This window comes from Phyllobates terribilis, unplaced genomic scaffold (genome assembly GCF_046119375.1).
Source record: "Phyllobates terribilis strain yellow unplaced genomic scaffold, ASM4611937v1 Scaffold_11__3_contigs__length_659146591, whole genome shotgun sequence".
In the NCBI taxonomy this organism is placed as follows: Eukaryota; Metazoa; Chordata; class Amphibia; order Anura; family Dendrobatidae; genus Phyllobates; species Phyllobates terribilis.
The window spans coordinates 437,959,421-438,103,599 of NW_027362771.1; positions in this window are offsets into that span (position 1 = coordinate 437,959,421).

Sequence of the window (144,179 nt, forward strand, 5' to 3'; positions counted from 1 at the left end):
ACTACATTTCTAATTGGAAGTATTTGTTAATATTATTATTACTACATCTACTACATATTGGAATAGGATCTTGAAGATGTGAATACCCTTTTAAATTATTGTAATACCTTTAAATCAATTTTAGGTGAAAAAAAAGGTTCCAAATGTATTAACCTCTTAACTGCCTTTAAAGTACATTTTCGGCACAGGTCTCTAAAGGCTGTATGAAACCGACTAAGGAGTCCACTTCATATGCGGCAGATGCCGACTGTTCTGCAAGGCCAAAAACCGCCTGGACCTGCAGCGACCGGAGTTTTCTCCGAATGCTGAAGTTTATCCATTTAAATGGCGTTTTCAGTCACTCAGTGTCAATTGCAGAGAGCTGATGGGTTACCATGGCAGTCAAAAAGAAAGATAAAAAAAAAGTTTCAACAACTAAAGAATAGATATATAAAATCCTAAAGCTCGGCTTTTTCTCCTATTCAAAAACAGAAAAAAATGTTTGATATCGTCATGACTAGAAAAGTCTGATCTATCAAATTCTAAAATACCATAATTTAAACATGGAAAAGAAAAATAGGAATCAAAATGATAGAATTGCCATTAATCTGTCACAGCACTTCCCAAAAAATACAATAAAGAAGTGAAATGTTATATGTACCCCAAAATAGTATCAATAAAAACATCAGCTCACGGCATAGAAAAAAAAAACACCTTACTCAATTCAATGGACGACGAAAAATAAAACAGTTACAGGTCTCAGAATATGGCAACACAAACCATTTTTTTGTACAAGGCTCTGATTTTGTTTAACTACTAAAATATAAACAAACCTTATAAGGGTATGTGCCCACGATGCAGAAATGAAGCAGAAAATTTCTGCAGCATTTCTGCATCTCCCTGGCAGAAAAAAACGCATGCAGATTGTACATGCGTTTTTCCTGCAGAATACATGCGGATCCACATGCTGGTTCACATGCGTTTCCGCATGCAGATTGACAAGCGCTTTCCAGGCGATAGCATCACTTGGAAAGTGCTTGACAACTAGGTCACACTGTATAAATCCATGCAACCGGCATGGGTTTATACAGTGTGAACCGTAAAAATGAAAACAAATAAAGCTATACTCACCCCCGAGGCCCCGGTGTGTGCAGCAGCGCTCGTTCCTGTCTGGTTCCCGGCTGCCGGCATATCGCGAGACAGAGCGGTGAAGGGCCTGCGGTCACATGACTGTGACGTCACCGAAGGTCCTTCAGCGCTGCTGGCATTCAGAGAGAAGACGCCGAACAGGTGAATATAAACTTTATTTGATATTTTATTCTTTTTTTACAGGTACAATGGTACCCAGGTCTGGATGAGAGTCTCCTCTCCTCCAGAACTGGGTACCATCCGCACATAGAGACGCATAGAAGCCGCTTGTAAAAATGTACAGTCGCGGTTTCTATGCGTCTCAATGCAAGTCAATGGCGGGAGTTCCGCTGCGCTTCCACAAAATTAAATGACATGCTGCGGATTTTTGTACGTAGCATAAACGCTGCGGAAAAATCCGCAGCATGTGCATAGAACATGCGGAATCCCCTTGGGGACCATGGGGTGCGGATTACCTAGCGTTTCACAAACGTTTCCGCTGCGGAAATTCCGCAGCATAAACGCTTGAAAAACTCTACGTGGGCACACAGCCTAAGGCTGTGTGCACACGTGCAGTATTTGCAGCAGAATAATATGCAGGAAAAACGCTGCATAAAATGTGTGCATTTTTGATACCTCTCCCCCATTAATTTAAACGGGTGAAAAACGCTGATAGAATTGCCATGCTACAGATATTAAACAGATTCAAATACACAAGAAAATATAAGCAACATGTGCATGAGATTTCTGAAATCTTTGCTGGTACTGTAAAACATTGCATTTTTTCCCACGTAAGAAAGCAGCAAAAATGCAGCATGTGCACATAACCTAAGTTTGGTATGGGCATAATTTTACTGACCTAGTGAATTATTTATCGATTTTTTTTACTATAGAATGAGGACTATTAAAACAAAATCCAAAAAACAATGGTGGAATCACTTTTTTTTTAACCATTTCATCTCACTTGTTTGTTTTTAAACAGGCATGGAGTTGCTATCTGTTCTGCACAGCGCTGATCGTCTGCAGATCTCCTGCAGCTTCCAGTGATGTCACATAGATGCTTCTCTTTTGCTCTGCTCTGTCTGCCGATGTCATGCTGATATACAGCCAGCTCCCCGCTGCCTAACTGCAGGGAGCAGGCTGTCAATCAGCATGACGTTGGCAGCAACGCCCCATTGATAGAGCAGCCCAGAAGAGGAAGAGCTGCTCTGTGATGTGAAGCAGCAGAATCGTCAGCGACAATGGTCTGTGATCTCTCTGAGCCAGTTCTGGGCAGAACAGGCAGATACTTGGCATCTACCTTCCAGTAAGTTCTTAGCGCCATGAGAAGAAAAATAAAATAGTCTTGGATAACCTCTTTAATTTGTCATCAGGTTTTGCTCCCCAATCTTAAAGCAGCATAATGTAGGAATTTAGGAAAAAAGACCCTGATTCCAGCGATGTGTCACTTAGGTTACTGGGTGCAGCAGTTGTGACACAATCAGAATATTTAGATGTAGCAATGCAGCAGAGATCAGAAAGCTAACCTTGCCTCCACCAGGCTCTTTATGCACATTGACTATTGACAGCGAGCTGCTTATCAGAGGAGGGCATGTGGTCGGTCTAGCAGACATGTGAGTACCAGTCCTGGCATTGATAATGTCCTGGCGATAAAACCTTCATTGTAAGTAAACAACAGCACACAGCCTAATAAGTGACACATCGCTGAATTCAGTGTTTTAACCCCTACATCAAGCGGTCTTCAGATTACATAGCAAAAGCTTGCTGACAGATTCCCTTTAAAAAGTTTTTAAAATGGTGGTACGCTTTAGGCCAGGTTTTGACAGCTGAATTTCATAGTCCCTGTATAGAACACAAGAAGAAATGCGTCCCAATTGACAAAGGCTCTGGATGAGCTTAAACATTTTGCTGTTATGTGGAATAAATGATTAATTCATTACACGTGAGTGCCGGGACCCATTTCTTCTTTGTATGCTACCTTTCCACATGCACCACTGAAAAACAACGCAGGATTACGGAGCGCCGACTATACCTTATTTTTATACATGTACAGAACACAACACTCCGACCATCCACAGATCTCCTGACCTTCATATATGCCAGTCAGGTTTAGTGCAGGTCAGGGCAAATAATTGTACAGATTGTTTCCATACAAAATAGAAAAAAGGGGAACCAGTCTGTCCCTGTCGGTCTGGGCATTGTGATCCATACAAGGACCATGGAATACGGCCATCTGATCTTGGCCTTGGGCTGCTTCACACTTGCATTTTGACATTACGTTTAGCTTTTCTGTTTTTAGAAACAGACGTATGAAACTAATGTTTAAGGTGAATCCGTTACATCACTAATATGAATAGAAGTAAAGGGACCCCATTTGTGGGGGTCATCTGGTTCCGCTATGTGTCCGTATTTAGAATGGAAGAAAAAGAGCATCAGGCACAACTTTTATTTTCTGGCGTAAAACGGAACATAATAGAATCCAGATGCCCCCCCCCCCCCCATAATAATCCCTGGGGTCCCATTGCTTCCCTCTGTATCACTTATGCAGCAGATTCATTTTATACATTAATTCTGTTTGATTATATCTAAAAACAGAACAGATGTCTGGAATTTCAAAATATAAGTGAGAAAGTCGTCCATGATATTACATCTATTACATTCACAGTTTCCAAGCAACTTTTTTTTTCGACATGTTGCATTTATCTTTGCACTTGGGCTTGGTTCTGTTGCTGTGTATAATCATTGTGTTAACTGTATTGTTACATGGGATTGTAGGATAAATATACTACATTATTTGTAATCAGAGATATCACTGTGGTGTTACAAAGAACTGCAGTTAACATCTACTACATTATCTGTAGTCAGAAATATCACTGTTATCTGTGGTGTTACATTTTTTTGTTTGGCGCGGGTAGTTGGCTGCAAAACATATGCCTTGGGGCCTGGTCCCCTGGTGTTTTCTGACCCTAGCAACGCCCCTGGCGCATCTAACAGCTGACCCTGATATGTTGTTTTGGATCTGTTCATCCCCTATTGCGCCACAACTTGGAGAAGTTAACATGTGGTTGTGGCAAAAGTTCCATTTACTCTAGGGACTAATTGAGGTCTAAAGTAATTCCCCTGAGGAATCCAGGAAGGAAGAACTGCATCGGGAAGCGCAATAGGGGATGAACAGAGCCTAAACAACATAGCAGGGTCAGCTGTGGACTGCTCTTGTAAGGGCAGGAGTCTTGGTGCTTGAGGATCAGGTATATTGGAACTAACCCCCCTGTTTGGCTCCATAAACAACGACTCTTAACCCACCATTCTGTGAGGGTGTCAGCCTTGGAGGTGAGATCTTTCCATTTATATACTTCACGATGGTGGCATAATAATTGTTGATCTTGTATACGCTTGCAGAAGGATTTATATATGTATTTATCTGTATGTGCTGTAAAGATTCAGCACATGACATGTCAGTTCAACCAAGCTCATTTTGCGTTTGCAAAAATGTAGATCTTGTTTGCAAGCCACTGTACGATTTTACAGTTGTGCTCAAAAATTTACATACCAGAGCAGAATTTTTCCTTTCTTGGCCTTGGTTCAGAAAATATGAGTGATAGCAAAAAAACTTTTTCTCCACGCATGGTTATTGGTTGGGTGAAGTCATTTATTGTCAAACTACTGTGTTTTCTCTTTTTAAATCTTAATGTCAACCAAAAACATCCAATGACCCTGATCAAAAGTTCACATACCCCAGTTCTTAATACTATGTATTGCCCCCTCTAACATCAATGACAGCTTGAAGTCTTTTGTGCTAGTTGTGGATGAGGTTCTTTATTTTCTCGGATGGTAAAGCTGCCCATTCTTCTTGGCAAAAAGCCCCCAGTTCCTGTAAATTCCTGGGCTGTCTAGCATGAACTCCGTGCTTGAGATCTCCCCAGAGTGGCTCAATGATATTGATGTCAGGAGACTGAGATGGCCACTCCAGAACCTTCACTTTGTTCTGCTGTAGCCAATGACAGGTCGACTTGGCGTTGTGTTTTGGATCGTTGTCATCTTGGAACGTCCAAGTACGTCCCATGCGCAGCTTCCGGGCTGAGTGCAAATTTGCCTCCAGTATTTGCTGATAACGTGCAACATTCAATTTTCCTTCAACTTTTACCAAGTTTCCTGTGCCTTTGCAACTCACACATCCCCAACACATCAGCGATCCACCTCCATGCTTTACAGTGGAATGGTGTTCCTTTCATCATAGGCCTTGTTGACCTCTCTCCAAATGTAACGTTTATGGTTGTGGCCAAAAAGTTAAATTTTGGTCTCATCACTACAAATTACCTTGTTCCAGAAGTTTTGAGGCTTGTCTCTGTGCTGTTTGGCGTATTGTAGACGAGAGACTTTGTGGCATTTGCGCAGTAATGGCTTTCTTCTGGCGACTCGACCATGCAGCCCATTTTTCTTCAAGTGCCTCCTTATTGTGCATCTGGAAACAGCCACACCGCTAGTTTTCAGAGAGTCCTGAATTTCAGCTGATGTTATTTGTGGGTTTTTCTTTGCACGTCAAACAATTTGCCTGGCAGTTGTGGCCGAAATTTTTGTTGGTCTACCTGACCATGGTTTGGTTTTTACAGAGCCCCTGATTTTCCATTTGTTAATCACAGTTTGAATGCTGCTGATTGTCATTATCAATTCCTTGGATATTTTTTTGTATCCCTTTCCTGTGTTATACAGTTCAACTACCTTTTCCCGTAGATCCGTTGACAATTCTTTTGCTTTCCCTATGACTCACAATCCAGAAACGTCAGTGGCTGGATGAAATATGCAAGAGTCTGTCTGAATCCCAGAAACTCGCTCAGCTTTTATGCACACACACTGATTGCAGGCAAATAGGTCACAGGTGAGGATGTTACCTTTAGTAGCCATTCAAACCCATTCGTGTCAAATTCTGTGCATGTTATCAGGCCAAAATCACCAGGGTATGTGAACTTTTGATCAGGGTCATTTGGATGTTTTTGGTTGACATTAAGATTTAAAAAGAGAAAAAACAGTAGTTTGACAATAAATGGCTTCACCCAACCAATAACCATGAGTGGAGAAAAAGTCTTTTTGATATCATTCAAAGTCTCTGAAACAAGGTCAAGAAAGGAAAAATTCTGCCGGGGTATGTAAACTTTTGAGCACAACTGTATATTAGCATCTCTAAATATTATAGTTAGCTTTTTTATCAACCACTGTTGATTTATAGGTGTATATTGTGTGTCAACCTAGTTTACTCTTTGATACATGTCTAATGAGGACACTCAGTTGCATATATAAGAGAAGTGTGATTACAAGCTAAGTTATACCTAATAAATAGAGACTCTTTGTAATGTACTTCAGTATATGCTGTAAGGTGCCTAATGGTTGCATAGTCGATGAGAGATATGTGTCACGGAGATGTCTGTCCTCTGTGATGTAACCCGGAGTGTTTCTCTAGTGCACGTAAGCACTAAGAGGATCGTTTGGTGCACCTGGGACCAGGTTATGGGTAGCTAGGAGAGTTGGGCGGGTCCAGCTACCCACATACCTCACCTCTGGGTGTGGTTAACAGCCTTTAAAATGGATGCCGTTGTTTGGCACATGGTCTGTGTTTGGAGGGAGAAGGCCTCCTTGTGTGTTGTTTCGCCGGACTGAGCCAGTGAGCTGAACGCTATGCTGCCTGTGTGCCCACAGGAGTAGCTTAAGCAGAGACTTGCTTAATGGACATTTTATTTGTTTTTGCCTGAAGCAAAGGCTGTTTGTATTCCTTTATTTTTGCCGGGTTTATGATGTAATAAACCAACATGAAGATTTAAAAGAACATACCTCCTGTTTGCCTCTCACCGTACCCAAGTGAGTAACATCCCTACAATTGATGGAGAATGCGGGCAGCGTTCCCAGCAGATACGTGTGACTGTTACAGAAAGGACTGCATGTCCTAGGTAAAGTCTGCAACAAGCCAGCAAGCATCGCCAGACAAAATGGAGGACCTGCTGAAACACCTGGTCCAGTCGCAGCAGCACCAGCAGGAGACCAACAGGCTGTTGTTACGTCAGATCCAGCAGGAGCAGCGGCAGCAGATGCAGCTTCTGGCAACCGCCATCCAGGGCAGGACAAGCGCCCCAACCCCAGGTCCAGCGGATGACTCCCATGTCCTGAAGGAGGTAAGACGGGCCTTGCTGAAGATGACCCCTGGAGATGATGTGGAAGCTTTTCTAACTGTATTTGAAAGGGTTGCTGAGAGGGAGAAACTTCCACCAGAGCAGTGGGCAGAGGTGCTGGCTCCATACCTGTCGGGGGATCCCCAGAAAGCGTACTATGACCAAGCTAAAGACCGAGATTCTGGCACGCTTGGTGGTGGCGATGTCTTTCAAGGCCCAGTGGGGCCACCGCTGAACATATGACCGGGACAAACCACCTCGCTCCCAAATGTTTGACCTTTTGCACTTGGTCCAGAAGTGGCTGTAGCCAGAGTCCTCTACGCCTGCGCAGATGGTAGAGCAGGCGGTGATGGACCAATTTGTGCATTCCCTGCCGAGGCCAATACAGACTTGGGTTGCCGAGGGTGATCCCCGGAATGCTGATGAGCTAATTGGACTGGTTGAGAGATACCCGGGGGTTGAGGGTTCCTTGGGAAGGCAGCCCACTCCATGCTGGGGGTTCCAACAGGGGATGGAGGCCCAAAAGGAGGTGGGGCATCCAAGGTACAAAGGGTTGGCGGAAGTGGTGCCCAAGGTCCCTATGGGTGATGTTATTTGCTGGAGGTGCCAAGGCTATATAACCGTCCACTGTCCCCTGAACCCCGAGCAGATGGTCTGCAGCATAGGACACCGCTGTTCATATTATGCGTATCTGGCCTGCAGTGTGAACTGTCCACCCAGTGAGGCGCCACAAGCGTGTCCTGTGAAGGTGAACAAGCGGGAGGTAAGGGCACTGCTAGACTCCGGGAGTCTGGTGACCCTTGTGAGGGCCACCCTTCCTCTCCGACTGATCCCAGGGAAAAAGGTTGGCGTACGGTGCATTCATGGTGATGCTAAGGACTACCCCATGGCCAGAGTGGACATTGAAACGGCCCACGGTACTGAGTCCCACGAGGTCGGCGTCGTTCAGGACTTGTTGCACCCTATTATTATAGGCCGTCACTTTTGTTTATTTTGGGAGATGTGGGGGAAGAGTTCTGGGTTCGTTGGTTCGCTGAATAGGAAACCAGTTAACCCTGATGAAGTATCACCATACCCAGAGTCAGACAGGTTTCCTTTTTGTGTCCTTGTGGGGGATGAGGAGGTAGTGTCCCCTGAGTCTGACATTCCAGTGTTAGGGGTGACCAGCAAGAATTTTGGGCCTGTCCAACATAAGGACCTAACTCTGAAGGAAGCCTTTAATAATGTCACGTTCATAAATGGGGTTGCACAGGAGCCGGGGGTTGACACAAAGTTTCCCTATTTTATGATAAGTGGGGAATTGTTGTACCGGGTGTCGAAAGTGAGGGAGGAGCTGGTGGAGCAGTTAATAGTGCCGGGCCCCTATAGATGGAAGGTGTTGGACATGGACCATTCACATATCTTGGGGGAACGTGGGGGTGGAAAAAAATGCAGGAACAGATCATGCAGAGGTTCTATTTGCCTGGGTGTCACCGGAAAATATTAAAGCATTGCAGGTCCTTCCCTACATGTCAGTTAACCGCCCCCACCTCTCACTTTCGAAGTCCCCTCATGCCATTGCCCATTATTGAAGTGCCGTTCGAGAGAATTGCCATGGACTTGGTCGGTCCCCTGGTTAAATCTGCTCGCGGGCATCAATATACAGGTGCGTATCACTAAATTAGAATATCATCAAAAAGTTAATTTATTTCAGTTCTTCAATACAAAAAGTGAAACTCATATATTATGTAGAGTCATTACACACAGAGTGATCTATTTCAAGTGATTATTTCTGTTAATGTTGATGATTATGGCTTACAGCCTATGAAAACACATAAGTCATTATCTCAGCAAATTAAAATCATTAACAAAAAACACATGCAAAGGCTTCTTAAGCGTTTAAAAAGGTCCCTTCGTCTGTTTCAGTAGGCTCCACAATCATGGGGAAGACTGCTGACTTGACAGATGTCCAGAAAGCAGTCATTGACACACTCCACAAGGTCCCAGAGTTCCAATTTTCATTTGGAAATCAAGGTCCCAGAGTCTGGAGGAAGAGTGGAGCGGCACACAATCCAAACTGCTTGAGGTCTAGTGTGAAGTTTCCACAATCAGTGATAGTTTGGGGAGCCATGTCATCTGCTGGTGTAGGTCCACTGTGTTTTATCAAGACCAAAGTCAGCGCAGCAGTCTACCAGGAAATTTTAGAGCACTTCATGCTTCCCTCTGCCGACAAGCTTTTTGGAGATGGAAATTTCATTCTCCAGCAGGACTTGGCACCTGTCCACACTGCCAAAAGTACTAATACCTGGTTTAAAAACAATAGTATCACTGTGCTTGATTGGCCAGCAAACTCACCTGACCTTAACCCCATAGAGAATCTATGGGGTATTGTCAAGAGGAAGATGAGAGACACCAGACCCAACAATGCAGATGAGCTGAAGGCTGCTATCAAAGCAACCTGGGCTTCCATAACACCTCAGCACAGCCACAGGCTGATCGAATCCATGCCACGCTGCATTGATGCAGTAATTGATGCAAAAGAAGCCCCGACCAAGTATTGAGTGCATTTACTGAACATACATTTCAGTAGGCCAACATTTCGGATTTTAAAAACATTTTTCAAGCTGTTGTTATAAAGTATTCTAATTTACTGAGATAATGACTTTTGTGTTTTCATTGGCTGTAAGCCATAATCATCAACATTAACAGAAATAAACACTTGAAATAGATCACTCTGTTTGTAATAACTCTATGTAATATGAGTTTCACTTTTTGTATTGAAGAACTGAAATAAATTAACTTTCTGATGATATTCTAATTTTGCAAGATGCACATGTGTATTGGTTATTCTGGAATATGCCACATGCTATCCTGAAGCGATTCCCCTGAGAAACTCCCTGAGTATAGCCTGCGAATTGGTCCACAATTTTTCCCGGACAGGGTTACCAAAGGAGATCCTGACCGACCAGGGATCACCTTTTATGAGTAAGGTGATGAGGGAGTTATGCAAGGTCCAGCAAATCTCCCAACTGAGGACTTCAGTGTACCACACACAGACAGATGGCCTTGCGGAGAGGTTTAATAAAACGCTGAAGAGCATGCTGAAGAAGACCATAGAAAAGGACAGTGGAGACTGGGACTGTCTCCTACTGAATCTGCTGTTCTCTATCCGTGAGGTTCCAAAGGCCTCTACGGGATTCTCGCCATTTGAACTCCTGCATGGCCAACATCGGTGGGGGTCTCCTTGATATAGCAAAGGAAACCTGGGAAGCCAAAGTCACGCCCCACAGAAGCGTCATCGAGCATGTTGCACTCATGCAGCAGAGGATTGCGAAAGTGATGCCCATCGTAAAAGGACATCTCCTCCAGGCACAAGAAGCTCAGGCCAGGGTTTACAACCAGTCAGCCAGAGTGAGGCAATTCAATCCGGGAGACCGAGTCCTCATGCTAATTCTTACTGTGGAGAGTAAGTTCTCGGTCAAATGGCAAGGGCCATATTAGGTGGTGGAAAAAGTTGGTGAACTACAAGGTTCATCAACCAGGACGACGTAAGCCATACCAGATATACCACGTCAAACTCATCAAGCCGTGGCAAGACTGAGAGGCTGTGGAAGCTCTGTGTTTGCTGGTCTAACCGGAAGGCAAGGTTGGAGGAGTCGCAATATCGGAGACGCTAATGAAGGCCCAAAAACAGCAGTGTCGGGAGTTGCTGCAGAAGAACAGGGATCTGTTCTCAGAATTGCCAGGCTGCACAAGGGTCATAGAACACGAGGTTCTGATGCAGCCACATGTGCGGGTGAACTTGAAGCCCTATCGGATACTTGAGGCCTGACGAGAGTTGATCTCAAAGGAGGTGGCTCGTATGCTGAAACTCGGAGTCATTGAAGAATCCAAGAGCGGTTAGTCGAGCCCAATTGTCTTGGTTCCAAAGCCCGATGGTGAATGTAGATTCTGCAACGACTATTGGAAGTTGAATGAGGTCTCCAAATTCGAGGCATATCCCATGCCACGCGTCAATGAGCTGATCAAGAGACTTGGGCCAGCAAGGTACATAACCACCTTGGATTTGACGAAGGGATATTGGCAGATCCCCATGGCTCAGGGAGCCAAGGAGAAGACTGCATTTTCTACTCCGGACGGATGATTTCAGTATGTCCGGAAGCCGTTTGGACTGCAGAGGGCCTCTGCAACCTTCCAGTGAGCAATGGATCAAATCCTTGCATCCCATAAGAAATACGACGCAGCATACTGTAACGGGTCTGGGAGGCGGAACCTCTGAGCTACTATACAAGGGGGCGGTCCTTGTAAGGGAGCGGGTGGCGACCAGGGTAGACGGGCAGGCAGTCACAGCAGGTGACCGGGACAGTCTCTGAATGAACGGACAGGAGGTCACGGCAAGTGACCGGGGCAGTCTCTGGATGAACGGGCAGGAGGTCACGGCAAGTGACCGGGGCAGTCTCTGGATGAACGGGCAGGAGGTCACGGCAAGTGACCGGGGCAGTCTCTGGATGAACGGGCAGGAGGTCACGGCAAGTGACCGGGGCAGTCTCTGGGTAAAGGATTGGTACGACCTGTGGCGGCTGATGATAGACGTGAGCTCCCAGGTGAGCAGGCGAGAGTCTCTGGATAAACGGGTGGTCACAGCATGTGACGGCGGAGCCTCCAGGAAGACCAACAGACAGGTAGCAGATGAGCGCTCCCAGGTGAGCGGGCAGGAGTCTCTGGACAGGCGGGTGGTCACAGCACGTGACGGCAGAGCCTCCAGGTAGGCTAGCAGACAGGCAGCAGATGAGCGCTCCCAGGTGAGCGGGCAAGCTGGTCCATAGACAGACTGACAGGAGTTGGAAGGCAGACCGTCGGACCTCAGGCAAGCAGGCAGGTAGCTGATGTGCGCTTCCAGGTGAGCGGACAAGCTGGTCCTTAGACAGACTGACAGGAGTCGGTAGGCAGACCGTCGGACCTCAGGCTAGCAGGCAGGTAAGCAGAATATCAGGCAGGAGTCAGACAGCAAACTGGCAGGAATCTGGCAGGTAACTGGCAACGGGACCTGAGGGCTGAAGCAGAGTAGTGAACAGTGCAACAACATTGCTCGGGCACCTCCATTTTGGAGGAGGTGCCTTATATATGGTGAAGTCCTCCGGCCATTGGCCGGGGACTCCTTAGGACGGCGAGCGCGGCCCCTTTAAGAGGGAGGGAGCGCGCGCGCGCGCGCCCTAAGCACAGTGGCCGGGAAGGAGCGCGCGCTGCCAGCAGAGCGGGAGGAGGACGCCGGGCTCGGAGCAGAGAGGTGAGGGGAACAGCGTCCCTGCCTAGCAGAGGGCAGGGACGCCGGCGCTACACATACCTGGACGATATTGTTTCAGCCCAGACTGGGAGCATTGTCTGGAAAAGGTCCAGGCAGCATTTGATGCTCTAAGGAAGGCGGAGTTTTCAATAAACCTGAAGAAATGTGCCATGGGGAAAGAAGAAGCCAAATACCTGGGATATGTAGTGGGTAGAGGCGAGATCAAACCCCAAATCAGTAAAGTGGAGGCAATACAAACCTGGCCGAGACCGCTGTCAAAAAAATGGGGATCGTAGGATACTACAGGAGGTTCATCCACTTCGCCATGATGGCCGCACCCCTGACTGACCTCCTTAAGGGGACAAAATCAGCTATGGCCAAGTGAACTGCAGAGGCGGAGACAGCCTTTCAAGAAATGAAGGTGGCTCTGTGTAAGCAACCGGTTCTGGTTGCCCCAGATTGTTAGAAAGAATTTGTACTCCAAATTGATGCCTCAGATGTCGGTTTGGGAGCAGTCATTTCCCATTAGATTCACGGTGAGGAACCCCCTGTTCTCTACCTGAGTAGGAAGTTGTGAGAGGAATGATTTGGTTATAGAGAAGGAGTGCTGAGCTATAAAGTGGGCAGTGGACACGTTACGGTACTATCTGTTAGGACGTAAGTTTAGATTGGTATCTGACCATGCCCCGCTCAGATGGATGATGGAAACAAAAGGTAAAAATGCTAGGGTCACCCGCTGGTCTTTAGCCCTACAAGACTTCAACTTCCATGTAGAGCATAGAGCAGGGAAGCTACATGGTAATGCCGATGCCCTCTTGAAAATCCCCTGTCTGGTAGTAGAAAGTGCCAAGCCCCACGGCTTTAGGCCGAAGATGCAGGTATGTAAGGTGGTTAATGGTTGCATAGTCGATGGGAGGTATGTGTCACAGAGATGGCTGTCCTCTGTGATGTAACCCGGAGTGTTTCTCTAGTGCACATAAGCACTAAGAGGATTGTTTGGTGCACCTGGGACCGGGTTATGGGTAGCTAGGAGAGTTGGGCGGGTCCAGCTACTCACATACTTCACCTCTGGGTGTGGTTAAGAGCCTTTAAAATGGATGCCGTTGTTTGGCACATGGTCTGTGTGTTTGGAGGGAGAAGGCCTCCTACGTGTTATTTCGTTGGACTGAACCAGTGAGCTGAACGCTACGCTGCCTGTTTGCCCAAAGGAGTAGTTTAAGCAGAGACTTGCTTAAAGGACATTTTCTTTGTTTTTGCCTGAAGCAAAGGCTGTTTGTATTCCTTTAATTTTGCCGGGTTTATGATGTAATAAACCAACATGAAGATTTAAAGGAACATGCCTCCTTTTTGCCTCCCACCGCACCCAAGTGAGCAACATCCCTACAATGCAGAAATAGCATTGACTGGTACTGTAGACATAAACACAATTATCAGACAACATAACTGACCACTAGGATCCTGCAGAAGTTTAATAGGATGGACCCAAACGTGACGCTGTTCGACGTCAATTAATGAATATATCAAAAAAGAAAAAAAGACGTAAATCGAACAATATCCAAAAAATACAACATTTTTATTAGTAATATTTAAAATCAGACAAAAAACATAATGTTTAAGAAATGGCAGCAAATATCAATAATGAGCCAAAAAAGAGGGATGCACCATAATAGATACCCAAATGAGCATAAATTACAATAGTATAGGTCAGACAATGAGAGATTTAAAAAAAATTTTTGTAAAGCTTGTTCAAACCAAGTCAATAGACAAATCATCAGTCTAGACCAGTGATTTTCAACCTTTTTTGAGCCGCGGCACACTTTTTATACTTAGAAAATCCTGGGGCACACCACCAACCAAAATAGCACAAAATGACACTAAAACAGTCATATTATACATATAGTTAATAATATAGATTCTAAATTTATTTTACTCACTCAGTGTGAAACCTGGGCCTGTTTCGATAAACACAAAAGGGATATCCTGGCAGGAATGGTGGAAAGACACACACGAAGCTCTTCCTCAACAGTTCTCAGTTTCTCCCTGTTTTTAGTTTTTATCGCAGTCAAGCTTGAGAAGCCCAGCTCACATAGATATGTGGTTGAAAATGGGAGCAATGTCAAAATACCTTTGTTGGCCAGAATGGGGAACTCCTTGGCAACAGATAACCAAAAACTGTCCAAAGGAAGATCAGCAAACTTTAGCTTTAAACCGCAATCTTGCTTCAGTTCAACGAGTTCCTCTTGCTCCTTTAAAGTTATGTCCTTTCCAGCAACGGATAATGAGCTGTATGGGTCCCTAACCCAGTCAAGGCATTCTGTGAAGGCTGAAGAGAAATAGAACGATAACTTCTCCTCAAGAGTTTTCAAATGTCTGTCAATCGCTTCGCACATTGCAGCAGTATTGTCATCATGCAGTTTCTCGGTGAGTGGGAACATCTGAAGGTTGCCACCCTGCACATGTTGTTGCCAGAGCTGCACCTTTAAACGGAATCCGTTCATTTTATCAGTGCTTGTAAGCAGGTTTTCATTTCGACCTTGCATCCGTGTGTTTAGTTCATTCAGATATTGAAATATATCAGCCAGGTATGCCAGCTTTGCACACCACTCATCACTTGCAAGCAGCTTTGAATAATCGGACCTCTCGTTTGTAAGAAATATTTTAAGTTCCTCTTGCAACTCATACACACGGGCCAGCACTTTGCCGCGTGACAGCCACCTGACCTCCGTGTGGAGCAATAAGATTTTATGTTCCGCTCCCATTTCTGTACACAAAGACGCAAATAAGCGACATCTCAAAGGTCGCGTCTTCACAAAGTTCACTATGCGCACAACATCATCCAACACAGGAGCTAGATCTGCTGGTAAGGTCTTTGCAACGAGGGCCTCACGGTGCAAGAAACAGTGGGTAGCAAGAACATCTGGGTTTCTTTCTTTAACCCTACTTACAAAGCCTTTGATGCGCCCGACCATGGCTGCGGCTCCATCAGTGCAGACACCTGTGCAGTTTTCCCATGTAAGTCCACTTTTATCAAGATATTCCGATGTGACTTGGAATATTGCCTCTCCTGTTGATTTTTCTGTCAGTGCCTTGCAAAATAGGAAGTTTTCTCTAATGGCTTCACCATCCACAAAACGCATATTGGCCAACAACTGACAATGTCCACTGATATCCGTCGACTCATCAAGTTGCAAGGCAAATTTCTTACTGATGCGCACCTTTTCCAAAACAACTGTTTCAATGTCCGCAGACAAGTCATCAATCCGTCTGGCAATTGTGTTATCAGAGAGAGGCACTTTAGCTATTTCTTTAGCTGCTTCAGGGCCAAGCATCTCATTTACAATAGCTTTACAAGCTGGTAGTATTAATGTTTCTGCCACAGTGTGGGACTTTTTTGATTTAGCTATGAGTTCAGCAACAAGGTAGCTAGCTTTGAGGGCTCTCTCATTTACCTTTGTGCTTTTTCTCAAAAAAGTTGCCCCTTTCTCATTGTTTGTACGTATCGGTTTATTTTGAACGGAATGGTGTTTCGTTTGGAGATGGCGTTTAAGTTTGCTTGGCACCATAGCGCTATTGGAAAGCTTCTCACCACACACCAAGCACAGTGGTGTTGGTGCTGTCGCATCCCCAGTGGAAGTAAATCCAAATGAAAGATAGCTTTCACTGTATTGCCTTGAGCTCACCGTCTTGTCTTTTTTCTTTTGTCGAACTCTCATACTAGGGCCTTCATTTGGGTTAGAATTGTGTCCAGGGTCCTGTTCGGCATTTGCCTTTTCCATTCTCAAATACTTCTCCATCACTGCTGAGATAGTGTGCGCAGCCACACACTAAAATAGAAGAGTATTACATTATCTGCCACACTTAAAGGACCTCTGCTAGGCATATTTCATTCCTGAGGGCTTAAAAAGCAGCTCTCGTGGTGACAAGAAGCTGATTTAAACCCCCCAAGAGTGAACTTCGCGAGAGCTGTATGTGTGTGATAATAACTTATATTACTACGGTCTGCATTTATTGCTTGAATTGACACTAGTGACGTAGCACTCAGCTTTCTCTATAAGTAGAATAGAGCCGGCTGCCAAGTGCTACGCCACTAGAGTCAATTCAAGCAGGACATGACTGCTGAAGAACGGTACTAATATCATTTATTATTCCATACATACAACTCTCACGGAGTTCACTCTTGGGGGTTTTAAATCAGCTTCTTACCACCACAAGAGCTACTTTTTTAGCCCTCAAGAGTGAAATATGCCTGGCAGAGGTCCTTTCAATAAATTATTCATTTGAAAAAAGTGAAATAAAAAAGGATAACCCCCTCATATATTCAATCCCATGTAACCTCATAAATACAGTCCCACGTATATGAGCACATGATTATCAGCATCATATACTGTGGTGATGTGCACTGTACAGCGCCACAGTATATGGTGCTGATTATTATGTGGCTCATATACTGAAATATAAAGGGGTACAATGAGAAGTACTATGGCCATGAGGCCAGAGTACAAGTGCCAGCTCATATACTCAGCATATGAGCTGGTACTTGTAGTACTCCAGCCTCATGACTATAGAATTTCTCATTTTACATTTCTCATTGTTATATGCAGTATACTGCTGGAGTACTAAAAGTACCAGCTCATATGCTGAGTATTCTGCCAACAGTTCATATACTCAGGCAAAAGCTCATATAGTCAGCATTATTGGCGGGCATTACCTTGGCGGCGGGCAAATGCGAGAGTCTCTCCGCTCTCAGGATGACGCGCCGGCCTCGGTGACGTCATTAAGTCGCGCGAGGTTCAAAGCTTGCGCATGTGTTATTGTACACGTCTCCTACATTGTAAGAAGGCGTGACTGCGCATCGAGCGCATTGCCGGGAAACAAAACACAGGGGGCATCATAGTTTGGGGAACTTTCCCCGCGGCACACCCGACCATGTGTCGCGGCACACTAGTGTGCCGCGGAACACTGGTTGAAAATCACTGGTCTAGACCATGTGGGGTGCTACAAAATGCACAGTGCAAAAGTATATATAGTAAGTAAGGAAAAACATCCTACACCTAAACTACATGTAGATAACCTCACATTACTCACTTGTAGGTATCAATCTTGTGGTGCCGTCGCCCCTACGCGCGTTTTGCGGAAGAAGGCACAGCGCCAAAACGCGCGTAGGGGCGACGGTACCACAAGATTGATACCTACAAGTGAGTAATGTGAGGTTATCTACATGTAGTTTAGGTGTAGGATGTTTATCCTTACTTATTATATATACTTTTGCACTGTGCATTTTGTAGCACCCCACATGGTCTAGACTGATGATTTGTCTATTGACTTGGTTTGAACAAACTTTACAAAAAGATTTTTTTCCATCTCTCATTGTCTGACCTATACTATTGTAATTTATGCTCATTTGGGTATCTATTATGGTGCATCCCTCTTTTTTAGCTCGTTATTGATATTTGCTGCCATTTCTTAAACATTATGCTTTTTGTCTGATTTTAAATATTACTAATAAAAATTTTGTATTTTTTGGATATTGTTCGGTTTACGTCTTGTTTTCTTTTTTGATATATAAACACAATTATATAGCTCCTTTAGGTGCTGTCAGTGTAGAGACAGCACTAAGTACTGTTTGTCAACTAGGACAGTTGGTGTGTGTATTACGGATCCACTGTCCTTTTATTTGTCAAGATTGGTTGTATTTTTAATAGATATTAAAAGCTGTTTTTTTTAATTCTCACTTAATTGCTATACTACTACTACTACTACTAATTTTTATTTCTATAGCGCCAACATATTCCGCAGCACTTTACATTTTAGAGGGGACTTGTACAGACAATAACAGACATTATAGAATAACACTAACCACAAAAATCAACAGATACCGGGAGGAGAGAGGGCCCTGCTCACAAGCTTACAATCTATGAGGAAATAGGGGAGACGAAAGGTGGATGGTAACAATTGCTTGTGACGTGCCCCCTGGGCCATGTGTGAGTGTGGATACCCGGAACCGGACCCGTTGTGGATGCTGGGGGTTGTAGTCCTTGTGTGGTAGGGACCCGGTCCCGTGGCTCAGGGTAGTCAACTCAAATGGCAGTCTGTTTGTTGTATTTTGTGATATTTAAATGTCCGACTACTCCACCCATGGATTGCGGTCAGAGAGTACCGCCGTTGCAGGGCAGACCACTGAGGCTGGTATTGGGAATGCAGCAGAGAATAGTATAACTCCCCACGGGAGGAGTATAGCCTCAGGGCAGAAAGTAGGGATGTTGGTGGTGATGGTGCGCAGGAGCAGCAGTAACCACACGGAGTCTGTCATGTAAGTCAGGGTCTTTACTGTTGGTGGTATTAAAGGGACCCGTCCGGAATACAGGTTAACAATGGAGGCCTGGTCAGTCTGAGAGCAACTGGGAAATCCCGCTGGTCAGGGGGAGTTTGTAGGCCTACCATGCTGACTTCACTCTTTCTTGGCTATCCTGCTGTAGTGTAGTGGTAGCCCACGTTACTGAGTGTACCGTGTTGTTCTCACCCGTATGACTGGCGACTCGGGCCTTCCGTGCTTCTCACCCCTCCAGGGAAGTAGTGATCCCTCTCGTGCGGCTGAGCCTCCGGGCTTCCTTGAGCCAGAGGACTTGAAGTCCCCTGCGTGGTGGTTTTCTGCTGCTGGGCTTATAACCCTCACAGCCTCGGACTCCAGTGTCCGGCTTAGTAAGTCTCTGGTCAGGACGAACTCTGCTAGTTCCCCTCCTGGCCTCGTGTTCCTCCTCTGCCTACAGGGACTCCTCAGCCTGCTGCTGACCTGTCCCTGTCTCTGGAACTAGACTGGAACTTGTCTGGCACTTCACTGGACTCGCACTGGACTCCCTAACCCCGCCCCAGATCCAGTTTATAAAGGGCAGGTTTCTCCCCTTCCTGGACTGAGGCAGGAGGTGCTGCATGCTAATTGTCCCCAACCAGGGAACCTCCCACCTGCTCTCAGACATGACATTGCTGCCACTGTGGCAACCAGACCTCGGGGTGCCACACTTGTATTGTACGGTCAACTAATATTTTTTCAACTAGAGCAGATATTATTGAATAACTGAAGCATCTTCTGTCCCTGATTCCCTGGGACGTGTATTTAGGCTGTGCTGCATTATTACCCTGTGAGCCACGCCCCCTTGTCAGAGACCAGAAAAATTAGCACTAAAAAAAGGTCCCATATCTCTGAGACTGTATGATGGATTTACAAAAAGCAAAATATGGAATACTCAGGGGAGCAGCGAGAATACAATAAGAGCAAAATCTGACTCCTTTTGACCTGGTGACAGGTCCTCTTTAAGTGAAGTGGAATAAAAACACATCATTAGAAACTGCCCATAGTAAATGGCATTGTCATCTCTCTACTGTATATGAGCATATTTCATAGAACCATTTCCTTGGAAAACATGGCTGCTGGTTATGGCAAAGAAGTAAAACTGCATGTATTTATCTTCTAGTATATTAAGATTTTAACCTTATAATGCCCTAAAGAAAATGATTTTGTTTTTATGTAATTTATATAAGAAGTTTCTGCAATATTCTCCTCAGCATTAGAAAACAAACTTCCATTTTATAAATAACATTTCGAAAAGTTCTTGTTTGTATTTAAGGAGAAACGAGCAAAATGAAAAAACAAGGGGAAAGGGAAAGGGAAAACGTATGTCAGCTCACCATGTAATAGCCAGACTCATCCAGTCCCAACGAAGTCTTGCAGCGGAGACGCCCAGGTCATGGGCTACCAAGGTTCAAGTAATGAGAAAGCAAGCAAAGATGTCTCCAGCAGGACCAGGGTTGTATATATCTTGTTAAAACTTCACTTTTAATTTCCAACGCGTTTCGGCTAAACCTTATTCATGGAATAATGTCATTATTCCATGAATAAGGTTTAGCCGAAACGCGTTGGAATGTGCTGTACCTAAGAGCCGCTATATTGCTCATTTTGTAACTCATCCTTGGCTTTTACAATTTGAAATTAAGAGTGAAGTTTTAACAAGATATATGCAACCCTGGTTCTGCTGGAGACATCTTTGCTTGCTTTCTCATTACTTGAAACGAGCAAAATGTTATACAGTATGTTCAGAAAAAGAGTGAAGTTTCCATTATGTTCAGCCTCATACATACACCTATAGTACATACAGTGACATGTGATTGGTCAGTTACTGGTCACATGACCAATGCCATGCATGCGGCCAGGGTAATTATAATATTCATATATACAGTTGGAAGGTGAGAGTGACGGTTGGAGACTGGTGAAGGGGAGGTAGATAATGTCTACTGGACCGGGGCAGAGCGATTATATGGAGGACAAGAAGGTTATTATGGGGAGCAAGAGAGTGAAGCGACCAAGACACATCTTGGACTCATCGGATGATGAGGAGAAGACTTCAATCAAGAGTCAAAAGAAAAAGAGAAGACCAGGGCAGGGAGATTATATGGAGGACAAGGAGGTTATTGTGGGGAGCAAGACAGTGAAGAGGGCAAGAGACAACTTGGACTCATCGGATGATGAGGAGAAGACGCCGATCAAGACTCAAAGTAGGAAGAGGAGAAGAATATTATCAAGCACAATGAAGTCCACCAATTCACAGAGTCATCACGAGAAGAAGGATGTGAACGGGAAGAGGCTAGCCAAAAAAAGAAACCTGGATTCTGCGGTGGAAGAAACAAAGCCGCCAGTCAAGATCCAGAAGAAAGACCCTCATGAAGACCAGGGATGCTCAGGTGGATATACTGTGTGTGTAGATACTGTGTGTGTATATATATAATGTATATCTATGGCACATATGGAACTACAGGGTCACTCCCAAAACCTGTTCTCTAGCTTAATTTTCATTACTTATGTTGGTGAGGAAAATAATATTATATTATGCTGTATAATGTGAAATGCAAAGTAAAATATTCAAATGAGACAAAACTGATAGCAACATATCATCAAGAACATCACCTTTTATATTGATCATATGCAATAATAATATGCTAGATTAGAGGTCATCTTTCCCTTCCCTTCCCTTCTTGTTTAGCTATTGGCTAATGTTTATACATTGTTATTAAATGTGAAAGAAAATGTTAATAAATATTATACATATGTGGTTCTTAGTTTCTCTAAAAATGTTCTGTTAATATGTTTTATATAATAAATAAAGAATAAACAAATATGTTTTTATATGTGATTCATAGATAGATCATGGGCTGCTGAGATCATGAAATTAACAAATTTCTTATTTCTTTTCTTCCAATTCATATCTGGATGACATATTTCTCCTCTCTCTTCCCTCCAAGAGCCAGAACCTTTATGTTTCCGTTAGCATAGTCCTTTCATTTTTTCTTTACAACTTATAGTTTTTAATTACTCTGAACAACAGGAAAAAAAATCTAAGGGGTGAAATCATAAGCAAAAAATTGCAGTTGCACCATGTATTTTTTTTTAGTTTTTCTTTTACTCTGTGCTGTAAAAATCACCTGATTAATTTTCCAAGTCAATAAGATTTTGGGAAATCCACATTTTTAGTTTTGTTTATTATACATTTTATGTTTTTTAAAAATTAGGAACTTTTTTTAAATTGGTTTGTGTTGCCATTTTCTCAGACCCGTAACTTTTTTCTGTCGATGTAGCTGTGTGAGGGCTTGGGTTTTTTGCAGGTAGGGAATGTAGTAGGTATCAGTTTGGGAAACATACAAGTTTTGGGTCCCTTTTATTCCATTTTGGGTAAGAAGTGAACCATTTCAGAATGGTGGAAGGAGGTTGACTTGGTCTTTTAGGTTTTTTATTTTTTTCATATTTTAAAAATTATTTTAAACTATTAATTTTCTCTCTTATAGATCTAGAAACTGCCTTCACTTGATCACTTCTGCAACACACTGCAATATTTTAGTTTAGCAACATATTGTCAAAATAACAGTCTCCTATGAAGATTCAAAGAAGTGGTAACATGATGGGTAGGGGGGCCTTCAGCAGTCAAAAGCATTGCCACCTTGCAATCTTGGGATGGGGAAGCGATGGGCAATTAAATGGACACCCCCCCCCCCCATATCTATGAAGTCACTTAAAGGAAACCTGTCAGCAGGTTTTCGTAGCATAAACTGATCACATCTATTTTAGGTCATTGTAATTCAGATTAAATCTATATCTTCTGTTTGGTAATCCTTGCTTTTGTTGCATCATAATCCTTTGTCCAAGTTTTAGGTAAATGAGGTTTAAGTGAAGGGGTCTTGGCTCCGCACTTACAACTCTCAGTTCTCTTTCCATGTTTCCCTGCCCGGCGCGGTGCGAAGCTCAGTGACAGACAGGTAGACTTGTACCTGAGTGACTTACCTCCCCGTGGGAAATATCATGCAGGCGCCATCACTCCATGTACCAGTCGTCTTCCATGCACCTGCATGAGATTTCAGACATGGGAGGTGGGTTACTCAGGGTCATACAGTGTACATAGAGAAAGATTAGTGTAGGATGGGTATAAAGGTTGTGTATTCCATACGTATACTGTAGCTTGTGTATCAGATGTAACGTATATAATAGTAATAATAATTGTTAGGGGGACGGTTGCAGACAACTTTATTTAATGGAACGCAACCGACCCCGGGGTCCGCGATGCAGCCTAGAGGACTGCTGCCAAACACTTCCCGGGTGGAAAGGCAAACGACAACTAAATGATAAACCCTTCTGTGTTAGCTTCACACCGGACAGGGTATAGTGGTACGCTCTATCTCTGTTTACTGCACGGAGGAGAGAGCGACCGGCGACGCGCCTAACAATTATCTTAGCCCTTCGTATTAACGCACACGGAAGGGTAAGACGGTTCGCACAATCTCCAAGAACCGCAGGGAGACGTGCGACCGTGGGAACAGCAGTAGCCCTGTCTTTGATACAGGCGCTACGCTATGGGGATTGGCACTAAAGCGGTTCACACAATCTCCAAGAACCACAGGGAGACGTGTGACCGAACTATGAGCAGTAGCCCTGTCTTCAGTACAGGCGCTACGCTATAGGAGACGGCGCTAGCGTGCGGATGATTCCCGCCGGGTATTCCAGCACTCAGCCGGCGTGCTACCGGACTGAGCAAACCCACTCTATTTAGCTCATAGGCGGCTCGGGGTGTAAGGCGAACCCCCTGGTTAGAGCCAGTCAGCGAGGTGAAGCTACCTGCCTACTTAAAGCTATGGCTTTTTGAGCCCGGCCTGCCTAGCTAAAACTATGGCTCTTTGAGCCCGGCCTGCCTAGCTAAAGCTATGGCTCTTTGGGCCCGGAGTAAGCGTGCACACCACAAACAGCTAGCTCAAATGATCTGAGCGCGTCGCCATCTTTGTAGGCGGGCCTTATAAAGATTAAGCCCTGCCCACCGACGCGCCATTGGTGACGATACCCGTGGACCAATCAGACGGTGCCAGGTCACCGGGTCAGGTGGGTGCCAATCCACCAATCATGATCCGCCAGGTCACGGACATGCTCAGTGCGGCAAATTCTGAACTTTGATTCCACAAGCCCTGTCTCCCTCTGCAACCCAGGCTTAACATTGCTAGGCACAACTACCTGGGAGACAAACAGTGCTCGTGGACCAGCTAGGCATTGGGGCTGATGGCAATGCTGAGCAACATCAGCCCTGGCTGGACTGAAATGGGAGACCACAGAAGGTCCTGGACCCATTTCAAATCCAGCACCAAACCGACGCCTAACAATAATCTTTATTTATATAGCGCCAACATATTCCGCAGCGCTTTACAAGTCAAAGGTTCATATACAACAATCAAAAAGTAATAGCAAAAGATAATACAATAATTAATCCAAAAATAATGACTACCCTGCTCGTAAGAGCTTTTACAATCTACAATGAGGTGGGGGTGACACAAAGTACTGGGGCTTATTTACAATGATGGCCCATCCATCTTGGGGGGATGAGGGATAGATAAAGGCTGCATGAGCAGTCACCAGCCAGTATTTGTAGTGTTTTTGGGTGAGTTGGAGTTTGATGGAGAATTGTGTTTGGAAAAATAGTGAATGGGCTATAAAAATATAAAAGGACTTTGATTAGGAAATGTGAAAGGCTGCCCTAAACAGATATGTTTTAGATGTGTATATAGATGTTTTATAATGTTTGTTTTGTTTATGATCGTTGGTTACAAAAATATATAACATATTCTATTGTATGTGTGAGATAGGAATATATGTGTATAAGGCACACAGGGTTATTCTGTAACTATATATCAGAAGATATATTAGTGCTACTAGCCTAGTTTTGTGGCAAAATTTTCTTAAAGAAATGGCAATTGACACATTTATTACAGGAGTTTAAAAAAATAAGAAAATAAGTGTTAAGCTGAATACAGATGCCCATATATTCAGGTCCAAGAAAACAGACCATGCTACATGGACTGACCGTGCTTCTGACCCAAACTAAACAGCCTTGTATTTGACTATGTGGCTGTGAAATTTGGGTCAGAATAGCTGCGTCAAGTCCGGACAGCTCTGGAGAGCTGAGTTTAGGTCCATTTACACTGCACAATTATCGTAGGAACGCTTGTATCACTATGATCATGCAGTGTAAACAGGCTGCCAGTCATAGAGATCATCATTCTCGGCAGCACTTCATCCTACATAAAAAGGACATGCACTGCTGTGAACAATGGTAGCCTATGTGCACTGATTTATCACAGATCTTTCAGTGCGTATCTGAAGTATGGGTTTCAAGTTATATATACTATATATACAGTGGGTACAGAAAGTATTCAGACCCCTTTAAATTTTTCACTTTTTGTTTCATTGTAGCCATGTGGTAAATTCTAAAAAGTTCATTTTTTTTCTCATTAAAGTACACTCTGCGCTCCATCTTGACTGAAAAAAAACAGAAATGTAGAAATTTTTGCAAATTTATTAAAAAAGAAATATCACATGGCCATAAGTATTCAGACCCTTTGCTCAGTATTGAGTAGAAGCACCCTTTTGAGCTAGTACAGCCATAAGTCTTCTTGGGAATGATGCAACAAGTTTTTCACACCTGGATTTGGGGATCCTCTGTCATTCTTCCTTGCAGATCCTCTCTAGTTCTGTCAGATTGGATGGTGAACTTTGGTGTACAGCCATTTTCAAGTCTCTCCAGAGATGCTCAATTGGGTTTAGGTCAGGGCTCTGGCTGGGCCAGTCAAGAATGGTCACAGATTTGTCCTGAAGCCACTCCTTTTATTATTTTAGCTGTGTGCTTAGGGTCATTGTCTTGTTGGAAAGTGAACCTTCGGCCAAGTCTGAGGTCCAGAGCACTCTGGAAGAGGTTTTCATCCAGGATATCTCTGTACTTGGCCGCATTCATGTTTCCTTCAGTTGCAACCAGTTGTGCTGTCCCTGCAGCTGAAAAACACTCCCATAGCATGATGCTGCCACCACCATGTTTCACTGTTGGTATTGTATTGGGCAGGTGATGAGCAGTGCCTGGTTTTCTCCACACATAGCACTTAGAATTATCACCAAAAAGTTCTATCTTCGTCTCATCAGACCAGAGAATCTTATTTCTCATAGTCTGGGAATCCTTCATGTGTTTTTGAGCAAACTCAAAGTGGGCTTTCATATGTCTTGCACTGAGGAGAGGCTTTCATTGGGCCACTCTGCCATAAAGGCCCTAGTGGTGGAGGGCTGTAGCGATAGTTGTCTTTGTGGAACTTTCTCCCATCTCCCTACTGCATCTCTGGTGCTCAACCATAGTGATCTTGGGGTTCTTCTTTACCTCTCTCACCAAGGCTCTTCTCCCACGATTGCTCAGTTTGGCTGGACGGCCTGGTCTAGGAAGACTGCTGGTGGTCCTAAACTTCTTTCATTGAAGGATTATGTAGGTCACTGTGCTCTTAGGAACCTTGAGTAATGCAGAAATTCTTTTGTAACCTATCAGTTTAATTAAACACTGCTGGACACCAATGAAGGAGTAGAACCATCTCAAGGAGGATCACAAGGAAATGGACAGCATGTGACTTAAATATGAGTGTCGGAGCAAAGGATCTGAATACTAATGACCATGTGATATTTCAGTTTTTCTTTTTTAATAAATTTGCAAAAATTTCTACATTGCTGTTTTTTTCAGTCAAGATGGAGTGCAGAGTGTACTTTAATGAGAAAAAAATTAACTTTTTAGAATTTGCCAAATGGCTGCAATGAAACAAAGAGTGAAAAATTGAAAGGGGTCTGAATACTTTCCGTACCCACTGTGTATGTATATATATATATATATATATATATATACCGTACAGACCAAAAGTTTGGACACACCTTCTCATTTAAAGATTTTTCTGTATTTTCATGACTATGAAAATTGTACATTCACACTGAAGACCTCAAGCAACTTGAATTGTGTGCCTCTCCACTCTACCTCCAGACTCTGGGACCTTGATTTCCAAATGAAGATTGGAACTCTGGGACCTTGTGGAGTGTGTCAATGACTGCCTACTGGACATCTGTCAAGTCAGCAGTCTTCCACATGATTGTGGAACCTACTGAAACAGACTAAGGGACCTTTTTAAACGCTTAGGAAATCTTTGCAGGTGTTTTTTGTTAATTATTTTAAGTTACAGAGATAATGGCTTTTGTGTTTTCATTGGCTGTAAGCCATAATCATCAACATTAACAGAAATAAACACTTGAAATAGATCACTATGTTTGTAATGATTCTATATAATATATGAGTTCACTTTTTGGACTGAAGAACTGAAATAAATTAACTTTTTGATGATATTCTAATTTTGTGAGATGCACCTGTGTGTGTGTGTGTGTGTATGTGTGTATATATATATATATATATACACATATATATATATACATATATATACAGTACAGACCAAAAGTTTGGACACACCTTCTCATTTAAAGATTTTTCTGTATTTTCATGACTATGAAAATTGTACATTCACACTGAAGGCATCAAATCTATGAATTAACACATGTGGAATTATATACTTAACAAAAAAGTGTGAAACAACTGAAAATATGTCTTATATTCTAGGTTCTTCAAAGTAGCCACCTTTTGCTTTGATGACTGATTTGCACACCCTTGGCATTCTCTTGATGAGCTTCAAGAGGTAGTCACCGGAAATGCTCTTCCAACAATCTTGAAGGAGTTCCCAGAGATGCTTAGCACTTGTTGGCCCTTTTGCCTTTACTCTGCGGTCCAGCTCACCCCAAATCATCTCGATTGGGTTCAGGTCTGGTGACTGTGGAGGCCAGGTCATCTGGCTTAGCACCCCATCACTTTCATTCTTGGTCAAATAGCCTTTACACAGCCTGGAGGTGTGTTTGGGGTCATTGTCCTGTTGAAAAATAAATGATGGTCCAACTAAACGCAAACCGGATGGAATAGCATGCCGCTGCAAGATGCTGTGGTAGCCATGCTTGTTCAGTATGCCTTCAATTTTGAATAAATCCCCAACAGTGTCACCAGCAAAGCACCCCCACACCATCACACCTCCTCCTCCATGCTTCACGGTGGGAACCAGGCATGTAGAGTCCATCCGTTCACCTTTTCTGCGTCGCACAAAGACACGGTGGTTGGAACCAAATATCTCAAATTTGGACTCATCAGACCAAAGCACAGATTTCCACTGGTCTTATGTCCATTCCCTGTGTTCTTTAGCCCAAACAAGTCTCTTCTGCTTGTCGCCTGTCCTTAGCAATGGTTTCCTAGCAGCTATTTTACCATGAAGGCCTGCTGCACAAAGTCTCCTCTTAACAGTTGTTGAAGAGATGTGGCTGCTGCTAGAAGTCTGTGTGGCATTGACCTGGTCTCTAATCTGAGCTGCTGTTAAGCTGCGATTTCTGAGGCTGGTGACTCGGATAAACTTATCCTCAGAAGCAGAGGTGACTCTTGGTCTTCCTTTCCTGGGGCGGTCCTCATGTGAGCCAGTTTCTTTGTAGCGCTTGATGGTTTTTGCAACTGCACTTGGGGACACTTTCAAAGTTTTCCCAATTTTTCAGACTGACTGACCTTCATTTCTTAAAGTAATGATGGCCACTCGTTTTTCTTTACATAGCTACTTTTTTCTTGCCATAATACAAATTCTAACAGTCTATTCAGTAGGACTATCAGTTGTGTATCCACCAGACTTCTGCACAACACAAGTGATGGTCCCAGCCCCATTTATAAGGCAAGAAATCCCACTTATTAAACCTGACAGGGCACACCTGTGAAGTAAAAACCATTTCCGGTGACTACCTCTTGAAGCTCATCAAGAGAATGGCAAGAGTGTGCAAAGCAGTCATCGAAAGCAAAAGGTGGCTACTTTGAAGAACCTAGAATATAAGACATATTTTCAGTTGTTTCACACTTTTTTGTTAAGTATATAATTCCACATGTGTTAATTCATAGATTTGATGCCTTCAGTGTGAATGTACAATTTTCATAGTCATGAAAATACAGAAAAATCTTTAAATGACAAGGTGTGTCCAAACTTTTGGTCTGTACTGTATATATATGTATATATATATATATATATATGTATGTATATATATATATATATATATATATATATACACACACACACACACACACACAGGTGCATCTCACAAAATTAGAATATCATCAAAAAGTTAATTTATTTCAGTTCTTCAGTCCAAAAAGTGAACTCATATATTATATAGAATCATAACAAACATAGTGATCTATTTCAAGTGTTTATTTCTGTTAATGTTGATGATTATGGCTTACAGCCAATGAAAACACAAATGCCATTATCTCAGTAAGTTAAAATAATTAACAAAAACACCTGCAAGGATTTCCTAAGCGTTTAAAAAGGTCCCTTAGTCTGTTTCAGTAGGTTGCACAATCATGGGGAAGACTGCTGACTTGACAGATGTCCAGTAGGCAGTCATTGACACACTCCACAAGGTCCCAGAGTCTGGAGGTAGAGTGGAGAGGCACACAATTCAAGTTGCTTGAGGTCTAGTGTGAAGTTTCCACAATCAGTGATGGTTTGGGGAGCCATGTCATCTGCTAGTGTAGGTCCAGGGTCGGACTGGGGTGTCTGGGGCAAACAGGGGAAATTGACAGCTATGTGCAAATACCTGATAGCCGTTATCACAGTTATAGTGGAGCGTCGCCTGTAAAACATAGGCAGCTCCTGCACATCTACTGTGCACCACTATAACTGGGATGTACAATTCTGGTAGTTTATATTACAGGGGTTCTTTAATGAAAACTAGTTATCACCGATTCACAGGTTAGTTGGAGATATGTTATTGATCGGTGGAATGCGACCATTGGATACCGCACCGATCAGAAGAATGGGGAATTTTTATCCCTGGCAGGACACTTTTATGCCCATTTTAAAATGGAGCAGCAGGTGAGATATCTGACTGCAGCTCCATTCATCCTCTTTGGGGGCTTCCAGAAAAAAACAAGCGCAGAGCTCACAGCCACTGAGGGAATGAATGGATCGGTGGTCGAGTTGCCCATGAACTCCAGTCTAATGGGGAGAAAAGCTCCACATTCTGCAGATAGGTGCAGGTCCCAGCAGTCAGACCCCCACCAATCAATAACTTATCATTAGGTCACGTTCACACATTTTGTATTTGGTCAGAATTTTACATCACTTATTTGTAAGCCAAAACCAGGAGAGGAACAATCAGAGGAAAAGTATAATAGAAACACGTCACCACTTCTGTAGTAATCACCCACTCATTGTTTTGTCTTACAAATAATGATGAAAAATCCTTCCTGACCAAATACTGAACGTGTGAACGTGGCCTTAGGATAAGCGATTACTAGTTTTCCCCGGAGAACCTCTCTAAGTGCATATTTGCTATTGTGTAATAGGCACAGGACAGTAATTAATCTCTATTGAAAATAAAGAATCTTCTACTTATTGATATCAGAGAGAACAAGTGAATCCTCCATACACAACGTAATCTCCTATACCAAGACCAATAATACCACATAGAAGGGGACAAATACCGTCACACTATGACCAGACCACATATTACCACCACATAGTGACCAAATAATACCACATACAAGGGACAAATACCAACACACCATGGCCGGACCACATATTACCATGATATAGTGACCGAATAATACCACATACAAAGGAGAAATACCCCCACACTATGACCAGACCAAATATTACCATCACATAGTGACTGAATAATACCACATACAAGGAACAAATACCACCACAGCATGACTGAATAATACCACATACAAGGGAACAAATACCGCCACACCATGACCAGACCACATCTTAGCACAATATAGTAACCAAATAAAACCGCATACAAGGAACAAATACCAGCACACTGTGACCAGACCACATATTTCCACCACATAGTGACTGAATAATAACAAATACAAGGGAACAAATACTGCCACAACGTGACCAGACCACATATTACCACCACATACACGTCACAAATACCATCATACCATGACCAGACCTCAACCTCACATAACCATTACATAGTCACCGAATAATACTACCATAAGGATCATGAATAAAAAACACAATACTAATACACAGGAGCTCTGTATACAATGTATAGTGTGCATTTACATGTAATACACTGACTCACCAGTGACGTCTCTAGTTTAAGTCCTTCATCATCGCTTTCCTTCTTCATCTGGCACAGACGGCCATCACTTCTTCCATCCAGGACTTGTCGCTGCAGAAAATAACACACAGTCATCAATAGCTGATCACTTCTACAGCACATTCTCCACTTATTCCCTGATTTCTACACTACAGCCGATGAAGAAAAAAAGCGACATAGTGCCGCCCTGCACAGTAACAGGGCCTCTCTTTTGTTACTCCCCCATGGAGAACAGTATCCTCAAAAATAAATTATATTCCAGCAGTAATGTTCCCTACAGTAATGTCCCCACCTGCCACCATAAACTAATAATACCTCATTCTGGCCCCCATACTGTAATTGTCACCCATCCTGGCCCCCTTTATTTAATAATCTCCCCCACCCATCCTGGGCCTTTATGTATCCACCCCCCATCAATCCTGGGACTGTATATATCCCCCTCACCCATCCTGGGCCTGTAGGTATCCTTCCCCACCCATCCTGGGCCTGTATGTATACCCCCCCACCCATCCCGGGCCTGTTTGTATCCACCCCCCATCCATCCTGGGCCTGTATGTATATCCACCACCCATCCTGGGCCTGTAGGTATCGCCCCCCACCCATGCTGGGCCTGTAGGTATCCCCCCCACCCATACTGTTCCCGTAGGTATCCCCCCACCCATCCTGAGCCTGTAGGTATCCCCCCCACCCATCCTGGGCCTGTATGTATCCCCCCCACCCATCCTGGGCCTGTATGTATCACCCCCTACCATCATGGGCCTGTATGTATCACCCCCCTACCATCATGGGCCCCTATGTATCATCCTCTCCCCCCATCACAGGCCCCTATGTATCATCCTCCCCCTCCCCATCATAGGCCCCTGACGCGCCCCTGGGCCTGTGTCGCGCTGCGTTGCGCACGCGGGAGCTTACCCGGAGCCGGATCTGTTGAGGTTTGTAGTCTCGTGGCGGTGACCCGGTCCGTGCCCAGGGAGTCAAACTGAGCGGCGATGTATCAGCGGTAGATGTTGGACGACTACGCCACCCGTTGAGTACAGCTAAGGAGCTGCTGCTGCAGGGCAGACCGCTGAGGCCGGTGGTAGGATTGTGCAGCGTGATAGTATAACCCCCAACGGGAGGGGTATGGCCTCAGGGCAGCCGACGTGGATGATGGGGGTAGCAGGAACCCCTACGTTGCATCCTCTCCCCCTCATCATGGGCCCCTATGTAGCATCCTCTCCCTCCCAATCATGTGCCCCTATATAGCATCTCCCTCCCCATCATGTGCCCCTATATAGCATCTCCCTCCCCATCGTGTGCCCCTATATAGCATCCATCTCCCACCCCATCATGTACCCCTATATAGTATCATCCCTCACCCCCATTCACTCACTACCCTGCCCATTCATAAAAGAAAAAAAAAAATCTTACCTTCCTGCGCTCCCCCGGCGGCATCCTCTGCTTCCTGTCGGTGTGGTCTTCTACGCTGACCGATCAGAGGCTGCACGCTGACAGCAGCCCGGCGGCTGGAGGCCTCTTCAGATCACTGCTATGCGCTGTGCACTGACTTCAGCACCCAGCGCATAGCAGTGACATTGAATGTCCGCCAGCCTATCAGAGGCCGAACGCTGACGCGCGCCTTTGATTGGCCGGTGGCCTTTGAACGTCACTGCTATGCGCCGTCTGTGCGCAGCGCATAGCAGAAGATAGCAGATGTTCCCAGTGGCGGAGGCCGCCGCTATCATCAATAGGAAGTTAAGCGGTGCGTGGCGGCCCCTAATAGGCCCATGGTCAGAAAGACCACTGTTACCGGGGGGGGCCCACCGGGGGATCTCCCGTTGTCCCAGTCCGATCCTGTGTAGCTCCACTGTGTTTTATCAAGACCAAAGTTGGCGCAGCCGTCTACCAGGAAATTTTAGAGCACTTCATGCTTCCCTCTGCCGACAAGCTTTTTGGAGATGGAAATTTCATTCTCCAGCAGGACTTGGCACCTGTTCACACTGTCAAAAGTACCAATACATGGTTTGAAAACAACAGTATCACTGTGCTTGATCGGCCAGCAAACTCGTCTGACCTTAACCCCATAGAGAATCAATGGGGTATTGTCAAGAGGAAGATGAGAGACACCAGACCCAACAATGCAGACGAGCTGAAGGCTGCTATCAAAGCAACCTGGGCTTCCATAACACCTCGCCTCCATGCCACACCGCATTGATGCAGTAATTGATGCAAAAGGAGCCCGACCAAGTATTGAGTGCATTTAGTGAACATACATTTCAGTAGGCCAACATTTCGGATTTTAAAAACATTTTTCAAGCTGTTGTTATAAAGTATTCTAATTTACTGAGATAATGACTTTTGTGTTTTCATTGGCTGTAAGCCATAATCATCAACATTAACAGAAATAAACACTTGAAATAGATCACTTTGTCTGTAATGACTCTATATAATATATGAGTTTCACTTTTTCTATTGAAGAACTGAAATAAATTAACTTTTTGATGATATTCTAATGTAGTGAGATGCACCTGTGTATGTACAGTGCCTACAAGTAGTATTCAACCCCCTGCAGATTTAGCTGGTTGACACATGCGGAATTAACTTGGCATTGTGACATTTGTACTGTAGATCAGCCTGGAAGTGGGAAATGCACTGCAGCAAATATTGTTTTTGTTTTTTTTTTTGTTTTTTTTTTAAAACGTTAAAAGTTAATTCAGAGTGTCATTTATTATTCAACCCCTCAAACCACAAGAATTCTGTTTGGTCCCCCTAAAGTATTAAGAAGTAGTTCAGGCACCAAGAATAATGAGCTTCACATGTGTGGATTAAAGATCTCTTTTGCCAGCCTTTTCTGACTATTTAAGACCCTCCCCAAACTTGTGAACAGCACTCAGACATGGTCAACATGGGAAAGACAAAAGAGCATTCCAAGGCCATCAGAGACAAGATCGTGGAGGGTCACAAGGCTGGCAAGGGGTACAAAACCCTTTCCAAGGAGTTGGGCCTACCTGTCTCCACTGTTGGGAGCATCATCCGTAAGTGGAAGGCTTATGGAACTACTGTTAGCCTTCCACGGCCTGGACAGCCTTTGAAAGTGTCCTCCCGTGCCGAGGCCAGGCTTGTCCGAAGAGTCAAGGCTAACCCAAGGACAACAAGGAAGGAACTCCGGGAAGATCTCATGGCAGTGGGGACATTGGTTTCAGTCAATACCATAAGTAACGTACTCCACCGCAATGGTCTCCGTTCCAGACGAGGCCGTAAGGTACCTTTACTTTCAAAGCGTCATGTCAAGGCTCGTCTACAGTTTGCTCATGATCACTTGGAGGACTCTGAGACAGACTGGTTCAAGGTTCTATGGTCTGATGAGACCAAGATCGAGATCTTTGGTGCCAACCACACATGTGACGTTTGGAGACTGGATGGCACTGCATACGACCCCAAGAATACCATCCCTACAGTCAAGCATGGTGGTGGCAGCATCATGCTGTGGGGCTGTTTCTCTGCCAAGGGGCCTGGCCATCTGGTCCGCATCCATGGGAAGATGGATAGCACGGCCTACCTGGAGATTTTGGCCAAGAACCTCCGCTCCTCCATCAAGGATCTTAAGATGGGTCGTAATTTCATCTTCCAACAAGACAACGACCCAAAGCACACAGCCAAGAAAACCAAGGCCTGGTTCAAGAGGGAAAAAGTCAAGGTGTTGGAGTGGCCTAGTCAGTCTCCTGACCTTAACCCAATTGAAAACTTGTGCAAGGAGCTCAAGAATAAAGTCCACATGAGACACCCAAAGAACCTAGATAACTTGGAGAAGATCTGCATGGAGGAGTGGGCCAAGATAACTCCACAGACCTGTGACGGCCTGATCGGGTCTTATAAAAGACGATTATTAGCTGTAATTGCAAACAAGGGTTATTCCACAAAATATTAAACATAGGGGTTGAATAATAATTGACCCACACTTTTATGTTTAAAATTTAATAAAATTCAACTGAGCAACATAACTTTTTGGTTTGTAAGATTTATGCTTCTGTTCATAAAACCTACTCTCGTTTGCAGTTTGAAGGCTCTAACTTATTTGCATCTTATCAAACCAGCTAAATCTGCAGGGGGTTGAATACTACTTGTAGGCACTGTATGTATATATATATATATATATATATATATATATATATATATATATATATATATATATATATAAGATAAGATAAGATAAGATATACTTTATTTATCCCGGAGGAAATTGCGGTATATATACATACATACATACTGTGCATATGTATAAATAGTTTTATTCTGCTGTATGGCCACTATTACATCATGTGTCCGACAGGAAAAATTTTGAACAGGAAAAATTTGGTGAAAGGTCCTCTTTAATTTAAAGGGAACCTTTCATCTCGACATGTTGCCCAAATCACAGCAATCATGCAGCCAGGTATTTTTCCTCTGAAACGCTCCGGCATTTTAGAGAAGGTATACTCTAAGGATTCAGCTGATGACCATAACAAGAGACAAGACTAGTCGGACACCACACCCACACTGCTCTTCCCAGCGCTGCAGATGATTGACTGGTCTCTCCCTCGTGTGTGTACTTAGGTGGACCTATCAATTACCTCTAGCAGCGCTGGAATGAACTGGCCAGGACTAGTCTCGTCTCTGGCTATGGTTCCCAGTGAGAACTGTAAAGTCCGAGCATGAGTAAAGGGGGGCTCCCTACTGCATATCCCCACTCGGGTCATGGATTGATAGGCTTTTTCCATTTCCCAAATAAAGATAGATCTGTCACTTAAGTTGGACCAGGTGGGAAAAGGCCTGTTTTCTCTCAAATTTATAAGAGAATAGTTGCTCGTAAATAGTATTCATGCGTGATCATCTTAAATTTCAGTGACTCTCAAAAAAAAAGCATAGGAAGACATTACAGATGGACAACTGTGCTGCAGGAAGTAATAAAAAGAATAAAAATGAAAAAGTAGTGTTTTTCTTTCACTTTCTTTTAATACTGTTTTTTCATATGAGTGTGAATAATATAGAAAATATTGCAATTAGTATAATCTTGCCTATTTCTCCTTGCTAGGAGGGCCCAGTCGTGTTCTGCCAACCGGCTCCAAAAGCACCATCTCTGATTCCATCATAAAGAGATTACAGTTCCATCATGTGCTTGGACAGGGAGGCATTGGGAAGGTCGTGCTGGCAGAAAACACCATCACCGGCCGGCAATATGCTGTTAAGATCATCAGCAAGAGAGCCCTGCTATCTGGGAATGATGAGGCTGACGTGTTGATGGAGCACCGAGTCTTGCAGCAAGCATCTGGAAGCCCCTTCATTGTCCACGCAGCTTTTGCAATCCAGAACGAGGTACAATTGTTAGCATGTGTCACCACACAGTAGGCAGAGAAAGGCAACTGCCTAAGGAGCACCCTCATATCACCTTTGGGAGGAGGCACAATTTGTAAAAAAAAAAATCATTATGAATATTGCGGCATTGAGGCACAATTTATCCCCGACTCCAGTGCACTGAATTACAGCATAATGGTGACCGGAGCACAGGAAAACCAATGAGGAGAGTCAGTGAGTCACAGACACTGCTTACTAGGCTGGAATCACCTGAGCATATAAAAAAATCGGACCCATTTTCATCCAGAAAATGGGATCATTTTTTCTCTCTTGTCGTCTGTGTGCTGTCCATATGAATCTGTTATTTCACTCAGCAGCTATTTATCTTTTACAGGACAATTTACAGTTTCCCATCTTGCAGAATTGTAAATTGCATGCCTCGCTGATGCCAAACTGAGGGTCTGTATGGCATCTGAATTTTTCTGCCCTTAAAAGCACAACTGCCAAACTAGATGCGGTTTTTCAGGACCCCCTTAAAAACACATGGGGAAAAACACCATAAAACTCACAGTTCAAACACGTCTTAAAACACTCAGAGGGTATGAGTTTTCATAAAATCATATCCACTTTACTTGAACTGTTAAATGCAGTGGATTTTCCGCCTTAAAAACACGGCAGAAAAATTGCAGCGTTTACATTACAAGGGAACATGGCCTAAACCTTCTAGAGATGATTTGGTGATAATTATGACTAGGTCAAAACGATACAGAAAAGCTGCGGATTTTATTTGTCGATAACATTTCAGAAGCGCGCTGTTAGCCAGCAGCTGGGTAAGATACTAACAAGTGTCATATGATGTGGAATTATCTGCATGCAAATTGTGAGGATTTTACAATTTTTAGCATGTCAATCCATGACGCAGGTTTTTAGCATGGATTTAACCCCTTTCAATGAAATGAGTAAAACATACCCTGAATTCACAGCAAAATCCACCACAAAACACATCTTACACTTGTGGTTTTGGGTGCCGCTGTGCTGCGGAGGAATAAACTACCTAGCCTAAAGATAATATGTCTGCTTTGTATTACAGATGCATGTTCTTCTTGGTCTGGAATATATGAGCTGCGGCGACTTTGACAAATTCTTGCGGTCGAAGGGGCGGCTTGACATCTCCAGTGCAAGGTAAAGATTTAGATTACGTATAAATGTGGGCTCAGTTTTCAATTAACTATATCAACAGGTGATGTGCTGCTAACAAGAAATGTGAAGAGTTTCCTTCATGTACACAATTGTTCGTGTAATGCACACGCCCGGGCTGAGTGGCGTGTGCGTGTATATGTAGTGATTCCACTGGACTGTGCCGGAGAGTGAATGCCTGGAGGGGCGTAACTAAGTATCCACCCGATCCGACCAGGGTCTCACGACGGCATACGACGCCAGTGCACCAAGGAGGAACCGAGCAGAGGAACCAGGTGCTACTCCAAGACAGACCCTGGACACGGCTGTTGACCCACACAGGGGAATACAGGAACAGGCAGGTTAGGCTGGCACACAGACTGCTGGGTATAGGCAGACACGGCTGGTATGCAGACTGGCGGATGCTGGTAAGCACGACTGGTATGCAGGCAGGGAGGTACTGGCAGGTACGACAGGTTGGAGCACCGAGTGGATAGGACCCAATACAGACTGGGACTCCGGAACAGAACCGCAGATGCGGTGGACAAACAGCAGAGTGAGGCCGCCCAGAGCAGCGAGCAAGAGCAGAACAAGACGAGACCGCCTGGAGCGGTGAGCGAGAGAAGAGCAGGACAAGGCCGCCTGGAGCGGTGAGCGAGAGAGGAGCAGGACGAGACTGCCGAAGCAGCGAACAAAGGAGAGGAGCAGGACGAGACTGCCTAAGCAGTGAGCAAAGGGTCAGAGCAGAGCGAGACTGCCGGAGCAGCGAGCAAAGGAGAGGAGCAGAGCGAGACTGCCGGAGCAGCGAGCAAAGGGTCAGAGCAGAGCGAGACTGCCGGAGCAGCGAGCAAAGGGTCAGAGCAGAGCAAGACTGCCGGAGCAGCGAGCAAAGGGTCAGAGCAGAGCGAGACTGCCGGAGCAGTGAGCAAAGGGTCAGAGCAGAGCGAGACTGCCGGAGCAGCGAGCAAAGGGTCAGAGCAGAGCGAGACTGCCGGAGTGGCGAGCAAAGGGTCAGAGCAGAGCGAGACTGCCAGAGCAGCGAGCAAAGGGTCAGAGCAGAGCAAGACTGCCGGAGCAGCGAGCAAAGGGTCAGAGCAGAGCGAGACTGCCGGAGAAGCGAGCAAAGGGTCAGAGCAGAGCGGAAACCGCAGGAGCGGTGAGCAAGGCAGAGCACAGCGGAAACCGCAGGAGCGGTGAGCAAGGCAGAGCAGGCAAGAACCGCCGGAGCGGTGAGCAAGGCAGAGCAGAGGGGACAGGGCTCTGTTCACACGGAAAAGACTGGAAGGGAAAGGCAGAACCAGGTACACACAGGATACTTGCAATGAAGTAGCGAGTGGACTCTAAACTCACAAATGGGAGTACAGGGACAATGAGTAGGAGTTAGGCACGGGATCAGATTCTGCAGGAAAAGGGAAGGTACGGACATAGAGAAAAACAGGTAACAGGCTAGGAGAGTATTCAGACAAGAACAGACACAGCAGCAAGATACAGGAGCGGGTCTAGGTATGCGGTCCCTAGATGGCGGAACGAACAGGCTAGGAGTGAGTTCAGACAGGAACAGGAAAGATACAGGAATGGGTCTAGGTATGCGGCCCCTAGAAGGCGGAAAGAACAGGCTAGGAGCGAGTTCAGACAGGAACAGGCAAGATACAGGAACGGGTCTAGGTATGCGGCCCCTAGAAAGCGGAAAGAACAGGCTAGGAGCGTGTTCACACTGGCCTGGAAATACAGCCTCCAGGATAGGCAGAAGACAACAGGCTAGAAGATAGTTCAGACAGGACACAGTTCAGACACGGGAACTGATACTGCAAGGCAGGAAACATAGACAGGACCTGGCACATCAGTGACTAGAGCCAACTGACAGAACACAATGCTCAGGCATGGATTCCAGGGAGGAGCTGGGTTAAATACCAGGTGACAGACAGCAATAGGCTGAAGACGCACAAGGGGTGTGCCTGCAGCAGCTACAAGAAGCAGGAAGTGATCGGGCGCCGCCCTTAAGCAGCAGAAACAGAGGCAAGCAGACAGCATGGAGGGAAGCCAGGCTAGCAGACTGGACTGGAGATCAAGTGCGCGCTCTTGCACAGTGGGAGATGGACCACTATGCAAGGACGCCGCCAGGTATGTTACAATTCATAACAATGAGGAGACAGCGGTGCTCAACAAAACAACTATTAATTTGGCTGACACAAATATTTCTATATTTATATTTAGGCATGGTGGTGAGGGTAACAGTGAACAATGACAATACAGCAAATTATGGCACAATCAGAACATGGTAATGCAGCTAAGCTAGATATCTACTGAATGTTATATACCGTCATGGCCAAAAAAGTTGGCACCATTGAAATTGTTCCAGAAAATGAAATATTTCTTCCGAAAAATTATTGCAATTACACATTTAATTTGTACACATTTATTTCCTTTGTGTGTATTGGAATAAAACAAAAAAAACAGAGCAAAAAAGGCAAATTGGACATCTCTGCAACACATCTCTCTTACTTGGCTTGATTCAATCAGCTCAGATCTTCCATTTCTAGCTTGGTTCACTCAGCTCAGATCTCTCGTCTCTGGCTCGACTCACTCGCATTCAGTCATTAGTAAGTCGCGATGGCGGATATAAGCTAGCAAAATGCACTGCACAGCTACAGATTTAGGCATGACTCCTCCCCTTCACTGTCCTCCTGGGCCTTTTATAATTACTGCTCCAGAGGTGTCATCTGACCTGGTGCCTTCTCCAGTCTCTTCCCCGGGGAAACATGCACTTCACTCTTGAGTTCCTACTAATGCAATCCATTCTGTTTTCACTTTCTCCATCGGCTTTGACCAGCAAATGGTGGTGTTCACTTACAGTCACTCTCTCAAGCATTAACCGTGTGCGTCTTCCCACTTGTCTGTCTCCTTACATTAAAACCTCACAATTTTTGCATCATATCATTGTGAAGCAAGCTATATAATGACAAATGATGCAGGACAGCACATCTCAAAATAATACTACACTTAATTACTTTAAATGCCATCTAAAAATAAAGGAAGAACATTGAAATTGGATTGAGATGCAGAGAAGCTTCACAAACATTAGCTACCTTGTACACATCATATCATAAAAAGTTACATAAATCATGAGTGTATACAAAATGAAACATGGGCTAGGGCAGATATACACAGTTCAATAGACAGAGATCCAGTTAAGTATAATGAACCAACATACTGTATAATTAAAGTATTAAAGAGGAACTTTTATCAAATGTTTCACGCTGTACTGGACACGCAATGTAATAGTGGCTGCCGAGCGAAATAAAATGTTTTTTTTTTTTTTTTGTTTTCTTATTTTCATTTCGTCTCTCCATTTCAGAGATATTAGCCGTCAGAGTTTAGCACCTCATGAGTTAATTGTTGTTAAGTCTAAATAGGTGTTATCAGATAGTTTATACTGGGGGCGTTTACGTCTTCGCAATGTATGATGCTGAGCAATCATAATCAGGCAGCAAAACTCAGCGGAAACAAAAAATGGCCTCAGAATAGTGTAGAGCAGGTATCTCAGTGTGTGAGGTGTAAGGTGTAAGACACCCTTGGTCTCCTGGTCTAACCTGGTGCATAACTAGATTGTGCTGGTAGTAGAGCATAGATGACTAACACCTTTCAGATAAGGTCCCTGCTGTCACTGTCACCTCTGCTGTACTGCTTCTCCCACCCACTGTCTGCAAGAGATCAAATGTTTGTTGTGTTAAGTTGACAGTGCAATAATAAGAAGAGAGCTGATAGAAGGGTTTGTAATGTGACGAAACTATACTCCCTTCGCCCTGCTTGCCAGGACCTTATGTGAAAGGTGTCATCAGTGCTCTACTCCCAGAACTTTCTAATCATGCAGGAGGTTAGTCCAGGAGATCGGTACTTTATGTCATTCAACTCACACACTGAGAAGTCTGCTCTAAGTTATGGTGGGGCAAGTTCTCTTTCTGCTATGTTGCTGCTTGCTTATAATTGGTCAACTTCATACAGGGAGAAGAAGTACAGCCCCCCAGTGAAAACTATCTGATAACACCCACTTGAACTTAAAAAAAATTAACTCGGGTAGCAAATATTTTGATTGTTAATATCTTCAAATCAGAGGGAAAAAAAACAGACAAACGTTTTATTCTCCTCTGCTGATACTATTATGTCATGTGTCTAGATGAACATGAAAATTTTGGTGAAAGGTCCTCTTTAATAGTATAATTGCATCAAGAACTGAATACCAGTCAGAAACTGAAAACCAGGAGCCCAAGACACCCAATGAGAGTGCTACACACCGTGTTTCACCTCTTGAATAGATTTAATAATTATACACTTGTGAAATGAATAAGGAAACCTCGCAGATGCCATAACACATATACGAAATTGTTCAATCCATTGATTTTAATATAAAATGTTGACAGAACATAATAAGGTGTCTTGTGTGTTCCCCGGGATATTACAGTCATTACTGTTTTCTTTGTTCAGATTCTATGCTGCTGAGCTTGTGTGTGGCATCCAGTATCTCCACTCCAAGGGCATAATCCACAGAGATCTGAAGCCCGGGAACATCCTGGTGGCTGAAACGGGCCATCTAAAAATCACAGATTTCGATCTCTCACTTGAGAACATGCATGGAGACCGAAAAGCCACCCAATACGCTGGGACTATAGGCTATATGGCTCCTGAGGTGAGGGGAATAGAATTTACATACTGTTTGCTGATGTAATTACATTATTGATTTTTGGAAGACATTGGATAAAATAAGAACACGGATGTCCAGAGTAGAATATTGCAGGAACATAAAGAATGTAAAACTTCTTCAGCAGTTTAATAACTGTCATTTGTTTTCTGACAGATGCTGGCGAAGGAGGAATATAATGCCGGAGTGGACTGGTGTTCATTTGAGGTCATCTTGAATAAAATGATTACCGGTCAGTGTGAATACGATCCGACACTTTTTAATGAGACAAGCTCCGGCATTAGTAACATCATAAAACAACTACTCCAGAAAGATCCAGCCAAGTGCTAAGGAGTCAACAGGGACATCAGGAAACATCTCTTCTTCCAGCGTATTGACTGGGTCTCTGTGGAAGCCCTTAGGATGCCCCCACCACACATCCCTGTAGTAAGGAAATGTAAAGAAATTACAGAGGTAGTGCAATGGGATTTTATCCGGATAACAATACTGGTCATATAAACATTTGTGCTCAGCTGGTGTGGTTGTGTGAGACAGAACACTAAACTGGCATGGATATTGGGGATCCCAGCTGCTGCAGCACCTCGGGTTGGAGTATCCAACCTAATAGTAGATTAAGGCCACGGCCCTACTATCAGTATTTGGTCAGTATTTGGTCAGTATATTTTCTCAGGAGTGGGAGCCAAAACCAGGAGTGGGTGATAAATGCAGAATTGGTGACTTGTTTCTATTTTACTTTTTCTCTGATTGTTCCTCACCAGGTTTTGGCTCCCACTCCAGAGAAAAAATACTGACCGAATACTGATCAAATACTGATAGTGGGACCGTGGCCTAATAGTGGAAAATGGGTATCCTGCACTGCTGGTATTGATCCAATCAAAAATTCAATTAGCCATAGGTTTTATATATTTTTTTAATTGTTTTTTTTTTTGCCTTATTTTTTAGTCCTCCTAGTGGACTTTAACCTGCGATCGTTTGAGCACTTATACTGTATACTTCAATGCCACAGTATTGCAGCGTACAGTATAAATTGACATCTCTTTGAAGCTTAGCATATACAGTAGCTCAGCTTTAGAGGAGTACTAAGGTGACACCTGCCAGAGAAGCAAATCGGCCTCCTGTGATCGTGTTGCGGGTGGCTGGTTGGCGACGTTGATCGCACTACTTAAATGCTGCTGTGAGTGATTGACAGCGACATTTAAATAGTTAAACAGCAGCAATTAGCGGTATCTCCAATCTCGATTGTTACGGGTGACTGTTGTCTATGAATTACAGCTGTCATCTGCCCTGTATGGTGCATGCACAGCTCCTATGCGCACTCCATATACTCCACACATGTATGGCAGGGTGCACGGAGTTAATGACAAACATATAAACATTTATATGCACACAATCCTAATATTTTCATCTGCTGGATATGATGTTTTATCTTAGCGTTAATGCCACAGTCATTTTATTGGCTGGGGTGGAATCGTGATTATACATATATTAATAGGAATTTGTTGGTAAGTTTTGGGCAATCTTTGTAGAACGTATTAGTAGACGTGTAGGAAGGAGAACTTTTTATCTCTCGGTCACTGATTCTTTTTAATGCGAAAACACGAGATATTCCTATCCAGTTAGTTTGTATTAGGCCGGGGTCACATTAGCGTAGAGCATTAGTTGCGAGTGCATCGGCTGTGATATGCTAATGACACCCGGCTCAATCTCTGCTGCGAGCGTGAGCCGAGTATCATGCTACTGTGATCCAATCCTGTCACATTAATCTTGACAAAAAAAAGACGGGGAAAAGGGAGAAGGGGGAGAAATCAGCTCACCCGATAGTTAGCAGCTGGAGGCTCTGTGTGAGTTGATCCGACTACGGAATAGCCTTGGTTCCAGGCAATCTCTTGGAATAGGAAACAAGGGAAAAAGGAGCCGGGTATCCAGCGGATCTTCGTTAAAATATAGCTTTTATTAGAAACATATAAAAGCAGCCATGTCACAAGGACAAAACACGGGATACTAATCCACAGAGCATGATAGTCCCAACGCGTTTCAGCTATATGTTAGCCTTAATCATGGGATAAAATCACTGTGAGACATAGTAATATATATGACTATGTATACAAAAGAGGCTCCACCTAGACACAGGTGGTAAATGACTAATTGGTGGGCAGGAGTAAATTTAAAAGTAACATGCTACTATGACAAAATATATAAGTAAAACCACAATATTATACTATCACAGCAAAAAAAACAATTATAAGAAAAAGTATGTGCATGAATCATGAAACAAAAAAAGTAAGAAAAGAATATGAGAAAGGTACCCTGTATAGATGGAATTTCCTTAGGAGATCTAGTTTTTAATTTCTGCTAAGTTGTTATTCATTCTAAGTGCGGATTTATTCAAGTAACTTCTCTATAACAGGAGATTTTTTTCTTATTAATAGATTAAGTTTGAGATATATAGGTTTACTTGGTTAGGAAAGTATCGCTTCATCTCAATAGATTCTCGCTCAGCGATATTAATTATTTTAAATGTGGAATGAAAAAAGAGACTTACGAGATAGATTTCTAACCATTGATTTATGTATATTGTAGTATTAGATCTTGTCTAATGTTCAGACCTTGCGGTATTCTAGTGGCTAATCTAAAAATCCAAAAGGATTCTCTATTGAAAATTTTTCTCTTATGTTCCCCTCCTCTAAAGGGTTTATATACTTTCTCTATGGCTTTAAATTTAAAACCAGACACATCTCCTCCATGTACTCGCTGAAAGTGTCTTGATAAAGATGAACAATTAACGATTTTTAAATTACTGGCATCAGATAGATGCCTCCTGATGCGTTTTTTCAGTGGCCCAGTAGTACAACCAACATATTGTAATTTACAAAGAAAACATTCAGCAAGATAGATAACATTGTCAGTATTACAATTCATGAAGGAATTAATGTTATGGATCTGATTGGTGATGTAGGACTGGAACAATGTGCTTTTCTGGGCATAGCCGCATGAGATACAACGTGTGTGACCACAGCCATAAAAACCTTTTAATGTTAACCAGGTATCAGAAAGATGATTCTTTTCTGATAAGAAGAGGCTGGGGGACAGAATTGTTCCTAGGGTAGCTGCTTTACGAGCTACAAACTGGACATTAGAAGACTCCAAGATTTTACAAAGTGTCTGGTCTTGATTTAAAACAGGTTGATATTTTTTCACAATTTTGGTAATATCCTGATACTGTGGACTATATTGGGTACTAAAAACGATTTTATTGTTCGGAGTCTGATTTTTTGCCCTTGTTTTTTTAGTAGGATTTTTTATAAGATCCGATCTATTAATTTGTGCTACAATGTTATCTGCTCTACATAAGAATTTACTGGGATAACCTCTGTATGAGAGTCGTTTTTTAGTAGATTGAACAGCAGTAGTATAAATCTCCTGATTAGAAGAGTGTCTCTTCATCCTAATAAATTCTCCCACAGGGATATTTTTTATGATATGCTTAGGATGACAAGAAGAAGCTTGCAAGATAGTATTCCCAGCTGTTGATTTTCTGAAGGGAAGTATTATGATTTTCTGGGTGTGTTCATCCCCAGTTAGGGTAATATCTAAATAATTGATAGTATGTTTTTGAAGGCAGAAGGTGAATTTCAAATTGTAGTCGTTCTTATTAAGATAATCCACAAACATTGGAACTTTAGAAACAGAACCCTTCCAAATAAATAATAAATCATCTATGTACCTAGCATACCATTCTATATCTTTTATGAAAGGATTATACTCTGAAAAAATATATCTTTCTTCCCACACTGACATGACAATGTTTGCCAAAGAAGGGGAGAATTTGCCCCCCATACTGACTCCTTGTTTTTGAAAATAAAAATCTCTGTCAAATGAAAAAAATTATTTTTTAGTAAAAACTCAGTGGAGAGTAGTAAAAAATCTTGGATGCATGTAGTATATCTGCTCTATTTGTGCAGGAAATATTTAAGACAATTCAGCGCTGTGCCATGGGGTATAGCAGGATACAAACCAACAACATCACAAGATAACCAATTGAACGAAGGAAGCCAAGTGTACATATCAAAGGTATTGACTACAGTGTTAGTATCCTTTATATAGCCGGGAATATTGGGAATATAAGTTTTTCACCTAAAGACGCTATCCCAGCAATGATCGGACGGAGAGGAGGTGGAAAAATGTTTTTATGCACCTTCGGTAATGAATGAAAGATGGGTACTACCGGATGGTCTATATATAAATATTCAAATATTTTTTTGGTAATGGCACCCGTATGTAAACCTTCATTCAAAAGAGACAAGAGATCTTTTTGTACCTGGGATGTAGGATTGTATGCTACTTTTTTATATATTTCTTGATTGTTTAACATCTCCATGTTAAGTTTTTTGTAAAAACCAGCATTCATAATAACTATGTTGCCGCCTTTATCTGCTTGGCGTACTAAAAGATCATTGTTCCTATCTAATTCTTGAAGAGCCGCACGTTCCTCAAAAGTTATATTAGATTTATGTATATTGGATGTTAAGTCTAGTTTGGCCAGATCTTTTTCTATTAGATCTTGAAATAAGTCCAACACCTGTGGTCTAGATTGAAAAGGATAGAAAAAAGGATTTTTTAGAGGAAAGGTGGGATTCAAAGACGTATCAGGAAGGATAGATTCACTTTCCAAATCTCTAAGAATGATAGAATATTGCAGATCTTTGAGAGGCAGAACATTATTGCACTCATTAAATGAATCACATTCATTATCAATACCAAAATTATTGAATAAAAAAGAAGATGAATCCTGGCAGTCTCCAGGCGAAGGGGGAGTGCCAGATTCATGTTCAATACTTTCAGGTACAGAAAGAAAATGACTTTTAACCGTAAGATTACGTGCAAACTTATTGACATCTAATATTGTTTTAAAAATATCAAATTTTCAAGAAGGTGAGAAGCTTAAACCCTTAGATAGAATGGACATTTGATTCTGATTCAAAATATAGCTGGACAAATTCCAGATTTCACAATTCAATGTCCCACCAAAACTGACGGTTCTTTGTCGTTTTTTCTTGCTGTTGCCCTCTCGTTTCAAGATGGATTTCCTCCAGGAATAGATTTCATTATTCATGTAGTCACGAGAGTCTCTATTGAATTTAGATTTTTTTAATTCGGTTATATCATTTTCCAATTTCTCAATGTTCTTGTTAATCCGATCATTCCAAAAGGTAAAGTCCGGTGATTTGATGTGTTTGTCCAGAGAACCACGAATGTCTTTAATTTCCTCCCTGGTTTTGTTGAGTTCTTGGTCCTCAAATTTGACAATGAGTGACATCAATTTAATGGAGCTAGCCGACAGGATATTGTTCCATTCAGTTTGGAATGTATCAGGATAAGCATAAGTACAATATTTATTTACTAGATGGTGGCCCGATTCTAACGCATCGGGTATTCTAGAATATGTATGTGGCAGACTGGGTGCAATCAGCAGAGCGGTGTTTAAATTTGGCGCCAAAATGGCTGATTGGTCGCGGCCGGCAACTGCGACCAATCAGCAAAGCGGTGTTGAAATTTGGCGACTATATCGCTGATTGGTCACGGCCGGCGGTCGCGACCATTCAGCAGAGCGGTGTTTAAATTTTGCACCAATAATGCTGATTAGTCGCGGCCGGCAATTTGGCGCCAACAATGCTGATTGGTGGTGGCCGGCGGTCGCGACCAATCAGCAGAGCGGGGTTTAAATTTGGCGCCAATAATGCTGATTGGTCGCAATCGCCGGCCACGACTAATCAGCAGAGCGGTGTTTAAATTTGACGCCAAAATCGCTGATTGGTCGCGGCTGGCAACCGCGACCAATCAGCAGAGCGGTGTTTAAATTTGGCGCCAATACTTCTGATTGATGTCGGCCGGCAACCGCGACCAATCAGCAGAGCGGGGTTTAAATTTGGCGCCAATACTGCTGATTGGTCGCGGTTGCTGGCCGCCACCAATCAGCAAAGCGGGGTTTAAATTTGGCGCCAATAATGCTGAATAGTCGCGGCCGGCATCTGCGAGCAATTAGGAGAGAGGGGTTTAAATTTGGCGCCAAAATCGCTGATTGGTCGCGGCCGGCGGGCTCGACCAATCAGCATAGCGTTGTTTAAATTTGGCGTCAATCTCGCCGATTGGACGCGTCTGGCGTCCGCGACCAATCAGCAGAGCGTTGTTTAAATTTGGCGCCAAGCTCGCTGATTGGTCGCGGCTGGCGTCCGCGACCAATCATCACAGTAGTGTTTAAATGTGGCGGCAAGATCGGTGATTGGTCGCGGCCGCTATTTAAATGTGGCGCCCAAATTGGTGATTGGTCGCGGGCAGCGGCCGCGACCAATCAGCTGAACGGTGTTTAACTTTAGCGCCAAGATCACTGATTGGTCGCGTGCGGAGAGTGCGACCAATCAGCGAATCGTATTGGTGAGGACCGGGGAGCGGAATCGTATTAGTGAGGACCGGGGAGCGCCGCTGCCTGTGCGGCTACTTCTGCTGCGAGAAGCCGGGAGATCAGCGACTGCTCGCAGCAGAAGTATCCCGACCCGCAGCGCCGCTCCCCGGTCCTCCCTTGACACCCTAGCCGCTGATGTCCCCACAGTATTCGCATGGTGTTACAAAGGTCCGGACATTTGTGTTAAAAATCGCTGATTGGTCGCTGGCGCTGCCCGCGACCAATCACCGATTTGGGCGCCAAATTTAAATATCAGCCGGGACCAATCACCGATCTTGGCTCCACATTTAAACACCGCTGTGCTGATTGGTCGCCGACGCTGGGCGCGACCAATCATTGATTTTGGCGCCACATTTAAATAGCGTCCGCGACCAATCAGTACAGCGGTGTTTAAATGTGGAGCCAAGATCGGTGATTGGTCGCGGACGATATTTAAATTTGGCGCCCAAATCGGTGATTGGTCGCGGGCAGCGTCCGCGACCAATCAGCACAGTAGTGTTTAACTTTTGCGGCAAGATCAGTGATTGGTCGCGGGCCAAGACTGCGACCAATCACCGATTTGTGCAGCACATTTAAATAGCGGCCGCGACCAATTGGATGTCAGCGTCGCTCCCCGGTCCTCCCTTCACACCCTAGCCGCATGGATGTCAGCGGCGCTGCCTGTGTGGATACTTCCGCTGCGAGAACCCGGGACATGAGCGGGCGCTCGCAGCAGAAGTATCCCGACCTGCAGCGCCACTCCCCGGTCCTCCCTTCACACCCTAGCCACATGGATGTCAGCGCCGCTCCCCGGTCCTCCCTTCACACCCTAGCCACATGGATGTCAGCGGCGCTCCCCGGTCCTCCCTTCACACCCTAGCCGCATGGATGTCAGCGCCGCTCCCCGGTCCTCCCTTGACACCCTAGCCGCTGATGTCCCCACAGTATCCGCATGGTGTTACAAAGGTCCGGACATTTGTGTTAAAAATCGCTGATTGGTCGCCGACGCTGGGCGCGACCAATCACCGATTTTGGCGCCAAATTTAAATAGCATCGGCGACCAATCAGCGATTTTTAACACAAATGTCCGGACCTTTGTAACACCATGCGGATACTGTGGGGACATCAGCAGCTAGGGTGTGAAGGGAGGACCGGGGAGCGGCGCTGTGGGTCGGGATACTTCTGCTGCGAGCGCCCGCTCATGCCCCGGGTTCTCGCAGCGGAAGTATCCGCACAGGCAGCGCCGCTGACATCCATGCGGCTAGGGTGAGAAGGGAGGACCGGGGAGCGGCGCTGACATCCAATTGGTCGCGGCCGCTATTTAAATGTGCCGCACAAATCGGTGATTGGTCGCGGTCTTGGCCCGCGACCAATCACTGATCTTGCCGCAAAAGTTAAACACTACTGTGCTGATTGGTCGCGGACGCTGCCCGCGACCAATCACCGATTTGGGCGCCAAATTTAAATATCGGCCGCGACCAATCACCGATCTTGGCTCCACATTTAAACACCGCTGTGCTGATTGGTCGCGGACGCTATTTAAATGTGGCGCCAAAATCGGTGATTGGTCGCGGGCAGTCGAGGTCCTTCTGCTGGTACCGGCCGGGAGATGAGCGCCTCGCGCCGGTCATCTCCCGGCTGCATCGCCTCTGAGCTCCGTCCCGCAGATGAGCCGCTAACTGCCACCATCTTTTTTCAGAAATCCCGCGGCTCTGATTGGCCGCTACCGGACCAATGAGCGACGCGGGATTTCCTGGACAGACAGACAGACGGGATAAGACAGTTATATATATAGATTCTTAGTCCTCGAGGGATCATATTTTTAGATATATATGATTTGAGAAATGTGGAGTCCCACCATAGTCGAGTTTCTCTCTTCATTTTGTACACCAACTGTTTCATGAGACTTTTAAAATCATTGTCTGTGGAATTTGCTTGTATCTCCGTGTGAGTATTGGCATTTGTATTAAAAATAGAGGCCAATTTATGTTGACGTTTGGCTTCTAAATCAGAGTCCTCCTGTAATCTAGCCATTGTATATAAACACTAAATACCAAAGTCAGGGAGCACGATGAACCATCCACAGTAATCTTGACAAAAAAAAAGACGGGGAAAAGGGAGAGGGGGGAGAAATCAGCTCACCCGATAGTTAGCAGCTGGAGGCTCTGTGTGAGTTGATCCGACAACGGAATAGCCTTGGTTCCAGGCAATCTCTTGGAATAGGAAACAAGGGAAAATGGAGCCGGGTATCCAGCGGATCTTCATTAAAATATAGCTTTTATTAGAAACATATAAAAGCATAATAGCATGTTACTTTTAAATTTACTCCTGCCCACCAATTAGTCATTTACCACCTGTGTCTAGGTGGAGCCACTTTTGTATGCATAGTCATATATATTACTATGTCTCACAGTGATTTTATCCCATGATTAAGGCTAACATATAGCTGAAACGCGTTGGGACTACCATGCTCTGTGGATTAGTATCCCGTGTTTTGTCCTTGTGACATGGCTGCTTTTATATGTTTCTAATAAAAGCTATATTTTAACGAAGATCCGCTGGATACCCGGCTCCTTTTTCCCTTGTTTCCTAATCCTGTCACATGGGAGAATCACAGCACAGGTGAGGAAAAGCAGGAGAGATTAATAGATTAATCTCTCCATCTTCTCCATTGCCTATCTCGGCGTATATCGGACTGCACTTGGATGGCATCTGAGTGCAGTCCGATGTTCTGCACGCACCCATTGAGTTGAATGGGTGTGCGCTGTGCGAGATATGCTGCCAATCGCAGCATAATGCGTTTTTTTTTCTCATGTAGAATCGGCATGAGAAAAAAAATCACAAGTCTGCTCTGGCTCATTGAATAACACTGGACAGAGTGCAATGAGAGATTTTCTTGCATTGCACTGCTCGATAATATACGCCAGTGTGAGCGAGCACTTAGGATGGTAATGACAGGACATGATTATCATTAGAATATTCTTCTCTATCTTTTCTTTGTAGCCAACTAAGCCTCTTCATCAACTCAGAAAATTCGATCTGGAAATGATGGAAGAAGTAGAGGCCAGCAAGTGGCATTTGTCATCTAAAGACCAGGCCATATTCAGTAGGTTTTCGTTCAACAACTCGAAAACCTTCAGTGACGCCCCCCCTCAATAGCCAGCAGAGCCGACTACCCTCCTGAGCCCCTGAGAGGAGGGCAGAAGAATTACACAGGTATAGTCTAATGACGCCAACATTTTCCTATTGATGTAGTCTTTGTTTTTACTGAAACAATCAAATAGCTAATTTTTCTGAAATTAGATCTTGGTGGATTGAAGAACTTGCAGAATGGATCACACTGTGCCATCAAGATGTTTTCAGCATTCACCGAGGACACCTGCCAGGGATGAAGAAAGAAGTAACAGTGGACGAGTCATGTGGAGAAGACCAACATGGAAGGATCGCTACACAACAGAGAAGCTGGTAGGCTTGATCAACCGCTGTTGGTAAATCTGGGTGCCCACTATGCGTTTTTCAAGCGTTTTTGATGAGTTATTTCCGCAGCGTAAACGCTCGCAAAACGCTTGGTAATCCGTGCCCCATGATCCCCAATGAAAATCTGCATGTTCTGTGCCCATGCTGCGGAATTTTCCGCAGCGGATTTTCCTTGCGGAAAAATCCGCAGCATATCCATTATTTGTGCGTTTCTGCATGCGGATCTGAGGTCCCAACGCACTTGAAAAACGCAAGTCAAATCCGCATGTAAAAACGTGTCAAAAACACATTTAAAATCCGCAAGCGTTTTTTACTGGCAAGAACATGCAGAAATGCTGCAGAAATGTTCTGCTTCATTTCTGCATCGTGGGCACATAGCCTTAGTGGAGGAGCTAAAACATCTGCGCTGGATCTTCATTATAGGCTTCTGTGATCCACTTCAAGTTTTTTTACTGGTGAGTACATTTCCTCTTATCTGTGACAGCCCTTACACCAGTCATCGGCTCCCTGCTCCACCGCTTACTCCATCAGACCGCAGACTATTTCCAGCTGCAGTCATACTGTGTATATATACTGTATATAGGGGATATGGGTCATCATATTGTGTATAGGTAGGTGGCTATGGGGCATCATAATGTGCATAGTGAGCTACAAGACATCATATTGTATATATATATAGGGCTATGGCGCATCACACTGTGTATAGGAGGCTATTGGGCATCATACTGTATACATCATACAATATATAGGAGGCTTTGTGGAATTATACTGTGTATAGGGGGCTATGGGCGATCATACAGTGTATAGTAGGCTATGGGGCATCATACTCAATATAGGAGGGTATTAGGCATCAAACTGTGGAGGCTACAAGGAATCATAATGTGTATGGTGGGCTATGCAGCATCATGCTGTGTATATGAGTCTATGAGGCATCATAATGTGTAAAGGAGACTATGGGGCATCATATTGTTTATAAGGGGCTGTGAGGCATCAGGCGGTGTATAAGAGGCTATGTGACATCACAATGTGTATAGGAGGCTATGGGGCATCATATTGTTTATAAGGGGCTGTGAGGCATCAGGCGGTGTATAAGAGGCTATGTGACATCATAATGTGTATAGGAGGCTATGGGGCATCATATTGTTTATAAGGGGCTGTGAGGCATCAGGCGGTGTATAAGAGGCTATGTGACATCACAATGTGTATAGGAGGCTATGGGGCATCATATTGTTTATAAGAGGCTGTGAGGCATCAGGCGGTGTATAAGAGGCTATGTGACAATGTGTATAGGAGGCTATGGGGCATCATATTGCTTATAAGGGGCTGTGAGACATCAGACGGTGTATAAGAGGCTATGTGACATCACAATGTGTATAGGAGGCTATGGGGCATCATATTGTTTATAAGGGGCTGTGAGGCATCAGGCGGTGTATAAGAGGCTATGTGACATCATAATGTGTAAAGGAGACTATGGGGCATCATATTGTTTATAAGGGGCTGTGAGGCATCAGACGGTGTATAAGAGGCTATGTGACATCATAATGTGTAAAGGAGACTATGGGGCATCATATTGTTTATAAGGGGCTGTGAGACATCAGACGGTGTATAAGAGGCTATGTGACATCATAATGTGTAAAGGAGACTATGGGGCATCATATTGTTTATAAGGGGCTGTGAGGCATCAGACGGTGTATAAGAGGCTATGTGACATCACAATGTGTATAGGAGGCTATGGGGCATCATATTGTTTATAAGGGGCTGTGAGACATCAGACGGTGTATAAGAGGCTATGTGACATCACAATGTGTATAGGAGGCTATGGGGCATCATATTGTTTATAAGGGGCTGTGAGGCATCAGACGGTGTATAAGAGGCTATGTGACATCATAATGTGTAAAGGAGACTATGGGGCATCATATTGTTTATAAGGGGCTGTGAGACATCAGGCGGTGTATAAGAGGCTATGTGACATCATAATGTGTAAAGGAGGCTATGGGGCATCATATTGCTTATAAGGGGCTGTGAGGCATCAGGCGGTGTATAAGAGGCTATGTGACATCACAATGTGTATAGGAGGCTATGGGGCATCATATTGCTTATAAGGGGCTGTGAGGCATCAGGCGGTGTATAAGAGGCTATGTGACAATGTGTATAGGAGGCTATGGGGCATCATATTGCTTATAAGGGGCTGTGAGGCATCAGGCGGTGTATAAGAGGCTATGTGACATCACAATGTGTATAGGAGGCTATGGGGCATCATATTGCTTATAAGGGGCTGTGAGGCATCAGACGGTGTATAAGAGGCTATGTGACAATGTGTATAGGAGGCTATGGGGCATCATATTGCTTATAAGGGGCTGTGAAACATCAGACGGTGTATAAGAGGCTATGTGACAATGTGTATAGGAGGCTATGAGGCATCATATTGCTTATAAGGGGCTGTGAGGCATCAGGCGGTGTATAAGAGGCTATGTGACAATGTGTATAGGAGGCTATGGGGCATCATATTGCTTATAAGGGGCTGTGAGGCATCAGGCGGTGTATAAGAGGCTATGTGACAATGTGTATAGGAGGCTATGGGGCATCATATTGCTTATAAGGGGCTGTGAGGCATCAGGCGGTGTATAAGAGGCTATGTGACAATGTGTATAGGAGGCTATGGGGCATCATATTGCTTATAAGGGGCTGTGAAACATCAGACGGTGTATAAGAGGCTATGTGACAATGTGTATAGGAGGCTATGAGGCATCATATTGCTTATAAGGGGCTGTGAGGCATCAGGCGGTGTATAAGAGGCTATGTGACATCATAATGTATATAGGAGGCTATGGGGCATCATATTGTTTATAAGGGGCAGTGAGACATCAGGCGGTGTATAAGAGGCTATGTGACATAATGTGTATAGGAGGCTATGGGGCAACATATTGTTTATAAGGGGCTGTGAGGCATCAGGCGGTGTATAAGAGGCTATGTGACATCATAATGTGTATAGGAGGCTATGGGGCATCATATTGTTTATAAGGGGCTGTGAGACATCAGGCGGTGTATAAGAGGCTATGTGACATCACAATGTGTATAGGAGGCTATGGGGCATCATATTGCTTATAAGGGGCTGTGAGACATCAGACGGTGTATAAGAGGCTATGTGACATCACAATGTGTATAGGAGGCTATGGGGCATCATATTGTTTATAAGGGGCTGTGAGGCATCAGGCGGTGTATAAGAGGCTATGTGACAATGTGTATAGGAGGCTATGGGGCATCATATTGTTTATAAGGGGCTGTGAGGCATCAGACGGTGTATAAGAGGCTATGTGACATCATAATGTGTAAAGGAGACTATGGGGCATCATATTGTTTATAAGGGGCTGTGAGGCATCAGGCGGTGTATAAGAGGCTATGTGACAATGTGTATAGGAGGCTATGGGGCATCATATTGTTTATAAGGGGCTGTGAGGCATCAGGCGGTGTATAAGAGGCTATGTGACATCACAATGTGTATAGAGGCTATGGGGCATCATATTGTTTATAAGGGGCTGTGAGGCATCAGGCGGTGTATAAGAGGCTATGTGACATCACAATGTGTATAGGAGGCTATGGGGCATCATATTGCTTATAAGGGGCTGTGAGGCATCAGGCGGTGTATAAGAGGCTATGTGACAATGTGTATAGGAGGCTATGGGGCATCATATTGCTTATAAGGGGCTGTGAGGCATCAGACGGTGTATAAGAGGCTATGTGACAATGTGTATAGGAGGCTATGGGGCATCATATTGCTTTTAAGGGGCTGTGAGGCATCAGGCGGTGTATAAGAGGCTATGTGACATCATAATGTGTATAGGAGGCTATGGGGCATCATATTGTTTATAAGGGGCTGTGAGGCATCAGGCGGTGTATAAGAGGCTATGTGACATCATAATGTATATAGGAGGCTATGGGGCATCATATTGTTTATAAGGGGCAGTGAGACATCAGGCGGTGTATAAGAGGCTATGTGACAATGTGTATAGGAGGCTATGGGGCATCATATTGTTTATAAGGGGCTGTGAGGCATCAGGCGGTGTATAAGAGGCTATGTGACAATGTGTATAGGAGGCTATGGGGCATCATATTGTTTATAAGGGGCTGTGAGGCATCAGACGGTGTATAAGAGGCTATGTGACATCATAATGTGTAAAGGAGACTATGGGGCATCATATTGTTTATAAGGGGCTGTGAGGCATCAGGCGGTGTATAAGAGGCTATGTGACATCACAATGTGTATAGAGGCTATGGGGCATCATATTGCTTATAAGGGGCTGTGAGGCATCAGGCGGTGTATAAGAGGCTATGTGACATCATAATGTGTATAGGAGGCTATGGGGCATCATATTGTTTATAAGGGGCTGTGAGGCATCAGGCGGTGTATAAGAGGCTATGTGACATCACAATGTGTATAGGAGGCTATGGGGCATCATATTGCTTATAAGGGGCTGTGAGGCATCAGGCGGTGTATAAGAGGCTATGTGACAATGTGTATAGGAGGTTATGGGGCATCATATTGCTTATAAGGGGCTGTGAGGCATCAGACGGTGTATAAGAGGCTATGTGACAATGTGTATAGGAGGCTATGGGGCATCATATTGCTTATAAGGGGCTGTGAAACATCAGACGGTGTATAAGAGGCTATGTGACAATGTGTATAGGAGGCTATGAGGCATCATATTGCTTATAAGGGGCTGTGAGGCATCAGGCGGTGTATAAGAGGCTATGTGACATCATAATGTGTATAGGAGGCTATGGGGCATCATATTGTTTATAAGGGGCTGTGAGACATCAGACATGTATAAGAGGCTATGTGACATCATAATGTATATAGGAGGCTATGGGGCATCATATTGTTTATAAGGGGCAGTGAGACATCAGGCGGTGTATAAGAGGCTATGTGACATAATGTGTATAGGAGGCTATGGGGCAACATATTGTTTATAAGGGGCTGTGAGGCATCAGGCGGTGTATAAGAGGCTATGTGACATAATGTATATAGGAGGCTATGGGGCATCATATTGTTTATAAGGGGCAGTGAGACATCAGGCGGTGTATAAGAGGCTATGTGACATAATGTGTATAGGAGGCTATGGGGCAACATATTGTTTATAAGGGGCTGTGAGGCATCAGGCGGTGTATAAGAGGCTATGTGACATCATAATGTGTATAGGAGGCTATGGGGCATCATATTGCTTATAAGGGGCTGTGAGGCATCAGGCGGTGTATAAGAGGCTATGTGACATAATGTGTATAGGAGGCTATGGGGCAACATATTGTTTATAAGGGGCTGTGAGGCATCAGGCGGTGTATAAGAGGCTATGTGACAATGTGTATAGGAGGCTATGGGGCATCATATTGCTTATAAGGGGCTGTGAGACATCAGACGGTGTATAAGAGGCTATGTGACATCATAATGTGTATAGGAGGCTATGAGGCATCATATTGTTTATAAGGAGCTGTGAGGCATCAGGCGGTGTATAAGAGGCTATGTGACAATGTGTATAGGAGGCTATGGGGCATCATATTGCTTATAAGGGGCTGTGAGGCATCAGGCGGTGTATAAGAGGCTATGTGACAATGTGTATAGGAGGCTATGGGGCATCATATTGCTTATAAGGGGCTGTGAGGCATCAGGCGGTGTATAAGAGGCTATGTGACAATGTGTATAGGAGGCTATGGGGCATCATATTGCTTATAAGGGACTGTGAGACATCAGACGGTGTATAAGAGGCTATGTGACATCATAATGTGTATAGGAGGCTATGAGGCATCATATTGTTTATAAGGGGCTGTGAGGTATCAGACGGTGTATAAGGTGCTATGTTGCATCATGATGAGTATAGGAAGCTATGGGGGATCATATTGTATATAGGGGACTATGAGATATCAAAAGAGACTATGAGGCATCATTCTGTGTATAGGGGGCTATGCAGAATCATATTGTGTACAGGAGGCTATGAGGCATCATAATGTGTATGGGGAACTATGAGCTACCATACTGTGTATGTGGAGATATGGGCTACCACACTGTGTATGGGGAGCTAATGGATATCATACTGTGTATGAGGAGCTATGGGCTTCCATACAGTGTATAGGGAGCTATGGGCAATTATACTGTGTATGATGTGCTATAGGGAACCATACTGTGTATGGGGAGCTCTGGGATACCATACTGTGTATGGAGAGCTATGGGATACCATACTGTGTATGGGGAGCTAAGGGCTACCATACTGTGTATGGGGAGCTAAGGGCTACCATACTGTGTATGGGGAGCTAAGGGATACCATACTGTGTATGTGGAGCTATGGGTTACCATACTGTGTATGTGGAGCTATGGGTTACCATACTGTGTATGGGGAGCTATGGGTTACCATACTGTGTATGGGGAGCTAAGGGCTACCATACTGTGTATGGGGAGCTAAGGGCTACCATACTGTGTATGGGGAGCTAAGGGCTACCATACTGTGTATGGGGAGCTAAGGGCTACCATACTGTGTATGGGGAGCTAGGGGCTACCATACTGTGTATGGGGGGCTAAGGGCTACCATACTGTGTATGGGGAGCTAAGGGCTACCATATTGTGTATGGGGAGCTAAGGGCTACCAAACTGTGTATGGGGAGCCAAGGGCTACCATACTGTGTATGGGGAGCCAAGGGCTACAATACTGTGTATGGGGAGCCAAGGGCTACCATACTGTGTATGGGGAACCAAGGGCTACCATACTGTGTATGGGGAGGTATGGGCTACCATACTGTGTATGGGGAGGTATGGGCTACCATACTGTGTATGGGGAGGAATGGGCTACTATACTGTGTATGGGGAGGTATGGGCTACCATACTGTGTATGGGGAGGTATGGGCTACCATACTGTGTATGGGGAGGTATGGGCTACCATACTGTGTATGGGGAGGTATGGGCTACCATACTGTGTATGGGGAGGTATGGGCTACCATACTGTGTATGGGGAGGTATGGGCTACCATACTGTGTATGGGGAGGTATGGGATATCATACTGTGTATGGGGAGGTATGGGCTACCATACTGTGTATGGGGAGGTATGGGCTACCATACTGTGTATGGGGAGGTATGGGCTACCATACTGTGTATGGGGAGGTATGGGCTACCATACTGTGTATGGGGAGGTATGGGCTACCATATTGTGTATGGGGAGGCATGGGATACCATACTGTGTATGTGGAGCTATGGGTTACCATACTGTGTATGTGGAGCTATGGGTTACCATACTGTGTATGGGGAGCTAAGGGCTACCATACTGTGTATGGGGAGCTAAGGGCTACCATACTGTGTATGGGGAGCTAACGGCTACCATACTGTGTATGGGGAGCTAGGGGCTACCATACTGTGTAGGGGAGCTAAGGGCTACCATACTGTGTATGGGGAGCTAAGGGCTACCATATTGTGTATGGGGAGCTAAGGGCTACCAAACTGTGTATGGGGAGCCAAGGGCTACCATACTGTGTATGGGGAGCCAAGGGCTACAATACTGTGTATGGGGAGCCAAGGGCTACCATACTGTGTATGGGGAGGTATGGGCTACCACACTGTGTATGGGGAGGTATGGGCTACCATACTGTGTATGGGGAGGTATGGGCTACCATACTGTGTATGGGGAGGTATGGGCTACCATACTGTGTATGGGGAGGTATGGGCTACCATACTTTGTATGGGGAGGTATGGGCTACCATACTGTGTATGGGGAGCTAAGGGCTACCATACTGTGTATGGAGAGGTATGGGCTACCATACTGTGTATGGAGATGTATGGGCTACCATACTGTGTATGGAGAGGTATGGGCTACCGTACTGTGTATGAGAGGCTATGGGTTACCATATTGTGTATGAGGAGCTAAGGGCTACCATACTGTGTATGGGGAGCTATGGGCTACCATACTGTGTATGGGGAGCTATGGGCTACCATACTGTGTATGGGGAGCTATGGGCTACCACACTGTGTATTGGGAGCTATGGGCTACCATACTGTGTATTGGGAGCTATGGGCTACCATACTGTGTATGGGGAGCTATGGGCTACCATACTGTGTATGAGAGGCTATGGGCTACCATACTGTGTATGAGAGGCTATGGGCTACCATACTGTGTATGAGAGGCTATGGGCTACCATACTGTGTATGAGAGGCTAAGGGCTACCATATTGTGTATGGGGAGGTATGGGATACCATACTGTGTATGTGGAGCTATGCGTTACTGTAGCATCGGCTTCTCTGCCCCCTGCTAGGCAGAGACGCCGTCCCTCTCACCTTCCTGTTCAGCGCACGGTGTCCTCCAGCGCTCCTTCCCTCGCTGCTGCCGGCGCACTCCCCCTCTCTTAAAGGGACCGCGCGCCGTCCTAAGGAGTCCCCGGCCAATAGCCGGAGGACTTCCCATATATAAGGCACCTCGCCCAAAATGGATGTGCCCGAGCAAAGTTGTTGCAAAGCATACTCACCTCTGCTTCAGCCCTCAGGTCCCGTTGCCAGCCTGTCTACCAGTCCTGTCTGCCTGCTTGTCTTCTCTTCTCGGGGTCCCTCCTTGTTCCAAGGCACAGAGGTTCCACCACCTGGCCCCGTTACAGTTTGCTCAGGCCATGGAATCCGGTGGCGCCCAAGCTCCCTCGCTCTCTGACCTATACCATGAAGTCTCCCGTCAGAGATCCCAACAGGAGACCATCCTGAAATATCTGCGGAATGTCAATTCCTGCCTGGACACACTGACTACTCCATCGGCATCCGCCGCGAGTCGCACGACTTCCGTCCCGGCAGCGCCGTTGCCCACCTATACCATGGCATCCAGCCCAAACCCCCGGCTCTCTGCACTGCCTCGTTTTGGTGGAGACCCCGCTTTGGCTCGAGGTTTCATAAACCAGTGCACCCTGCACTTTGAACTCTTGGCACATCATTTTACCTCCGACCGGGCCAAAGTGGCATTCAACATGTCCCATCTCACTGGGGAAGCACTGGCTTGGCTAAATCCCCTGTGGGAGAGAGGGGATCCCCTGGTATCCAACTTGTCAGCTTTCCTCACAGCTTTCCGGAAAGTCTTCGATGAACCAGGACGAAAGACCTCATCGGCCTCCTCTCTGCTACATCTCCGCCAAGGGAGTCTCACTGTGGGCCAATATGCCATACGGTTCCGTACCCTCGCTTCTGAGCTTGCCTGGGATAACGAGGCCCTGCTGTCCGTCTTCTGGGAGGGTCTTTCTGGTCAGATTAAAGATGAATTAGCCGGTCGGGACATGCCTACCACCCTGGACGACCTGGTGTCACTTGCTACACGGATTGACATCCGGTTCCTGGAACGTACCAAGGAAATCACCCGTGAGAGAAGGTTTCCCCCCCTTGCTCCTAATTTCCAGAGACCTGTCTCTTCTTCAGCCACTCCCCGGGCGCACTCACCCGAGCCCATGCAGGTCGACCAGACCAAGTTGGTCAAGTCACGCCGGGCCGAGGGGAGCTGTTTCTATTGTGGCAGCAAGGAGCACCTGATCCGTTCCTGCCCGGAGAGGCCGGGAAACGCCGGTGTCTAGGATCGCTCGGAGAGGTCGTCCTAGACAAAAGTAAGTCCTCTCCCTCCCTGACTTTGTCTGTCTCTTTCTCCTGGGGAGAGGATCGGCACTTTGAAATCGCCCACCTGGACTCTGGAGCTGCTGGGAACCTCATCTCCCTGTCCTTGGTAGAGAGATACCGTATTCCCACCAAGCCTCTCACTGAACCTTTGTCAGTTGCCTCCGTGGATGGAAGACTCCTTCCAGCGCCCATCCTGCTCATCACTGAACCCTTAACTCTGCAGGTGGGAATGCTGCACTCAGAAATGATCTCCTTCCATGTGCTATCCGGACTCTCTCACTCCCTGTTGCTAGGTCTACCTTGGCTCCAGACACATGAACCCGTATTGAACTGGCGTTCCAGTGAAGTACTCCGGTGGGGTCCAGACTGCCATAAGACCTGCCTGGTTCCGGTCCGCCCAGCTCGCGCTCCGCCTACTCCAGCTAATCTACCCGGTCTCCCGGCTCCATACTGGCCCTATGCGGACGTCTTCGGTAAAAAGGAAGCAGAGACGTTGCCACCCCATAGGCCATATGACTGCTCGATCGACCTGGTACCTGGCGCCACTCCTCCCCGTGGGCGTATCTACCCATTGTCTGCGGCCGAAACCCGGGCCATGTCTGAATACATTGAAGAAAATCTGGCTAGAGGATTTATCCGAAAATCTACCTCCCCGGCTGGAGCCGGATTCTTCTTTGTCAAAAAGAAAGACGGCTCGCTACATCCCTGTATTGACTACAGAAGACTCAATCAAATCACTGTAAAAAACAAATACCCCCTGCCGCTCATCTCCGAGTTGTTTGACCGTCCCAAGGGCGCCAGGATCTTCTCCAAGCTGGATCTACGAGGAGCATATAACCTGGTCCGTATCCGTCAAGGAGACGAGTGGAAGACAGCATTCAATACCCGGGACGGTCACTATGAGTACCTTGTGATGCCCTTCGGTCTCTTTAATGCTCCCGCTGTCTTTCAAGAACTAGTCAACGACATCTTCCGTGACCTCCTGTATTCCTGCGTAGTGGTATACCTGGACGATATCTTGGTCTTCTCTCCGGATCTCCCCACACACCGGAGGGATGTTCGTCAGGTCCTACTTAGGCTTAGGCAGAACCACCTCTATGCCAAATACGAGAAGTGCCTCTTCGACCAGACCTCCCTTCCATTCTTGGGCTATGCTATCTCCCAGACAGGTCTGCAAATGGATCCCGAGAAGTTCTCTACTGTCCTAAAATGGCCCCGTCCAGAGGGATTGAAGGCGATACAGCGATTCCTGGGCTTCGCCAATTACTATCATCTTTTCATCCCACACTTCTCATCCCGGACTGCTACCATATCTGCGCTTACCCGTAAGGGGGCAAATCCCAAGGTATGGTCACCTGAAGCCGAGGAGGCCTTTCTTTCCTTAAAGAGAGCCTTCGCCTCTGCCCCCGTCCTGCACCGTCCGGACTGCAATAAACAATTCTACCTGGAGGTTGATGCCTCCTCCTCCGGAGCCGGAGCGGTACTCACCCAAAAATCTTCTACCCGGAGAATGGTAACCTGCGGCTTCTTCTCCAAAATCTTCTCCTCGTCTGAGCGCAACTACTCCATAGGAGTCCGTGAATTGCTAGCCGTCAAATTGGCACTGGGGGAGTGGCGCTATCTGCTTGAAGGGGCTCTTTACCCGGTGATCATCTACACGGATCACAAAAACCTGGCATATCTCCAAAATGCCCAGAGACTTAATCCTCGCCAGGCCCGGTGGTCGTTGTTTTTTGCCCGCTTCGACTTCATACTTCATTTCCGGCGGACAAGAACATCAAAGCTGATGCCTTGTCCTGGTCCTTCCTGTCCTCCGATCAAGAGGAGTAGCCTACGCACATCATTGACCCCTCCAAGGTGATGAATGTGGCCCCCTTGGATCTGACTCATCTTCCACCCGGTAAGACGTTTGTAGCAGTACCAGATCGGGAGAGGGTTCTTCGCTGGGGACATTCTTCTAAACTAGCTGGCCATGCTGGCCAAAAGAAGACCTTCCTGCTCATTACCCGGCATTACTGGTGGCCTACCCTGCGTAAGGACGTTGTAGACTTCGTCACGGCCTGTTCATCCTGTGCCCGTAACAAAGTTCCCAGACATCTACCAGATGGCCATCTCCTGCCCCTTCCCGTACCTGCTGCTCCATGGCAGCACATTGCTATGGACTTTATCACCGATCTTCCTGTTTCTGCCGGGTGTACAGTCATATGGGTGGTCGCTGACCGCTTTTCTAAAATGGCCCACTTCATTCCTCTGCCTGGTCTCCCATCTGCACCCGAGCTGGCTAAAGACTTTATCCACCACATCTTCCGTCTCCATGGCCTACCCTTCCACATCGTGTCGGATCGTGGGGTTCAGTTCACCTCACGCTTCTGGAGAGCCACATGTAAGCTGCTAGATGTCACCCTGGATTTCTCCTCCGCTTACCACCCACAGTCCAATGGTCAAGTGAAGCGGATCAATCAGATCCTTACCAGCTACCTCCGGCACTTCGTTAATGCCCACCATTCTGATTGGGTGGATCTCCTACCATGGGCCGAATTCTCTTATAATAACCATGAGAGCGAATCCTCTTCCAAGTCCCCGTTCTTTATAGTCTGTGGCCAACATCCCCGGATTCCAGTTCCCGTCTCCGCTTCTGTGGACAACCCTGCCGTGGAGTCTCTTGTCAGCGAATTTTCTACTATTTGGGAGAGTACCAGGTCCGCTCTTCTTCAGTACTCCGAGCGGATGAAGAGATATGCTGATAAGAGACGTCTGGATCCGCCTCAATTCCGTCCAGGAGACAAGGTTTGGCTCTCTTCCAAACATGTGCGGCTCAAAGTACCCTCCTACAAGTTGGGTCCTCGATTCATCGGACCCTTCGAAGTCCTCAGGCAAATTAACCCAGTGGCCTACAAATTAAAACTCCCGGCCACCCTACGCATTCCCAACTCCTTCCACATATCCCTCTCAAACCCGTTGTCCTTAACACTTTTTCCGACAATCCAGGTACTCCTCCTACTCCGGTTTCTGCTGAGGACATCTTTGAAGTGGAGAGTATCCTGGCCACCAAGAGGGTAAGAGGGAGAACCTTTTTTCTGGTGGATTGGAAGGGGTTTGGTCCTGAGGAAAGAACTTGGGAACCCAGGGAGAACATCAACGCTCCGCTTCTCCTTGAGAAATTTCTCTCTGGCCTAAAAAAGGGGGGGCCTAAAGGGGGGGGGGGTACTGTAGCATCGGCGTCTCTGCCCCCTGTTAGGCAGAGACGCCGTCCCTCTCACCTTCCTGTTCAGCGCACGGCATCCTCCAGCGCCACTCAGGCTCCGGAGGAGAAGGCATCAACCTCCAGGTAGAATTGTTTATTGCAGTCCGGACGGTGCAGGACAGGGGCAGAGGCGAAGGCTTGCTTTAAGGAAAGAAAGGCTTCCTCGGCTTCGGGCGACCATACCTTGGGATTTGCCCCCTTACGGGTGAGCGCAGATATGGGAGCAGTCCGGGACGAGAAGTGTGGGATGAAGAGACGATAGTAATTGGCGAAGCCCAGAAATCGCTGTATCGCCTAAAACCCCTCTGGGCGGGGCCATTTTAGGACAGCAGAGAGCTTCTCGGGATCCATTCGCAGGCCTGTCCGGGAGATAACATAGCCCAAGAATGGAAGGGAGGTCTGTTCGAAGAGGCACTTCTCGTATTTGGCATAAAGGTGGTTCTGCCTGAGCCTAAGCAGGACCTGACGAACATCCCTCCGGTGTGTGGGCAAATCCGGAGAGAAGACCAAGATATCGTCCAGGTATACCACCACGCAGGAGTAAAGGAGGTCACGGAAGATGTCATTGACCAGTTCTTGGAAGACGGCGGGGGCATTGCAGAGACCGAAAGGCATCACACGGTACTCATAGTGACCGTCTCGGGTATTGAATGCTGTCTTCCACTGGTCTCCTTGACGGATACGGACCAGGTTATATGCACCACGTAGATCTAGTTTGGAGAAGATCCTGGCGCCTTTGAGGCGGTCAAACAACTCAGAGATGAGCGGCAGGGGGTATTTGTTTTTTACCGCAATCTGATTAAGTCCTCTATAATCAATACAGAGACGAAGCGAGCCATCTTTCTTTTTGACAAAGAAGAATCCAGCCCCAGCCGGGGAGGTAGATTTTTGGATAAATCCCTTAGCCAGATTCTCTTCAATGTACTCAGACATGGCCCGGGTTTCGGCCGCTGACAACGGGTAAATACGCCCACGGGGTGGAGTGGCGCCAGGTACCAGGTCGATCGGGCAATCATATGGCCTATGGGGTGGCAACGTGTCTGCTTCCTTTTTACCGAAGACGTCCGCATAGGGCCAGTAAGGAGCCGGAAGACCGGGTAAATTAGCTGGAGTAGGCGGAGGGCGAGCTGGGCGAACCGGAACCAGGCAGGTCTTAAGGCAGTCTGGACCCCACCAGAGTACTTCACCGGATCGCCAGTTCAATACGGGTTCATGTGTCTGGAGCCAGGGTAGACCTAGCAACAGGGAGTGAGAGAGTCCAGACAGCACATGGAATGAGATTTTCTGAGAGTGCAGCATTCCCACCTGCAAGGTTAAGGGTTCAGTGATGAGCAGGATGGTCACCGGAAGGAGTCTTCCATCCACGGAGGCAACTGACAATGGTTCAGCCAGAGGCTTGGTGGGAATATGGTATTTCTCTACCAGAAACTGGGAGATGAGGTTTCCAGCAGCTCCAGAGTCCAGGTGGGCAATTTCAAAGTGCCGATTCTCTCCCCAGGAGATAGAGACAGACAAGGTTAGAGATGGAGAGGGTTTACTTTTGTCTAGGAGGACCTCTCCGAGCAGTCCTAGACACTGGAGTTTCCCGGCTTCTCCAGGCAGGAACGGATCAGGTGCTCCTTACTGCCACAGTAGAAACAGCTCCCCTCGGCTCGGCGTGACTCTTGGCGAGTTTTGACCATCTTGGTCTGGTCGATCAGCTTGGGCTCGGGTGAGTGCTCCCGGGGAGTGACAGATGAGGAGACAGGTCTCTGGAAAGTAGGAGCAAGGCGGGGAAACCTCCTCTCACGGGTGGTCTCCTTGGTACGTTCCTGGAACCGGATGTCAATCCGGGTAGCTAGTGTCACCAAGTCATCCATGGTGGTTGGAATGTCCTGACCGGCAAGTTCGTCTTTAATCCGACCGGAAAGGCCCTTCCAGAAGATGGACACCAGGGCCTCATTATCCCAGGCAAGCTCAGAAGCGAGGGTACGGAACCGTATGGCATATTGTCCCACGGTGAGACTCCCTTGGCGGAAACGTAGCAGAGAGGAGGCTGATGAGGCCTTACGTCCCGGTTCGTCGAAGATTTTCAGGAAAGCTGTGAGGAAAGCGGCAAGTTGGATACCAGGGGATCCCCTCTCTCCCACAGGGGATTTAGCCAAGCCAGTGCTTCCCCAGTGAGATGGGACATGATGAAAGCAACTTTGGCCCGGTCGGAGGCAAAATGATGTGCCAAGAGTTCAAAGTGCAGGGTGCACTGGTTAATGAAGCCTCGAGCCAAGGTGGGGTCTCCACCAAAACGAGGCGGTGCAGAAAGCCGGGGGCCAGGACGGGGTACCATGGTGTTGATGGGCTGCGGCGCTGCCGGGGCGTGAGTCGTGCAACTGGAGGCAGGTCCTGGTGGAGCAGTAAGTGTGTCCAGGCGGGAGTTGACATTACGCAGGTGGTTCAGGATGGATTCCTGTTGGGATCTCTGACGGGAGACTTTGTGGAATAACTCAGAGTGCGAGGGAGCTTGGGTGCCACCGGGTTCCATGGCCCGAGCAAACTGTAACGGGTCCGGATGGTGGAACCTCTGTGCCGCGGTGCAAGGGGGGACCCTGATGCTACTCTGGGGACGACCTTGTAGAGTGCAGGTGGCTCCCACGGGTCAGATAGCTGGGACTGACCGGTATAGCGGATGGACACAACAGGCAGGCAGCAGTCACAGGGTTAACTGACGGGTGGTCACGGTACGTTACAGCAGAGCAGGTAGAAGTCCCTTGGCTAGCAGGCAGGTGGTCACAGAAAGTGACAGCAAAGCAGGTAGAAGTCTCTTGGCTAGCAGGCAGATGGTCACGACAAGTGACAGTGGGAGCCTCCAGGTAGGCTATCAGGTGGTCACGGCAAGTGACGGCCAAGCAGGCTGAAGTCTCAAGGCTGGCAGGGAGGTGGTCACGGCATGTGACGGCAGAGCCTCCAGGTAGGCTAGCGGGTAACAGGCGTGCGCTCCCAAGTGAGCGGGTTAGCAGGCACGGCAGGTAGCAGGCAGGTAACTGGCAGGTGCTTCCTGGTACGCAGGTGGACTTGCCCATAGACAGACTGGCGGAAGACTGGAGACAGACTGTCGGGCTGGAGAGAAGACAAGCTGGCAGATAGGACAGGTAGTCAGACTGGCAATGGGACCTGAGGGCTGAAGCAGAGACTAGTATGCTTTGCAACAACTTTGCTCGGGCACCTCCATTTTGGAGGAGGTGCCTTAAATATGGGAGGTCCTCCGGCAATTGGCCGGGGACTCCTTAGGAAGGCGCGCGCGGTCCCTTCAAGAGAGGAGGAGCGCGTGCGCCCTAAGCACAGTGCCCGGGAAGGAGCGCGCGCCGGCAGCAGCGAGGTAAGGAGCGCTGGAGGACGCCACGCCAGGAGCAAGAAGGTGAGAGGGACGGCGTCTCTGCCTAGCAGGGGGCAGAGACGCCGATGCTACAGCTACCATACTGTGTATGGGGAGCTAAGGGCTACCATACTGTGTATGGGGAGCTAAGGGCTACCATACTATGTATGGGGAGCTAAGGGCTACCATACTATGTATGGGGAGCTAAGGGCTACCATACTGTGTATGGGGAGCTAAGGGCTACCATACTGTATATGGGGAGCTAAGGGCTACCATACTGTGTATGGGGAGCTAAGGGCTACCATACTGTGTATGAGGAGCTAAGGGCTACCATACTGTGTATGGGGAGCTAAGGGCTACCATACTGTGTATGAGGAGCTAAGGGCTACCATACTATGTATGGGGAGCTAAGGGCTACCATACTGTGTATGGGGAGCTAAGGGCTACCATACTGTGTATGGGAAGCCAAAGGCTACCATACTGTGTATGGGGAGCTAAGGGCTGCCATACTGTGTATGTGGAACCAAGGGCTACCATACTGTGTATGTGGAACCAAGGGCTACCATACTGTGTATGGGGAACCAAGGGCTACCATACTGTGTATGGGGAACCAAGGGCTACCATACTGTGTATGGGGAGGTATGGGCTACCATACTGTGTATGGGGAGGTATGGGCTACCATACTGTGTATGGGGAGGTATGGGCTACCATACTGTGTATGGGGAGGTATGGGCTACCATACTGTGTATGGGGAGCTAAGGGCTACCATACTGTGTATGGAGAGGTATGGGCTACCATACTGTGTATGGAGAGATATGGGCTACAATACTGTGTATGGAGAGGTATGGGCTACCATACTGTGTATGGGGAGCTAAGGGCTACCATACTGTGTATGGGAAGCCAAGGGCTACCATACTGTGTATGGGGAGCTAAGGGCTACCATACTGTGTATGTGGAACCAAGGGCTACCATACTGTGTATGTGGAACCAAGGGCTACCATACTGTGTATGGGGAACCAAGGGCTACCATACTGTGTATGGGGAGGTATGGGCTACCATACTGTGTATGGGGAGGTATGGGCTACCATACTGTGTATGGGGAGGTATAGGCTACCATACTGTGTATGTGGAGGTAAGGGCTACCATACTGCGTATGGGGAGGTATGGGCTACCATACTGTGTATGGGGAGGTATGGGCTACCATAATGTGTATGGGGAGCTAAGGGCTACCATACTGTGTATGGAGAGGTATGGGCTACCATACTGTGTATGGAGAGATATGGGCTACCATACTGTGTATGGAGAGGTATGGGCTACCGTACTGTGTATGGAGAGGTATGGGCTACCATAATGTGTATTGAGAGGTATGGGCTACCATACTGAGTATGAGAGGCTATAGCCTACCATACTGTGTATGAGAGGCTATGGGTAACCATACTGTGTATGGGGAGCTATGGGCTACCACACTGTGTATTGGGAGCTATGGGCTACCATACTGTGTATGGGGAGCTATGGGCTACCATACTGTGTATGGGGAGCTATGGGCCACCATACTGTGTATGAGAGGCTATCGGCTACCATACTGTGTATGAGATGCTATGGGCTACCATACTGTGTATGGGAAGCTAAAGGGCTACCATATTGTGTATGGGGAGGTATGGGATACCATACTGTGTATGTGGAGCTATGGGTTACCATACTGTGTATGTGGAGCTATGGGTTACCATACTGTATATGGGGAGCTAAGGGCTACCATACTGTGTATGGGGAGCTAAGGGCTATCATACTGTGTATGGGGAGCTAAGGGCTACCATACTGTGTATGGGGAGCTAAGGGCTACCATACTGTGTATGGGGAGCTAAGGGCTACCATACTGTGTATGGGGAGCTAAGGGCTACCATACTGTGTATGGGGAGCTAAGGGCTACCATACTGTGTATGAGGAGCTAAGCGCTACCATACTGTGTATGGGGAGCTAAGGGCTACCATACTGTGTATGGGGAGGTATGGGCTACCATACTGTGTATGGGGAGCTAAGGGCTACCAAACTGTGTATGGGGAGCTAAGGGCCACCATACTGTGTATGGGGAGGTAAGAGCTACCATACTGTCTATGGGGAGCTAAGGGCTACCATACTGTGTATGGGGAGCTAAGGGCTACCAAACTGTGTATGGGGAGCCAAGGGCTGGGAGCCAAGGGCTACCATACTGTATATGGGGAGCCAAGGGCTACCATACTGTATATGGGGAGCCAAGGGCTACCATACTGTGTATGAGAGGCTCTGGGTTACCATACTGTGTATGAAGAGCTAAGGGCTACCATACTGTGTATGGGAAGCTATGGGCTACCATACTGTGTATGGGGAGCTATGGGCTACCACACTGTGTATTGGGAGCTATGGGCTACCACACTGTGTATTGGGAGCTATGGGCTACCATACTGTGTATGGGGAACTATGGGCTACCATACTGTGTATGAGAGGCTATGGGCTCCCATACTGTGTATGAGAGGCTATGGGCTACCATACTGGGTATGGGAAGTTAAAGGGCTACCATATTGTGTATGGGGAGGTATGGGATACCATACTGTGTATGTGGAGCTATGGGTTACCATACTGTGTATGTGGAGCTATGGGTTACCATACTGTGTATGTGGAGCTATGGGTTACCATACTGTGTATGGGAAGCTATCGGCAATCATACTGTGTATGGGGAGCTAAGGGCTAACATATTGTGTACGGGGAGCTATGGGCTACCATACTGTGTATGGGGAGTTATGGGATACCATACTGTGTATGGGGAGCTATGGGATACCATACTGTGTATGGGGAGCTAAGGGCTACCATACTGTGTATGGGGAGCTAAGGGCTACCATACTGTGCATGGGGAGCTAAGGGCTACCATACTGTGTATGGGGAGCTAAGGTCTACCATACTGTGTATGCGGAGGTATGGGCTACTATACTGTGTATGGGGAACTTTGGGCTACCATACTGTGTATGGGGAGCTAAGGGATACCATACTGTGTATGGGGAGGTATGGGCTACTATACTGTGTATGGGGAACTTTGGGCTACCATACTGTGTATGGGGAGCTAAGGGCTACCATACTGTGTATGGGGAACTAAGGGCTATCATACTGTGTATGGGGAGGTATGGGCTATCATACTGTGTTTGGAGAGGTATGGGCTACCATACTGTTTATGGGGAGGTATGGGCTACCATACTGTGTATGGGGAGCTAAGGGCTACCATACTGTGTATGGGGAGGTAAGGGCTACCATGCTGTGAATGGGGAGCTAAGGGCTACCATACTATGTATGGGGAGCTAAGGGCTTCCATACTGTGTATGGGGAGGTATGGGCTACTATACTGTGTATGGGGAACTTTGGGCCACCATACTGTTCATGGGGAGCAATAGGCTACCAAACTGTGTATGGGGAGATATGGACTACCATACTGTGTATGGGGAGCTATGGGCTACGTTACTGCGTATGGAGAGCTGTGGGCTACCATACTGTGTATGGGGAGCTATGGGCTACCATACTTTGTATGGGGAGCTATGGGCTACCATACTGTGTATGGGAAGCTAAGGGCTACCATACTGAGTATGCGGAGCTAAGGGCTATCATACTGTGTATGCGGAGTTAAGGGCTAACATACTGTGTATGGGAATGTATGGGCTACCATACTGTGTATGGGGAACTATGGGCTACCATATTGTGTATGGGGAACTATGGGCTACCATAATGTGTATGGGGAACTATGGGCTACCCTACTATGTATGAGGAATTATGGGCTACCATACTGTGTATGGGGAACTATGGGAAACCATACTGTGCATGGGGAACTATGGGCTAGCATACTATGTATGGGGAGATATGGGCTACCATACTGCGTATGGGGAGCTATGGGATGCCATACTGTTTATGGGGAGCTATGGGCTACCATACTGTGTATGGGGTGCTATGGGCTACCATACTGTGTATGGGGAGCTATGGGCTACCATACTGTGTATGGGGAGCTATGTGCTAGCATACTGTGTATGGGGAGCTATGGGCTACCTTACTGTGTATGAAGAGCTATGGGCTACCATACTTTGTATGGGGAGCTATTGGCTACCGTACTGTGTATGGGGAGCTATGGGCTACTATACTTTGTATGGGGAGCTATGGGCTACCATACTGTGTATGGGGAGCTATGGGCTACCATACTGTGCATGGGGAGCTATGGGCTACCATACTGTGCATGGGGAGCTATTGGCTACCATACTGTGTATGGGGAGCTATGGGCAATTATACTGTGTATGATGTGCTATAGGGAACCATACTGTGTATGGGGAGCTCTGGGATAACATACTGTGTATGGAGAGCTATGGGATACCAAACTGTGTATGAGAGGCTATGGGCTACCATACTGTGTATGAGAGGCTATGGGTTACCATACTGTGTATGAGAGGCTATGTGTTACCATACTGTGTATGAGGAGCTAAGGGCTACCATACTGTGTATGGGGAGCTATGAAATACCATACTGTGTATGGAGAGCTATGGAATATCATACTGAGTATGAGGAGTTATGGGATACCATACTGTGTATGATAGGCTATGGGCTACTATACTGTGTATGAGAGGCTATGGGTTACCATTCTGTGTATGAGGAGCTAAGGGCTACCATACTGTGTATGGGGAGCTAAGGGCTACCATACTGTGTATGGGGAGCTATGGGCTACCATACTGTGTATGGGGAGCTATGGGCTACCACACTGTGTATTGGGAGCTATGGGCTACCATACTGTGTATTGGGAGCTATGGGCTACCATACTGTGTATGAGAGGCTATGGGCTACCATACTGTGTATGAGAGGCTATAGGCTACCATACTGTGTATGGGAAGCTAAAGGGCTACCATATTGTGTATGGGGAGGTATGGGAAACCTTACTGTGTATCTGGAGCTATGGGTTACCATACTGTGTTTGGGGGGCTATGGGTTACCATACTGTGTTTGGGAAGCTAAGGGCTACCATACTGTGTATGGGGAGCTAAGGGCTACCATACTGTGTATGGGGAGCTAAGGGCTACCATACTGTGTATGGGGAGCTAAGGGCTACCATACTGTGTGTGGGGAGCTAAGGGCTACCATACTGTGTATGGGGAGCTAAGGGCTACCATACTGTGTATGGGGAGCCAAGGGCTACCATGCTGTGTATGGGGAGCTATGGGCTACCATACTGTGTATGGGGAGCTAAGGACTAACATACTGTGTATGGGAAGGTATGGGCTACCATACTGTTTATGGGGAGGTATGGGCAACCATACTGTGTATGGGGAGCTATGGGCTACCATACTGTGTATGGGGAGCTATGGGCTACTGACTCGCCCCCAGAGCCGTGGGCTACTCGGCAGCCGGGCCTCTGGATGCCGGTGGGGGATATCACGGTGGCTGGCCCGGTCTGTGGCCCAGGGCGGTCACCCAAAAGGGGAATTATTTATAGGGGATTTGGAAAGTTCGTGACGCCACCTGTGGAATGCGGCCAAAGGGGGGCCGCCGCTGCGGAGCAGTCCTCTGAGGCAGATGGTAGGGCAGCTGGTGATGGAACGGCTCCCCACAGGTGGAGCGGGCCTCAGGGCAGCGTGGGGGTAATGGCTGGTGGGACAGGGGAGAGACGGTCAGGGCGGTTCAGGAAGAAATGACGGACACTCACACGGGGGTTCGCTTCGGTTGCTTTACTGGTCTAGTTGCAGGTATGGTCCAGGGTACTCGGTACGCAGGGTGCACTTCTGGACTCTCCCCAGTGAGCGGGTATAGGGCCTCCTGATCCGTTGCTTTCACTTGCTGAGCTTCTGACCTGCCTGTAGCTAGGCCTGGCTTTGTTACTGTCTTTCTTTCTCTCTTGCACCTGCTGACCTGGTGGTAGGGCCTTCTCTTGGAGATCACTCTCCCTGGACGCTGGGGCCTCTGTGACTCCTAGCCCTGGTACAGTAGTCAGCGTTTGTCGACCTGGGATTTGTAGTCCTCCAGGTATCCGGTGGTCCCTACTGGGTATAAAGGACCCTGTAGGCGCGGACCCGGTGTCTGGTGTATACTTCGGGGTGAGCCTGGTACGCTCCTCTGCCCCCTCAACTCCTCTCTCCTTTCCTCCTTGCCGTCAGCCACACTCAGGGCCCTCACTACGGCAGCAGCAGACGAGCTGCGTCTTCGCTGCTCTCAGCGTCAGCACGCTCTCCTCACTTCTCACTGAACTCACTTCTGACTCAACACTCAACTAACTGATCTGCCTGGCTCCACCCTCCCTATATATATCCCTAACTGGCTCCCTCTGCTGGTCTGAGGTGGTAGGGTGGAGGTGTGTGAATGTAATGAGGGCCTCTTGTGGAGAAGTCCATCCATGCACCCTACTGGGTTCTGTGGCACCTGTGCATAGCAGGGCGCCACATTCCCCCCTAGTACAATTCAGTACTCCTGGACTGAAGCATTTTGTAACAGGTTACAACAATAACAATAATAACAATTATAATAACAGTAGAGTTACAGTAAGTCCCGTAACCAGGTGTCCATTTCACCGATGAAGGAACATGAGTAACCCGCCTGAAAACCCTCAACATAGGCCCTGGGCGTGGCTACAGGGCATAGGTGATCCTGGTGCTGGACCACGTTTTCCGCCGCGTCAAACGGGTTTTTGTTTTGTGGTCACTTAAGGGGCACTCCAGGGAGTGCAACTATGTACAGGAACAGTTTTTGGGCTGCTCACAGTCCTCAGCCTACAAGTCTTTATTCCCTGACGGGTAACTAAATAAACACATATTTAATTTCAGTTTATACAATAAACAATAGTAGGCAATACCCAACTGGGTAACTATTTACACTACAGGCATTTCTAACTTATTTCTGGTACCTGGCAGGGATCTGGCCTTTTGTACTGCGTGTTGACCTACGTAGTACTGGGGTATTGTTGATGTCTGTGTTTGCACTGTCTGCTACCCTGTCAGATCTACGTGTGGGCAAATTGTAGAACTGTCTTAACCTCTCGATGGGACTGGCAAGTACACTGATTACTGGGCCTACTGGCTCTGCTTCTACCGGTGATCCTTCTTCCGGGGATTCTTCCTGAGCAGGTTCTTCTGGGGCACTTACAGGTCTTACTTGCAGTGGAGGGTCTTCTGGCTGTTGGTAGAAGTGCATCACGGGTATTATTACAGCTCCATCCAGTTGAGGCCAATCTGCCGGGAAATCTCCTAAAACAGTATGGAGTACATCTTCTTTGGGTTCTTCAGTCACTATAAGAGGTACTTCTTCCTGTGGTTTCAATAGACCTGGGCACAACTTCAAGTGGTCTCTTGAAACTGTTACAGCTGTCTTACCTCCATCTTTACTAATTAGACAGGTTTTTCTATTGTCGAACTTGGAATCCAACACATTGTAAGGCTCTCTTTCCCACTGGTCGTCAAGCTTGTGGTTTCTTCTCTTTCGCTTCAGCACAACTTCTCCAGGTGTTAAGGGTTCTGCGGGTGCACTCTTGTTGTACTGTGCTTCCTGCTTATCTCTCATCCTATTTAGACTGTCTTCGACACAGGCCTGTACTCTCTTGTACTGCTCCTGTCGGGTCGTGTCCCAGTCTTCAGTGGACATGTCTTCTTCTGGCTCTACCACTCCAAGCTCCAGGTCCATGGGCAACTTTTTGGGTCTTGCTCTCATGAGGTACGCTGGAGTACAATTGGTGGAACTCACAGGTATGTGATTGTAGAGATCTACCAGATCAGATAGTTTGTCTGGCCACTGATTCCTTTCTTCTAGAGGTAAGGTCTTCAGCAGGTCTATGACGATATTGTTCATCTTTTCATATAGACCATTGGTTTGAGGGTGGTACGGCGTAGTCCGAATCTTCTTACACCCGTACAGATGGCAAAACTCTTTGAACAGCTCGGCTTCAAAGGCAGGGCCTTGATCGGTCAGCACTTTATCCGGGTATCCATGGGGCCTGCAGAAGTATGCTTGGAACGTCCTTGCTGCAGTTTCTGCCGTCAGATCCTTGACGGGGGCTACCACCAGGAACCGGGAGTAGTGATCCACCATGGTCAGAGCATAGGAGTAGCCTGACCTGCTGGGTGACAGCTTGACGTGATCCAGAGCGACGATCTCCAGGGGCTGGGTTGTCTTGATGGACTGCAAGGGTGCTTTCTGGCTGCTGTAGTCTTTTCTTCTGAGGCTACAGGGTCCACAATCCCGGCACCACCTCTCTATGGAACTCCTCATTCCAACCCAATAATACCGACTCTTCAGGAGGGTTTCCAGCTTCTCCCAGCCAAAGTGCCCAGCTTGATCGTGGTAGGCCTCCAACACCATCTGGATGTCTGTCCTGGGCACTAAGATCTGCCATACCATCTCATGGGTCCTAGGGTTAACATACCTTCGGCACAGCTTCTCTCTATAGATGAACAGCCGGCTTCTCTCATTCCACAGTTGCTTGGCTTGTGGAGGAGTGTCTTTCTCCAGGGAGGAACCTTCCTGGGTTATCAGTTCCTTGATACGGCTGACAACTGGGTCGCTGTCCTGGGTCTCCTTCCAACTGTGATGAGGTAAAGGGTTTAGTGTCTTACCACGATACCTCCTGGAGGTGCACTGCTCGTGGACCATCCCATTTCTATGGAAGGCATGTAGCTCAATCTCCTCCAGGTCATCCACTTCTTCTTCAGTGTCCGACTGGTGAGGCATTCTGGATAGGGCATCGGCGTTGGTGTTCTGGTGGCCTGCCTGGTATTTGATGGTCAACTGATAGTTTGACAATCGGGCCATCCAACGCTGTTCCATGGCTCCCAACTTGGCTGTCTCTAGATGTGTCAGGGGGTTGTTGTCAGTATAGGCCGTGAACTTATTGGAGGCCAGGTAGTGCTTGAATCGTTCAGTGATGGCCCAGACCAAGGCCAGGAGCTCCAAATTGAAGGAGCTATAGTTTTCTGGATTCCTCTCGGTAGGACGAAGCTTCCTGCTGGCATAGGCAATCACCTTCTCTTTGCCATACTGCTTCTGGCTTAACACAGCTCCTAGTCCCTCGTTGCTGGCATCAGTGTACAGCAGGAATGGTTGACTGTAGTCAGGGTAGGCCAGGATTTCTTCGCCAGTCAGGATCTCTTTCATCACTGCAAAGGACTCAGCCTGCTCTTTACCCCACTGGAAGGGTGGGGTTTTGCCTCTGTTGGACTGTCCTACCAGGAGATCTTGCAAAGACGCTGCCTTCTTGGTGTAGTCCTTTACGAATCTCCGGTAATACCCGACCAGTCCCAGGAACTGACGTACCTCCTTGAGATTCTTTGGTTCTGGCCATTTCTGGATGGCAGTGACCTTCTCCGGGTCTGGTGCTACTCCTTCTGGACTGACGATGTGCCCCAGGTACTGAACCTTCTGTTTGAGCAGGTGGCACTTGGAAGGCTTCAATTTCATCCCATACTGGGACAATGCTTCAAATACTTCCGCCAGGTGCTTCAAATGGTCCTCATACGTCCTCGAGTACACTATCACGTCATCCAGATATAGCAGCACGGTCTCAAAGTTACGGTGTCCCAAATAGCACGCCATCAATCTCTGGAACGTTCCAGGGGCATTGCAGAGTCTGAACGGCATACTGTTGAACTCGCAGAGTCCCATCGGGGTAGTAAAGGCCGTCTTCTCATGGTCCTCCTCAGCAACTGTTACTTGCCAGTACCCACTAGTGAGGTCAAGGGTAGAGAAGTAATTTGCAGACTTTAATGCAGCCAGGGATTCCTCTATACGGGGCAAAGGGTATGCATCTTTATGTGTTATGCGGTTTACCTGTCTTTAATCTACACACATCCTCATGCTTCCATCCTTTTTCCTGACCAGGACCAGTGGAGCGGCCCAGGGGCTACAGCTATCTCTTATTAATTCCATCTTTATTGTATTATATATAGAGTTATGGGCTACCATATTGTGCTTGGGGGAGCTATGGGCTACCATACTGTGTATAGGGAGCTATTGGCAATCATACCGTGTATGATGAGCTATGAGGATCCATACTATGTATGGGGAGATATAGGCAACCATACTGTGTATAGGGAGCTATGGGCTACCATACTGTGTATGGGGAGCTATGGGCTACCATACTGTGTATGGGTTGCTGAGGGCTACCATACTGTGTATGGGGAGCTAAGGGCTACCATTCTGTGTATGGGGAGCTATGGGCTAACATACTGTGTATGGGGAGCTATGGGCTCCCATACTGTGTATGGGGAGCTATGGGCTACCATACTGTGTATGGGGAGCTATGGGCTACCATACTGTGTATGGGGAGCTATGGGCTACCATACTGTGTATGGGGAGCTATGGGCTACCATACTGTGTATGGGGGGCTATCTGCTACCATACTGTGTATGGGGAGCTATGGGCTACCATACAGTGTATGGAAAGTTATGGGCCCCCATACTGTGTATGAGAGGCTATGGGCTACCATACTGTGTATGGGGAGGTATGGAATACCGTACTTTGTATGGGGATCTATGGGCAATCATACTGTGTATGGGGAGCTAAGGGCTACCATACTGTGTATGGGGAGCTAAGGGCTACCATACTGTGTATGGGGAGCTATGGGCTACTATACTGTGCATGGGGAGCTATGAGCTGCCATACTGTGTATGGGGAGCTATTGGCTACTATACTGTGCATGGGGAGCTATGGGCTTACCATACTGTTTATGGGGAGCTATTGGCTACCATACTTTGAATGGGGAGCTATGGGCTCCCATACTGTGTACGGGGAGCTATGGGCTACCATACTGTGTATGAGGAGCTTTGGGCTATAAGGGCTCTGCATCTCAATTATAGACATGTGAGACACTTCAAATTTTTATACTTTTATACCGGTGATTACATTTCATCTTATCCGTGACAGTACTAACACCCAGTGCTGGGTTGTGTAAGAGAGAAATAAATATGTGAGTGATGGCTAGCTATTTAGGGGGGTAGGGGCCGGATTTTTTTTTTTTTTTAACATTTGCACATGTCAACAATAATTCCATCTTTATTGTATTATATATAGAGTTCAACTCTGTATATAATTAAAAATACCGGTAACTGAATTTCCCTAAGACTATGACACGGCATCATAGTTTTGGGGAAATAGGTGAGTGATGGCCGGCTATTAAGGGGTGGAGGAGGCCGGATTTTTTTTTTTGTTGTTCTTTCTTAATTCGGTTTATAGAAAATCACATACAATTTGAGTTTAAGCCATACACATAGCAGGAAAATTCACCAGGAACTGTGCAAAAAAATGCAATATAGCTGTGTATGTCTAGAGAGGCAATTTTCTATCATATTGTACGGTATTTTTTAGCCTATAAGACTCACCGGACCATAAGACGCACCCCAAATTTTGGGATGGAAAATAGGAAAAAAAATATTTTTTTATAAGATGGGGGTCCGTCTTATAGTCTGAATAGGTAGCTTACCTGGGAGGCAGTGGAGCGAGGATCACAGGAGGCAGGGTCCTTCAGGAAGCTGGCGGAAGTGGAGGAATGCTGCGGACCCTGGGTGCGAGAATACGGTGCTCCTGCAGCGGGGCTGTGTATGGGGAGCTATGGGCTCCCATACTGTGTATAGGGAGCTGTGGGCTACTATACTGTGTATGGGAAGCCATGGGCTGCAATACTGTGTATGGGAAGCCATGGGCTGCAATACTGTGTATGGGGAACTATGGGCTACCATACTGTGTATGGGGAGCTATGGGCTACCATACTGTGTATGGGGAGCTATGGGCTACCATACTGTGTATGGGGAGCTATGGGCTACCATACTGTGTATGGGGAGTTATGGGATACCATACTGTGTATTGGGAGCTATGGGATACCATAATGTGCATGGGGAGCTATGGGCTACCATATTATGTATGGGAAGCTATGGGCTACCATTCTGTATATGGGGAGCAATGGGTTACCATGCTGTGTATGGGGAGCTCTGGGCTACTATCCTGTGTATGGGGATCTATGGGCTACCATACTGTGTATGGGGAGCTGTGCGATACCATACTGTGTATGGGGAGCTATGGGCTATCAGAGCTCTGCATCTCAATTATAGACATGTGAGACACTTCAAATTTTTATACTTTTATACCAGTGATTACATTTCATCTTATCCATGACAGCACTAACACCTAGTGCTGTGTTGGGTAAGAGAGAAATAAATAGGCGCGTGATGGCCAGCTATTTAAAGGTGGAGGAGGCTGGACATTTGTTTTTACATTAGCACATGTGAACAATAATTTCATCTTTATTGCATTATATATAGAGTTCAACTCTGTATATAATTAAAAATACCGGTAATTGAATTTCCCCAAGACTATGACAAGGCATCATAGTTTTGGGTAAATAGGTGAGTGATGGCCGGCTATTAAGGGGTGGAGGAGGCCGGATTTTTTTTTTTTGTTCTTTCTTAATTCGGTTTATAGAAAATTACATACAATTTGAGCTTAAGCTGTACACATAGCAGGAAAATTCACCAGGAACTGTGCAAAAAATATGCAATATAGCTGTGTATGTATAGAGATGCAATTTTCTATCATATTGTATCGTATTTTTCAGACTATTAGACGCACCGGATCATAAGATGCATCCCAAATTTTGGGGTGGAAAATAGGAAAAAAATATTTTTTGTAAGATGGGAGTCCGTCTTATAGTCTGAATAGGTAGCTTACCTGGGGGGCGGTGGAGCAAGAGTTACAAGGAGGCATGGTCCTTCAGGAAGCCGGCGGAAGTGGAGGATTGCTGTGGACCCTGGGTGCGAGAAGGCGGTGTTCCAGCAGCGGGGAGTTGCGGTGGTGGTGGAGAAGGATCGCAGGGCCCTCCATTCCCTCCCTCAGGAACCTGGCGGCTGCAGCAGAATAGGTGAGATGCTGCAGGGCCGGTGCCTGTGACTGGCCTTGGGCCGGGACCTGTGACTGGCCTGGGGACGGGGCCTGTGACTGGCCTGGGGACGGGGCCTGTGACTGGCCTGGGGCCTGGGCCTGTGACTGGCCTGAGGCCGGGGCCTGGCTGGGTCTGGTGGCCGGGGCCTGTGCCTGGCTGGGTCTGGTGGCCGTGGCCTGTGCCTGGCTGGGTCTGGTGGCCGGGGCCTGTGCCTGGCTGGGGCTGGTGGCCGGGGCTTGTGCCTGGCTGGGGCTGGTGGCCGGGGCCTGTGCCTGGCTGGGGCTGGTGGCCGGGGCCCGTGCCTGGCTGGGGCTGGTGGCTGGGGCCTGTGCCTGGCTGGGGCTGGTGGCTGGGGCCTGTGCCTGGCTGGGGCCAGGGCCTGGCTGAAGCTGGTGGCTGGGGCCGGCGTCGGGCGGAGGAGAGCGGCTGTGATGCAGCGCAGCAGAGCATCTTTCCGGTGGCCGCGGCCATCTTCCTGAAGCTGTGATCTACAGGAAAATGGCTGCCCGAGCTCCCAGACTGCACATGCGTCGTCTCGGGCGGCCATTTTCCTGTAGATCATGGCTTCATGAAGATGGCAGCGGCCACCAGAAAGCTGCTCTGCTGCACCGCCTCACCACCGCTGTGCCTCACCGCACCACCTACAACATCTCTCCTCTTTTTCTGCTGCTGCCTTCGCCACCGCATTCCTGAATGAGGGAGGGAACGGAGGGCCCTGCGATCCCGCTACACCACCACCGCAACTATACCGTAAGCTTCCTTCGGACCACAAGACGCACCCCCCATTTTCTTCCCAAATTTGGGGGAATACAATGCATCTCATGGTCCGAAAAATACGGTATATAGGGGTGCTATGTTTTATCATACTGTGCATGGAAAGCTATAGACTATAAAACTGTGCAAAGGGATATGGGGCATCATACTGTGTACGGGGGGGGCTACAGAGGCAATATACTGTGTATGTGGGGTTGTGGGGCATTATACTGTTTATATTGGACTACACAGGCATCATACTGTGTATACGGGCTATCCAGACATAATACTTTGTATAGGGGCTTATGGCTCATGTGCCATCATACGCCATAAAGGAGATATGGGCCTTAATGTTGTTTATAGCTGGGCTATTGGCTATCATACTATGTATGGGGAGCTATGGGATATCATACTGTGTATGGGGAGCAATGGGCTACCATACTGTGTATGGGGAGCTATTGGAAACCATACTGTGTATGGGGAGCTATGGGCTACCATACTGTGTATGGGGAGCTATGGGCTACCATACTGTGTATGGGGAGCAATGGGCTACCATACTGTGTATGGGGAGGTATGGGCTACCATACTGTGTATGGGGAGGTATGGGCTACCATACTGTGTATGGGGAGCTATGGGCTACCATACTGTGTATAGGAAGCTATGGGCTATCAGGGTGTAATGACCGGAGGTCCGAGAGAGATCCAGTGAGTCACAAACTGAGACAGAGACAGAAATAAACAACACTTTCTTTACTAAAACAGGGATTAGACTAAAATTCAGTATTGCATGAATCAGTCTACCTGGGACACTGTCTCTTCTCTACTAACTACACACAATCAGAAAAAGCTGAAATTAATGTGCCAATCTCAAGGTTTCCAGTTTATGTGAATTATACTAAAGATCTCAAACAATTTTACCTAAACACTGTATAAATCTAGTGTGGGTGTTCTGTAGGGACCCCACACTGAGTACAATCCTACCACTATTAACAATAACAATGTATGAAACTATACCAATTGCTCTTATACCCCTAGTATAGGGATACCCGGGTATCTTAAAGTTACGGTACCGTTAACCTCAGATGTGGTCTATCACAGGCCTGTGAATCGCGGTGGCTGCAGCTAGTCCCGGAAAACTTTAGCGCCAAATAAAAAGCAACGTTTACAAAAACAGCAAAGGTTCCTTGTCTTGTTGGCTGATGCCGAGCCCACACGCCGGGGACTTTAGTCCTGTAGCCTCAGGTTAAGGTCTGGGAAGAACTCTTCATCAGGCTTGTCAGTATCCCCTCAATGTGAATGACACCGGACCCCGTCTCTCCTCTTGCAGTCACTCACTGTTTTCCAGACCACCGACCACACGCTCCGTCACAAAGATGATATCCTTAGTCTCTTTCCCTCTCACTTGACACTTGGCTCGTTCAGCACAAAGTCTCTAGTCCACTTAGCATGGACTTCTACAAAACTCCAAAGAGCCACACAGCTTTCCCCAGCTCAGCACTCGTTCTTGTTAGAACCCTCCAGTTTGTTTTTTCATCTTGTGTTTTGCGGTCACGTGACCACCTGCCTTTATATTCCTGCTCCGACCTCCTGGCTGTGCTGGACTTCAGTGTTTGACTGTTTCTCTAGCCAGGTGCTTCTATGCCTTTCTCTGTCAGTTTGTTTGGTCCTTCTGGGACCTCTAGTACCTTTTTGTCTGTTTGTCTTTTGTGTTCTGCAACAACTTCTCTGTTTAGGAGGTGTCCCATTTTTGTCCCAGTCCTTAGTTCTTTTAGGGACCCCTCCCCTTATGCTATAGGTCTTCGTTCAGACTAGCCGAGGACTAAGGCGGGTCTGTTCGCTAGGAACAGGCAGCCCGCTACATCGTAGGGATTCAGCTTAGTTTTACTGTAGGGACAGCTTTCCCCTATCTTTCCTTAGTACTTGTTGCAGATCATAACAGTAAGTCCAGCCCAAAAAAAAACTAAAAGAAAAGAAATTCGGGGATCAGTATGGTTTCCGTTCAGGATTTGGCTCAACACCTGCAGGGATTGTCTCTGGAGGTAGCCAAGTTCCAGCAACACGTGAGTAGCTGTTCTGAAGCGCATTTTGTGGAACCCAAGGTAGGACTGCCTGATGTTTTTTATGGTAAACAGCAAGATTTTTTTTTCCTTTAAAAATGCTTGTTTGTTATATTTTCATTTGAGACCAAGGTCTTCTGGGAATGAATCACAGCGCATTTGTTTTATTATGTCACTTTTGCGCAAAGAACCACAGGGGTGGGCCTTTTCTCTCTAACCTAATGATCCATGTTTAAGGTCTGTAGAAGAATTTTTTTCTGCTATGGGGCTATTATATGATGATTCTGATCGAGTCTCATCTGCTGTGGCAGAACTCAGGCGTTTGAATCAGGGGTCTGGTGATGTTGAAAATTATTGCACACACTTAAGAAGATGGGCCTCGGAAGTTAAATGGAATGATCCTGCTCTGAAATGTCTATTTCTTGGCTGGTCTGAGTGAAAGGGTTAAGGATTTGCTAATGGCATTCCCCGCACCTGAGACTCTGCAGGATGCCATGCAATTAGCTGTTCCTGTGGATAGGAGACTGAGATTTAGACAGAATGAGGTAAAGACTCCTGTAATGCCAGGTCCTAGTCCCCAGAAAATCTGCTCTGACGGCGGAGAACCGATGGAGGTTGGGGCGAAGTCGCTCCCCACTCAGGAAAGAGACCGGAGGTTCGCCGAGGGATTGTGTCTTTATTGTGGTAAAGCTGACCATTTGATTAAGTATTGTGAGCTTCGTTTAAGTAAAGAAAAAAAAAAAAAGGTCACTTACGCCCGTATAGGTTGTTTACGCTCTGCAGAAGTATTTCTTTCTGGGAGTACTACTTTGCAGGAAAATTTGATTCATTTCAGGTATTTGTGGATTGTGGTTCAACACTTAGTGTGATTGATAAAGTGTTTTTGGAAAAACTTAAATTGAAATCTAAACCTTTGTCATCACCTATTTCTGTGATTGCAATTGATAACACTCCCTTGAAATGTAATACTCACAAGGTTGCTGCATTTCCCCTCACTATCAATGGAGTTCACCAAGAAATTTTGGAATTGGTTGTATTAGATAATTTACCCTCTCCGGTCATTTCAGGTTTGCCTTGGTTAAAACTGCACAATCCTTTGCTGAACTGGTCTACTAATGTGATTGTCTTGGAGTCCGAAGTGCTATGATAAATGTTGTAATGGTCGCATTGCGGCTGTGGAAAAAGGGGAATTACCTGTACCTATTCCAGATTTTTGGAGAGTTTTTTCAGAGGAGGAGTCGCAGATTTTACTTCCTCATAGGGATTATGATTGCGCCATTGAGTTTGTTCCTGTAGCTACTCTTCCCAAGAGTCGTTGTTTAATCTGACTATCCCTGAAAGAAAGGACTTGGAGGAGTACATACAGACTAGCCTGGCTGCTGGTCACATTAGACCTTCTAAGTCGCCTGTGGCAGTTGGATTTTTCTTTATTAAAAAAAAAGGACGGGGGTTTACGTCCATGTCTGGGTTTTCGTGAAATTAATAAGATTACCGTGCGCGATTCCTACCCATTTCCGTTAATTCCTGACTTGTTTAACCAGTTGGTGGGGGCCAAGTGGTTCTCTAAAATTGATCTCCGGGGGGCATACAATTTGTTACGAGTGAAGGAGGGTGATGAATGGAAAACTGCTTTTAACACTCCGGTAGGTCATTTTAAGAATCTGGTGATGCCTTTTCGTCTTACCAATGCACCTGCATTTTTTCAGAACCTTATTAATGACATCCTGAGACCTTTGATTGGTAAGAATGTGGTTGTGTATTTGGATGACATTTTGATTTATTTACCAGATCTAGAGTCCCATTGGCAGAGTGTACGTGAAGTTTTGCAGTTATTGAGTAATAATTCACTCTTCGCTAAGCTGGAGAAATGTGAGTTCGCTGTGCAGAAAATTAGTTTTTTGGGCTACATTGTCTCCAGCGAGGGCTTTGAGATGGGCCCGATGAAGGTTCAGGCTGTGCAGGAATGGCCTAGGCCTATTGGTTTGGAAATCTATACAGAGATTTTGGGGTTTTGCCAATTATTACAGGAAATTCATTAAGAATTTTTCTGTAATTGTTAAACCTCTGACCGATCTCACCAGGAAAGGTGCGAATACGGTCCAGTGGACTACTGAGGCCACTGAAGCGTTTGAGTATCCCAAAGAGAGGTTCAGTTCTGCCCCTATCCTTATGCAGCCTGATGAGACCAAGCCTTTTTTGGTCGAGGTCGATGCTTCATCGGTGGGGGTCGGAGCAGTTTTGTCTCAGGAGAATAAGGATGGAGTACATCCTTGTGCCTTCTTTTCGAAAAAAAATTCGGAAACCGAACTGAATTATGATGTTGGAAATCGGGAGTGGCTGGCTATTAAACTCGCGTTTGAACATTGGCGTCATTTTTTGGAAGGCGCTAGATTTCCTATTCAGGTGTTCACAGATCATAAGAATTTGATCTATCTGGATGCTGCCAAGCGCTTGAATGCCCGTCAAGCTAGGTGGGCACTTTTTTTTTTCTCGGTTTCATTCTTCTGTTACCTATATCCCTGGTACAAAGAATGTTAAAGCCGATGCTTTATGTCGCAGCTTCTTCCTACGGTGAGTGCCGAGGAGGAGGAGAGCATTTTACAGAAAGGAGTTGTGGTGGCGGCATTGCACTCCGTTTTGGAGAATGGGATTCTAAAAGCTCAAGATGATGCTCCATCTAACACTCCCCATGGGAGGTTGTTCATGCCTAGAGCTTTTAGGAGAGATTTGTTTGTGGAGTGTCATGAGTCTCGGTTGGCAGGTCATCCAGGAATTTTGGAGACTAAGAGACTTATCAGTCACAGTTTTTGGTGGCCTGGATGGCAGAAGGAAGTCATCAAGTGGGTGCGTCAATGTACTGTGTGTGCTAGGTCAAAGCTTCACATACTCCTGCTGCGGGGTTGCTTTGCCCTCTGGAGGTTCCTAGTGCGCCTTGGACGCATCTCACAATGGATTTTATTACTGATCTTCCTGTGTCCGAGGGTTTTACTGTCATCTGGGTGGTCGTGGACCGTTTTAGTAAGATGTGTCATTTGGTTCCATTCATTAAGTTGCCCTGCGCCAAGACACTTGCTAAGGCGTTTGTTAAGGAGATTGTCAAGCTTCATGGCATTCCCACGGATATTGTTTCTGATAGAGGACCTCAGTTTGTGGCTCGCTTTTGGCGTGCTTTTTGTGACAGGTTGGGAGTCCATTTGTCATTTTTGTCTGGGTATCATCCTGAGTCTAATGGACAGACTGAAAGAAAGAAACAGGATGTAGAACAATTTTTGCGTTGTTTTGTGGCAGACAATCAAGAGGTGTGGTCTGAGTTTTTGCCTCTCGCAGAATTGGCTCTTAACAATCATACATCCTCCTCTGCTGGGTGTTCTCCTTTTTTTTGTTGTACTGGGAGACATCCGTCTTTTGGTTCATTCTCCAAATTGCGGTCGGCGGTGCCGGAGGAGGAGAATTTTTCCGGTGATTTGGAGAGAGTTTGGACTAATGTACGTTGCAACCTTCAAGAGGCTAACAAGAAGTCCAAGAAGTATTTTGACAAGAAACGTAAGGAGGTTTTGTTTACTGTGGGTGACATGGTTTGGTTGTCCTCAAAGAACCTGCGGTTGAGGATTCCCTCTAAAAAACTGGGTCCTAAGTTTGTGGGTCCATTTAAAGTGCTTCAGGTTGTTAACCCGTCTGCTGTTAGGTTGGATGTCCCTACTTCCTGGAAGATTAATCCTGTGTTTCATGTTTCCTTGTTGAAAAAGGCTGATGTATCAGATAGGGAAACCACTGTCACAGTTCCTCCTGTAGTGGAAGATGGCGAATATGAAATTTCTCGTATCCTGAATTCTAGATGGCATAGAGGGAGATTACATTATCTTGTCTCCTGGAAGGGTTTCGGTCCCAAAGATAATTCCTGGGTAAGGGCGAATGATGTCTCTGCTCCTAGGCTTGTTAGAGCTTTCCACAGGAGGTTTCCGGATAGGCCTGGGCCTGGAGGATCCGGAGGATCCTCATAAAAGAGGGGGTATTGTTAGAACCCTCCTGTTTGTTTTTCCATCTTGTGTTTTGCGGTCACGTGACCACCTGCCTTTATATTCCAGCTCCGCCCTCCTGGCTGTGCTGGACTTCAGTGATTGACTGTTTCTCTAGCCAGGTGCTTCTGTGCCTTTTTCTGTCAGTTCGTTTGGTCCTTCTGGGACCTCTAGTACCTTTTTGTCTGTTTGTCTTTTGTGTTCTGTAACAACTTCTCTGTTTAGGAGGTGTCCCCTCCCCTTATGCTATAGGTCTTCGTTCAGACTAGCCGAGGACTAAGGCGGGTCTGTTCGCTAGGAACAGGCAGCCCGCTACATCGTAGGGATACAGCTTAGTCTTACTGTAGGGACAGCTTTCCCCTATCTTTCCTTAGTACTTGTTACAGATCATAACAGTTCTTAAGCAGGGACACAGCTTCACCAGGGCCAGGGGTTAACAACCCCCACAGCAAAGCTTGTAGAGAGAGAGTCTTGTTTAAGTTCAGTCCTCACAATTCTCCTCAGACTCTGCTTCCTGCGTCTCACATAGCAGACACCCTCAGAACACACAGGGACTCCTGGTCTGCCTCTGCTCTGAGCTCAGCCAGGTAAAACCCAGATTTGCAGAATGGGCAAAACAAAAATTGGAACAGGACCCTCAGTTTACGCAGAACATTATGTTCAGTGATGAGGCAAACTTTTTTGTGAATGGTGAAGTTAACAAACAAAACCACCGCTATTGGTCTGACACTAACCCACAGTGGATAGATCCCTCCAAGACTGTTGGAACACAAAAATTGATGGTCTGTTGTGGTATATGGGGTACAAAGATAGTGGGGCCATTCTTCATCAATGGAAACCTCAATGCCACTGGATATCTGAAATTGCTACATGATGATGTGTTGCCCTCTTTATGCACTGAAGATGGCACGTTCCCTGAGTTTTGATGACTGCTTTGCGCACTCTTGGCATTCTCTTGATGAGCTTCAAGAGTTAGTCACCGGAAATGGTCTTCCAACAATCTTGAAGGAGTTCCCAGAGATGCTTAGCACTAGTTGGCCCTTTTGCCTTCACTCTGTGGTCCAGCTCACCCCAAACCATCTCGATTGGGTTCAGGTCTGGTGACTGTCGAGGCCAGGTCATTTGGTGTAGCACCCCATCACTCTCCTTCTTGGTCAAATAGCCCTTACACAGCCTGGAGGTGTGCTTGGGGTCATTGTCCTGTTGAAAAATAAATGATGGTCCAACTAAACACAAACCGGATGGAATAGCATGCCGCTGCAAGATGCTGTGGTAGCCATGCTGGTTTAGTATGCCTTTAATTTTGAATAAATCCCCAACAGTGTCACCAGCAAAGCACCCCCACACCATCACACCTTCTCCTCCATGCTTCACGATGGGAACCAGTCCATCCGTTCACCTTTTCTGTGTCGCACAAAGACACAGTGGTTGGAACCAAAGATCTCAAATTTGGACTCATCAGACCAAAGCACAGATTTCCACTGGTCTAATGTCCATTCCTTGTGTTCTTTAGCCCAAACAAGTCTCATCTGCTTGTTGCCTGTCCTTAGCAGTGATTTCCTAGCAGCTATTTTACCATGAAGGCCTGCTGCACATTGTCTCCTCTTAACAGTTGTTGAAGAGGTGTGTCTGCTGCTAGAACTCTGTGTGGCATTGACCTGGTCTCTAATCTGAGCTGCTGTTAACCAGCGATTTCTGAGGCTGGTGACTCGGATAAACCTATCCTCAGAAGCGGAGGTGACTCTTGGTCTTCCTTTCCTGGGGCGGTCCTCATGTGAGCCAGTTTCTTTGTAGCGCTTGATGGTTTTTGCAACTGCACTTGGGGACACTTTCAAAGTTTTCCCAATTTTTTGCACTGACTGACCTTCATTTCTTAAAGTAATGATGGCCACTCGTTTTTCTTTATTTAGCTGCTTTTTTCTTGCCATAATACAAATTCTAACAGTTTATTCAGTAGGACTATCAGCTGTGTATCCACCAGACTTCTGCACAACACAACTGATGGTCCCAACCCCATTTATAAGGCAAGAAATCCCATTTATTAAACCTGACAGGGCACACCTGTGAAGTGAAAACCATTTCCAGTGACTACCTCTTGAAGCTCATCAAGAGAATGCCAAGAGTGTGCAAAGCAGTCATCAAAGCAAAAGGTGGCTACTTTGAAGAACCTAGAATATAAGACATATTTTCAGTTGTTTCACACTTTTTTGTTAAGTATATAATTCCACATGTGTTAATTCATAGTTTTGATGTCTTCAGTGTGAATGTACAATTTTCATAGTCATGAAAATACAGAAAAATCTTTAAATCAGAAGGTGTGTCCAAACTTTTGGTCTGTACTGTATATATATATATATATATCTATATATGTCTATATATATCTATCTATATATATATATATATATATATTTAGTGGTAGATCTGCTCACTCGGCAGTACATGGAGGTAGATACGGAACACTGTCTCTTTAAATTTTCAGTTGGTTTATTAAGCGGCATAAACCAATGCAATGTTCATAAAAATATATACAGCCCATCTGGCATAATGGCAAAACAAAATAAGAAAATGTCCAGCAAAGTCCTTGCACCGGCCGAGGTCCGGCCACCCAGGATTAGCAAAAACACACGGTTCAGCTTAGCACACAAAACACAAGCTCCTCTCCAGATACTGAACAACACCTGAGTGAACAGGCTGGCTATTTAAAGCCTCCAGACCACACCCTGGGGTGGAGATATGGTGAATGGCCTCCAGCCAGCACTTTTGCCATTCACAATCAAACATGCCCTTTTAAATATGGCTGCTTAACCCTCTCTGCACCTACCATACAGGAGAAGACTTCCATGTTTCACATCACTGAGGCTAATAGCACATACCCCCCTCCTCTGCCCAAAGCCGGGGGTTTTGGCACCTCCATTTGCTAAACAGGGAAGTCTGGACAGGGCATCTGCGTTACCATGTAGTTTCCCAGGCCTGTGCTCTACATGAAAACTAAAGTCCTGGAGCTCTAGAAACCACCTAGTAACTCGGGCATTCTTCCCCATCCTTTCCCTCATCCATCTAAGGGGTGCATGGTCTGACACCAACCTAAACTTCCTGCCTAAAAGGTAATACCTCAGCGCGTCAACTGCCCACTTGACGGCCAGGCACTCTTTTACTACGATGGCATAGCTTTTCTCACAGGCAGAGAGTTTTCTGCTCAAATACAAAATGGGATGTTACTCCCTGTTCACCTCCTGGGACAATACGGCTCCCAACCCGACCTCCGAGGTGTCCGTCTGGACCACGAAGTCCTTATTGAAGTCAGGAACAATCAAGACTGGCTGCTTACACAGGGAAAGTTTCAATTATTGGAACGCTCCCTCCACTTCCTCAGACCATTTGGCCATCGCTGTCTTCGTCCCTTTAAGCAGTTTGGTCAGGGGTGCGGCTATCATGGCAAAATTCGGTATAAACCGCCGATAGTATCCCACAATTCCTAGAAACGCCCGAACCTGTTTCTTGGAGGCCGGTTGCGGGCACTTTTGAATTGCTTCCACCTTCTTCACGTGTGGCTTTATTTCGCCCCTTCCAACGATGTAGTCCCAGTAATTCGCCTCTTCTTTTCCCACAGCGCACTTTTTCGGGATAATGGTAAAGGCTGCCTTCCTCAGCGCATCCAGTACTGCCTGTACCTTCTGTAGGTGACTTCCCCAATCTGGGATGAAGATCACAATGTCATTCAGGTAAGCGGCGGCGTACTTCTTGTGTGGGGCTAGGATTCGGTCCCTGGCCCTCTGGAAGGTAAATGGGGTTCCCTGCAGACCAAAAGGCATCCTGGTGTACTGAAAACACCCGTCAGATGTAGAGAAGGCAGTCTTTTTGTTGGCACCTGGGGACAAGAGAATTTAGCAGTACCTATTTGTTAGGTCCAGGGTAGTGATGTACCTGGTAGGCCCCAGCCTTTCAATAAGTTCATCGGCCCGGGGCATTGGATTGGTGTCAAACTTAGACGCTTTGTTTAGTTTTCTGTAATTGTTGCAGAAACGCCATTATCCTTCCGGCTTCGGTACAAGAACAATGGGGCTGGACCAGCCGCTCTTAGACTCCTTGATGATATCCAGGCTTAACATACTCCGCACCTCTTTGGACATCACCTTGCGGCGGGCTTCGGGCATTCGGTATAGCCTCTGATTCATCCGTACATGCGGTTCCGTCAAGATCTCATGCTCCACAACCTACGTACATCCGGGCAACTCTGAGAACAGGTCTCTGTTTCTCTGCAGCAGTTCTCGGCATTGTGGTTTTAGGGCAGGTGATAGTGTCTCTGCCACTTTGACCCCAAGACACGTAGCTTCCACCGGTTCCCTGTCTCACCACGGCTTAAGCAAGTTGATGTGGTAGATCTGGTACGGCTTTTATCTTCCTGGCTCGTGGATTCTATAATTGACTTCACTCAACTTCTCAACCACCTTGTACGGACGGCCCTTGCCGCTTGGCCAGAAATTTACTTTTGAACGTGGGTACTAATACTAATACTCGGTCTCTAGGGCTGAATTGTCTCAGCTATGCGGCCCTATTGTAGACCCTCGCCTGGGCTTCTTGTGCCTGTAGGTGGGTCTCCTTCACAATTGGCATCATTCTCACGATCCGATCGTGCATTTGGGCTCCATGCTCGATGATGCTCCGGTGGGGTGTAACCTCTGCTTCCCAGGTTTCCTTTGCTATGTCCAGAAGTCCCCGAGGGTGCTGTCTGTATAGCAGCTCAAACGCTGAGAATCCCGTAGAACTCTGGGGAACTTCCCTAAAGGAGAACAGCAGGTATGGCAATAGGCAATCCCAGTCTCGCCCATCCTTCTCCACGACCTTCTTCAGCATAGACTTCAAGGTCTTGTTGAATCTCCCCACCAGGCCATCCGTCTGCGGATGGTATACAGACATCCGGAGTTGTGTAATTTGGAGAGCCTTACATAACTCCCTCATCACCTTAGACATAAAAGGAATCCCCTGGTCCATCAGGATCTCCTTTGGCAAGCTTGTCTGGGAGCAAATATGCACAAGCTCTCTGGCGATACTCCTGGCGGAGGAGTTTCTCAATGGTACCGCCTCCGAATACCAAGTTGCATAGTCCAACACTACCAGGATGTATTGGAGCCCCCTGGTGGACTTGACCAGAGGCCCGACAAGGTCCATGGCAATCCGGTCAAATGGGACCTCTATAATAGACAATAGCACTAGAGGGCTTCGGAAGTGGGACATGGGAAGCATTAGGTGACAGGTGAGGCAGGACCGGCAGTAATTAACAATCTCCCTGTGACATTCAGGCCAATAGAACCTCTGCAAGACCCACTCTTGGGTTTTTTCTACTCCCAGATGTCCACCCAAGATATGAGAATGGGCCAGGTCTAACACCCTACTCCTATAGGGACCCCACACCACCAACTGCTCTACCACTTCCCCTCTTGGTTTAGTGACCTGATAGAGTAGTTCCTCATTTACTGTGAAATATGGGAACCTGGTGTCAGCCTCCGGCTCTTGAGCAACCCCATTTATCACAGACACATTATCATTGCATTTTTCAATGTGGGATCCTGCATCTGAGCAGTGCCAAAATTCCCCACAGAAACCTCCAACTCAAGAATCTCGGCCTCTTGGGTCACCGTCTCGTCCTCGTCACAGGCAAGGACACACACGGGGAATTCATCCATCTCAGACTGCGCTGGGGATTCAATATCCCCATGGGACCGGCTGCTTCCTGAGTCACGTGGTATGCCTGCTTTCTGCCATAATTCCCAGAACAGGCTTAAGTCCCACCTTATTATCACTGAGGGTAGCAGGTCCTTAACTATTCCCACCTCATGGAACTCAGCGCCACAATTAGTTTTTATAGTCACTCTAGCAACAGGGTAGTCTTTGGCATCCCCGTGAATATAACAGACGCCCACATTTTTCCCAGGATCAACCAGTGGGGGAGTGTGGCCCTTACCAGAGTCACCAAACTCCCTGAGTCCAAGAGTCCCGTCACCCGCATCCCATTGATTGTTATGGGACATGCCTGCCACCCCTCACCAGGCTGACAGTCTACACTGCATAACACGAACAGGGCCTCCCCATGCTGCAGTCCATCTGTCCGAAGGACATAGGACAACGGGTGGCTAGGTGTCCAGGACTGTGACATCACCAACAGGTTAAGTCATTACCAGCAACTTTTGGCAACCCCTCAGTGACCCTTAGGACCTCAAATTCCCACTAGTGGTGGCTCTACTACCCCTCTTTTGAGATTTGGGCTCCTTCTGGACACCCCAGTACAGGGATGCAACACTGCCTGGCTTCCTCAGGGACCTCTCAACCACCTGATACCTTTCTACTATGCCCACTAGGTCATCTGCATTTCAGGGGTCCCCCTAGGCAACCCAGATCTGCACCGGTCTGGGGAAAGAGTGGATAAATCTGTCCATTACGACCCGCTCTACCATCTGGACTGGGATGATGGACTTCCGCAACCACTTCTGTACCAGAAGCAAATCAAACATTTGAGAGCGAGGGGGTTTATCACCGCAATATGCCCAGTGGTGGACCCTATGAGCTCGAACACACATAGTAACCCCTGAGCGTGCAAGTGTCTCTGTTTTTAGTTTGGAATATTCCTGGACATCCTGTGAGGCCAGGTCATAATAAGCCTTCTGGGGATTGCCAGTCAAATAGGGGGCCAGCACCTCCGCCCACTGCTCCTGCGGCAGCTTCTCCTGCTCTGATACCCTTTCAAACACAGTCAAAGAGGCTTCCACATCATCTCCCGGGGTCATTTTTTGCATCTCTCGTCTTACCGCTTCCCAGACGTATGTGTTGTCATCACCTGGACTTGGGGCTCCCGGCTTCCCACATTGCTGCTGTTGTCGGTACTGGTCCTTTTGCTGCTGCTGTTGCTGCAGGTGCTGCTGCTGCTGTCGTTGGATCTGTTGCATCAGCAGCTTACTCATCTCTTGATGTGCCAGTTGTTGCTGCTTTTGGGCCAGCTGTTGCTGCTGTTGGGCAACCTGTTGCTGCTGTTGAACCTTCACAAGGTGCTTAAGCAGGTCCTCCATGCTGACTGACTCCGTCTCCTGGACAGGGGCTGGCTGGCAACTTTTAGCCTGGGGGGCAAGCACACAGCCGTGGCCCATCGCCATCTCCACCAACACCGATAACAGCTGATCTGCGGGGGTGCAAGTTTTCCCACCTACAAAGAATGGAGAGGTCTGTAACTTTTATAGTAGGTACACTTCAACTGTGAGATACAGAATCTAAAAATAAAAAACAGAAAATCACATTGAATGATTTTTACATAATTAAATTACATTTTATTGCATGAAATAAATATTTGATCACCTAACAACCAGCAAGAATTCTGGATCTCACAGACCTGTTAGTTATTATTTAAGAAGCCTCTCTACTCTGCACTCATTGCCTGTATTAATTGCACCTGTTTGAACTCGTTACCTGTATAAAAGACACCTGTCCACACAATCAATCACACTCCAACCTCTCCACCTGGCCAGACCAAAGAGCCATCTAAGGACACCAGGGACAAAATAGCAGACCTGCACAAGGCTGGGATAGGCTACAGGACAATAGGCAAGCAGCTTGGTGAGAAGGCAACAACTGTTGGCACAATTATCAGAAAACGGAAGAAACACAAGATGACTGTCAATCTTCTTCGGTCTGGGGTTCCATGCAAGATCTCACCTCGTGGGGTAAGGATGATTCAGAGAAAGGTTAGAAATCCGCCCAGAACTACACGGGAGGACCTGGTCAATGACCTGAAGAGAACTGGGACCACAGTCTCAAATATTACCGATAGTAACACACTACGCCGTCATGGATTAAAATCCTGCAGGGCACGTAAAGTCAGCCTGCTGACGCCAGTATATGTACAGGCCTGTTTGAAGTTCGCCAATGACCATCTGGATGATCCAGAGGAGGCATTGGAGAAGGTCATGTAATCAGATGAGACCAAAATAGAACTTGGTATCAACTCCACTCGCCGTGTTAGGAGGAAAAAGAAGGATGAGAATAACCCCAATGTAATGCACACGCCCGGGCTGAGCGGCGTGTGCGTGTGATTCCACTGGACCGTGCCGGAGAGTGAATGCCTGGAGGGGCGTAACTAGGTATTCACCCGATCCGACCAGGGTCGCACGACGGCATACGACGCCAGTGCACCAAGGAGGAACCGAGCAGAGGGACCAGGTGCTACTCCAGGACAGACCCCGGACACGGCTGTTGACCCACACAGGGGAATACAGGAACAGACTGGTTAGGCTGGCACACAGACTGGTGGGAATAGGCAGGCACGACTGGTATGCAGGCAGGCGGGTATGCAGGCAGGGGGGTACAGGTAAGCACGGCTAGAGTGCAGACAGGGAGGCACTAGCAGGTAGGAACACAGGCGGGATAGGACCCAGTACACACTGGGACTCAGGAACAGAACCACAGATGTGGCGGACAAACACAGCAGAGTGAGGCCGCCCAGAGAGGTGAGCGAGAGCAGGGCAGGACGAGACCGCCTGGAGCGTTGAGCAAGAGTAGAGCAGGACAAGGCCGCCTGGAGCGGTGAGCAAGAGTAGAGCAGGACAAGGCCGCCTGGAGCGGTGAGCAAAGGGTCAGAGCTGAGCGAGACTGCCGGAGCAGTGAGCAAGGAGTCAGAGCAGAGCGAGACTGCCAGAGCAGTGAGCAAGGAGTCAGAGCAGGCTAGAACCGCCGGAGCGGTGAGCAAAGGTGTCAGAGCAGGCTAGAACCGCCGGAGCGGTGAGCAAAGGCAGAGCAGGCTAGAACCGCCGGAGCGGTGAGCAAAGGCAGAGCAGGCTAGAACCGCCGGAGCGGTGAGCAAAGGCAGAGCAGACTAGAACCACCGGAGTGGTGAGCAAAGGCAGAGCAGGCTAGAACCGCCAGAGCGGTGAGCAAAGGCAGAGCAGGCTAGAACCGCCGGAGCGGTGAGCAAAGGCAGAGCAGGCTAGAACCGCCGGAGCGGTGAGCAAAGGCAGAGCAGGGGGGACAGGGCTCTGTTCACACGGAACAGACAGGAAGGGAAAGGCAGAACCAGATACCCACAGGGTACTTGCAGTGGAGTAGCGAGTGGACCACAAACTCACAAACGGGAGTACAGTGACAACGAGCAGGAGTTAGGTACGAGTTCAGACTCTGCAGAAAAAGGAAAGGTACGGACATAGAGAAACACGGTAAACAGGCTAGAAGAGTATACAGACAAGAACAGACACAGTAGCGGGTCTAGGTAGCAGCCCCTAGAAGGCGGGAGGAACAGGCTAGGAGCGTGTTCAGACAGGACAGACAAGATACAGGAGCGGGTCTAGGTAATCGGCCCCTAGAAGACGGGAGGAACAGGCTAGGAGCGTGTTCAGACAGGACAGACTAGATACAGGAGTGGGTCTAGGAATGCAGCCCCTAGAGGGCAGGAGGAACAGGCTAGGAGCGTGTTCAGACAGGCCTGGAAATACAGCCTCCAGGATAGGCAGACAAGAGAACACAGAAGGGACCTGGCACATTCAGAGTGCAAGAGCACACTAAATGAAACACAATGCTCAGGCATGGGTTAATTGGAGCAGCTGGTTTAAATACCAGGTGACAGTCAGCAATAGGCTGAGGACGCACAAGGGGTGTGCCTGCAGCAGGTACAAAAAGCAGGAAGTGATCGGGCGCCGCCCTTAAGCAGCAGCACACAGAAGCAAACAGACAGCATGGAGGGAAGCCAGAGAGACATTCTGGATTGGAGATCAAGTGCGCGCTCTTGCACAGTGGGAGATGGACCACTATGCAAGGACGCCGCCAGGTATGTTACACCCAAGAACACCATCCCAACTGTGAAGCATGGTGGGGGAAACATCATACTTTGGGGGTGCTTTTCTGCAAAGGGGATAGGATGACTGCACCGTATTGAAGGGAGGATGGATGAGGTCAAGTATCGCGAGATTTTGGCCAACAACCTCCTTCCCTCCTTAAGAGCATTGAAGAGGAGTTGTGTCTGGGTCTTCCAGCATGACAATGACCCGAAACACTCAGCCAGACCAAGTAAGGAGTGGCTCCGTAAGAAGCATTTCAAGGTCCTGGAGTGGCCTAGCCAGTCTCCAGACCTGAACCCCATAGAAAATCTTTGAAGGGAGCTGAAACTCAATGTTGCACAGCAACAGCCCCGAAACCTGAAAGATCTGGAAAAGATCTGTATGTAGGAGTGGGCCAAAATCCCTGCTGCAGTATGTGCGCAAACTTGGTCAAGAACTACAGGAAACGTCTGACCTCTGTAATTCCAAACAAAGGTTTCTGTACCAAATGTTAAAGGGGTTGTCCACTACTTTTTATTATCCCCCTAATGTATTCCCCCGGGGCCCAAAAGGGTTTTTGTAAATACCTTGCGTTGCAGTTACTGCCTGTGAAAGGCGCTATCACTGGCCGCTCACAGGCATCATGTGACTCCCGGCTGCAGCCGGCTCTGACATCCCCTGATGTTACGTCAAGTTCTAGCTGCAGCCGGGGGTGACTTACTTCTGCGTTCCACGGTGGATGCTGGGCTGTGGGCGGGGTTACCCCGTGCATCACACCTGGCATCCACCGCGTACTTTCCCTCTCCTCATTCATTGGGAAAGCGCACAGTGGATGCTGGGTGTGACGCGCGGGGAAACCCCGCCCACAACCCAGCATCCACTGCGGGGACCGTGTCACTGATGTCAAGCCTCACTTGACGTGATATCAGTGGTGGGTCATGTGATGCCTGTGAGCGGCCCGCGATAGCGCCACTCACAGGTAGAAACTGTAACGCAAGGTAATTACAAAAACCCTTATGGGCCCCGGGGTTCTTCTTTAAGTTCTGTTTTTATAGTGTATCAAAATCTTATTTCATGCAATAAAATGCTAATTAATTATGTAAAAATCATACAATGTGATTTCCTGGATTTTATTTTTAGATTCAGTCTCTCACAGTTGAAGTGTACCTATGATAAAAATTACAGACCTCTCCATTCTCAGCTAGTATACAGGCTCGGACTGGCCTGGTGGGGTGCCGGGAAATTTCCCGGTGGGCCCCGGGCCCCCTGCAGAAAAGACAGAGGAGAATTTAAAAAAAAAAAAAAAAAAGTGGTTGCGGGCCCTTTAAGGGCGCACGCACGCACTCTCACTGCCGCGATGCCCAGGACAGTAGCGGGAGGGGCCTGGGAGCAGGAGAACCGAAGAGCAGAGCACGAGCCGCAATGCAGCGTCACACTCAGCAGACAGGGCCGCACGTCTGCTAAAAGTGACGTCACATCGCGCCCCGCACTGCAGTCTCCCACCTTAGGAGCGCGTCTGTACTGTACAGGTAGTGTAATATTTGTGGGTGTTTGTATGAATTTGATGAATTTGTGTGTATATGCTGCCTGCATATGCGTGTGTGTGTGTATATATATGCATGTGTGTGTGTGTGTGTATATATGCCTGTGTGTGTGTGTATATATATATGCCTGTGTGTGTGTGTATATGCCTGTGTGTGTGTGTATATGCCTGTGTGTGTGTGTGTGTATATATGCCTGTGTGTGTATATGCCTGTGTGTGTGTGTATATGCCTGTGTGTATATGCTGCCTGCATATGTGTGTGTATATATGCCTGTGTGTGTATATGCTTGTGTGTGTGTGTATATGCCTGTGTGTATATATATGCCTGTGTGTGTATATGCCTGTGTGTGTATATGCCTGTGTGTATATGCCTGTGTGTGTGTATATATATATGCCTGTGTGTATATATATGCCTGTGTGTATATATATGCCTGTGTGTGTATATGCCTGCATGTGTGTGTATACAGTATATATACCTGCATATGTGTGTGTGTGTGTGTGGTGTTTTTATGCCTGCATGCATGTGTGTGTGTGTGTATATGCCTGCATGCATGCGTGTGTGTGTGTAGTATGTATATACCTGCATGTGTTTGTGTGTATGTATTTGAGTGCCTGCATGTCTACGTGTGTATATGTCTTCACACGTGTGTGCGTGCTTCCCTGCGTGTCTGCATTTTTGTGTGTGATTGTCTGAGTGTGTCTGTGCATGACTGCGTGTGCATTTCTGTGTGTGCTTGTGACGCGCCCCTGGGCCTGTGTCGCGCTGCGCTGCGCACGCGGGAGCTTACCCGGAGCCGGATCTCTTGAGGGTTGTAGTCTCGTGGCGGTGACCCGGTCCGTGCCCAGGGAGTCAAACTGAGCGGCGATGTAACAGCGGTAGATGTAGGACGACTACGCCACCCGTTGAATGCAGCTATGGAGCTGCCGCTGCAGGACAGTCCGCTGAGGCCGGTGGATGGATGGTGCAGCGTAGATGGTATAACCCCCAACGGGAGGGGTATGGCCTCAGGGCAGCAGATGTGGATGATGGGGGTAGCAGGAACCACTCAGAGACGGTGCGGTGTAATTCAGGGTCTTTACTGGTAACAACGATAGACCCTCCCGGAGTACTTGCTAGTGAACGGGGCCTGGTCAGTCCTTGAGCAGATGGGATCTCCCCTGGCCAGGCGGAGTTGTAGGCCTCCCAAACTGACTGTACTCTTCTGGCTACCTTGCTAGAAACGGATATAAGTAGCCCACGTCCCTGAGTGTACCGTGTGGTGCTCACCCGTATGGCCGGTGACTCGGGGCCTTCTAATGGCTTCCGCTCCACGATGGCGGTGCTGGTCCCACGCGTGTGACCGTGCCTTCGGGTTTCTGGGCCTGAGGACCTGAAATCCCCTGCCGGTCGGCTTCTGCTGCTGGGTAAGAGTTAGTCCCCACAGCCTCGGACGCCGGGTCCGGTAAGAAAGCTTCTCAGTCAGGGCGAGCTCTGCAGCTGCCAGCCCCTGACTCGTAGTAGTATTGCTTCTGCTGTTTCTTGTCTCTACTCTCCTTGACTGACTAACCCTGCCTCAGCCCAGGGTTTATACAGGGGAAGTCCTTCCCCTCCCAAGACTGGGCAGGAGGTGTGGCATGCACAGGATCCCTGACCAAAGGACCTCCCACCTGCTCTCAGACATAACATTACATTACTGTGGAAAACCAGACCCCTGGGGTGCCACATTCCCCCCTAGTGAAATTTAGTACTCCGGGACTAAACATATTTTAGAAAAAAAACATAACAAGATATAACAACAATAATAGTACAATAAGAAGAAACACATAAAGGTGGTCACGGCATGTCCGTAACCGGGTGTAGTCTTTGAAGAAAGCAAGGTGTCCATTTCACCAAAACAGGGAGACGTAACCAGGTAGGGGTCTGTCCTACCCCGAGTCCTTAACAGTCTCTAGTCCATCCTGGGTTACGCTCCAACTATGTACAAGGATTCCCGGTAAATCCACCAAGGATTCCTAAAAATAACTGGAAACACAAAATTATACACAAGCAACAATACACAGAATAACATAAATAAAACAATTTATACACTTCAAATCCTCCAGCGTGCGGGTAACTGGCCTCTAGTGGCCCTAGTGGACCTACGGAGCTGACTATCTGGCCCTGAACTACAGGGTGTAGGAGCTGTCAAGGGTAAACTGGGCAGCTGTCTACCGGCTCTTTGTCTCACTAGGGGTACGGCAGGCTCACTATAAGCAGAGGGTTGATCCTCCTGTTCTGCTTGTGTGGAGTCTTCTGCCTCCTGGACCGGCTGTTCTTCCAGCTCTACCTGTTGCTCCGTAGGTGCTTGGGATGCTGGTTGGAGGAAGGTGAGTACGGGTACCACAACTGCACCATTGACTTGAGTCCAAGACCGAGGGAAGTCCCCGAGCACAGTACTAACCATATCTTCCCTTTCCTCTACGGGTCGATGGTCTTCTTGTTCCTCTTCAGGGTTCCTCAGTTGTTCGGGACACTTCTTCAGGTGGTCCCGAGATACAATGGCTGTGGTTTCCCCTCCGTCTTTACTGATGGTACAAACCTTCGGGTTCTCGTGGCTTGAGGGCAGTACGGTGTACGGGTCCTTCTCCCACTGGTCATCCAACTTGTGGAGCCGTCTCTTCCTCTTCAAGACCTGCTCTCCGGGTACCAGGGAAACAGCGGGAGCATACTGGTTGTAAGTTTTCTCTTGTCTTTCCCTAGCCTGACAGAGACTTCGCTCCACGCTCTCCTGTACTCTCCGGTACTGCTGCTGCCTCTCTGTGTCCCAGTCTGTTTCTGGTGAAGTGTCCTCGGGTGTCAGGACTCCCATTTCCAGGTCAACAGGTAACTTACCAGGTCTTGCCCTCATTAGGTAAGCCGGGGTACAGTTGGTGGAACCTACCGGGATGTGGTTGTATAGGTCCACCAGATCGGGCAACTTCTCAGGCCACAGACTGCGTTCTTCCAGGGGCAACGTTTTTAGAAGATCCATTACCACCTGGTTCATTTTCTCACAAAGTCCATTAGTTTGCGGATGGTAGGGTGTCGTCCTTATCTTCCGGCAGCCATACAGATTGCAGAATTCCTGGAAGACCTCCGCTTCAAAGGCAGGTCCCTGGTCCGTCAGCACTTGGTCCGGGTACCCGTGTGGACGGCAAAAGTGCTGCTGGAAGGCTCTAGCTGCTGTTTGAGCCGTTAAGTCCTTGACGGGGACGACAACCAGAAACCGGGAGTAATGATCCACGATGGTTAACGCGTAGACGTAGCCACTTCTGCTTGGGGTCAGTTTTACATGATCCAAGGCTACCAGTTCCAACGGTTGCCGGGTGACGATGGACTGCAGGGGAGTCTTCTGGCTGGCACGGTCCTTCCTTCTCAGGTTGCACGGGCCACAGTCTCTGCACCACTTCTCGATGGTTCCCCTCATGCCTACCCAGTGGAACCGCTCGCGCAGCAGGAACTCCAGCTTCTTCCACCCGAAGTGTCCAGCTCCGTCGTGGTATGCCTCCATCACCATGGCTGCGTCTCTTCGTGGCACCACTACTTGCCAGAGTAATTCATGCGTCCGGGAGTTAACCATTCTGCGGCACAACTTCCCTTTGTAAAGGAACAGTCGACTCTTCTCTGCCCATAGTTGTTTGGCTTCCTCCGGAGCGTCTGGTTCAAGGCGAGCCTCCGGCCGAGTCAGCATCTCCTTCACCAGTCGGACGGCAGGGTCGCTGTCTTGCGTTTCCGCCCAGTTGTAGTGGGGTAAGGGGTTCAACGTAGCAGCCTGCTTACTCCTTACCCGGTGGGAATACTGGATAGTCCCATGACGGTGGAATGCAGGAAGTTCAACTTCTTCCAGTCCCTCCGGATCTTCTCCTCCGTCCGGCAGGTTGGGCATCCTGGACAGGGCGTCCGCGTTGGTATTGGAGCGTCCTGCCCGGTATTTGATTGTGAACTCGTAGTTGGACAGACGGGCCATCCACCTCTGCTCCAGGGCACCGAGTCTTGCCGTGTCCAGGTGTGTCAACGGGTTGTTATCCGTGTACACGGTGAACCGGGAAGAAGCGAGGTAATGCTTAAAGCGCTCGGTGACTGCCCATACTACGGCCAGGAACTCTAACTTAAATGAGCTGTAATTCTCGGGGTTCCTTTCGGTGGGTCGCAGTTTTCGGCTGGCGTAGGCAATTACTCGTTCCTTCCCCTGCTGGATCTGGGACAGTACGGCTCCTAGCCCGATGTTACTGGCGTCGGTGTAGAGGATAAAGGGCTGGCTATAATCCGGGTACGCCAGGATTTCGTCCCCCGTGAGGGCCATCTTCAGCTGGCGGAAGGACTCTTCTTCCAGCTCCTCCCATTTGAAGGGCGGCTTCTGGTTCTTGGCCTTCCGGGACTGGCCTATCAGGAGGTCCTGCATAGGTGCTGCCTTTTTGGTGAAACCGGGAATAAACCTTCGGTAGTAGCCTACCAACCCGAGGAACTGCCGCACTTCTTTTACGCTGGAGGGGCTTGGCCATTCCTTAATTGCGGTGATCTTATCAGGGTCGGGAGCCACTCCGTCAGCGCTCACCACGTGTCCCAGGTACTGCACCTTTGGTTTCAGGAGGTGACACTTGGAGGGTTTCACCTTTAGGCCGTAACTTGCCAGAGCTTCGAACACTTCCGCCAGGTGTTTCAGGTGGTCCTCATACGTCTTGGAATATACGATGACATCGTCCAGGTACAACAGGACCGTCTCGAAGTTTCTGTGGCCCAGACAACACTCCATTAGTCGTTGGAAGGTTCCCGGTGCATTGCAGAGTCCGAACGGCATGCAGGTGAACTCGCTAAGTCCCATCGGGGTGGTGAATGCGGTCTTCTCCCGGTCCGCCTCTGCTACAGGAACCTGCCAGTACCCGCTAGTGAGATCCAAGGTAGAGAAGAAGTTAGCAGATCTTAAAGCAGCCAATGACTCCTCTATCCTTGGTAAGGGGTACGCATCCTTGTGTGTGATACGATTTATTTTCCGGTAATCTACACACATCCTCATGGTGTTGTCTTTCTTTCGGACTAAGACTAGTGGAGCTGCCCAGGGGCTACAGCTATCCCTGATCACCCCAGCCTCCTTCATGTCTCTAAGCATCCCCTTGGCGTGTTGGTAGTGGGCAGGGGGTACGGGTCGATACCTCTCTTTTATAGGAGGATGGTCTCCCGTGGGGATGTGGTGTTCTACCCCCTTGACTCGCCCGAAGTCTAACGGGTGTTTACTGAACACTCTCTCGTACTCCTGAACCACCCGATAGACTCCTTGTTTCTGGTGTGCGGGAGTGGAGTCAGTACCCAGATGTAGTTGCTGACACCAGTCCTCCATGTTTTTCTTAGAGCCGTTACCTTCCTCCGGGTGAGATGGAGGCAAGGGTTCCACAGATTGTATAGAATTTTGGTTAATGGTATATAATTTGGCTAGCGTGGCATACCGGGGCAGGTACACTTCCCTCTCCCCGATATTTATTATGCGAACGGGCACCCTCCCATGGCGTACATCAACCACCCCCCGTGCTGTCAAAATGGTGGGCCTACTGTCCGAGTAAACTGGTTCTACCATTGCCTGGTAATCTCTACCTCTCAGACCAATAGCTGCCCGGCACCAAATCATCATTTCACTTTTTGGGGGCATAGCAATAGGAAAAGGGTCACACATTCTTACGCTACCAATCTCACCGCCGGAGAGTTCCACCTGTTGCCGTCGCATCAGTGCCCGGATCTCTTTCTGGAGCACCCGCTGCTCGCCGGAGCTGGCGTTCTTGGCAACCTGCTGTAAAAGGAAAATCACCTCTGCAAGACAATTTTCAATTACATTAGTTCCTAGAGTTATTTTTGGGTGACTCTCATGTTTGTCAATATCTACAATGATCAGTCCCTGTGCTGCCAGTTCGACTCTACCGATTTTGATGGTCACCTCTTTAAATCCGATCTGTGGCACGGGCTGGCCATTGCTGGCGATGATACTCAAGTCGTCGTCAGGGTAGCGGGTCATATCCGAGTCATTCCAGTACTGCTTAAAGAGCACGTACGGGATGGTGGTGACCTGTGACCCGGTGTCCAGTAGGGCACTCATGGGAATGCCATCCAGTACCACAGGCAAGACTGGACGTCCTCCCACATATCTGTCGCGCCAGTTCGATGGGCCTGGTGATCTTTTTCCTGGGGGTTGGCCCTCTACCCCAGGTTGTGCCCGTTTAAAGAACAGTACCTTGCCATATGTCCAGGTTGATTGCAGCGGCGGCAGATGGGTCGTCCGTCCTCGCTGTATCGGTCACTGGGTCTTCCTCTGGCCGGTGGGGTCCTCCTTGGTCGACACCACGGGATGTCCTCCGGTCCGGATGCCAGCTGGATCTTCCCTGGGGTGGAAGCCTGTAAAGACTGCACAGTTCGGGTTAGCGCAGCAACGCTCTTAGCTAGCTCTTGGACCTGATGGTGTAGGTCTGGAGCCGGGTCATTGTCCAAAGCCTGCGCATCAGCTCCCACAGGCCCTGCCGACAAGGGCGCCGCCTCCTGGTGGTAAGTGATAGCAGGGCGCTTGTGGGTCACAACGCCACCCGGTGCCGGTTCTCGGAGCACCCGGATGGCTCTGTCCTTGAACTGTGCAAAGCCCAGATGGGGATCCTGTAAGGCCATTGCCCGCAACTGGGTTCGGTGGGTATTACAATACAGTCCCTCTATAAACTGTTCGGTCAACAGCCTGTCCTCGTTTCCCACTCCATCAGGGTCGGTCTGCTTAATGGCCCTCAGGGCCTCTTGTAGGTTTAGTGCATAGTCCCTTATACTCTCATGCGCTCGCTGCTTGCACCCGTAGAATCTAAGCTTAATCTCGGCTGAGGTGCGGGTATCAAAGGTGTCCTTCAGCCGGGTTAGTATCCCTGCGACAGTCTTCCTCCCAGGTGGCCAGGATTTTACTTCCCTTTTGGCTGCCCCGGTTAGTTGGGCCACCAGGATGCTCACTTTTTGCTCTTCTGTGAGGGGGTACACCTGGAAGAGGCTATCCAGCTTTTCTCTAAAGTCATGCAGGGTATGTGACTCCCCTGAGTACTGGGGTAGCCAAGCTGCTCCCGGGATATAGGGCATGGTGAAGGGCATAACTGCAGCAGCGGTAGCGCTGGCGGGGGTTGAGGCAGTGAAGCTCTCCTCCGTATCCGACATCTTCCTCCCCCCTAGTGGACCGTGGCCTACCTTGCGATGATCCTGTTCCGTAGGCCGCGGCTCCGCAGTGGATCGTCAGGGTTGAGGACCTTCCGTCGCGCTCCTGTGACGTCGGCGTCTGCTGGGCTCCTTCCAGGACCTTACGCAACGTCCGGACGTGAGGCGGGGCTTCAGTTCTCGCGCGCTTTCGGAGTCCACGCCCCTCTTCTTCCCGCGCGGCGTCCTCAAGATGGCGTCCAATGGCGGGAAAACTCCACGGATGGCGGGAAGAAGGCAGAAGATGGCGCCGGATGGCGGGAATCTTCACCACAGGTAAGTTTGAAAAGTCTCTTTTTCAGGCACGCAGTACCCGGTGGTTGCGGGCACGAAATCCTGCCGACTACGCCAAAGTTGACGCGCCCCTGGGCCTGTGTCGCGCTGCGCTGCGCACGCGGGAGCTTACCCGGAGCCGGATCTCTTGAGGGTTGTAGTCTCGTGGCGGTGACCCGGTCCGTGCCCAGGGAGTCAAACTGAGCGGCGATGTAACAGCGGTAGATGTAGGACGACTACGCCACCCGTTGAATGCAGCTATGGAGCTGCCGCTGCAGGACAGTCCGCTGAGGCCGGTGGATGGATGGTGCAGCGTAGATGGTATAACCCCCAACGGGAGGGGTATGGCCTCAGGGCAGCAGATGTGGATGATGGGGGTAGCAGGAACCACTCAGAGACGGTGCGGTGTAATTCAGGGTCTTTACTGGTAACAACGATAGACCCTCCCGGAGTACTTGCTAGTGAACGGGGCCTGGTCAGTCCTTGAGCAGATGGGATCTCCCCTGGCCAGGCGGAGTTGTAGGCCTCCCAAACTGACTGTACTCTTCTGGCTACCTTGCTAGAAACGGATATAAGTAGCCCACGTCCCTGAGTGTACCGTGTGGTGCTCACCCGTATGGCCGGTGACTCGGGGCCTTCTAATGGCTTCCGCTCCACGATGGCGGTGCTGGTCCCACGCGTGTGACCGTGCCTTCGGGTTTCTGGGCCTGAGGACCTGAAATCCCCTGCCGGTCGGCTTCTGCTGCTGGGTAAGAGTTAGTCCCCACAGCCTCGGACGCCGGGTCCGGTAAGAAAGCTTCTCAGTCAGGGCGAGCTCTGCAGCTGCCAGCCCCTGACTCGTAGTAGTATTGCTTCTGCTGTTTCTTGTCTCTACTCTCCTTGACTGACTAACCCTGCCTCAGCCCAGGGTTTATACAGGGGAAGTCCTTCCCCTCCCAAGACTGGGCAGGAGGTGTGGCATGCACAGGATCCCTGACCAAAGGACCTCCCACCTGCTCTCAGACATAACATTACATTACTGTGGAAAACCAGACCCCTGGGGTGCCACACTTGCCTGTATGTGTACGTGTCCCCATTTCTGTGAGCATCTGTATCTGCGTGTGTATATTAGGGCTCTTTCACATGTCCTGATATTTACGGGACTGGAGATATCCGTGTCCACCTGTGTGTCATCCGTGTGACACATACCGGCGCTTGGGAATCAGTATACAGTTAGCGCTGTTCCCAAGAGCCGGGTGCTGAGCGCTGCCCTCATCAAAGATCCCTGCCGGTGCTGCGATCAGCAGCAGCATGGTCAATGATGAGAGTAGTAGTCTACTCCCGCCGTGTCCAACTGTAAAAATAGGAATAAAATAAAAAAATCCTTATACTCACCTCTCCTAAGTGTCACCCGCTGTAATCCGTGCGAGTGCTCACGCCAGGGGGAATGACTCCTGCAGCGAGCGGGCCCCAGAGCTGCGCTCAGTGATTTGACAGGGCACCGCTTGTTGAGCGCAGCTCCGGGGTCCATTCGCTGCAGGAGTTATTCTCCTTGGCGTGAGCGCTCGCACGGATTACAGCGGGTGACACTTAGGAGAGGTGAGTATAAGGATTTTTTTATTTTACTCCTATTTTTACAGTTGGACACGGCGGGAGTAGACTACTACGCTCATCATTGACTCTGCTGCTGCTGATTGCAGCGCCGGCAGGGATCTATGATGAGGGCAGCGCTCAGCACCCGGTGCTTGGGAACAGCGCTAACTGTCATCAGTGTGCGGGACATTTTGCGGGAGGTGCAGCAGGTAAAAACAGACATGTCAGCGTGTTTTGCCCACGGACACCACATGGTCTGTCTGTGGAAAGTGGACACACACTGACATGTGCACATTCATTTGAATGGGTCTGCGTGTACCAATGTCTCTGGTACGTGTGGAAACTGTCACCGCACGTACTGACGTGTGAAAGAGCCCTTAGTATGTGTCCGTGTGCGCTTGTTTTCGTGGGTGTAAGCGCGCTTCTGCATGTCTGTGTGCTCTTCCGAAGATTTATTATATTTGGGGAGAGATGGGAGAGAAATTTTAGGAGACATAATGGGGAGATGTGTGAAGAAACAGTATGGTGAACTAGGGGAGGGGTGGGAATGGGTGCGGGAACAGAATGGGGATGTATGAGGAAACAGTATGGAGAGTAGGGGAATAGTGTGAGGAGACAGTATGGAGGGAGAAAAGTGTGAGGTGACACAGCACAGAGACTAGGTTGTGTGGGGGAAGGTATAGAGATGCGGCAGTATGGGGGAGCAGTGTGAGGGCACAGCAAGGAGGGAACAGTATGCTGAGAAGGGGGAGTGTGATGAAGGGGCACAGTATAGAGACTGGGCAGTATAGGGGGGACACAGTGTGAGAGGACAGTGTGAAGAGGGGGCCCAGTATGGTAAGGAGAGGACAGTGTGGAGAGCAGGTACCATAAGAGGGGTAGAGTGTATGTCATGTTTTTTGTGCAGGGGGCATTGTAAGAGTTAGGTTTATTCAGGGGCTCAGTGTAGATATTTTTATTCAGGAGCATTATAATGACTCTGCTATCTTTAAGGGCATCGTGTGGGGATGAGCTGCAGAAGACCGGAGAAGATGGAAGTCTGCGGAGACGATCTGTGGATGAGAAAAGTCATCAAGGGGTCTGGACAAGATGGAGACGAAAAGAAAGCGAACGACTCTAATCAGAGAAGCCGTCTCAGGTAAGATACCTGGATGTAATTGTTCATTTGTGATCCTGCCTGTGTCTCATCAGTACTGTGGTTCCTGTATGGTCCGCAGTCTGATGATGACTGATAACAACTCCCAGTATCTCTATTGTTAATTACATACTGGGAGTTGTAGGTTTATGCGATACAAAGATATATGGGTCTGACCTGACATTACAATTGATGGTGGTTCAGATGATGTATTCATGTACTGATGTGTTTGTGCGCGTCTGCGTGTTTGTGCGCTTCTGCGTGTTTGTGCGCGTCAGCGTGTTTGTGTGCGTCTGCGTATCTGGAATAATATGTATTTTTGTAAGATGCGTGTATGTAACTGTGCATTGTGGTGTGTAATAACATTCATATGCTTGAGGCACCTTTACTAAATCTATTAGGTATCTTTCACATGTGTTAGGGAATTCCATTTGTCTTTCCACATTTAGGAACAGACAAGTGAAATTTGCTAACCTTGTCATAACTGTCACCATTGGGATGTGCTTGTATGGAGCGGGTTCAGGAGCTGAGCCTGCTCCATACCGGGCAGATGTCGGCTGTGTTACATAGCCGGCGTCTGCCTGTAACAGCAGTGATCAGAGCTCGCCTTGATTGCTGCTGTTTTGAGTATTTAAGTGCCCTTGTCAATCACTGACAGCGGCACAATGGCCGGTGCATGCAGTCACCTGTTCCCTTCTGCCCCCTGTGACACAGTTGCAGGTTGCTGTTCGGTTGCCAGTAGTGCTGAGTGAGCGTGGTCGGATAAGAGACATTACAGTCACCGCGAACTACAAAGTGAGCGTGCTGCAATAACGTCCGGCACCTTGATTGTGACTCTTCCATGGAGCCCAACCTCAGGCTGAGCTTCATTGAATGACTAACATGGCAGCAGCACCTGGCAACTAGTGCTGAGCGAGCGTGGTCGGATAAGGTGTGATCCCAGCATGCTCGGGTGTTATCTGAGTATCTTGTAGTGCTCTGCTAATATGCTCGAGTCCCCGGGGTAGCATGTTTTGCGGCGGTAGATAGAAGCAACACATGCAGGGATTACCTAACAAACAGGCAATTTCTGTATGTGTTGCGTCTGTCTACCGCCGCAAAACATGCTACTTTGTAGTTCGCGGTGACTGTAATGTCTCCCTCCTTGCACCGACCCAATAACAGGAAGCGAGTGGCGACAGGGAGAATAAAATGTAATTTTCTCCGTGTAGCCAATGCTTTTCCAATAAGCCGTCTAACCAGGCTTTAAACCCTATTTACCTGCAGATTACCCCTATATCTGCAGATAAATAGCGTTTTTCAAGGTGACAAGTTACCATTAAAGGGACTCTGGCAGTACGGAATGACTGTTCGAACAAAGTCCTGCCGCTTGGTGCTCCACAGCGCGGCCAATCATGTAACTATAGTGCATTATAGAAAAGCATAACAAGTAATAAAACCGTTTATGGTGGGCTGTAGTGTGGGCCCCTAGAGTCAGTTCCCCTGGTGGGCCCTAGGCACCCCAGTCCGACCCTGCTAGTATATGATATTCTGTGACTACAGACATCCGATGTCATGTATAGCATAGTATGTGACTGTTACATATTACAGAATACCAGTCACATTATATTATCCTGTATTTAACATATAACGTTGGATGTCTGCACGCACAATAAACCACATACAGTGTACAGGGTAATAGGTAATTTGTGACTGGTATATGATATAATATGATGTTGTACTGATACGATGATACACAGACATCAGCCACATATTCTGTATATATCATCTGATATCTGTGCACATAGTATGCCACATACGGTATACGGGTGAATATCTGATGGTATATGATAAACTCTTATTACAGACATACAATGGTATATACAGTATATGTGACTGTTGTATACTATGACTATAGACATTAGATGTTACACCAGCCGCATTTTATCCTGAATATAACATCGGTGATGCAGACATCAGATGTTATACAGTATACACACTGTCATATAGATGTATGTACATTGTACATACATCTATATGACAGTATGTATACTATTTAACATCTGATGTCTGTATCACTGTGTATCATATACCAGCACTGTATGTACTGTACTGAGCACTGACATAAAGTGGAATGTGCACTGGACTGATCAGGATCCTGGCTACTACAGGACAGCATAGATGGCTGTATATATTTGTATATATACTTGTGATGCCCTCTACCTGGATCAGTCCTGTGCAGGGGTCTGTATACTCAGGTCTGTATCTGTGTAGTCTGAGTATACTGATGAAGGTCCTTTGGACCGAAATGTCTGCACTGTATATACTCAATTTTGACTACTATTAAAAACAACATAAAAATTATCTGTGAGTGCCGAGTTTCTACATTATATAAAAACTGGGATAAAAGCCTTATTAAAAACATACAGGCCAGGAAAAAAAACAAGACATTTGCACTATAGGTGCGCATTTTGGTTGAAATTAATGAGAAACTTTTTGCGAGCAGATTTGTTGTGGAATCTCTGCCAAAAGCAACATTCAAAAACTCCATGTGAACAAACCCATATACTGGGGTTTCATTTATTCCTTAAGGTGATTTGTCTCTACTTCAAAGCAAAATTGGGAGTTAGTAAAAACATTTTTCAAAAAATACACCTAAACTGTCAATTAATGAATACATACATTCCACTTCTGCTACACACATACAAATACGAAGTACTTGGTTAGCAGGTTTTTGATCCAAAAGTGTGTACGTCATCCACCAACGACAAGGTGTCGACACATTATGATACTGGTTTGTAGAGATCAGCATTTGGGGAAGGAAAAAACTATTAGTAAGGTAAGACTATGACAAAAGATAAAGTTTTTGTTTTGTTTCTTTTTTTTCTGCTTTTAGGCCCATTGACATTCCAAAATTTTTCTTTATTCTTATAATAGTGGATATGTTTGAACATTAAAATCCTATAGAGCCCAGCCTTTATCTCTACAGATTTAAAACAAAAAAACACCCAAACTGCAATCCAAAACCCATTTATTTGTCACAAAATGCCAATGTGGCAATTTAACCTGAATACTGAGGTTTTAGTTTAGAAAAACAACTCATACATTTGCACGCTATAGAGTCTATTGCAAAGAGCTTGTAAGCACTGCACTACATACCTAAGATACCAGCCACCGATTGCAGTGGAGGTCTATTCATGAGATTGGAAAGGATTTTTATTCAAAAGTAAAATTGCAAAGTTGTTTGTTTTTACAACCTCTTTGAAATTGTAACCCTTTGTCATTATGAGAATAATCCTTTAAGCCAAGGATATCAAACGCAAATACACAGAGCGCTGACTACACTTGACTACAATTGAGGAAGTTTTTCCTTATCAAATAAAATGATTAACTTTTGGAATTATAGTGGAATAATATGTTATGTAAGAGCAGTAAAAAGCATATGGCCCAATGGCCTAATTTAAATATGTGACAAAGGATAAAAAACCTTGAATAATACAGATAAAGTATGATGCAATCAAAAGTGCCCTCAAAACACAGTATGATACCCCCTGTGGTAAGGCGACTCGCTTGGCTCTCACAAAGGTAGACACGGGAACACTTCTTGGGTAACCTCCTGCTGGTTTATTAGGACACGGAATAAACCACAAAAATAAACACGGCCTTTCCGGCATAACGAGAAACAAAAATAACGTATAGCACAGTTCATAAGTGAGCGGGGTTTCGCTCGCTGGGGTAACACAACAAAATTTTACCAAAAGTCGTTCTGTGGAGCTCTCTCGCTTCCACACACACAGTCTGGAGACTCCCTTCTCCAAACAACTCCATAGAGAAAAAAAAATAGCATTTAACTCATCCAGCCACACCCTTGAGGTGGAGACATGGTGAGCAGGCGTCCCACCCATCTCACACCTACTGACAAAAAAACCCAACCCAAGATGGCTGATTAACCTCTTCAGCACCTAACATGCCGGAGACAAGCTTCTGGGTTTCACATCACGGAAGATAGCAACCTCCGTGACACATATCTCCCCTCACATACATCGTCAGTGACCCTATCACACCCCACAGTTAATTGCTCCACCCGCACAGTATGATGACCCTACTGTACCCTTATCCCTCAATCCCCCAACAAAGAATGATGACCTCATTACAGTATGATTCTCCAACTGTAATCTCCACACAGCCCTCCATACAGTATAATGGCCCCAAAAAGTGCTCCATACAGAATAATGGGCCCACATAGTCCTCCATACAGTGCAATGGGCCCCACATAGTCTTCCATAAAGTGTAATGGGCCCCACATAGTCCTCCATACAGAATAATGGGCCCACATAGTGTTCTATACAGTATAATGGCCCCACATAGTCCTCCATACAGTGTAATGGGCCCCACATAGTCCTCCATACAGTGTAATGGGCCCCACATAGTCCTCCATACAGAATAATGGGCCCCACATAGTCCTCTATACAGTGTAATGGGCCCCACATAGTGCTCCATACAGTATAATGGCCCCACATGATGCTCCATACTGTATAATGGCCCCACATAGTGCTCCATACTGTATTATGGCCCCACATAATGCTTCATACTGTATAATGGCCCCACACAGTCCTACCTGGGGGCACACGCACCATCTCCTCAGCACTGCCGCCGCCACTCTCCTCAGCCCCCGCGCCATCCCCTCACCCTACTCTGCACACGCGCGGCCTGATGGGAGGGCACGCGTGCAGAGGAGAGTGGCCACGGCACTAGTGAAGGGGGATGGCGCACGGGCTGAGGAGAGTGATGGCGGCGGCACTGGGCATAGGTTTGCCACCACTGCCATACGGGAAGGGTTTTTTTTATACTCCTATATGAGGAAATTAGTTTCCTATCAGCATGATACCATGGGGTATCTTATTGTTTTATACTGAGCTTTTAAACGTTAATATAATGTTTGTAAAATAAATTTTGGGTGCCGCCTCAATTTTCTATCTTCATTAGGTCTCAATTTCAGCTGAAAAGTGGCAAAGATCCAAGAATACATTTATAAAGGCACACTGATTTTCCAATCCCAAAAAAATCTAATTATTGGAAAGTAATTAATTTTTTTAACACTCAGGGTTGTTCTTTTATTATCTTTCATCTATTATCTCTGACGTTCTTGCAGCATCCTATTTAATAGAAATGTTTAGTGCAGGCTGGATGCAAATCATATCACATTTGCAGATGTATTGCCTCAAGTGTTACAGTGATCATGAATGATATGGGCTTGAGTTTGTTGTCCTCTACCACCTTACAAAGAAATAGCTTTTGTGCAGCCGGACATATCTGTCACATATGATTTTTTTCTGTACACCCCTATTTTAATTCATCACAATGAAATGTACATTCATTTGTACAATCTTTTTTTTTTTAAATGAAAAGAGTTGGAAAATGTCTAAAGAATAAATAATGACAATAAACTGTTAGGAAATATTGAAAAATATAATCTTTGCAAATTGCAGTCACTAAAAATGTAGAACACCTTTCTAACTTACTCTTCTCTTACTAGATTTTTAAAAGGGATCTGTCAGCAGGCTTTTGATATGTAATCTGAGAGCAGCATGATGTAGGGGCTTAGAGCTTGATTCCAGCGATGTGTCAATTACTGGACTGTGCTTTGCTGTTTCAATAAAATCAGTACTTTATCAGCAGGAGATTATCAGTACAGGACTAGGTGTCTCCTGGCTTCTAGTCAACTGCTTTATGTAACCATGTCCCCACCCATAATTAGCAGCTTTCTGCCTATGCACAGTGTACACAGCTGCCAATCAGTGGTGCGGATGTGGTTATACAGAGCTCAGCATTAAGAGCACTGCTAGATCTGGAGAACAGAAAGAAATGAATAAAGAATCCGACACTCTTAATTACATTACGGCATATAGAAAAATTATTTAATTGTATTGTCCAATATAGTGTATAAATCATGTAACGTTTTGGTCAAACTGATCTTTATCAAACATACACTGTGAAAACTTTTATTTTTTTTATATTTATTTTTATTTAATTTCTTATTTCTATTCTTTATTTTTATTTTTTATTCCTTTTTTTTTCTATTTTTCTCATGTTTCACTTTTTTCTCTTTTCTTTTATTCTTCTCTATCTACCACTTTGTTCTGCGTCTCTATTTTTTCTTTTTCTGATTATTCCTGAGTTTTTCTTTCTTTCCTTTTCTCATAAGTGGTTTTCCTTCATATCTAGCTTGCTTTTAATTCCTCCTTCTCTTCGTCCTTGGTACTTGGGTACTTCTGTGTCATTTGTTTAGTGGTCTCCATGGACTACTAAACAACCAGTGATGTGCTGACGCCACTTCCGATTGGCGGCATTTCTGGTATACGTCTTGCCAGCCATTGCCAACCGCTCTTAGGTCACTTCCAACACCATCACTAGATAGGATACCCCCGGCGATGTGCTGATAACAGGTCACTTGCCCCTTACTTTCAGCGACAGTGGTCGCGATTCACATAGTGCTGCCTTCACAACGTTGTCCCAGTGGTCTCATTCTGAGTCACCATCTTTGTTCTCTTAAATGTGGTTCCCATGTTGATCAACTAATCTCACACACCTGTTCCTATTGTCATCATAGAGCAGGACATTGCATGCTATGTATTTAGATCTTATCTCTATGTTTTGGTCAGTATTTCTATATACATTTTCATGATACATTAGCTGGATATTTCACTGTCTACTCCCCTGCATATCCTTTAAAGGGAATTTGTTTCAGCTGCTGTTTTCTTCCAATTTTACTGCCCTTTCCCACATTCTGTGCACCCTATCTTCATCAATCCTTCTCTCCTTGGAATACACTGCAGTGGGTCTTCTTTTGACTTTGCTCAGTGTTTGATTTTAGTGACTCCCCTCTCCTCTCTTGCTTTCTGACCACATCATTCTTTCCTCTATCAAAATGTGTCTCTCCCCTGCAGACACCCCCACATATCACAAATATGGAAATCCACGTGCAATCAATCCCAAGAGATTTATGAAGAATATGCAGACATTATTAGCCCCAATCTCCTTCCTCTCCTGTCCATACCTTGTTTTGATACATTATAAGACACTGAAAATTGCCCTTGAAGAAGCTACTGTGACGCCTCCTCGCTCGCTAGCCCTACCCTGAGAGATGGGGGTACTCGGAACCAGGTCAGATGTTGGGGGTTGCAGTCGTGGCCTAGGCCCGGCCCGTGCCCAGGGTCATCACATCAAAATAAGGGGCTAGGAGGGACGGTGGTAATCGAGTGGATTCAATGACTATGCCACCTGTGGTGCCTGGTGATTCGCCACCAGCGCTGCGGCAGTCCTCTGAGGCGGGATGTCGTGGCAGCAGCAGATGGTACTACTCCCCACAGGCAGAGCCGGGCCTCAGGGCAGAGAAGGCAGATCAGGGGAGTCGTAGTGGGTGGTGTGGCGTCGCGCTGAAATAAGGGACCGGAGGCAGGGATGCAGTCTTCCAAGCTTTACTCGTTGTTAAGCATCAGCTGCAAGGCTTCTCCTCGCTCCTCACGGCGCGCTGCGGCCACCAGGAAGGGGGGTTCAACACACTCCGGGTAGTTCGGGTGCAAGAATCAGGACCCCCGCACCAGAGTGTTCCTAGACTTTCCCACTAGGTCCTCTCCTGTCCGTATGTGGTGCGTATTGTAAGGTTGGGTCTCCCTCTGGCTATACACAGAACAAGGGTACGGGTGGCGTATGCCGCTCCGTCCGTTACCCGGTGGGATCCACTAAGCCTCCAGAGCTTCTCCGACTAAGACGTGAAGTAGCAGAGTCAGATATCGGGGGCTGGTCCCCTCTTGCAGCAGGAGTCCCCCTGGCTTGGCCAGAATAAAAAGTACAGGTGGCGTATGCGGCTCCGTCTGTATCCCCCTGGGATCCTTTTGCCTGTGGAGCTTGTCTCCTCTGCTCCCCTCCAGGCCTGCTTAGGTAGGGACCTTGACCGGGTAGAGACAGCCATTAACTCTAACCCGCTCCTCGTCTCAAGGCCAGAGAACGAGGACCGTGTATCGTCAATCAGCTGCAGGTTCTAACAGAAAGCCATGTTCAGTGATGAAGATCACAATCAAAGACCTTGAACCCAAGATGGCCGTTGATTAAATATGAATGAATGAGTGTAACCTAAAAGTGCGTCCTCCACCCTCACCCACTACATGGTTCCCCCTATCTTTGGTTCCCCCCATCTCCTCTATCCCAGACCGGGGCAGCACCCTGGTGCATTTAGGCCCCCTACAGGACAGGAGTGGTGTAGTGTTGAGTGATGAGGTGGGGTCCTGAGAGGTGTTCCATCCTTACCTCATAAAGGAGATACCACACCTCAATCTGAGGTGCAGTACCTGTGTGGCGACTGAACCCTCAGGGGCGTCACATTCCCCCCTGGTGAAACACAGCACGTCCGCGGGCTGCAAAGAGAGCAAAGCATTGGTACAGACCTTTTATATGCTTTTATAACAGTAAAACTATCTTCCCTTTATGGGAGGTTCAAATTCTTGAACGTTGCATAATATATATACAATATAAATATAGAAAAACATTAAAGTGACATTATGCATGTATAGAAGACATTATGCATATATGAAAGACATTCAAGAGACATTATGCAAGAAGACAGTTCTGTAGAAAATACGGTAGAAAGTGTCAGTTCAGCAGCATGAGGGACCTGTCCCAAACCCTCAACGTGGGCCCTGGGGTGGCTGCAGGGCATGGAGATCCTGAGTTGGACCTCCAGGAGAGCCACTCCAGACAGGTTTTGCTTCTGAGGTTTGAGGTAGAAGTAGAAGCGGTTTTGCATAAAACCAATAGGGAGCACCTAAAATAGATGCAAAACTATTTACAGTAAGGAGTCTGTCTACTGCCAGTGTCCGCAGGGACAAATGTCTCTTTAAACCGGGAGGAAAAATGACAACATAATTAACAAAGTAAACAATTAGTCACTAAACAGGGAGGTGCAACCTCCGGGGCAGCTCAGAAGCGGTATCCCCACTTGGGAAAAGGCTCATTCTTGCCAACTGAGCCTGACCGATCCTCTGCTGCCAGGTGCGTGGCGGCATCCCTTTTGAACACCCTGTGGACGTCCAGGGCGTACCACCCACGCTCCCCATGGTGGCAGGTGTAGGACACCAAGTCGCCCGGGTAGAGGTTCCGGTCAGGGTGGCCTTGCTCCAGTTGTGGCTCGACGTCCCGCCGATTCACAAAGACGTCTCGGTGGAACTGGGGGCTGCGAATGAAGCCCCATCCGGCCTCCTGGTGGAATCGGACTATTAGGCCCTCCTCCCGGGGGCTTAGATGGGCGGCCTCTACCTGGCGGGCCTGCGACTTTGCGGCCTTGGGCCGCACCTCCAGGCGCTCGCAGCGGACCTCCTTCTGGTGTCGCTCCTTATCAAATTGGAGGAGCTGCTGACGGCAAGTATCCTCCCTCCTCCGCCCTTCAGCCTTGGTCTCCTGGGGGAAGCCCATCAGGTCCCCCCGGTTGTCCCAGGCCATCTCTTCCGCCGCCGGGCAGGCGACCGGGGGAGCGGGTAGCGGCGTCAGCAGGGGTTGCTGCTGGTCCTTGACCAGTACGGACCAGTCCAGGTTGGGGCTGGTGGTATTCCCAGTAAGGGCAGGATCCTGCTGATCGGGAGTCAGGAAGCATAGCAGGCCTCCGGCAGTGACGGTCACTTGGGCCTCTAGCTCCGGAACTGAGAGCTGTTCCCAGACAATGGCGCCCGGGGACAGGGGTGCCGACATCAGATCCAGTAGGGCCTCTGTGCGTCTGGCGCCTGGGACGGGGATTTCTTGCTTACCCGCTCCTGGGCTGCACGAGGCCTCTTGGGTTCCCTCCTCCTGGGCTGCTGCTCCAATACTTTGGCTTGCAGAACCTTGGCGGCGGGACCGGATCTTTTGCAACAGCTCCTCTCGCCATGCTGCGGACACCGATCGCTGGGCCTCTTCAACCCTCCGGGCCAGGTCCTGTGTCTCTGCACGGAGGAACTCTGCCTCCTCCGGGGTTAGGTATATTCCTCCCAAGCCTTGGAAGGTAGCAGCTCGTGGGCCAGCGTTGGAGGGCTTGGAACGACTGTCCTCGGCGGCGTCCATCACTGCTGCAGGGTGCGGTGAGTCTCTGATTGTTGCGGCCACACCTCGTTTTTGCTTTCGACGACTCCTCTTTTCGGGGCGGCTCCAGGGCGGCTGGCTGACGGGCACTCCCAGGGACGTCCCTTCCGTTTTGACGGACATCACTGCGTGGACTGTCTCTGCTGGAGGGGGCGGTCTGCACTTTTGGCGCCATTGGGGAGCCAGGCCCACGATGGGAGGTGCTGGGTTGCTGTCCTTTTTGCACATAATGGCGTCCATTCTTCTTAGGCGGGCGCCACATGGGATGTAAAATGACAGTCTGTTGTAAAGGCGCGCAGTACCCGGTAGCAATGGGGATAACTTCTTCCTTTGCTGCGGGCGCGCAATCCTGCCAACTACGCCAGAAAATGTGACGCCTCCTCACTCGCTAGCCCTACCCTGAGAGATGGGGGTACTCGGAACCGGGTCAGATGTTGGGGGTTGCAGTCGTGGCCTAGGCCCGGCCCGTGCCCAGGGTCTTCACATCAAAATAAGGGGCTAGGAGGGACGGTGGTAATCGAGTGGATTCAATGACTACGCCACCTGTGGTGCCTGGTGATTCACCACCAGCGTGGCGGCAGTCCTCTGAGGCGGGATGTCGTGGCAGCAGCAGATGGTACTACTCCCCACAGGTGGAGCAGGGCCTCAGGGCAGAGAAGGCAGATCAGGGGAGTCGTAGTGGGTGGTGTGGCGTCGCGCTGAAATAAGGGACCGGAGGCAGGGATGCAGTCTTCCAAGCTTTACTCGTTGTTAAGCATCAGCTGCAAGGCTTCTCTTCCCTCCTCACGGCGCGCTGCGGCCACCAGGAAGGGGGGTTCAACACACTCCGGGTAGTTCGGGTGCAAGAATCAGGACCCCCGCACCAGAGTGTTCCTAGACTTTCCCACTAGGTCCTCTCCTGTCCGTATGTGGTGCGTATTGTAAGGCTGGGTCTCCCTCTGGCTATACACAGAACAAGAGTATGGGTGGCGTATGCCGCTCCGTCCGTTACCCGGTGGGATCCACTAAGCCTCCAGAGCTTCTCCGACTAAGACGTGAAGTAGCAGAGTCAGATATCGGGGGCCGGTCCCCTCTTGCAGCAGGAGTCCCCCTGGCTTGGCCTGAATAAAGAGTACAGGTGGCGTATGCCGCTCCGTCTGTATCCCCCTGGGATCCTTTTGCCTGTGGAGCCTGTCTCTTCTGCTCCCCTCCAGGCCTTCTTAGGTAGGGACCTTGACCAGGTAGAGATAGCCGTTAACTCTAACCCGCTACTCATCTCAAGGGCAGAGAACGAGGACCGTGTATCTTCAATCAGCTGCAGGCTCTAACAGAAAGCCACGTTCAGTGATGAAGATCACAATCAAAGACCTTGAACCCAAGATGGCCGTTGATTAAATATGAATGAATGAGTGTAACCTAAAAGTGCGTCCTCCACCCTCACCCACTATATGGTTCCCCCTATCTTTGGTTACCCCCATCTCCTCTATCCCGGACCGGGGCAGCACCCTGGTGCATTTAGGCCCCCTACAGGACAGGAGTGGTGTAGTGTTGAGTGATGAGGTGGGGTCCTGAGAGGTGCTCCATCTTTACCTCGGAGAGGAGATACCACACCTCAATCTGAGGTGCAGTACCCCTGTGGCAACTGAACCCTCAGGGGCGCCACACTACCACCCCCTACATTCAAAATAACCTGGCACAGACGATGGCAACACCTCTTCCAGTCTCTCTTCCCAGCTGTCACTACCTACTAAAGTAAATTATTTAACTTCTCTCTTTATCTGGTATCTCCTTCCTCCTTCAAACAAGCAGTTATAACCTCTTTAGTAAAAAGAAAAGCATTTCTTGACCAGAATTGTGCTGCTAACTACAGACATGCCTCTAACCTCCCTTTCATCTCTAAATTCCTGAAACATTTGTCCAAGTCTAAATCTAATCCGCTATCTCTCAGATAACTCTCTTCTTGACCCTGTACAACCTGGTTTCTTCTCTTTAGACACTACAGAAACTGCCCTAAATAAAGTCTCTAACAATCTACTAACAGTTAAATCTAATGGTCACTGCTCCCTGCAGCATTTGATACTCTGGATCACCAGCTCCTCCTCACTATGCTCCGCTCTATCGGACTCACGCACACTGCTCTGTCTTTCTTCTTCTCCTATCTCTACTGCTCCTTCACTGTATCTTTTGCTGAGTCTTTTTCCTGCTCTCTTTCCCTTACTGTCGGAGTTCCTCACGGTTCAGTCCTAGGTCCCCTCCTCTTTTCTCTGTAAACCGCTCCTATCGGACAAAACATCAGCAGATTTGATTTCCAGTACCATCTCTATGCTGATAACACCCAATTATACCCATCATTTCCCTGCATCACACCTGCATTACTACAAAATATCAGTGATTGTCCTGTCTCTAACATCATGTCCTCCCTCTATCTGAAACTGAATCTGTCTAAAGCTCCCCTTGCGTTTCATCCCTCTACTAGCCTACATAAACTCCAAATTGTCATTTCTGTGGGTAGTTCTACCATGACTCCCAAGCAGCACGCTCGCTGCCTTTGTGTTATATTTGACTCAATTCTTTTCTTCATCCGCTATATCCAGTCGCTCGCTCATATCACCAGCACCTCAAAAACATTTCAAGAATTCATCCTTTTCTTACCTTTGTCACTGCAAAAGCTCTTACTGTTGCTCTAATTCATTCTTGTCTGGCCTACTGCACCTCTCTGTTATTCAGAAGCAATGAACATTACGTTTTTAAATAAACCTACGACAGACATGTTAAGAAAAAAATGGGGAAATGAGAGGAGGAGACTCATTTCCTTTGAGTTACATGTCACCACATTAATTTAATATCACATAGTAACACACTTTGCCATCATGGATTAAAATCCTGCACAGCACGCAAGATCCCCCTCCTCATGCCAGCACATGTCCAGCCCATTTGAAGTTTGCCAATGACCATCTGGATGATCCAGAGGAGGCATGGGAGAAGGTCATGTGGTCAGATGAGACCAAAATAGAACTTTTTGGCATCAACTCCACTCGCTGTGTTTGGAGGAAGAAGAAGGATGAGTACAACCCCAAGAACACCGTTCCAACAATGAAGCATTATGGGGGAAACATCATACTTTGGGGGTGACTTTCTGCAAGGGGGACAGGACGACTGCATCATATTGAAGTGAGGATGGATGGGGTCATATACCACGAGATTTTGACCAACAACCTCCTTCGCTCATTAAGAGCATTGAAGATGGTTCATGGCTGGGTCTTCCAGCATGACAATGACCCGAAACACAAAGCCAGGGCAACTAAGGAGTGGCTCCGTAAGAAGCATTTCAAGGTGCTAGAGAGGCCTAGCCAGTCTCCAGACTTGAAGCCAATAGAAAATCATTGGAGGGAGCTGAAACTCAATGTTGCCCAGCGACAGCCCCGAAACCTGCTGCAGTGTCTACAAATTTGTTCAAGAACTACAGGAAATGTATGACCTCTGTAATTGCAAACAAAGGTTTCTGTACCAAATATTACGTTCTGTTTTTCTATAGTATCAAATACTTATTTCATGCAATAAAATGGAAATTAATTATGTTAAAATCATACAATAGGATTTTCTGGATTATTTTAGATTCTGTCTCTCACAGTTGAAGTGTACCTACAATTAAAATTACAGACCTCTCCATTCTTTGTAGGTGGAAAAACTTGCAAAATTGGCAGTGTACCGAATACTTATTTTCCCCACTTTACAAATATGTATCTGAAAAAGTGCAAAGTGCAAAAGTGCAATGGAGAAAGGTACAAAAAATCTTAAGCTGAACAAAAAAGATTAGGGTTGCTAAACAGTGAAGCAATATACACAAAACCACAAAATGGGTTGTGACAAAAACGTAAAAGTATATAAAAAACATCAGACAAAAATATGCTCAGGCAGGATTATGGACATTAAGTAGTAGAGACCAGAACCCATTCTGAGGGGTAAATGGTTGAAAAAGAGTGAAAAATTAGTACATGAAAGATTGGCAATGGCAAGAGACACTTATAGAAAAAATTGCGGAATAAAGGTAAAATAAAAATATGGCACAGAAATAATGCAATAGATGAGACAGGTGATGAAAAGCAGAGCTATTACTATGGGAGATATAAACATTTCTGGCTGTAAATATTTTAGCAGTTCATAGATAAGTACTGTGAAAGTTTTATTGCTGGTGCTGTGTGGTGATGACCCCACAAGTCTGATGGCCACATTCCTTAGTTGATGTAGAATTACATAAATCCATGCGACACATTCATTCCTGCTCTGAAGGTGTCAAAGATCACCATTAGTTTATATTCCGAGACTCTCCTTTCTCTCTGAGATTTGAAGATACCTTTTAATACCAGTAATTTCATGTCTGTGATCAGGGGAACAAAAATGCTTGGCTACAGGTAGATCTATTCTTTTTTCTTTTATTGTGTGGCGATGATGATTCATCCTTGTCCTAAGTTTTTGCCCTGTCTCCCCTACAGACAGACACCCAGCTGGACATTTGGTACACATAATTAAGTACACCACATTAGATGTGATACAGCTGAAAGTACCTGGGATCTTGTAGTCCTGATGTGAGTTGGGTATCTTCATCTTGTCTGTGGTCATTATAAACGGACAGATTTTACAATTTTTCTAGTTGCAAGGAAAGATACCTGTAGCTGGTGGAGATGACAGGGAGCTTCTGACAATGATGCTTCTTAGATTTGGGGGCTGCCTGAAACACAGAAGTTGGGGTTCTGGAAATATGGATTGTAATCGGGCATCTTTTTTGTATCTACTGGTTAACACGGTACAAATATATATATATTTCTTTTTCCTGTATCAAAATGGAGGATACCAAAATTTACTGCATCTTCATGGAACTAAAGCTACTTCTGAAAAAACGTGCACAATTGGACAGCGACATTTTTTTCTTATCTAAATGCAAAAGGGAGAACAAATTCCTAAAGGAATCTGGATTACAAACCCAATTCTTCATACCTACAATACTCATTATGCACAGAACATCAGGACTACAGGACTCTCATCTATTACATTATTTCTGTGTCCCATTGTGTATAAATATGTGACTCTTCAGATTTTGGGTTATACTAGCCAGATGAAGAGGCATGAGTAGTCTCGAAAGCTTGCAACCTGTTACCATCTTTTCAGTTAGCCATTAAAAGGTATCAACCACTAAAGACTCTCAAATCGAAATATTTTTCTATCTACTGGCTAACATGGTACAAATATATATATATATATATATATATATATATATATATATATATACACTGCTCAAAAAAATAAAGGGAACACTCATATAACACATCCTAGATCTGAATGAATGAAATATTCTCATTGAATACTTTGCTCTCTACAAAGTTGAATGTGCTGACAACAAAATCACACAAAAATCATCAATGGAAATCAAATTTATTAACCAATGGAGGCCTGGATTTGGAGTCACCCCCAAATTTAAAGTGGAAAAACACACTATATGCTGATCCAACTTTGATGTAATGTACTTAAAACAAGTCAAAATGAGGCTCAGTATTGTGTGTGGCGTCCATGTGCCGGTATGATCTCCCTACAATGCCTGGGAATGCTCCTGAAGAGGTTGCGGATGGTCTCCTGTGGGATCTCTTCCCAGACCTGGACTAAAGCATCCGCCAACTCCTGGACAGTCTGTGGTGCAACGTGACGTTGGTGGATGGAGCGACACATGATGTCCCAGATGTGCTCAATTGGATTCAGGTCTGGGGAATGGGCGGGCCAGTCCATAGCTTCAATGCCTTCATCTTGCAGAAACTGCTGACACACTCCAGCCACATGAGGTCTGGCATTGTCCTGCATTAGGAGGAACCCAGGGCCAACCGCACCAGCATATGGACTCACAAGGGGTCTGAGGATCTCATCTCGGTACCTAATGGCAGTCAGGATACCTCTGGCGAGCACATGGAGGGCTGTGCGGCCCTCCAAAGAAATGACACCCCACACCATTATTGACCAACTACCAAACCGGTCATGCTGAAGGATGTTGCAGGCAGCAGATCGCTCTCCACGGCGTCTCCAGACTCTGTCACGTCTGTCACATGTACTCAGTGTGAACCTGCTTTCATCTGTGAAGAGCATAGGGCCCCAGTGGCGACTTTGCCAATCCTGGTCTTCTGTGGCAAATGCCAAGCGTCCTGCACGGTGTTGGGCTGTGAGCACAACCCCCATCTGTGGACGTCGGGCCCTCATACCACTCTCATGGAGTCGGTTTCTAACCGTTTGTGCAGATACATGCACATTTGTGGCCTGCTGGAAGACATTTTGCAGGTCTCTGGCAGTACTTCTCCTGTTCCTCCTTGCACAAAGGCGGAGGTAGCGGTCCTGCTGCTGAGTTGTTGCCCTCCTACGGCCCCCTCCACGTCTCCTGGTGTACTGGCCTGTCTCCTGGTAGCGCCTCCAGCCTCTGGACACTACGCTGACAGACACAGCAAACCTTCTTGCCACAGCTCACATTGATGTGCCATCCTGGATGAGCTGCACTATCTGAGCAACTTCTGTGGGTTGTAGAGTCCGTCTCATGCTACCACGAATGTGAAAGCACAACCAACCAAAAGTGACCAAAACATCAGCCAGAAAGCATTGGTACTGAGATGTGGTCTGTGGTCCCCACCTGCAGAAACACTCCTTTTTTGAGGGTGTCTTGATAATTGCCAATAATTTTCATCTATTGTCTATTCCATTTGCACAACAGCATGTGAAATTAATTGTCAATCAGTGTTGCTTCCTAAGTGGACAGTTTGATTTCACAGAAGTTTGATTTACTTGGAGCTATATTCTATTGTTTAACTGGTTCAGGACTGACCACTGTACATAAACGTCGGCGCTGCCTGTGCTCTGTGCAGCGCCGACGTTTAAAAACGGTGGGTGGTCGCGCAGCGCTCAGGACCCCCAGGGTTCTGCAAGCACTGCGGTTCCGGTGTAGAGTGATAGCTCTGACATGTGACATCATGGGGACCTGATTGGATCAGGTCCCCATGATGTTAACCCGTTCCTATCTTCTAGATGCCGCGATCCATAGCGATCGCGGCATTTAAAAGATAGTGACAGCCGGTGGTCGGTGATCGGGACTCCCACTTACCTTAACAGCGAGGGGATCCCGGTGCTGTGACCTCTGACCTCATCTAGACCTGATTGGCTCAGGTCTCGATGATGTCAGCGTCACACCAGCCAATCAGAGAGATCACTGGGGAAGTTTGTTTTAGCAAGAAACTCTCCTGGGCGATCTGCCTGATAAAACACTGTTTCCCCTCAGATCTCAGTGAGAGAGCAGAGGAGAAACAGTGTGACAAGAGCTGTGTCAGCCTTGCCACTGTGAAGCAGTAAAAAAAAAAGAAAAAATGAAAGTAAGATTTAGGCTAAAGTAAGGTTTAGCCTTAGGGTTAGTCTGTCCTGTCAGTCAGTCCTGTCAGTCAGTCCCGTCAGTCAGTCCCGTCAGTCAGTCCCGTCAGTCAGTCCCATCAGTCAGTCCCGTCAGTCAGTCAGGTCCGGTCAGTTCGGTCAGGTCAGTCCAGTCCGGTCAGTCCAGTCCGGTCTGGTCAGTCCAGTCCAGTCCGGTCAGTTCAGTCCAGTCCGGACAGTCCAGTCCAGTGCGGTCAGTCCAGTGCGGTCAGTCCAGTCCGGTCAGTCCAGTCCAGTCCGGTCAGTCCAGTCCGGTCAGTCCAGTCCAGTCCGGTCAGTCCAGTCAAAAAATATAAAAACAAATAAAATGGCCCGTCAGACTTATACCGCAGAGGAGGCGTATGCCCTGCTATGTTCTGACAGTGACGACAGTGCAATCTCAGATGGAGATGTGGATTTTGAGGGCTTTAGTAGCGGCGACACTGAGAGCTCAGAAATCATCAGTGATTCTGGTCCATCCTCAAGCCCAAGGACCAGTACAACAATAGGGGCAAATAGAGCTACTGGAGAAACGTCTCCAAATCAGGGAACACTGCCCAGTACAAGCGCTGTCCCTGCTACTAGTGAATTAGTGAATTGGCGCACGCCAGTGTACAAAGGGCGTTGCCACATGATCTAGCATTTCCCAGATGGGAGGCTTCGGATTCGGCTGCTCCATTCAGCCCTGATTTCAATGCCATTCCTGGTATAAATGTGGAGGTGGAAGATTTTGGACCAATTCATTTTTTTAATTTGCTTTTTACAGACAGCTTGCTAGAGCATATTGTCGTGCAAACAAATTTATACGCGTCCCAATTCATAAGCCAGAATCCCCGATCTTACTATGCTAGGGCAAATTTATGGACACCAACTAATGTCCCGGAAATAAAAAAAATTTTAGGACTTACATTTGCCATGAGGCTTGTTAAAAAACCGAGCATTCGATCCTACTGGTCCAACCACCCTGTTCAAGCCACCCCTATGTTTTCAGTCGTTCTTCCTATTTGAAATGCTCATGAGGTTTTGGCATTTTAACGACAATAGTCAATGCCTGCCCAGAAATGCCCCAGAACATGACAGGTTATATAAAATCAGACCCATCATTGAAAATTTGTCAGAAAAATTCTTAAGGCTCTACACCCCAACACAAAATATTTCTATAGATGAGTCCCTTGTAAAATTCAAAGGAAGACTGCACCTCAATTTATCCCATCTAAAAGGGCAAGGTTTGGAATAAAGCTCTATAAAATGTGCGAAAGTTCAACCGGATACACATCCGCTTTTCGCATATATGAGGGGAAAGATAGCCAACTAAACCCACCAGGATACCCTACTTATTTGGGGACATCTGGAAAAATTGTTTGGGAGCTGATAAGTCCATTTTTTCAAAAAGGCTACAATCTATATGTGGACAATTATTACACCAGTGTACCCCTATTTAAAAGTCTGGTTGAACACAACATCGGAGCTTGAGGGACCATTCGTAAAAACCGTCAGGGATTTCCACAACCATTGGTCAACCAAAGTTCCAAAAGGGGTAGTCAGGGGCTGTACGCAACGGAGAGCTGCTTGCCCTGAAGTATAGGGATAAGAGGGATATTTTTGTCCTCAGCTCGATCCACACAGATGCTACAAGGGTCACTGTAGAACTAAGATCCACTACTCCAAAGCAAAAGCCTGTGTCAGTCATTGACTACAACAGACACATGGGGAATGTGGACCTTGCAGACCAGGTTCTGCAGCCATACCAGGTATCAAGAAAGTCCTATACCTGGTATAAAAAGTTGGTTATTTATTTGTTTCAGGTGGCCACATACAATTCTTTTGTGTTGTACAAAAAACAGGAAATTCAGATCCTTTTCTTAATTATCAAGAAAAGGTAATTGAAAATCTTGTTTTTGAAAGTGTTAGCCCCGCTCATCCATTAGAATCTGAGGATGTGAAAAGACTCACTGAGCGACATTTTATTGCACTTATTCCAGCAACGGAAACGAGAAGGAACCCCCAGAAAAGATGTCATGTATGTACTAAGAGAGGAATGAGGCGTGATACCCGCTACTATTGCCCACAATGCCCATCATTGCCAGCCTTATGCGTCACTGACTGCTTTAAAATGTTCCACACAGAAACACAGTTTAAACTGTAAAAATGTATCCCATTTTGTCATTCAAACATTTGGTTCATTTAGTGAATGACACATTCGAGTAGAGCTCACTTAATTTCCAGGGGTGAGGGGGTGGGGGGTTCTCCAGAATCTAAACCTTCCATTGCGTGCTTGTTTCTGGAAATCATCCATTGAGTTAAAATGGTCACTAAACCCATAGATGAATTCCCAAAGGGGTGTCATTTCCAAAATGGGGTCACTTCAGGGGAGATTCTTTAGTTCTGGTACTTAGCGGCTCTGAAAAGTGCCAGAACAGCAGAATCCCCCCTGAAGTGACCCCATTTTGGAAATGACACCTCTCTGGGAATTCATCTATGGGTTTAGTGACCATTTACCTATCTACTTATTTTCCCACCACTAGATTAATTTTTACAGAGGAGTAGATTGTAAAATTCGGTCACTTTTGTATGTTTCCTCTGTTTAGGCACCTCAGGGGCTCTCCAAATGCAACATGGCGTCCGCTATTGATTCCACACATTTTGGGGTCCATTTTTTCTGGCTGCTCTTGTGAAATTTAAAAATTTGAGGCTAAAGTAGCAGTTTTGTGTTAAAAATGTGTTTTTTTATTTTCACACTTCAACATTATAAAATTCCGTGAAGCCCCTGGAGGTTCAAGGGGCTCACCACACATCTAGATAAGTTCCTTGAGGGGTCTAGTTTCCAAAATGGGGTCACTTGTTGGGGGTTTCCTCTGTTTAGGCACCTCAGGGGCTCTCCAAATGCAACATGGCGTCCGCTATCGATTCCAGACAAATTTCCATTCCAAAAGTCAAATGGCGCTCCTTACCTTCCGAGCCATGCCGTGCGCCCAAACAGTGGTTTTGCACCACATGGGTATCAGCGTGCTCAGGAGAAATTGCACAACACATTTTGGGGTCCATTTTTTCCTGTTACCCTTGCGAAAATTAAAAAATATTGGGTCTAAGGTAATTTTTTGTGAAAAAAAGTTAAATGTTCATTGTTTTCTTCCACATTCCAAAAATTCCCGTGAAGCACCTGAAGGGTTAATAAAGTTCTTGAATGTGGTTTTGAGCACCTTGAGGGGTACAGTTTTTAGAATGGTGTCACTTTTGGGTATTTTCTGTCATAAAGGCCCTTCAAAGTCACTTCAAATATGATGTGGTCCCTAAAAAAATGTTTTTGTAAATTTTGTTGTAAAAATAAGAAATCGCTGGTCATTTTTTAACCCTTATAGCTTCCTAACAAAAAAAAGTTTTGGTTCCAAAATTGTGCTGATGTGAAGTAGACATGTGGGAAATGTTATTTATTAAATTTTGTGTGACATATCTCTCTGATTTAAGGGCATGAAAATTCAAAGTTTGAAAATTGCAAAATTTTCAAAATTTTCGCCAAATTTCCGATTTTTTCACAAATAAACGCAAGTGATATCGAAGAAATTTTACCACTATCATGAAGTACAATATGTCACGAAAAAACAATCTCATAATCAGGGGAATCCGTTGAAGCGTTCCAGAGTAATTACCTCATAAAGTGACAGTGGTCAGAGTTGAAAAAATTAGCCCGGTCACGAAGGCAAAAACAGGCTCTGGCGCGAAGTGGTTAAGTGTTCCCTTTAATTTTTTGTAGTATATATATATATTATTTTATTTTTTTCCCTGTATCATTGTTGATAGGAAATAATAGACTAAATTTACTGAAAAAGAAAACATTTTCTTTCTTGTCTTTGTTTTATTTATTTCCCGTTTTCTCATTCTCTTCTCTTCTTTCCTTCTGCAACTATATATGATGATTCAAAGTGCATGATGAAATTTAGCATCTTCAATGGTCCTTACAGTCCCAAAGTAGGCCAAGAACCTTTGAAAAAATGATAACCATAAGTCCAGTTTCCCAAAAGAGAACGTGATACTATCTAGAATTAAACCCCCCCACAAATGTTAAAATGTAAAGAACATAAGACTATTCCTCCCAAATAGACACCCGAAGTAAAATAGTTACAAACAGGCACCAGAACCAAGACTCTCATTAAATTGGGGACAACTATTTCTAAACTGTAAATCCGTTTGCTTTCCAGCTGAGTAGGTTGTTTTCATATACAGGTGCATCTCAAAATTAGAATATCATCAAAAAGTTAATTTATTTCAGTTCTTCAATACAAAAAGTGAAACTCATATATTATATAGACTCATTACAAACAGTGATCTATTTCAAGTGTTTATTTCTGTTAATGTTGATGATTATGGCTTACAGCCAATGAAAACACAAAAATGGTTGTCTCTGTAAATTAGAATACTTTACACCAACATCCATAATCATCAACATTAACAGAAATAAACAATTGAAATAGATCACTCTGTTTACAATAACTCTATATAATATATGAGTTTCATTTTTTGTATTGAAGAACTGAAATAAATTAACTTTTTGATGATATTTTAATTTTGTGAGATGCACTTATATTTCCACACTAAGGCATCGATTCATCAAGACATGCATTTTTCACACCAGTCTTAATTAGGGAATGAGGTGGAGTGGTAGTCATCTGCACATTAAGAAACGTATGCTTCATAATGAATCAGGTAAGGAAAAAAGTGACGTATACCGTATAACTCCATGTGCACCTCACTACAAATCTTACTCCAGTTAACGACTTGAGTAAGATCTGTGTTGTAAAAGTACGCTACCGTTCATCATGAATTTGACTAGTCATGGTAGTGTGGTGCCCTGCTGCGCACTGGTGCCACAGATCCCAGAGGGGTGCATGGATGGAATTCTCCCCAGTGGCCTCAATACATACAGACACCTGCACCCAAGTCCACTAGATGGAGCCCTGTCAGGTATATAAATACTGGGGGGTGGAGTTCAGGAAGTCAGTCAGCGGGAAGCAGACAGTGTGACACCATGCTGCAGCTCCAGACAAGCTGAAGTCTGTGTGGCTGGAGGCCAGGCTAGGCCCAAGCTGCGGGCTAGTCTGGCCAGTGAGAGCCTGAAGCGGGCTAGAAGGCAAGTGAGAGTTCCTGTCAGGCACAGACAGGGACAGAACTCAGAGAGTCTGCTCAGGGAGTCTGCATGAGAGAGTCTGCAGACTGAGGAGAAGAAAGAGAAACGCATAGGGGGCAGAGGAGCATAACAGGCTCACCCCGAACCATATACCGGACACCGGGTCCGTACCTACAGAGATCTTTATGACCAGTAGGAACAACCGGAATCCCTGGAGGACTACAAGTCCCAGGTTAACCAACCGCTGACCACAGCAACAGGGTTAGGTACCACTAAGGCTCCAGCGACCAGGAATAGTGGGAACCAGGAGAAAACCCTACCGCCAGGTCAGTAGGTACAAGAAGGAAGCAGTAAGCAAGTCAGGCCTAGCTCCAGGCAGGCCCGAAGCTTAGAGAGAAAAAGACACAGATCAGGAGGCCTTACACCCGCTCACTGGGGAGAATCCAGAAATGTACCCTTCGCCCTGAGTGCCCTGGACCGTACCTGCATCATCACCAGTAAAGGTATTGAAGTTTGCCCTTGTGTGTGTGCCTGTACTTCCTCTGGGACCGTCCTGCCATCTCTCTCCTGCTTCCACCATCTTTCTGCACCTCTACACTGCCCTGCGGCCTGCTCCACCTGTGGGGAGCCATCCCATCATAGCTGCCCCTAACATCAGCCTCAGTGGACTGCCGCAGCGCTGGTAACCTCTTACCAGAATCCACAGGTGGTGTCACGAAAAATACCAATAAACCCCATATAAAAGTATTCCCCCATTTCACTGACCGCCCTGGGTCACGGACCGGGCCAGCCACCATGATATCCCCCGGCAACCATAGGACCGGCTGCCGAGTACCCCACGGCCCTGGGGGCGCGTCATGTTCTGGCGTCACGAACAGGATTGCGTGCCCGCTGTCACCGGGTACTGTGCGCCTTTATTGAACTGCACTGTGTGTTAAACTGCGGTGAGGACTGCCGCCATTATCGCGCTGCAGCGCTGGAAGAAGAGGGGCGTAACCACGGGAAACTGAGAGGCATGCCTGCTGAATCGCGCGAAGCCCCGGACACGCTCCATGTCACGACGACAAACCAGGAAGCGCAAGGTCCTGGAAGGAGTCCAGTGAGTGCCCTGACGTCAGACGTGAGCGACGCAAGGTCCTGGAAGGAGACCGTCGCCTGCGGAGCTGCGGCCTACCGGAAGAAAAGTAAAGAAGGTAGGCCACGGGTCTCTAGGGGGGGGCAACGATGTCCGAAGCCCAGCAGAACACCGCAGCCCTCGACAAGGCCCCTGCAGGAGTAACTTCGTCCGGTGGTGCTCAGGCAGAAGCAGTCGCTGCACCAGCAGGAGCTGTGGCACGGATGGTGCCCATGGCTCTACAGCATGCCATAAAATGTTCAGAGAGTGAGGGAACTGTTGGAACAGGACACCCAGACTGAATGGGAGGATGACCAGGACGGGTCACACACCTCCCATAACCAGGCACAGCCCAGGAGGGGGCGCCCTTGAGCTACTAGTTTCCCGGTAGCTCTCATGTAACCTGAACTTGGAGTCCGTGAACTATGAGCGGTCCCACCATTGTACGTAGTTTGCACCTCCTGAGGTGCCCCCTGGTGGTTTTGACAAGACCACCACCACTAAAACCTGCTTGGCGTGGCCAAACCAGTGGTCCTATACCAGTCCTGCAGCCCGCCCAGGACCTTCGTTGGGGGTTTGGAGCAGGCCCCCCAACAAGCCAGATTACCCGGATGAGAGGGACACACCCGAGGAGGGATCTCATCAAAACTGGTCATTGCAGAACGTAAAGTTGTGTTGCTGCTAATGTGCGTGTGCAGCCCCCTGGTGGTTTTCACAAGACCACCACCACTAAAACCTGCTTGGCGTGGCCAAACCAGTGGTCCTACACCAGTCCTGCAGCCCGCCCAGGACCTTCGTTAGGGGTTTGGAGCAGGTCCCCCACAAGCCAGCTTACCCGGATGAGAAGGACACATCCGAGGAGGGATCTCATCAAAACTGGTCATTGCAGAACGTAAAGTTGTGTTGCTGCTAATGTGCGTGTGCAGCCCACAAACTGTTTCCTTGTACATAATTGCACTCCCTGGAGTGCCTCTAAAGCTACCTATGCAGTGAAATGGACACCCTGTTAGGGGACTCGCTGACATTTGCTCAAAAACTTTAACTATTATATATATGTGTATTATTGATTATGTTTTTGCAACGTTCAAGAAATGTGCCTCCCATAAAGGGAAGAAATGTTATTGTTAACCTGTTTTGAAAATTGCTTCACTCCAGGAGTACTGAGTTTTACTAGGGGGGAATGTGGCGCCCTGCTGCGCACTGGTGCCACAGATCCCAGAGGGGTGCATGGATGGAATTCTCCCCAGTGGCCTCAATACATACAGACACCTCGACCCAAGTCCACTAGATGGAGCCCTGTCAGGTATATAAATACTGGGGGGTGGAGTTCAGGAAGTCAGTCAGCGGGAAGCAGACAGTGTGACACCATGCTGCAGCTCCAGACAAGCTGAAGTCTGTGTGGCTGGAGGCCAGGCTAGGCCCAAGCTGCGGGCTAGTCTGGCCAGTGAGAGCCTGGAGCGGGCTAGAAGGCAAGTGAGAGTTCCTGTCAGGCACAGACAGGGACAGAACTCAGAGAGTCTGCTCAGGGAGTCTGCATGAGAGTCTGCAGACTGAGGAGAAGAAAGAGAAATGCATAGGGGGCAGAGGAGCATAACAGGCTCACCCCGAACCATATACCGGACACCGGGTCCACGCCTACAGGGATCTTTATGACCAGTAGGAGCAACCGGAATCCCTGGAGAACTACAAGTCCCAGGTTAACCAAAAGCTGACCACAGCAACAGGGTTAGGTACCACTAAGGCTCCAGCGACCAGGAATAGTGGGAACCAGGAGAAAACCCTACCGCCAGGTCAGTAGGTACAAGAAGGAAGCAGTAAGCAAGTCAGGCCTAGCTCCAGGCAGGCCCGAAGCTTAGAGAGAAAAAGACACAGATCAGGAGGCCTTACACCCGCTCACTGGGGAGAGTCCAGAAATGTACCCTTCGCCCTGAGTGCCCTGGACCGTACCTGCATCATCACCAGTAAAGGTATTGAAGTTTGCCCTTGTGTGTGTGCCTGTACTTCCTCTGGGACCGTCCTGCCATCTCTCTCCTGCTTCCACCATCTTTCTACACCTCTACACTGCCCTGAGGCCTGCTCCACCTGTGGGGAGCCGTCCCATCATAGCTGCCCCTAACATTAGCCTCAGTGGACTGCCACAGCGCTGGTAACCTCTTAACAGAATCCACAGGTGGCGTCACGAAAAATACCGATAAACCCCATATAAAAGTATTCCCTCATTTCACTGACCGCCCTGGGTCACGGACCGGGCCAGCCACCATGATATCTCCCGGCAACCAGAGGCCCGGATGCCGAGTACCCCACGGCCCTGGGGGCGTGTCAGTAGCCACACCCCATAATGCCCATGTCCCGTCCCATTTACACCTGCTGTGCCAGAGATTTGCGAAAATGGTGTGAAAATGCCAAAAGATGCAACATTTTTGCACAGCCTCGTTGCACAATTGTGCATCTTTTATAGCTTTTTACAATAAATACAGTTGAAACCAGAAGTTTACATACACTATATAAAAAGACACATATGCATGTTTTTCTCAATATCTGACAGGAAATCATAAACCTTTCCCATTTTAGGTCTATTAGGATTACCATCATTTTTAATATTTGCCAAATGCCAGAATAATGAGAGAGAGAGAATGTTTTAAGGCATTTTTATCACTTACTGCAAAGTCAAAAGTTTACATAGACTAAGATTACTATTCCTTGAAACAATTCTGGACTGCCCATATGATGATGTCATGTGTTTGGAAGCGTCCAATAGTTTTTTTGGCAACATCTGAGTTAATTAAAGACACACCTGTGGATGTATTTTAATGCACACCTGAAACACACTGCTTCTTTGTGTAGCATCATGGGAAAGTCTAAAGAAATCAGCCAATATATCAAGAAGGGAATTGTGGACTTGCACAAGTCTGACTCATCCTTGGGTACAATTTCAAGATACCTGAAGGTGCCTCGTTCATCTGTACAAGCAATTAAACGCAAGTCCAATAGGGAGGAGATGATGAAAAGCTGCACTCACCGATTATGTAAAAATAAGAGTCCTTTATTTCATATTCGGATAAAATGAATGGAAAACAGGGAGTGCGGGGAGGAGGTTGTCCACCTTGGAGTCGCCATCACAAAGCCCTGATCTCAATCCTATTGAAAATTTAAGGGCAAAGCTAAAAAGGCAGGTGTGAGCAAGGTTACCTACAAATAGTGTTGAGCCACCCCCGTAGTGTTCGAGTTCGGTTCGGTTCGTCGAACACCCGTGTGTTCGCCGAACTGTTCGTCGAACTGTTCGTCGAACACCTTCGAACACCGTTAAAACCAATGGCAGGCAAACAAAAACACATAGAAACACATAGAAAACACCTTCAAAGGTGTCCAAAAGCTGACAAACTGCTCAGAAGACATAACTAACACATGGAAAAGTGACAAGTACATATAGTCATGCGAAAAGAAAAGAGGTGGAGGAGTAAAAGGAGGGGGAGACACAGATATAGGCATGTCATGCCCTTCTAAAATCCAAAAAGTGAGAAGCCGACACGGCCAGTCCGTTCCTGCCCGTGCCACCTCCGTGTCGCCGGGTTTGTGCCAGAGCCGCGGTGGACCCTGACGGCCAGCCCCCCTCTCCTAATACTGGTGCCTGTCCGCTGGTGGGTCGAGCCCCCTGCGGTGGGGGGGGAGTAACATCTGCAGAAGAAAGACCATCTTCCAGCCAAACTAACATGTCGACTTCTTTTCGTGGACAATGTGATACGATCCCTTTGTTACGGACACGCCCATCGCTACAAATTCCAGATGAGGCACAAAAACAGCAGGTGCTTCAGCGGATATCAAGTGCTCCTTCAAGTGGGCTCTCCTCCACCTCAACTTCAACATCACAAATACTCCAGTCCTCAGAGGTGTCACCCCAATCGCACTTGCTTCCTCACAGCTCCCAAGTCTCCAGCTGCCCGTCTGAGTATGGGGTAACACAGATGGTTGAGTCTGCACAGCTGTTTACTCATACTATAGCCTGGGAAACGGAGGTCTGCTCCAGAGCTTCTGTTAATCCAGACGAGGAAATGATCTGCACTGATGCCCAGAATCTTTATAAGTCGGATCCAGGACCAGATGAAGAAGGTTCTGAGCATAATGTAGACCCTCGTTCCCAAACTGTAACTCCTGTTGGTGGAGACAATGATGAAGACGATGATGAGACTCAAATACCTGATTGGAGCGACAACTTGACTTTTCGGTCAGGGCAGGAAGAGGTTGGCTTTGAGGACGACGGGTGTGATAACACACAGGGTGATGATGACAAGGTTGGAGATCCCACTTACTGTCAACCTACAGTCAGCCAGTCGATGAGGTCACCCGGGCCTTTGCCTGGCCTTTGGGATGTCGCGGTGGTCGGCTCCCTGGCCCGTACCCTGGGGTCACTCTTTAAAAGGGTGGATAATTGTTAATTTTATAAGAGCTTGTGACACCACCTGTGGTATCTGGTGAGAAGCACCAGCGCTGCAGCAGTCCACTGAGGCCCGTGATAAGGCAGCTCGATGGTATAGCTCCCCACAGGTGGAGCTAGGTCTCAGGGCAGCGTATGCAGGGGGAATGCAGGACAGGCGAGACCCAGCTGGGTCAGAGCAAGAACGGAAACGGACACGGTAGTCACTTCAGTACCTTTTACTGGAGGAAATTCAGGCACATCCTGGAGCACTGTAGGGTGAAGGGTGCATATCAGGATCCTCCCCAATGAGCGGGTGTAGGGCCTCCTGTTTCTTGCCTCTGTGCAGTAAGTTTCTGACCTGCCTGGAGCTAGGCCTAACTTTGTCTCTGTCCTGCGCTGGCTGACCTTGTGGTAGGGCCTTCTCTTGAAGTTCACGCTCCCAGTATGCGGGGCCTAAGCGTCTCCTGGCTCTGTTACGTATCAGCACCTTAGCGATCCTGGGACTTGTAGTTCTCCAGGGATTCCGGTTATGCCTTACTGGGTCATAGAGATCCCGGTAAGCTCGGATCCGGTGTCCGGTAAATGCTTCGGGGTGAGCTGGTTAAGCTCCTCTGCCCCTTATGTACTAACTCGCCACTCGCCTTCGGCCTACTCGGGCCCTCAATAGGCTATACACACTAACGGCAGCTTGCCGCGCTTCACCGATCTTATGACGCTGGCACACCTTAAGCTCTATCTGGGCTCCCTGAATCTAGCTAGCAGGAGCCTCGTGCTCCACTGCTGAACTATTAACTGAGTTCTCTAGACTAGACTGAGCTCCACTGCAGACTGACCTCTCTTAGGCTTCTCTACTGCAGGAACTCTTCAGAGGAACTGAACTGCCTAGCTCCACCTTCCCTATTTATATCCCTAACGGGCTCCCTCTGCTGGTCTGAGGTGGAAGGTGGAGATGTGTGAATGTTTATGGGGGCCTCTTGTGGAGGATTCCATCAATACACTCTTCTAGGATCTGTGATACCAAGCGCAGCGGGGCGTCACATATGCTATTGACGACGAGGTTAGGTTGCGCCTTCCTGGACAGAGACGGAGTACTGGAAGCACGTCAACAACTGCATCCTCAACCACAACTCCGCCTCTGACCACAAGTCGTAGTGGCTCTTCAGGTCGCATGGGCTCAAAGCCTTGCATAGCCTGGGCATTTATTCAGATCGATAAGGATGACCCAACTCGTGTTATCTGTAATATTTGTCACCAAAAGCTAAGTAGAGGCCAAAAAATCCATAGTTTGAGTACTTCATGCATGTACCGTCACATGGATATGAAGCATAAGTTGCAGTGGGAAGCTCACTGTGCTACAATGCGGCCTAGCAGGCTGGGCCAAACACTGTCTGCCCCATCTTGTGCATCCGCGGCCTCTTCATCCTCTGTGACTGGGGGGACAGCAGTCACACATGTTTTTGGACGCAGACCTGCCACCTCTTTACCTGCAACAGCCAGTGTGATTGGCAGGTCGTCAGTTCATTGGGAAGTGGAAACACCTGCTGGTGTTGAGAGCTCTCTGACATCGAGAGCACCACCTTTGGATCAAGGCAACCTAACATGTCCGCCTGCATCTTCCTCACAGACCGGCAGTTTGCCAGGGACACCCTACTCAACCCCGTCAAAGCACAACAGCCAGCCCTCGGTCCCTCAGATGTGGACAAGTAAAAGACCATTTCCTCCTAGCCATGAGAAAGCTAAGAGGTTGAATTTCACCATCTGCAAGCTGTTGGCTACAGAAATGCTGCCTTTCTGCCTGGAGGACACAGTGGATTTTTGAGACCTTATGTCCGTCGCAGTGCCCCAGTACCAGATGCCCAGTCGGCACTACTTCTCAAAGAAAGGTGTGCCTGCGCTCCACCAGCATGTCGCACACAACATCACCGCTTCTTTGAGAAACTCTGTGTGTGACAGGGTGCATTTCACCACAGACACTTGGACGAGTAGGCATGGACAGGGGCGTTACATGTCGCTGACAGGGCACTGGGTAACTATGGTGACAGCAGGACAAGGGGCTGCTGTCCAAGTCTTGCCGTTCCCACGAGTTGTACGTCAATCCTCTTTATCTAGAAGTTCCTCCACTGCTTCTGCCTCCTCAACCTCCTCTCGGTCCTCCACCTGCACCCAAAGCCTGTCTGGTAATGCCACCTGCTTTCTAACTGCGCACCTCCTTACTATGCTGGCAGCAGGGCTCAACGGCATCAGTGTTTACTTTGAAATGTCTGGGAAATGTGAGTCACACAGCTGAGGACTTGTGGTCAGCTCTGGAGACCCAGTTTCATGAATGGTTGTCTCCACTGGGCCTGCAACCAGGGAAGGCCGTGTGCGACAATGCTGCAAACCTGGGTGCGGCCCTTCGCCGGGGCAATGTTACACACGTGCCTTGTATGACTCACGTGTTGAACCTGGTTGTCCATAAATTTTTAGCCCACTATCCCGGACTAGATGGCCTTCTGCAGAGGGCACGGTCGCTGTGTGCTCACTTCCGCCGTTCGCATCCCGCAGCTCAACGACTTACATCTCTACAGAAGTCGTTGGGCCTGCCAGTTCACCGGCTGAAATGCGATGTGCCGACACGGTGGAATTCAACTCTGCACATGTTGCAGCGACTGTGGCAGCACCGACAAGCCCTGGTGCAATAGTTTCTGACGTATAGCCTGGGCCAACGAGATCCAGAGGTGGGGCAAATCACACAGCAGGAGTGGTCTCAGATCAGGGACCTATGAAGTTGACGCGCCCCCTGGGCCGTGGGGTACCCGGAGCCGGGCCGGTAGACGCTGGGGGTTGTAGTCACTGTGGCGGTGACCCGGTCCGTGACCCAGGGCGGTCAATCCAACGGTAATTTGTATATATGGATTTTATAATGTCCGACTACGCCACCTGTGGAGTGCGGCCAAAGGGGCCGCCGCTGCGGAACAGTCCTCTGAAGCTGGTGGTTTTGCTGCAATGGTATTATTACTCACCACAGGAAGAGTGTAGCTTCAGGGCAGTGTGGGTGGATGATGGTGGTTGTAGTGCAGGGAGTCAGTAATGAACACAGAGTCCGTGTGATGCAGTCCCAAGATCTTTACTTACAGTTGTTGCAGTCCAGATTACAGGTACCAGAGCTATCTCACCCGTCGTGCTGTGCGTACTCAGTGAGGGGCTCAGTCCACCCTCAGATAGCTCCGGAGTACTTAGCAGGACCCTCTTCTGTGTGTCCTTTCTCTGGCCTTCTCCCTGCACCTCACACCCAGTGACACTTCTATCCGGTATCCTCGGGCCTTGGCGGGCGACTTGTGTTCCGTCTCCTGGGTCCTATGTGGCTACCTTCTTAGTGAGACTGGTGTGGACTTTTGCCTGCAGTACATGAGATGCTGCAGCCTCCGGTTTCTAGTTGAGCCTTGCTGTTTCTCCTCTAGTTGAGGGACCGGTTCCCCTTATCTGGCCTGACCCCTCTACCTCCTGGTAGCAGCGGGAGTACAGGTGGCCTTCTGCATGGCCCGTAGCCCTAGGGTCCCTTCGGTTCCTGGAGCCTTCCTGCTCCCACTCCTCTCTTCTCTCCTTCAGTCCTGGGCCTCCCAGGCTAGGCCCGCCTCCGGAGCAGAGCTCATGTCGAGCCTCTGCTCCTGTCACTTTTCCTCCTCTGACTGGCTTGCTCTTTCTAAGATGGCTTCCTATTTATACTCTCCCTGTCATGTGCTCCCCTAAGCTGCTCCCCTAAGTAGTGTTGAGCCACCCCCGTAGTGTTCGAGTTCGGTTCGGTTCGTCGAACACCCGTGTGTTCGCCGAACTGTTCGTCGAAATGTTCGTCGAACACCTTCGAACACCGTTAAAACCAATGGCAGGCAAACAAAAACACATAGAAACACATAGAAAACACCTTCAAAGGTGTCCAAAAGCTGACAAACTGCTCAGAAGACACAACTAACACATGGAAAAGTGACAAGTACATATAGTCATGCGAAAAGAAAAGAGGTGGAGGAGTAAAAGGAGGGGGAAACACAAATATAGGCATGTCATGCCCTTCTAAAATCCAAAAAGTGAGAAGCCGACACGGCCAGTCCGCTCCTGCCCGTGCCACCTCCGTGTCGCCGGGTTTGTGCCAGAGCCGCTGTGAACCCTGATGGCCAGCCCCCCTCTCCCAATACTGGTGCCTGTCCGCTGGTGGGTCGAGCGAGCCCCCCTGTGGTGGAGGCAGCTCTAAGCTTTTTAATTTAAATTGTCTCTCTAATTTGAATGAATACACTTTAAATCCATTTACAAGGATCTATTGGAGGGCAAGTCTCATGCCAGCAGCCGCGTAATTCCAGCTCCAGTAGGGTCCACTAAAGCTACTGCAGTTAAAAAGCTTTTATAAGGATCGAGCTCGGCTGTCCACCGCAAGGCATCCTACTGCCAGTCCCAGCCCCTATGCCTTGGGGTGCCTCCTGATGCTCTTCACTAAGTATCCCATGGTCCCGAAGCATTTCCTTTGAAAAAATTAAGTGTCTAAACTACAGGTGGTGTAGCTTGCTTAACAGCCGGGATAATCCGCTGACTAGCAGACACTGCTACTAGGCACAAAGTATTTCCTGGGCTAGATGCAGTTAAAAATTTGTAATTAGATACTCTCGTTGGATGCTGAGAAAGCATTCCATAGAGTCTCCTGGCACGCCATATATGATTCTCTTAAAAAGCTTGGGGTAGGGGTCTAGGGGACCCTTTTATAGCCAAAATCACGGCCCTGTATCACAATACGTCACCTAGGCTGAAGATAAATGGAACTGTAGCACTCTGAGGGCTCGGTTGCTACAGACGTATTGCACCTCACCCAGAGGTGTGATATCTCACTCTCAGGTAAGGATGGAGTGTGGATCAGGACCCGACACCTGCATGCATTACACCACATTGCCGTGGGGCAGGGCGACCAATATGCCCCTGAGATGGGCACGACAGTCCCTGTCCCTGGCTGGAGTGGGGGGAGGGAACACTGAGGAAGGGGAACCCTGTAGTGCAGGAGCAGGGAGGAAGCAGTTCCTGGGTGCATTGAGAAGGGAGTATAAAAGGTGGGCACCATCTTAGTTCAGTGCAGAGAAGTCTGAGCAGAAGTGGCAGGGAGCAGGGGCTCTGCATGAGCTTTGCTCCGGAGGCGGGCCTAGTAACAGAGGCCCAGGCCTGGAAGAGGGAGAAGGAAGGAAGAGGAGCGGAGAAGGCTCCAGGAACGAGGAATGAAGGGATCCCAGGGGTGCGGACGGGCGAGTCGCCACCACACGCCCGAATCCACCTGCGTGGAGGGGTCAGGCCAAAGGGGGAGACCGGTCCCCGAACTAGTGGAGGCAGGAAACGACCCTCAGCTAGAAACCGGAGGCTCTGACATTTTATGTGGCGCAGCCCCTCGCTACACCCGCTAGGAAGGCACCACATAGGGTCAGGGAAACTGGCGCCAAGTTTACCAAGAGGAGGCCCGAGGCAGCCAGACAGAAGTGTTGGTAAGAAAGGCCAGACAAAGGACACACAAAGGGGGTCCTGTGAAGTGCTCCAAAGTTATCTGGGAGTTGTCTGAGCCCCTCACCTGGTGAGCACAGTACGACGTGGGCAGCCGTTACCTGCAGACGTGGTCTGGATAATAAGAACTGTGAGTAAAGGCCCTGAACTGCATCACTGACTCTGTGTCGTTACTGCTGCTGCCCTGCACCATCACCCCCATCCTCCGCATACACTGCCCTGTGGCTATACTCCTCCCGTGGGGAGTTATGCTACGCTCTGCTGCACCCACAACACCAGCCTCAGCAGTCTGCCCTGTAGCGGCGGTTCACTCTGACCGCAATCCACGGGTGGCGTAGTCGTACATTTAAACATCAAAACCACATAAATAGTTCTGCCACTGGTTTGACCGCCCTGAGCCACGGAATCGGGTCGCCGCCACGAAGACTACAACCACCAGCATCCACCAAAAAGGGTCCGGCTCCGGGTGTCCCAAGGCCCAGGGGGTGCGTCAGAACATTTTCATCACCTTTCACAATCACCAATGGGACAAGGCAGGGATGTCCTCTGTCCCCTCTCTTATACATCCTAGTGACGGAGCACCTGCTCTCATCAATTCGCCATAACCCCAATATTAGGTGGATTGAGGTGGGAGGCACCGAGTACAAGTGCTCTCTATTTGCTGATGATGTCCTAGTATATATCACTCAATCACATATATCCATCCATGCTGTTATGGCTGAAATAGATCACTTTGTTACATGGTCAAATTTTAAAATCAATGCAGCGAAGTCTGAGGCCCTCGATGTCTCCCTCCCCAAATCCATATAGGATTCCATCCAGTCCAACTTTCCCTTTGCCTGGCCCTCAAAGGATATCAAATACTTAGGAATTCCTATTCATAGAGACCTCTCCCA